We start from the raw sequence: 136,020 nt of genomic DNA on the forward strand, positions 1-136,020 counted from the left end.
TTGAGGAATTATTAAATAATAAAATTAAAATAAATTAAGATGGATAAATAATAATGATAATTTTAAAGAAAAAATAAAATAAATAAAATATAAAAGTTCATTTTTATATGAAAAATTATAAAAAATAAGCTTACTTCAAAAATCTACCTAAATGTTAAAGATTTTTAAAGAGATTCATAAATTTTTTAATCCTTAAACTAAAACCCTAAAATGAAACACTGAAAGAAACTTTAATGAAACCCTAAAGCCCTAAGTGAGAACCTAAACCATAAAAATGAAATTTTAATGTGAAACCCTAAAACAAAACCTTAAAGTTAAAACCCTAAGTGAAACCCTAAACTTGGAGTGAAACCTTAAACCTTAAACAAAACCCTGAAACCTTAGTTTAAACCCTAAATGAAAGCTTAAGCCCTAAAGTCCCGAAGCTCTAAAAAAATTCTAAACTCTTAAAGATTTGTATGAAAACTTTTTGTAAAGTAATTTATTCCCAAATGTTGCCTAAATGATAAGGTATTTAGGAAATTTTATTTCATTAAGAATTTTCATATACTTTTGCATTTTAAAATAATAAATTAAATAATGAATAAAAATAAAATGAGATATTAAATATAAGTAGTTGCACGCAAATTTTGTTTAGAGTTTGAAGAGTCCAAATGGTCTTTTTATATTTAAAAACCCAATTCCTAAATTCTTATCTTATCATCATTTGCATATATCTCATTTTTAGATAAATGTTTACACTAATTATGCATATATACATTTATTTTAATTATTGATGTTTAATGTTCATTATATCATTCTTCATTTCTATTGCATAAAAAGTTCTTAAAAATTTAGTTTAAAAAAATAAAATTAAAATAGCATTATGAGGAAGATAATTTTTAGTAATCTACCTAAATGTTGGAGAGTTACCAACAATTATCATTTGTAAAGAATGTTATTTTTACGTTTAAAGAAATTTTATGGTGAATCTCAGACAAAAAGGATTTATCTTTGAATTTTGCTTAGATATTGGAGAATTATAAGATATTTCTTTAATCTAAAGATTTTCATAATATTCCTAAATAAATATTTTAATTGATTTTCTTTCTTAAAAATAAAGAGAATTATGATTAAATTTCATATAAAAATCATTTTTGTCCAAAATTATAAATAGTGCATGATTAATTGATACTAATTTTATGGGCGTTATAGGGGTCCTAATCCTTTCTCACGCATAACCGACTCCCAAACCCAATCCTATTTTTGTAAACCAAAATTATTTTTTTAATAAACTTTAAATTCGTTTTATTATTTTATTAGAAAGATAAAATTTTATAGATGGCCAACCACACTCTAAAAAAGATTGGTGGTGACTCCCTGTGTTTTAATGATTTTAAATTTTTATGTCAAGCAATTGAGTCTCCGGACCGATACGTGATGATACAAATCAAGCAAAGAAAGATAATGTGCCAAAAAAAAGGAAAAAGATGCCCAAGTAATGATTTATTAAGGGCAAAAAGTGAAGGGTTTAACTCATATCAGTTTTATCCAATGTATAAACCTTATTACCAATCCATAAACAATATTTCCCAAAATATTTATCTTTATCAACCAACCAAGCAGTTAGGCTTTCATGCAAGTCCCTACCCAAACAACTACCCTTGCCCTTACCACTTAATTTGCTATCCAACCAATAAGCAACCAAAGACAACTAAGGAATAATCATAAGAGAATTCCAATCCCAATCCCTGATCTTTTGCCTTTACTAATAAAGCACCAGTTTCTCACCTCTATGTCTTAAAACAACTCCAAATCCATCAACAAAAAGTTATGAACTAAATGATAAATGTGATATCACATGGGACAATTGGACACTTAACTAAAAGATGCAAGTAATTGAACAAGAAGACTGAAGATCTCATCAATAATGGCATTTTGACTATAGAGCTTATGAAGCAATTAAAATCTACTTTGCAATAGATTAAATTTTCTTTTTTATGTGAAGCATCAAACAATTCATTTGTGAGAAGATTTCACAATTTTGAATTTTTGCATAAGTTTTGCTTTTAATTTCCTGCATAACTTGTTTTTACAAAAGTGTAAAAATAATCTTAAGAGAATTAGTGATTACTGTCAAGAATGGACATGCCCAATTGTGCCATTAATTATCTCATGCTCCAATTCAGTCAAGAACCATACCACTCAAAAGCTTGACCCTTTAAATTTCACAAACCTTATCTTCACATGACTAAATGGATTTCAAGACCAATGATCTTCATAAGGCTATGAGTAATGAAAAGATTGCTTAATTTGCAAAATTTTTTTGTAAAACAATACATGAAGCACTCACCTAAAAATTTTGGGTTTTGGAAATGTGATGAGTTTTAAGACTATTCCAAACACATAATCACCAAAATGCCATAATCCTTCAAAATCCTTGTTTGACATCTTGACTTATGCAACATTCCTTTTCTCTTTCGTTCATTTTTTTTCCAAAGTTTATCTTTACCCACATCTCAGGGCAAATTCACCAAAAAGCCAAATTACCTAATGTCTCCAATATCCCTTTATCTTGATTCATATGGCATTCATTTCATCTTTGATTGAATGGAGATTACATGAATAACCAAAGCAAACTTGAAAATGAAGATTGTTACATCAAGACTTCACTTGGTATGATAAATTGAGAGGATACATTTTGACCATGAGTTGTAGATCTGGTAATTTAAAACATGACACGATGATAGGATACGAAAATAATACGAATAAAGGATACAAAGATAACATGACTTAAAATTTTAAAAAATCATAAATAGGTTTAATAAAATTAAAAAATTATATTTTATATTTTTGTGTCAATACGAACTATTACATGTGATTTTAGTATAAAACATGACACGAATACAATATTTTACATGACACGGTACACGAATTGCTAGCTCTAATGTGTTGAAAAAAAAAAGAATTAATTGTAACATTATGCATGTGAAGCATTCAAATGATTTCAAAAGCAATGAAAAATCTTTTTTCCTGAGAATTAATTATCAATGGAAATATCTATATTTGATATAATAAATGACCATCTTTCATATTCTCTTTACAAAAATGAAATTGTCCATTTGTTACCCTTTTTAAGCTTGTTAAATTATTTTTTTTTAGTAAACTCTTACCGAATATCACCTTTCACATTAAGGGACAAATATGAATGAGTTTCGATTTGAGAGAATATTAAACAAGTAAAAAATGCTTACATTCAAAAAGCAAGTTTGTAATAATAGAGTTTTGAAATTTTGAGCCCAATTTGCCAAAAGTGAAAACATGCAAGAAAAAGAAATGACATGAAAAAAAAATGAAAAAACAAACACATGCTTTAAAACAATGTCTTTGGGAAAAGAAATGAGTCTTGGTTTAATTACCCTTAAATATTTTTTTTACTTATTTATCTTTTTTTTCAAAACCATAAACCTCAGACTCATTACGTGCTCTGAAAGTCCATTCTGATAAGTGTGTATCATTTGGTTTTAGATGAATTTTGAGTTTTCAAATGCATAGTGAAATAATCAAAAGAAAAAAAAAAGAACTAAGCTATAAAATAAAAACCTGAAAAGGTAGTCCAAAGCAAGATTGAAATTTGAAAGCAATTATTGTAATTTCATTACAAGAAGATATTTTGAATGGGCAATGAACAATGAAAACTTTTGAAAAATTCAATAAGATTAATCATAGTTTGAAGATTTATTCTAAAATTTGAACCTTTCTTTTTTTCCCATAAATTTTAAACCTGTCACAACTAATTTTGACATTTATTAAAATGCCATATCAAGAAATTAAGAGAGTGTAAAAATGGATTATGTTTTAAAAGATAACTTTTCAATTGTGAGTCTAGATGACAAAATATTAATTTTTTCCTATTTACTGGCAAAATCTCTATTGATAATTAAGATATTGATGGTCAAACCATTTCATCCTTTTAGAAAAACCAAGTTGTGATTTACTTCCATCATTCTATGTAGTAATCAACAATTTTTGAAAGATTCAGTCACATGTTTTCAAATGAATATGTATTTTTGTTTTTATTATGGAATAGTTATGTGGGGTAAATTCTTTTATTGTCATTTGAAAATTTATGACGATAAAATGAATATATTGAAGCATTTGTTGTCAAGATATTCATATTTGAATTGACATAAATTAGTATGGATGCGAAATAGGTGAATTTGATATCATTATTATAAAAGTGACTTTTTTAGGAACAATGAAAATGTTCAAGAAAAAAGATTGAAAATCTCATCAACAATGGCACTTTGACTATTGAGCTTATGAAGCAACGAAAATCTACTTTGCAATAGATTAAAATTTTCTTTTATATGTTAAGCATCAAACAATTTATTTATGGGAAGATTTCAAATTTTTGAATTTTTCCATAAGTTTTCTTTCAATTTCCTATATAACTTGTTTTTACAAAAGTGTGAAAATAATCTTAAGAAAATTGGTGAAAACTATAAAAAAATAAACATACCCATTTGTGTCTTTAATTATTTCATACTCCTTAAGTCTCATTAACCTTATCTTCACTTGACCAAATAGATTTCAAGACTAATGATCTTCATTAAGGCTATGAGCAATGAAAGGATTGGTTAATTTGCAAAAATTTTTTGTAAATTGATACATGATGCACTTGCTTAAAAGTTTTGAGTTTCGATAATGTGATGAGTGTCAAAACTATTCCAAACACATAACCACCAAAATGCCATAATCCCTCAATATCCTTATTTCACATCTTGACTTATGCAACATTCTTTTTCTTTTTCGTTCATTTTTTTTCCAAAGTTATCCTTACCCACATCTTAGGGCAAATACCCAAAAGCAAAATTATTTTATATCTCTAATATCCCTTTATCTTGATTCGTATGGCATTCATTTTATCTTTAATTGAATGGAGATTACATAAACAACCAAAGCGGATTTGAAAATATAGATTATTACATCAGAACTTCCCCTAGTATAACAAATTGAAATGATACATCTTGAGCATGAGTTGAAAAAAGAAAAGAAAAGAAAAGAATTAATTGTAACATCTTGCATATGAGGCATTCAAATGATTTCAAAAGCAATGAAAAATGTTTTTCATGAGAATTGATTTTCAATGGAAATATCTATATTTGATATAATAAATAACCATTTTTTACATTCTCTTCACAAAAATGAACTTTTCATTTGTTTTCCTTTTGAGCTTATTAAATTTTTTGAATAAACTCTCACCAAGGATCACCTTCCACATTATGGGGCTAATATGAATGAGTTTCAATTTGAGAGAATATTAGACAAGTAAAGAATGCCACAATCAAAAAGCAAGTTTGTAATAAATAGAGTTCTAAAATTTTGAGCCCAATTTGTCAAAAGTGAAAGTATACAAGAAAAAGAAAAGAAAGAAAAAAAGAAAAGTTAAATTTAAAAATAACTATTAAATTATACACTTTTTATTAATTTAGTATATTAAGAAATAAAACTACCAGATAGGTATCTAAGCTTTCATTCCCTTATCATGTTGGTACTTGAGACTAATGTCCTTAGAAAACTTTGATAACATGGTATAAACATTTAATAAAATACAATACATGTCAAAAAAGTTCAATCAGCGCTACAATATCAACGCCACATCAACGTAAAAAGAAAATTTCTACAAATAATTAAAAAATTCTAATAAATTTTAAAAAATCTCAAAAAATTTTAAGAGTTCAAAAAAATTCTCAAAAAATAATAAAAAAATTTTAAAATACTAAAAAAAATTTTAAATACACTAAATTTTCTATAAAAAATTTAAAAATTAGAAAAAATAAAAAAAGTTCTAAAAAATTTTCATGTTTTTTGAAAAATTCTAAAAACTTTTAATAAATATTCTAAAAAATTTTCAAAAAGTTTTTAAATTTCTTATAAATACTAAAATTTTCTAAAAACTCTAAAATAATTCTAAAAAATATTTTTTAAAAAAATTCTAATTTTTTAAAAATTTTTAAAATTTATTAAAAAAATTAAAAATTAAGAAATATTTTTACAAATTATAAAAATTATGATAATTTTTAAAATTTCAAAAAAATTGAAAATTTAATTAAAAAATCCAAAAAAATTAAAAGAAATTAAGAATTCACTAAAAATAAATTTTCTCAAAATTAAAAAAACCACAAAAACTTAAAAAACTGAAAATTAAATAAAATATAAATTTTTTCACAATCTTTTTCAAAAAATCAAAAAATATTTAAAATTTAAAATTTTTTTAAATTAAATAATATCAAGATTTTGAAACATTCTAAAATTTTTTGAAAAATCTGAAAAAAAAAAAAAAAACTTAAAATTTAAATAAAAATCAAAATTTTATAAAATTTTTTGAAAATTTCAAAAAATATTTAAAAAAACTAAATTTGTAAGACTCGAAAAATATGAAAATTTTTCATAACTTTTTAAAAATCTTTTACAATTTTATAACAAATTTTATTTCTTGAAAAAATTTTAGATTTTTTATTTTAACTACTTTTTAAGTTTTTAAGTTGTTTATTTTTAGAATTTGTTTATTAAAATTTTTATTTTTTAATTTTGAGAAATTTTTTAGAAAATTTTGGAATTTTTTTTAAAATTTTCAGATTTTTTTGAAAATTTTTAAGTTTCATTAATTTTTAAAATTTTTTTATATTTTAAAATTTTTTAGACTTTTTAAAAATATTTATTTTTTTGAAGTTTTGAATTTTTGAATTTTTGAATTTTTTAAAATATTTTTATATTTTTTAGAATTTCTGAAAACTTTTTTGAATTTTTCGTAATTTCTAAAAACTTTTAAAATTTTTTTATATTTTTTTAAATTTTTTTGAAAATTTCTTTTGACAATGGCGTGACATCGATGATGTTGCACTAAACTGAATTTTTTTTATACATGTCAATATCTTATTAGATATTCATGTCATGCTAGTAAAATTGATAAATAGTGTTAGTCCAATATATCAACATAATAACAAAATGAAAGTTCATATATTAGTCTAACAATTTTTTTAAGTACCAAATGGATAGAAAAGGTATAGTTTAGGGGTAATTTTTATAGTTAACCCATTCCTATTCTATCTATAGAGAATGAAAAAAAATATATTAAGTTTTATATGACTAAAACTATTAAAAAAAACTCTTTAATTTTATCATTATATTTAGATAAACTCTTATATTTTTATTAAATCCAAATAAAATTTTATCTTTAATTTTACACCCAAATAAGTTTTTAAATTTTAATTTATATCCAAATAAATTCTTATTCCTTAATTTATACCTAAATAAGCCCTAAACAAAAATTAATTTTTTTATTTAAAATAAGGATATATTTAAATACAAATCAAAAAATAATAATTTATTTAAATACAATAAAAATATAAAAATTTATTTAAATAAAATAATAAAATAAATTTTTTAGTATTTTAATCTTTATTTATGACAATAAAAGACTTCAACATTTAATTAGGATGTAGATTTTTAAATGTTTTGTTATCGCTAGTTTCTCACTTGAACATGAAAAGCATGATTATGGTCGCGAAAAGGAGGAAAGACAAATTTTTTCACACTTTTCATCTCTTCTCTTGGTTGCGTTTTCTTTTTTCATTTTCCCTCTTGTGGCCAAGCTATTTTCAGAAAAAGACAAGATTTTATGTTAGTTTGCTTCAAGCCTTGGGCCGGATAAATCTTGTGGTCTAGGCCTGAATTAGACGTAATCATACCAAACCAAAGACTAAGAGTGGATGAAAACCTTAAGTTTATCAATTTAAAGCTGGTAATGGTAACACAAAAACGATATGAAAAAAATATAAAAATTAAAAAATATATTTTATATTTTTTATGTCAATATATATTATAATATATATTTTTTATAAAATATATTATAAATATATGATTTATCAATTTACACAAACGGTAAAAAAAAAAAAATGAACTACTTAATAGACTTAGAATTAAAGCCCAAATAGAGATCTAAAATGAGTCCATACGAAACACCCTAGCTAGGGTCCTGAATCCTGATCGAGCAGGTTAGACCCTGAATGGATGGATCATCCCCTGGAACAGCACCACCCATGACTAAACTCTCAAACTTTAAAACCAAAAAAATGTTAAACAACCCAAAAAATGACTCATCCTCACCTTGTCGTAAAATGACCAAAACGTGTCCTACGCCTCCCACGTGTCACTTATTTACATGACAAATTTCCTTTGTTTTTCTGACACCATCATCAAGAAAACTGAGTATAATTAGGAACAACCTGGTGAAGAGGTGGGAGAGAATAATAGTTTTAAGCACAACAAAAGAAAAATTATACAAGAAAATGGAAGCAATATTTTTGGCAAAGAGAGCTCTGTCCAACATCCCAAAATTCTTGCCTCAGGGCCATCCTGGAAACCAGTCTACCAGAAGAGTTACCAGGGCTTGCTTATCTACTGCTTACGAACGTACAGAAGTAAGAATTAATCTTTTAAATTCATCATTTACTAATATTGTTTGCAAGCATCTAAGGAAAATTATTAATATTCAGGGAAGTAATGCCATAGTAGAAGGAGAAGAATCATCAGAGATGCCTGATACACCAAGGGATGCCATGAGAGAAGGCATGTACGAAGCCAAACATCAATCATTTGGCACCAGAGAAGGAAGGCCGCCAGGCAGCGCCCCCAGCTTCGCGGCGGATACTGCTAAAGATGGAATAAAAAAGGCGGTGGAGATGGCAGAAAATGTGGGAGATACTGCTAAGAGGTACCTGGATGGGGCTTGGATGGCAGCCAAAGATACTGCACAAGGTATAAGAGAAAGAGTGACTGAAAGTGATGATGAGATTGAAGAGGATGTAGCAGTTGATGAGGTTAGAAAAGTTGATCAGCTAATTGATACACAAGAATATAGGATTATTGAGGAATTGAAGAAGCTAGAGGATAATGTAGCAGTTGATAATAAGGCACATTGAGAAGCTAAAATGTTCTTTCTCTTTTCACGTATTAATGTTATTGTTGGAACCACTTTTTGCTTTTATTGTGTTTGTCATACAAAATAAAATGTTTTTCCAATAGTAGTTTGTTATACAATTAGATTTGTTTTCAATTATCAAAATATTTGATCAATTTATGAATTAAGCGATTGGACCAAGAGGAATTAACCCTAGATTATGAATTGGAACGAGTTCCATGACAAACAGGGGGCTTTTGGCATTCACCAAATTAATAAAAATGAAAATCTTTGCTAGGCAATTGAACAAAAAAAAAAAAAGGAAGAAAATCTTAGGCAGGCAAATTTTTTAGAAAAAAAAGGAAGAAAATCTTAGGTAGGCAAATGTTTTGGTACGATAGCTGTGCTTCTAGAGAAAGAATGAGTTGCTTCATTTGGTTTCAACAGCACCTCCAGTGAAGTGCAGTTGCCAACAAACCCAACTGCACCTCACTGGAGGTGCAGTTGTCAACAAAATTTGTGTTCACTGATTTGTTCACACTGATGCTTAATATCTGTGTTCACTGATGTTTAACATCTGTTTTAATGTCAAATTGTATTATGTCTGCATTTTTTCACTGGAGGGTTTAACTCCAGTTAAAAAATGCACTGGATTTCTTTTTTTTTTTAATTTTATATTATAAGGGTAAAAATATCCTTATACTTTAATTTTTTTATTTTTTATTTAAAAATTTATAAAATAAATTTATTAATTTATTATAATAAATAAGTTTTATTTATTATATAATAAATTAATAAATATATAAAATTCTAATTAATTTTATAAATATTAAATAATTTAAATTTTTTGTTAATATAATTTTTATTTTAATATCTTTAATGGTCAATTTTTTTTTCACTATAATTTACTTCACTGTTGTTTTTCATCAAAATACATATTTTATCATTGATTTTAATTTCATCATTATAATATTTAATGTCATCACTACAATAATTAATCTTATCGTCACCACTATTTTTAATTTCATCGAAATTGATCTTATCATCCATTCAAATAAACTCTTAGTTTATCTTAGAAAATGATTTCCAAATCCGATATCAATTAAGAGAATGAGATAAGAGAATGATTGGAAAAGAAAATAACTTTTAAAAGAATGAGTTTCAAATTTTAAATCAGTATGATGATATTTCATATTAAGAGAATGAATTTTAAATTTTAAATCTGTTATATGTTATTTCATTTTAAAAGAATTAATTTCAAATTTTAACAAATGAATTTCAAAATTTTAAATCAATTAAATATGATTTTTTAAAGATGATTATTTCCCTGAAAATAAAGGAGATTCAAATCTAAACCGACTCTTCGAATCTTAATAATTCAATCAACCTTGTTGACCGTGATTATTGTTTGGCATACTAATTCAATCAACCTTATTGGTCATTATTATTTGACAAAGCTGCTAGGCAAGCTGTTGTAAGATTATTGTTTGGCGTGCTGCTGTATCTTTTCAATAAGATCCTAAAAAATTCATGATTATTCAAAAAAAAAATTCCAACAATTGAAAAGATCATATAAGTTAGAAAAATTCATGATTTATTCAAAAAAAAATTCCCAACAATTGAAAAGATCACATAAGTCTTGGACTAAAAACACTGAACAATGGAAATTGAAAAGATCATGCAAGTCTTACACTGTGAACAAACAGAAGCCTTGATTCATTTTGGAGAGATAAACCACACTTAAAGCTTATATGAGCACATCAAAAAGCTTATACATACATGTTGAACACTACTTGAACCCATAAGCTTAAGCTATAAAATTTTTGGATCATTCATGTATTTACAAGACATCTTATTCAGATTTTCTAATGATGTGTGATTCTTTACTCACATGTGAACCATATCCTAACAATCTCTCATGTGCAAGTAAGTTCTATCAATACCTCCTTTGGGCTAGGCAACCTTACATCTCTAGTGCACTTTTTGGGGCAAGCTATAGCACTCAACTTTGGCCAGGCAACCTTACATCTCTGTGCGCTTTTTGGTGCAGTCCATAGCACTCAACCTTGCTACCCTGGTTGTCTCAATGCTCCCTCAAGCTTACACTCTAAGTTGATTCAATATATCGCCCACTTGAATGTTCCGCTTCTACATATTATCATAGACTCACTGCAACAAGCCGAACTTTTTAATACCGACATTCGAGCATATGAAGTTGATAGATGCGACCAACCTCTAATCTGCCAACAATCTCTCCTCCAACAACACCATTGAGACCCAAACCCACCGTAACATTGGCTTTGATACCACTTGTTGGGGAGATAAACCACACTTGAAGCCTATAGGAGCACACCAAAGAGTTTATACATACATGTTGAACACCACTTTAACCCAAAAGCTTAAGCTATTAGGTTTTGAGGTTCTTCATGCATATATAAAACATCTTATTCAAAATTCCTAATAATGTGAGATTTTTTACTCACATGTGAACTATATCCCAATAATTCAAATATTACGATTCTTGAAAAAATAATGAACAAAACAAAAATTCTTTTGCTTTTTTTGTTTTTTGTTCTAGATTTAGATTCTATCTTCCACCTCTCTCTAATTTGGAGTTGTTTGGATTTTAAAATACTACAGAAAAGATTTGCCCGTATGAAACCATCTTCTCCTCATCCATATATTCTCCCCTTCAGATAAGAACCATGCACAATGGACGACATCATGGTGACCTTTATTGCAACCAAGCTCATCTCCTGTATGGAATCAAACACAGGGACCCATGTATATTATCCTCTAGCAATGAATTTATTGTTATGTTTTAGTCTGTTTCTAAATTGCAATAGATATTATGAAAAATTTTATAATGAACAGTCATCGTAAACGAAAATTCTTTATTAATGAATGCAAATTAAAGCTTACTCCTTTCTTTATTTTTAGAATAATTTATTTTTATCCCATAATTGAGATCTCTCAAAAGCAAAAATATTGACTTTGGAGACTGGTTTTGAAAAAAAATATAAAAAAGATGAATGTATGTGTGAGGCGGAATCAGAGGTGAAGGCAGAAAATTGGTAAAAGAAGAATCAAACAATAATTTCAAAGGAGAAGAAGAGATCAAAGTAATAATTTGGTGAAATTGATCATTGTATAATAAGAAAGGTAAAAAATTTCGGGTGCCATGGCCTTTGCCTGTCCCCCTCCAACTTCACCCCTGGGTAAAATAAATTGCTAGCACGAAGATTAATTGAATCAAAATATATTTATTTTAAATAAATTTAAAAGTATTCTTATTAAAGAAATAAAATTAAAGAACTTAATTCGTGAAAAAAATTCTTTATTTCTTATGATATTCTTAAAACATGGAAAGGTATGAAACATTTATGATATTCATAAAATCTATTACACTAAAATTGGATAGATATGGAACATGATATTGTCTAAATTTCTTTGCAAATCAAATTCGATTCTTAAAATATTATATCATGCTGAAATTGAAAAGACATGGATGCATGATAGTTGAATAAATTAAGTTACAAAATCAAATTGGAAACTTGAGGTCCAAAATTTAACTCTCCCTTTCAAAAAAAACATGGCATTTTTTTTTTCAATGGAAAGCGATAATGGTGGGTTCAATGATAGTACTATGACGCAATCCATGGCGATGCAAAGTTCTCCAATTGTTGTCGATTTGCATGAGATATTGATGAAGAATACATGAGTCTTTCGAATCTGATACGCTGTCTATATAAATAAATTCAATGTGGAAAGAAAGATTGATAATAAAATGAGATAAGAAAGTAAAGAAGGAAAGAGCCAACGTATAGATCTATGTCCTATGTGAAAAGGACCCATTCAAAGGAAAAGTAGAGGGCATCATCAACAATCAATCATTGTAAGCAAAATGTGGGTATTCTTTGGACACCCAAAAAAAAAAAAAAAAAAAGAGTGTGTCATTCGCTTATAAAGATTATATAAATATTTCTTGCAGAGTCAAATTATATGTTATTTCAATATCTTGTGTTTCCTTTTTCGTGTATTTTTCGCTCTCAATCTTATAATTGTTCTTGAATCTTTTATCTATAAGATGAATGCCTATTTTTAATTTTTTGAAAAAAAAAACTCCCGATGAAAAAAAATTTACATAAAACAATGCAAGAAGGAAAAAAACTAAAATGCAAAAGAATAATATCATGAAGCTTTTATATATATATAAATATATATATATATATATATATATATATAATTTAAACACTAGCTTTTTGCAAAGCATATTGTTGAAAAAGACCTATAGATATATGTGTCTCATCAAACAGCTGTATATCCTTTTTTTATAAAATGGTTGTCTCATCATAAGTTCCAAACTTAACTTGAATATTTAATGCATGTCAAAGTTTACATCCCAATTAAATATTCATTCAAATTTTAATTGAGAATTAGTTTAGATTTTGATGAAAGTTTATTAGTTTGAGAATTACTTGATAGTTAAGTTTATTTAAAGGTAAATATACTTAATGGATAAAAGTTTTTAGTTAATAGAAATTCTTGATAATGAAGTAATAGACTCTATAAATATAAAATGAATCTTAATCTGAGAGTTATAATTATGGTGTGATCTTTATGTGAGAGATAGGTATGCAAAAATGTAAAAAAAGAAAAAACACCGGATTATATGGGATAAAGGATGTGCCATAGATTAAATAATAGGAAGCATAAAAACTTGGTTTGTTTCCAAAGTTCAAGATTAGTGTTTGTTTTTGGTATTTTATACTTTTTGTAATCTTTATGTTTATAATGGATTCTTCTTTCTCATCCATGTAGGTAGGCAACTAAGGTCAAATCATGTCAAATATTGTCTTTTGTGTTTGTGATTTATTTCATATTAATCTCATTGTGAAATACGATTCTGCTTGAAAAATCTCAACAAGTTATATTAGAGTCAAGTTACTAATATCTGTCTATAAGTCGAGCATAAAAACTCTCCCCCCACAGTCTTATGTGTGAAGGGGGAGGTTGTTGAGGTTATCCCACATTGATTGTGAAAAAAGATTTGTTTGTTACAAATTGTGCTTATGAAATCAAAGATACACAAAAGAATGTGTGTTACAACAAGGCATCAATTGTAGGTATAGCAATTCTTAATCAATCTAGTATGCTCCATTAAATTTTTGAAATTCAGGTGAGAATTAGTGTTGTTGAAAATCTAAAGGCAATAGATTAATAAAGAACATCTTGATGATGTTAGCATATGGTTTTTGCAAGTAAGCAATAGTAAAAGACAATTCTTGTTATGAGAGGTCAAATTGTGGTTCACACCTGGAGTCAATTAAGTGAAGTGTATTTGGTTACACATAAGTATTTGCAATCTTACGTAAATCAAGTGAAGTCAAAACTAATTTGACAATGTGTAGTTAGGATTTCTTAAAAGCTAAGGTTTTGGTAGAATTTTTGTTAAAGTTGAAATTTGTTAAGTATTGACTCAAATTTTAATTGAAAATTAGTTTGGATTTTGTTGAAATTCTATTGGTTAAAGAGTTATCTAATAATTAAGTTTATTTAGGAGTAAATATAATTGATGGTTAAAAGTTCTATTTAATAGGAATTCTTGGTGATTAAGTAATAAACGTTATAAATATAGAGTGGGTTTTAATTGGGTTTTAACTTTTAGAATTATAAAAGAAAATTATAACCATTATCTAATCTATATGTAGAAGATAGGTTTGCAAAAATGTGAGAAAGAGTATAAGAAAACATCGGGTTACATGAAATAAAAGATATTCTTAGGTTAAATAGTAAGGAACGTGAAAACTAAGATTGTTTCGGTGGCTTAGAATTAATTTTTGCTTTTGGTGTTTTGTACTTTTTGTAATCTTTACATTTATAGTGAATTTTTTTCTTTCATCCATATATGTAGGCAATTGAGATCAAACCATGTTAAATATTGTCTTTTATGTTAATGATTTATTTCATATTAATCTCATTATGAAATATGTTTCTACTTAAAAAATCTAAACTCATCTTACATTTATCCATAATGGCAAAGCCACGTAGAGACCAAAGGGGGCCATGGCCCTACCCAAAGATTTTTCAAGCCCTATTAATATTATTGATATAATTTATATAATTTATAAGTGTTCTTTTTAAAAAATAAAAATCAGTCTCCTAGAAAAAAGGTTGTTCTTTGTAATTATAAATATTTAAAACCTTGAGATTTTAAATTCAAGTTTCATTATATGTAGAATTGTTTCAATTTTATGTTGGATTTATTTCATTATGCTCTAATTTATTGATTAATTTATTTGTTCAATTATTCAATTATGTAATACTTAATTATAATTGTAATTTGTATTTGTAATTAAAAAAAAAACTTTTAAGACAAAAAATTCACTTCTCAAATTCCAATTAATTTGTAAAAATTATTAATATTATAGTTTAGTTTTCATCAAAAAAATAAATGTATTTGTTACATAGTTATATTTTTTTATTTCTATACTTGAATTTTTTATGTATATCTTGTTTATGGTTACATTATGGAATGTCATATTTTTCTTAAAGTGTTTATAACTTTTGATAAAATAATAACATATTATATGCTAAGTAAAAATGTACAAATTACAGTTATTATTTAATTTGGCCCCTGCTAACTTGAAATTACAAATTACATAATATCCACTTATCATAACATATAGATCCGTAAACCTATCGTTAAACATAAAATTTAGGAGTGGCAACCAATATTTTTTTTTTGTTTAGGTGCGATTGGCCACATAACTAAATTTGTCCCATTTAAAGAGGAATTTCAATATTAACTTAAGTATCTTTAAATAGTATATTCTAGTCTATGAAACTATATTTAAGTTTGAAAGTACAATTACACGTGAGTAAAGTTAAAGCACCCTCACAGCGCCCATTCAAAAGATCGTACCAATTCGATTTCCAATTATCCAAGCTATAAAATATCTTTGTAATTTACCACATAATTTAATTATTAAAAATTTATCTTAAAATTACTCCAATAATTTGGTAACAATTTAAGATAATTTTTTCACCTTATGAGTATTCATGAAAACTAGCATCCTAATTTAAAGAGACTACATTGTTGGATTCACTTAATTTTTATTCAAAATAATAATTAGTAAAATCCTCTAATAATTTAATAAGATTTATTTTGATACAGATCTCTCAATAATTTAGTAAGATTTTATTTGAAAAAAAAATCACTTATAGAATTTATTTTAAGAAAATTCATTAAATCTTTTAATAGTTTAATAAGATCTAATTTAAGATTTAAATCTTCCAATAGTTTGGTATGATTGAAAAATATTTTTTTATACACTCTTTTTTTAAATTTGAGAAAAAAATTAAAATAAATGAAAATTATCATGCAATAAAGTATAATCATGCAATTATGCAATATATTTAATAAATCACACAAAAAACATGTAATTAGATATTTTAAAAAATCATGCACATATATTAAACTCATGCTAAAATAAATAAAATAAATGAATAAATTCAAAAAAAATATGCAAAAATAATTTCTTTTTCTTTTTCCTTTTTTCACCAAATTCAAACAACTATTTAAAATAATATATATATATAAATATAAAATATTTATAAAATATAAAACCAAAAGATAAACAAAAAAACCAAAAAAAAAAACAAAAAAAGAAAAGAACAAACCTGCAAAACAGGCGAGTCTGAAGCTAGGTGAACGTGAGGATCCCATGTGGGTAAATCAAGTCCTAACTAAGCTAAAAACAACATTGTTTTACTTCCACATAAAAACCAAAAGTCAGTTTCTGTTTTCAAACTTGGTCAGCTCATTCTCTCTGTAAACAAATTTTGCTTTGTCCTCTTTTTAGGAACATTCACCAAAAAACTTTTTTTCCTCAATTTTCAGCTAAAAATCTAATTTTCAATGTCAGAAAATGTAATCGACCGTCGAAAACTTCAAATTTTTTCATAACAATTGATGAACCCAGAATAGGGCCATCGTGAAGCCCCTTTGGCCACTATAACCCTTACCCAAAAAATTAAACTTTCTTCAAAAAATTCATATAAAACCTAGAATATTCCCAGAATTCCCAAAATTCAAATTACATCCAAGCAATTTAAACCAAAACTCAAAAAAATTAACACAGGATTAAAATTACCCTATCACAGTCCAAAAATTCAACATGCAACATTCAAAAATCCTAAAATTCAAAACCTAGAAAAAAAATCAAAACCCTAAAACTTTATATAATCCTAGAAAAACCTAGTTAAACAACACAAACCCAAAAAACCCAAAAGGAATCCCAAGTCTTTGATTTTTTTGTATCTTCCACTAATTCCCAAAATTAAAAATTAAAAAAAAAAACTTCTCAAAAATTTCTAGAAACCTTAAAATAAAAAAATAAAAAAACCCCAACTCTTCTCCTTCCTCATATATCCCTTCTATGTGGTTAATTGTGTTGGTTTTATAGAAATCAAACCAATAAGTCTGGGTTTTTCTTATGATTTTATTAATTTGATTGTGCATAAATCAAGCCCAATAGGATCAAATCCAAGATTTTCAAACTTTTCTTTTTTGTTTTTTGACTTTTTTTTTTTTACTTTTTGACTTTTTTTTGGAAAAAAGAAAAAATAATATAACATAATATAATATTCAACCAAAAAATATAATCAAATAAATAAAAAAATTTTAAGATTTTTCCTATCGACTTGAAGGTCCATTTTTCATCTTAAAAAAATTCTCAGACAAAATAGGTTATCTATAGTTACCCATCTTTGCACAGTTTCTATAAAACAAAAATTGCACAAAGATAAAAGATATATATTTTGTTCGGGTTCAAACAAATCAAAAATTTGAAATCCAAAGATTCACAATTTGAAAATTCTAGGATTCACAAAATTTCAAAAGTTTACAAAGCTTCATAATAAGAATTAAAAGATTCTAATACTTCAAGATTTGCAAAAAACTTGTAATGATTTCAAATTTTTTAAAGATTAAAAATTCGTAAAGGTTTTCAGATTCGTAAGAATTTCAAATTTCACAAAGATTCCAAAAGTTCATAAATTTTCAAATTTACAAGGATTTCAAGTTTTACAAAAGGTTCCAAGCTTCGCAAAGATTCTAGATTCACAAAATGTTTCAAGCTTCGCAAAGATTTCAAGATTTGTAGAGATTTCAAGATTCGCAAAAGCTTCAAGACTCAAAAAAAAATTTTCAAGATTTACAAAAATTTCAAGATTTACAAAAATTTCAAGATTTGTAGAAGTCTTAAGATTTGCAAAGGTTTCGAGATTCACAAAAAATCTAAGATTTCCAAGAATTTTTAGATTCATAAGAATTGAGATTCGCAAAACTTTAAAAATTTGCAAGACTTTTTAGATTTGTAAGAATTTTAGATGAAAGATTCATAAAATTTTCAGATTTTACAAGAATGAAAGATTCGTAAGATTTTCAGATTCATAAGAATTTCAAGTTTGTAAGAAATCACAAACTATAATTCACATACAAGATGCAAATATTCGCATTCAAAAGATTTTTGTTAGTGATTCACATCCAAAATATAAAGCTTTATGTTTGAAAAAATTCAGGAATTCACATCAAAGATTCCAAAATTTAAAAATTCTTATTCAAAAAATTTCAAAGTTTTACATCCAAAAGTTAAAGATTTTTATTTGAAAAATTTTGTGATTACATCCAAAATTTCAAAGATTTTCATTCAAAAAATTAGAAATTCACATCCAAAATTTCAAAAATTCTCATTCGAAAATTTTAGGATTTACATCCAAAATTTCAAAGATTCTCATTCAAAAAGTTAGAGATTTACATAAAAAATTTTAAAGATTCACATTAAAAAATCTTAGTCACAAAAATTTCAAAGATTCTCATCCAAAAAATTTCTTTAAACAAAGGCTCTATAACTCTAAAAGTTTGAAAATTTTTCCTTAAAAAAAATCTAATCATGAAAGATCTTCCTCATTCGACAAATCAAATGTTGAACATTTTTTCCATCAAAGTCAAATTTTGTATACAATAAATATCAATGCAAATGTTTTATATATGTTACAAATGTAACAATCCAGATTCTCACTAGATGATGCAAATGCAAATGTCATACAATTATTCAAATATTCCCTACATGATGCAAATGCATGTCCTAACCATAATGCAAATGCAATTATCAAGGATTTAAATACAATGTACATAATGTAGATATCAATGCCATGAAATTCTAATTGTGGTAACAAAGTTCTCAAGATTCCATCATTTTTTCTTAGCTTCTTAGTACTAACAATTTCAAAACAAATTATGTCAACTGATCTATGTTATTTTTCTCATCTAGTCTCAATTCACATATATCGACCAATTCATCACTATGTTCATCATTAAGTCATTTCATTTACCCTTTTCAAATCATCTTCTTAGTTTTCTTTCACTTTTTTCATCTTAGATTTCTTTCAAAAGAATGAAAAAAATTTTTACGAACATTATCATTCATTTATTTATCATCATTCCAATTTATGACAAACATGATACATTTTCTCAATTTGTTCGAGAAATGTATGCTTGGTAAAGAATAAGAAAAATGAGTCTTCAGTATCGAAAAGAAGTATGATTAAGAACAATTTAAAGCAAAATGCTATAATTGTGTAAATAGGATATCAACATCCAAAATAATGATTGTTCAGACAATTTAAAACTCTAACTTAGAATTCTTTTTCAAAAATACATTCTATCAATATCATCAATCTTTGAGCCAATCATCATCTTTATTTTTGATATCATCATGTGAAACTATTTTTTCAGGTTTTCATCTTCACTTAAACTACCCTTTCGAGTTTTCAATTTAAGTTTTTCTTCTTTCTCTTTTTTTATTTTTTTCTTTCTTTTTCATTTTTTTTGCACATTTTTTTCTTATCTTTTCTTCTCATTTCTCTTTCTCCCTTAATCCATTAGTGATACTTTAATCAAAATCTCAAACAATCCAATGGCAAACTTGCCTTAATTCAATTCATAATTCTCCAATTCAAGTATTCACATTCGATTAAAATAAACTTTTAAATGACGTAAAGTAAGCTAGGGTGAGGGATTATGAAAGAAATGGATAAAATAAGGCTAAACTATATTTGAAGGGTAATCAAATCAAATATTATTTTTTTCATATAAAGCATCTTGACATTTTGTCCTAACAATTTCTTCTCCATTTTTTTTTTTTTTGCATTTTTCATCATTTTTCAAGAAAAATTTAAACATAAAAGGGCTTTACCTCTAAAAACACTAAAGATCTTTACTTTTCTAAGCTTCTCAAACTTTGCCTCCAATGTAAGGATGATTCTTGGTTAGGGTTCCTCGAAAAAAAATTTTAATAGGCTTAAATGGGAAAGTTTTATGAAAAGTAAAAGAAATATGGTCATTTATCATTTCAAACATGAATACTCTCAATGGAAAACATTAATTAACTAAGAACCATTACTAATATATTGCATCATTTTCACCTTTCAATAAGTGAAATTCTTCACTAGATTTATTTTTTTTTATTCAGTAGTCTCAATAAATCAACAATCTCAATTTATCGATCATATAATCATGAATGATGTTTTTAAAATCGAATTTTAAATTATTATCATGACTATCTGAACATTCATTATTTAGAATCAAAAAATAGATATGAAAAAAAGATGTGAGAAGATAAAGTATATAACGGTAATTCGCACGAAAGAGAAAATATCATGAAAATGTATCATATCTACCATTTTTATTAAAATGATAAAAAAATAAGATAAAATTCAAGTATACAAAAGAAATCATTATTCTAAAAAAATCATAAGATGATAAGCAGTTTCAATCAGTCTTCTCAAAATTATATCCTTAGATGATCAGACAAAGGGCCTTTATGGACATTTAACTCCCTTAATTTGTTAAAACTTATCAAGCCTGCTTGAATCAAACTTTACATCTTATGCTTGAAATTAAGGTAGGTTTTTATGGAGTGACCCACATTCTATTATAGTAGTCACATATGGTATTAACATTATACCATTTAGGATAAGATGGCTTCAATGGTTCTAAAAAGATTGTCGATATCAAGTCATTCTTGACCAATTCTAAGACTAGCTCAATATAAGTAATGGGGATAAGAGAAATTTGAGCTCTCTTTTGGTTGCTCCTAGATCTTTCTAAACCACCCGCTTGATAGTTAGACATTAAAATTAGTGTAGTGATAGGATTAGGCCCATATGCAGGTACTTGAAGGGCTAGTTAATAAGGGCTTGGGTAGATGTTATTCATGGTTGAGTAATAAGACCGGTAAAAAACTTGTGCAATATTATTGATTGCAAGGTAGTAAGCATATGTTGGATATATAGCATAACTTCTAAATTGTTGCCCCTCAAAACTCATCGCTTGGGCTTCTGCTTCTTTTTTCTTAGGCATCCCACCTTTCTTGGCACTACTAGCTTCTCATTTCTCAAGCTTGTCAATTTTGATAACATTTTCAATAATCTCGTCTGAGATCACCATATCATATTTTCATAATAGAGTGCTTTTAAGGTGCTTACAAATAAAACTACTATATATTTTTTAATCAACAATGGCTTGACCTAAGTAGTTATGTCTCACTATCTCTAAACATATTCCTTAAATGACATAGTCATCTTCTTCTTCATACTTGGAAAAAAAAATGATTAAGAACCATATCTATAATATAAAGGTATTGATTGATAAAGAAACGAGTCAAATTCTTTCATAATCAGATATGGGTCCTATCCAACTAGACATATCACCTTGTAACAGAATCAATTAAACTATTTTAAAATACATGCAAAGTAATCTTTCATTACTAATAGGTTACCATCTTATGACAGTACATCATAACATGCGTGTTAGGATATTTGGTACCGTTATATTTCTCAAATTTTGATACCTTAAACTTTAAAGATATAACCACATCTGGTACTAGACATAGCCTAGCAGCATCTATGAAACTATAAAAATTAATACTTTTTATAGCTCGCAATCTCTTTTCGAGCATGTTCATCTTGTAATTAGCTTTTGAGTCCTTCAAAAACTTAACCACCTTCAATTTCAATTTCTCATTCTTCTTAAAGTCATTTAAGTTAGGAACTTAAACTAGTTCGGTGGCCTTTCCATGAATATAGGATTAACGAAGCTTTGAAATTGCCCCTGAATTGGTACAAATGGTATTCCCATATAAGTATACTCTACAAGGAATGTGACTTATTATGATAAAAAGCCTTGAGTGGACTGGGTCTGATGTGAGCAATAACTCAAAAGATACAAAGGATTAATAACATTAGGTGAAACATCTTTTTCTATTACCTTTCTTTTATTTAGCTTACCCAATGCTTCAAAGATTTTGCTCAGCTCTTTTTTAATCTCCTATTAGGCTTTTTTCAACTTCTCAATGTGACTTGCATTATCTTGCTCTATTCTTTTAGCTTGGGCTTGAGTATTGTACTTATGATGAGTTGGTTGAACCATCCTTAAACCTTGATTTACCATAATTAGGGTACAAGTTTAGAATAATGTTCATAAAAACCATCCAATTATGTATGAGAATAAATACAAGAATACATGAATGCGATAAAGAGAATTTACCACATAACAATTGTTACCAAAAAACATTTTTATTGAATTAAAAGTTATTTCTAACCAAATGCAATAGTACATCTATAAAAAGTCTAAAATTTATTGAAGAAGAAAATCTATAATTTGTCAATATTGGCTTTGTACTTTATTAAGAAAATCTAACAATTCTTGGCTATGTGCTCCCACTGATGGCACCCTTATCTTTTATTCTTCAACCTTTTTTACCATGTTTTTGGCTTCGTAAGTAGCCACAGTGATTTGGTCAAGCAGGACTCCAACTGATTATCCTTTCTCATATATGCCTTCTCTAATTACTCACATTCTTTATTTATAGCCCCCATTTGTATTTCAATTTCCACCAGCACTCTATTCAGCATTTAGATGTTTCTTTTTGCTTCAAAAAGCACCTCTTTTTTTTTTGTAACTTTGCTTACAACTGTCTATTTTTTTTTAAAAGTTGGGCTAGGTCTTAATTAGTGGATGACCATGTTGTGTTAAGGTCAGTGAACAAACTCTTTCATTCATCATTTTCTTGTTCAAGTGCTTGAATTTCTTTTTTTAACCTTTTGTTTACAAGCTTTAATTCTTCGAACTTCCTTTTTAGGCCAGTAAAAGACTTTGCTAGGCTTTTTATAAATGTAATTAAGACTTTTCTTATTAAAATTATTTCGTGACAATTACTCCTTATGATAGAGCTAATGATGTAAATGCATACATAATTAAAAATATATATTAATAGGCATATAAGGAACAATATATAAATACAAAGAACCTCATAAAAAGTTAGTATGCAAATAATATATACAAAAAACACAATACATAAATTTACAAGTAAAATAAATATCTCATCATGTGTCCTATTTAGGATTTTTTAATACAAGGGAAGACATGGCCTTAGCCTAGATTCAAACCCTTAAGGTTTATTTGCATACTGAGTTCAAAGGTTTAACAGTATAATGGTTCTCAAATTCTTCCTTATATCACTGTCAGTTATAGATTAGTAAGACATCTCAATTTTCATCCATTATAGGCTATAAGAGAAAAAGATTCAATTTGAGTGGTAGTTTTTCGCTAGTCCATGTGAAGACATGAAATCTCACAAAAGCGTAGATACTTTACTCCCTCATAAGGGACAGAACTCGAGCGTAGAGTTTATATTATGCATGTGTAAATAAATGACAGATATATAAAATGAATAAATAAATAAAATATAAATAAGGAGAAAAATTCTTAAATTTATTATGGCTTGGATAACAAGAAATCATTTACTAAACTGACTCTCGATGTCTTTAGTGAAGTTATCAAACTATCATAACGTATTGATTCGTAGACTTACCACTAGACGTAGACTTTAGGAGTCATCACCAATCTTTTTTTTTTTTATGTACAATTGACCACCGAAGTGAATCTGTCCCATTTAAAGAAGAGTCTTAAGATTGACTTAGGTATCTTTAAATAGTAAATTTTAATCCATGAAATCAAATTTAGGTTTGAGAATGCGGTTATGTATAAAGAATGTTAAAGCACCCTCATACCACCCATCCAAAAAATGGTACCTGTTTGATTTTCAATTATCCAAGTCATAAAATCTCTTTGTAATTTATCACATAATTTAATTATTGAAAATTGATCTTAAAATTATTCCAATAGTTTGGTAATAATTTAAGATAATTTTTTCACCTAATAAATATTCATGAAAACTAGTGTCCCACTCTGAAGAGACTCCGTCATCAGATTCACTTAATTTTTATTCAAAATAATAATTAATAAAATCTTTCAATAGTTTGATAAAATTTACTTTAATGCAAATCTCCTAATAATTTAGTGAGATTTTATTTGAAAAAAAAATCACTTATAGAATTTATTTTAAGAAAATTCATTAAATCTTTCAATAGTTTGGTAAAATGTAATTTAAGATTTAAATCCTCCAACAGTTTGGTATGATAGAAAAAAAATTTAAACTCTTTTTTTAAATTTGAGAAAAAATTAAAATAAACAAAAATTATCATGTAAAAACTATCATGCAATAAAATATAATCATGTAATTATGCAATATATTTAATAAATCATACAAAAAACATGTAATTAGATATTTAAAAAATAATGCACATATATTAAACTCATGCTAAAATAAATAAAATAAATGAATAAATTAAAAAAAATTATGCAAAAATAAACTATTTTTCCTTTTCCTTTTCTCACTAAATTCAAACAACTATTTAAAATAATAAACATAAATAATATATAATGTATAAAAAAACAAATAAACAAAATAAACAAAAAAAGAAAAAAAAAAAAAGACAAACCTGCGAAACGGGCAAATCTGAAGCTGGATGAACGTGTAGATCTAGCACAAGTCAACCAGGTCCTAGCTTAGTTGAAAACAACATCGTTTTACTTTCACATAAAAGCCAAATGTTAGTTTTTATTTTCAAACTTGGTCAGTTCCTTCTCTCTCTAAACAAAATTTGCTTTGTCCTCTCTTTAGAATAGCCATTAGAATACTCTTCTTCCATAGTTTTCGACCAAAAATTTAGTTTCTAGCACTGAAAAGTTCAACCAACTACCAAAAACTTTAAATTTTTCTAAAAAAATTGATGAACCCAAAACACGACCACTATGAAGCCCCTCTAACCATCGTGAAGCCCCTCCAACCACCATAACTCTTACCGAAAAACTTAAATTTTTGTCGAAAAGTTCATATAAAACCTAGAATATTATCAAAATTCTCAAAATTCAAATTAAATCCTAACAATTCAAGCCAAAACTCAAAAAATGTGAACCCATGATTAAAATTACCTTCTCATAGTCCAAGAATTCAACATGCAACATTAAAAAATCCTAGAAATCAAAACCCAAAAAAAATTAAAACCCTAAAACTTCTTATAATCTCAGGAAAAACCTAATTAAACAACACAAACCCAAAAAATTCAAAATGAATCCCAAGCTTCTGATTTTTTTGTATCTTCCACTAATTCTCAAATTTAAAAACTTAAAAAAAAAACACTTCCCCAAAATTTTTAAAAACCACAAAAAAAAAAAAAAACCTCAACTCTTCTCCTTCTTCGTGTATCCTTTTTGTGTGGTTGATTGTGTTAGTTTTATAGAAATCAAACCGATTAATTTGGGATTTTTTGTGATTTTATTAATTTGATTGTACATAAATCAAGCCCAATATGGTCAAATCCAAAATTTTCAAACTTTTCTTTTTCATTTTTTGACTTTTTTTGAAAAAAGATAAAAATAAAATAAAATAATATTAAACAAAAAAAATACAATCAAATAAATTAAAAAATTAAAATTTTTCTTATTTGGCTCAAAGGTCCGTTTTTCGTCTCAAAAAAAATCTTCGAACAAAATAAGATATCTACACCACTAATTCAAAATATATTTTTTATCAAAAAAGTCATTGCTATATCTTCTTACAAGGAAGGAAGATAGAGGCGAATGTTAAATAAGTTGAATGCACTCCAATTGATTATACAATTACAAAATTCAATAAATTTGAAATTTAAATTACTAATATTAATTTTCAAGCTCATTTTTTGTTTTAAATCTAATTAAATATTGTAAGGCTATAAGTGAAAGAAACAAAACGAAGATAAAAGAATCTAAGGAGATGGAGATGGAACAAAACCCAACTCAAATGAGAGTGATGGGCATTTGATGGTATAGTGGTGAAGAAAAAAATGAAAAAAAAAATAATGATGTTGAATGATAGATATAAAGCATTTGATTTTACTCGAAAAAGAGCGACGCGGAAGAGTGTGGAGGTGAAAAGTTAGATGATAGATAGGACCACGGTGGTTCTGTGGGCGGAATTGATATGTGTGTTATATAGTTGGCAGCCATTTAGATCTTTCATGTCTCTTATATGATTCTCATCTAACATTTTGTCGATAGGATAGGACATGCTTTTTGCAAATTTAAGTTCAAAATTTTCGACTCCTTGGTAGGTTTTTTTTTTTTTTGTTTCACACACATACAAAACTTCGAGCTGAAGATAAGCCTGCACTGTAAGTTTTGACTAGTTTTATTGGGTATCCTAGTACAATGGCATGTGAAATCTAGTGTTGTGTCAATGTCACCATATATATATATATATTTTTTCTAGCTATCCCCTGTTGTACCGTTAAAGGGGGTTTCACGTTCGTCCGATACCTTTTTTTTTAATTGAAAATTTTAAAATTTAAATCTTGATTATTGAAACTATAATTATAATTTTAATATTCTATCAACGATGGAGCAGCTATGGGCCATTCATGTAATGAAATTCAATGGTATAAACATTGAAATCAAAGGAAATATTGCTTTCACATCTGGTAAAGACAGATTTAGATAAAGTAAGATAGGGAATAAAGCATGGACTAAAGACTGGAGAGATGTTAGCCCATTTGAGATGGAGAAAAAAGTATAGGGTGCTCTGCTACGCTAAAAGCTTGTCCAACTCAAACAGGCAGATTTTTTTTTTTGTGAACCATTTGGTGCTGTACAGTCCATTATAGGATTCATCTCAATGACCTGTGATATGTCTCTCTCAAGAGTCTCTCAGCAACAGGTGTTTAAATTTTACAAGCTGTAGAATTTGTTCTCAACTATAGTACCTAAAAAATTAATCCATGGTTTGTCTCAGTTTTCAAATCAAATTGATTTTTGGTATTAGTAGCTGTCAGTGATTGAACTTAATCACTCAAATCAAGCATTCAGCGATATTCTACTGATGGACCGCACGGTTGATGGCAAATTTAAGTTAGTTTCAAGAATAACATTTTTTTTTTTAGGTCCCACTGTTTTAATTGTATAATAAAGAAAAGCTTGACTCGAAAAAATTTATATATATTTTTTTAAAAATTTTATTATTGAATATTTGATTTTAATATTTGATTTAAAATAATTTAATTTTTAAAATAAATTGACAGATTTTTAATAATATTTAAAATTTTGAAATAAAAATTCATCTCATTTATAATATTTTAAGATTTCGAAAAAAAAAAGTTATTTTTAAATTTAATCTAATTAAAAATTTATAAAATAATCGTTATCATTTTAAAAAACATATCTAAAAATAAATACAAATTAGTTATAAATTTTTACTGATAAAAAATTTGATTTATATATGATGTTTGACATGAAAAACACTTTTAATAATATCTTAAAAAAATAAAATGAGATTATTTAAGGTGTTTTTAATCAAAAATCTTTTAATTAACCTCATTCAAAGCTTTTTAAGAGATTATTTAATACGTTTTCTAAAAAATGAAAAGAGATTATTTAATATATTTTTAAAAAAAAACATCTTAAATAATCTTTAAAAAAAATTAAAAAAAATTATTAAATGTATTTTTTATCAAAAATATATTGAATAATCTCCTCATAAAAATTAAAAGGGATTATTCAAAACGGTTTTAACTAAAAACATCTTGACTAATACCATTCAATTTTTTTTAAAAGATTATTCAAAACGATTTTTTTCGAAAAAAATAAAAGAAAATTATTCGATATGTTTTTTAAACAAAAACACATTAAATAATCCTCAAAACAAAATTGGAAAAGATTATTGAAAATATTTTTTTGCTAAAAATATTTTAAATAATCTTATTTAATTTTTTGTAAGAGATTATTCAAAGTATTTTCTGATTAAAATAACTTAAATAATCCAAAAAAAAAATTGAAGAGATTATTGAATGTATTTTTGATAAAAAATACATTGAATGATTTCTTCTAAAAAATTAAAAAAAATTATTGAAACCGTTTAGAGAAAAAAAAAAACTCCTATTATCTTATATTATTGAGAAACACACTTTTTGTTAAAATTTACGATAAACCCTTCTTGTCTGCAGTAATGAACTCCAGTTGTAGAAGTAAATCATGAATGTTTCCAATATTATCAGGCAAAAGCACAAGTTTTGGTTTTGAAAAGAAGTTTAACTTAAGGAGAATTGTACAAAGAGAAATCAGGAGGAGAACTCAGACCATAGGTTTAGTGATTTGAAACAATTACAGTGTACTGTCCAATGAGAGCTTTGTTTGAAGTCTAATAGATAATAACTTCATCGGTAAGATTTTGTTGCTTTCCTCAGGTAATGCTGTGTGAAACATGTGACATGATCATCCAAATGGAAAGTAGGAGGGACAATTGAATGATTGATCCAGTCCCCTAATTTAGATCTGTTTAAAACTGACAGTCTGAAAGTGTTTGAAGTTTCAAAGAAATTTCATTTAATTTGACTCAAAAATGTTCTAACACTGAATGATTGAACTATCATAATTTATAACCAAAACATGACCTGAATTCAAACTACCTAGGGAGAAGCAATAATTTGAGTTTGTGAGAGATTCACTGAAAACTTCTAGTAATTGCATATCAGAACAAACCAAATTCCCAGCTGCTTCTTTTTGAACTTCCAATCATTCACCATACAACAATACACTGACACACAAGCAAGCATACAATAAGAAAATGTTTCATGTGGTCCTCAACCTTTTCTTCACCCTTTTCCTTTCACCTCTTCTTCATTTCTTCAAAGTCCCACAAACATTGCTCTCAACATTTCATCACCACTCCATTATTTATAGCTCCTTCGCCTGCAATGGAAGCTACAGGCTTCAGAAGAAAGAGTGCTTTGAAAGCAAACATGAGTAAGGATTTCATAGCTGAAGATCTGGACAATGACATGGAAGAAGAAGAAGAAGAAGAGGGTGTTGGAGATCAAGGTTTTCCCGATGATGAAAAGAGGAAGAAAGCATATGGAAAGAGAGGGTCTAGTAGTGGTGTTGGTGGTGGTGGGGTGTCACCTCCTTCTTGTCAAGTGGAAAAATGTGGGCTTGATTTATCAGATGCCAAGCGATACCACAGGCGCCATAAGGTGTGTGAGATTCATTCTAAGGCGCAGGTTGTGGTCGTTGCTGGTATGAGGCAGCGCTTCTGTCAGCAATGCAGCAGGTTTTGGTTTTTGTTTCTCATTTAATTATTTCTTAGTTACTAATACAAGAATTCATTTTAATCTTAATTCAAGCTACTCTTGACAATTAAAAGTTAATTACTTGACCTACAAGTCAATCAGTTTAAACTTTTAACTTGAACAGTTCTTGAATATGGTATCAGACCCCAAATTTTTTGTATTTAAACCATCTAATCTTAATGGGATATAAATGAAACACATTAAATGAAGATCTTTGCAGCACATACCACCCAAGAAATCAGGTGAAAAAACCAATCAAGAAGCTGTACTGAATTGGGAGAATTTGAGGGGTTTTCTTTCTTTACAATGAGATTGAAGAAATGGCTACTTCTCTGCTAAAAGAAAAGAACAAGTCTGAGATTTTCAATTTGAGAATCTAATTTCTTTTCCTACATGTATTCAGCAATAAAATAGACCACAGTGCAAATAAATCATTCATTTGGATATATTTCCCTTTTAGTTATTCCTATGAGGAATACCCTATTCTCAATCTTCATTTCCAATTATGGCACAAGAAATACTTTCACAGTTATAACAGTTAGAATGCAATGGCTTGATTTAAATGTACCGATATTTTCAGCCTGCAGTAGAAGGCTAAACATGAAACAGGGCAATGCTCCCTTAATAATTAATGGTGCTTGGTCTATATTTCGTGGTATACTTCACAGGTTCCATGAGCTATCAGAGTTTGATGAGGCAAAAAGGAGCTGTCGTAGGCGTTTGGCCGGACACAATGAAAGGCGTAGGAAGAGCTCAGCTGAATCATCTGCAGAAGGCTCAAGTCGCAAAGGTACGAGTCCTCAGTTGAAAGAGAGTCATTTCAAGCAGGCTGATGATCAAAGAGCCAGAGTTCCAATAGCAATCCCAGGCAATTCATCTTTTAAGCGTTCCCAAATCAGATAAGGAGCTACCCGCATGCTCCCTCTCTTCTGTCATCCAATGGTTCTTGTCTTTGCACTATGTAGCAGTTACTATACTATGATCGAAACTGAAGTCGATTATCAAGGCTTCCGAAGCTTGTGTCCTTGCGTCTTGCCTTGCCGCGTAATCTATGTTTTCTATACTAATAGCCCTTCGTCTATGGAGTCTTCTATTATATCAACGGTTATATATATTACATATGCCCGATGACCTTGTTGATTGCGAACCTTTGGATTTGTTTTAAGTACCGAGCATGATATGTACAAATTTTGGCCATTCAACAGGAGCAAAGCAATCATCCCTAAGATTGAATCTGAACTCAAACCTGTTTACTATCTTTGACAGTGCAAAAGTGACAAAAATCTGAAGTAAATGAACAAGAACGTTGTATCGAAACTTGCATAAAACGTTCAACTCCAATTGACTCAAATTCTCTATCTTCTTAAACTGATCAACCTGAGATGACTTTACTCAAACCTGAGGAATATCTATTCATGTGATGAATTTCATTAAAAACTAATTATTAAGAGAAAAAAAAAATGTTAAACAGCAACATCATTTGGAGATGCCCATTCTTTTTATATTAGTTCTACAGCTTCTGCTTCCACATATGCCTGGATGGTAGTTTTTGGAGTTTTTCCCTTAAAATATTAAGAAAATCTTACATTTCAAATATAAACTCTTGAATCTATGGAGTAATATCCAAGGGAAATTTTGTTTGTCGATACAAATTCTGAAATTTAATGGGGTATTAGTATTCAATCGGCTGAAACTGCTACAGCCATGAGTAAGCTAGGATGGAATGTTCTATGGCTAAAAAACTTAGCACCTGCAACTCCTTTCTCTCTTTCCAGGCTACGGCCTCTTTTGTACCAAAAAACTAATGTTTTTTGAAATAATAGCCAGTAGCCATTGGTTATAAGATACTTTCTCAATCTCTCCTCGAGATTTCTTCAGACTTGAGGCTTATTTCGAATGTTCTTTTTGCTATGCAAAAATGCATATTCTTAACAAATATATATGAATATTGATGCAATGGGAGAAGCAACTAAGTAGAACAATCTGTTGGTCACATCCCAATCTAATTTAGTTCATTAGACAGCTTCAGTACATTTTGCTTATGTATAGAAAGCTTCTGACATAACACAAAATATGCATTAACATTCTATTAACATAACAGAGGTGCTTGCACATCATTGGCAAGGAGTTTGTTATCAAATGAAAGCAGGACAGACCACTAAAATCTTACAACAATGCAGGAAATGTCATCTTTGCTGTTCCTCTTAACAGCTTCCTCGGTTAGGTGCTTTGCTGCAGCCCGAGCATCCTTAACGTTCCTGATAGCATCGACAGCTTCTTGGTTCGCCATTACCTGGAAACAACATGAAGGAACAGACTGTAAAATATTGGGTGCAATGTGCAGTTTCAACAAAAGAAAAATGCATTAAGCAAAGACTAATATATAGTGTTTTAGGATTATGACACGTTTAGATAGGGCCAACCTTCCATAAACCATCACTTGCCAATATTATTAACTCTGTATCATCATCAATCATCTCTACCGTCACATCTGGATCTGAACTAAGATGTTTCTTTAAACTCTTGTCACCAAATGCCCTTGCCACAGCCAACTGCCCATCAACCCGTGGAACATCCCCTGAAATAACAACAAACCTTGCAGTTTTTTAGATCAGGACAAAGGAAAGCGTAGCCTTGAGTAGAATGATGAAAAGAAAGGTTCATTAATCATGATCGAGTTATTAATGAGTTGCCAAATAAATTCAAAAATATATTAGAACCCATTACCTGGAAAGTTTGACACAAAACCACCTCTATTTTCAATGCTCTCCTTTTCTGTGGAGGGCTCATGATCAACTGACAGCTGTTTAGCCTCACCATTCTTACAGATAACAGCCCGAGAATCACCAACATTTGCTATTACTAGCTTCTGGCAGTTGATCAATATTGCTGTGACTGCTGTTGAACCCCCTCGGCCCAAATCAACTGCTTTTTCCAATATATTTGTATCCGTTATACTATATGCTTTCCTAATTGCATTCTCTGGTTCTGTCCAAAAGTCAGCCTGCTTGCAGGAAAAGAAATAAAGAAGGATAAAAATATATTGCATCCTAGAAAATGAAACTAAGACACATGCTTGGTAGAAAGTGTGATGATGACAATTAAATAAGAATGAACTCCGATTTGTTATAAGTTTGAAAGAATACTGATACAAAGTTTAAACTAGAGAGCAGAACATATAGATGCTCCAGAAGATTATAGGATAACATGCAAGCATTATGCATTACCTCGTTCAAGATGTTATCAAACAAATGTGACTTCAAATAATCAGGAATAACATGGCTCATATGACCGTCAAATATAGCAAATAAACCAAGCTCGCGGTCACCAACTTGCTTAAATTCTGCAACAACATAGTCTTCCATGGGATGATGCGCTTTCCCCTTAACTAAATGGTAACCATGTGTTATGTTCTTTGACATCTTACTTTTCCCTTTTCCAGATTCAGCTGTGGAACCTAAGCCAACTTTTTCTTGTACTTTTTCCTGCAGTAAATCAATATAAGCAGCCGAGTAAACAGTAAAGAAAAATAATGGAAACAATCTAGAAATATACAGAATTTTTTATAGAAATCCTCATTGATTAAGATAAACACGCCATCAACAGCAAAGTTTTGTGATTATAAAATCAAAATGTCTTTCTGCTTAGTTTAGAATGCAGTTAATTGATTATAACTTGTGCAAAAGGAATCTGCGCTCTTACTCTTTGCTCTTTGGAACAAGTTTAATAAGTCAACTGGGTCCTAATTTCTAAATAAAACTTCAACAATTTCATTTTCTTATGGGAACTTTATTAGATAATTTTTCAGGTCAACTTAGCCTTTGTTTATTCAACTGGTCAAGCAATTCTGCAATATTGGCACATCGTTAAGGCAAAAATTCAGACTAATTGCATTCATTACCTGAGAATAAATTATCTAAAACCTCCAATTCTTCCAAATGTAACACATTAGAATACCACAAACTAGTTCAAACAATTTCCTATAATTTTACATAGCTGATCTTGCACATCGAAAGAGTCAATCCCCTGTTCAAGACCTACACAGGTTTATATCTCAACCCAAAACCAATCACCTTATGATCTTGCAAAGCTTAGTGCCAGAAAGGAGATCAATAACATGTGAAGACAATCTAGATAAAGAGTGAAGACCATACAAAATCATCTATTTTTCAAGTCATTCAAATACATTACATTCTGTACCAAACAAAAAAGAACCCCAGATTACAAATATTCCTCCCCATAGTCCTTATAAAACATGTCAATATTGCATATCATTTTCAAAACACAACGAATCAAAAACCAAAACTAATGATTGCGATCCTTTCTTAGGAAAGATAAGGTCCAAGGCTCAACCCCTTTTATCTCCTTGGACCTCTTCATATGTACCAAAAAAGATACATCAGATTATGCAAAGTCTAACAACAACAACAACAAAGAAAAACATTTATATAACATGATCTAACACATTAAAAAAAAAAAAAAAACCCAAAAGATAAAAGAGAGAGAGAGAGAGAGCATACCTTCATTTTACTGAGGATTTCTCTGCCAGCCATAGTTTCCTTAAAAGGAAAGAGGGTTGTGGTGATGATGCAGCGGCCAAGAGAAGGCAAGAAACAAAAAATCAGACAAGAAACAAAAAATCAGACAAAGACAGATGCAAGTTAAGGAAGGAAACAAAGAAAGAGAGAGAGTAGCATGTGAGAACAAGAGGAGGCAGACAAGTGTTAGTTGAAGGAGGAATGGATCTAAGTCTTTTTTTTTTTTGGGTTAGACAATGGATCGTATGTTCACACACCGCGTTCCTTGCTTTAACTCCATGACGCGTTCTTCACACCTCAACTTTTTTGCTTTTTTTCTCTTTACTTTTGGCTTTTAATTTTGGATAAAATACATAAATAGTGAGTCAATTTTAGTAATTATTATAAAATGATCATTAAATTATTAATATTTTTAATTTAATCATTTAAATTTAAATAAAATATTTTTTATCACTCTACTATTAACGTTTAATAATATATTGATGTAATAATATCATGTTAAATATCAAGTATCATATGATATTATCACGATATTTGACAAATCATGTAATATTATTGATTTGATTTTTATAAATTTTGATAAAAATAAATAAATTTTGATAATTTAATTTTTTAAAAAAGTTATTTAAAAAATTTTTATTTTGATCATTCAATTTTAAAAACTTACAATTTGATCACTAACAAATAATTCTTAATTTTTATAAAAATAATAAATATTTGATTTTTCATTGCATACAATTAAATTATAATTTTTTTATTTTTGTGTAATTATACCATTTAAATTTGAAAATTAAATAAATATTATCCACTTGAAAAAATTACTAAAATAATATTACTCCAAATATTTATTATTCAACTCATCTAAATAAACTTAAATAAGTATTTTATATTTTATAATATCAAGATATAATTTTAATTCATGTAATAAAATATTAAAAGAAAATATAGATAAAAATAAAATAATTTATTATATTAAATTTCACAAACAATTAATGATTAAATCATTATAAATCTACATTAAGAATGATATCCAAATATTAATAATTTCACAAAAGTTAGTGACCAAAATTTAAAATTTAAAATAAATACTTGAAGTTATATGAATTCATTGAATGACAAATATTTGAAGCAATAATATTTTAGTAATTTTGACAATAGATTAATATTCATCTATTTTCAAATTTAAATGGTATAACTATAAAAAAAAATAAAAATCATGGTTCAATTTCTTGGAATAAAAATATTGTATGTTTTTATAAAATTCAATAATTTATTTGAATATTATCCTAACATATTTCAATAGATAACATAAATAATAAAATAAATTATTATATTAAATTTCATAAACATAGGTAATCAACTAGTTATAAATTCATGATGCCAATGAATTATTAACAATAAAGACAAAATATTAATAAAATTTATAGATATTAGTAATCAAAATATTAATAAATTTTATATTTTATAATGTCAAAGTTCTAATTGTAATAAATTTATGTTATCAATATTTCTTTCACTATTTTATTATATGAAATTAAAATTATGAATTTTTATTATAATTAGAATTTTAACATTATAAAATATGAAATCCTTAATTGAATATTTGGATGGATTGAATCATAAAGATTTGAAGCAATGATATTTTAATTATTATTTATTTTTCAAATTTAAATAGTATAATTGTAATAAAATAAAAAAATTTATAATTTAATTTCATAAAATAAAAATATTTTTTTTTATAAAATTTAAAAATTTATTTATTAATAACCAAATTATAAATTTTTAAAATTGAATAGTCAAAACAAAAAATTTTTAAAAATCAAATGACTAAAATTTATTTATTTTATTAAAATTTATAAAAGTTATGTCAGAGATGTGACATGTCACATCACACAACTAATGTGGATTAGATATTAAGAGTTGAGTGACGAAAACAATATATGCTCCAATTTAATGAATTAAATTAAAAAATTAATATTTTAATAATCATTTTAAAACAATTCCTCTATTTTAATGATTATTTGTATATTTTACCTTTTACTTTTTATAAATCAAGAAAACTCTACTGATCTTTTTTATATTTTTAGGAAAAAAATAAAATTTATTAATGAAATTAAAAATTTATTAAATATTAAATTAATATATCAACTAAAAAATATATAATAATATTTTAGTTCATTTGTAAAGTTTAAAATTCAGTCCATGATGTAAAAGAGAATAATTTAATTTTCAATTGACGATTTTTTGTAAATAGTAATTCTTTTATAATTTTTTATATTTACTTTTTGTTGTTAATTTTTAAAGTAAAACTCATCTTAAATGAAAAGACCAACACATTTTATGTTACGAGGAATTGCAAGAAAAGCAAAAAAATCTATTTTCTTTTTTTTAAATAATAAAGATTCAATTATTAAATTATTTAAATCTTTATTTAATAATAATTGTATCCATCCACCTCATTTTAAATTTGTTTTCAAATATTTTCTATAAAAATATGTGTTTGGATTTAGTATTTATAAAGGCTAAAAATATTTTTAAAAAAACTCTTGAATTATTTTATTTTATTTAAATAAATTTTTATATTTTTATTATATCTAAATAAATTTTTATTTTTAATTTATATTTAAATAAATTCTTATTTCAAATAAAAATTTAATTTATATTAAAAATTAATTTAAATATAGGCTAAAAATTAAAAGTTTATTTAAATACAAATTAGAATTCAAAGACCTATAGGACATAATAAAAGTATAAAAAATTATCTAAGTATAATAATAAAGTTCAAGAGCTATTTTCCTACTTTAGTCATCTATATTCTCTCAATTTTTTTAATTATTGAAATAATATTATTTTTAATAAAATTTATTATTATGCTTATTTAATCATACAAAAATATTCAATTATATTTCTATTATTATTTTTTATTATTTCATTTATCTAATAAGCTAAAATTTTTTAATTTTAATAATAATAATAATAATAACAATAATAACAATACTAATAAAGATAATAATAATTTATTATATATATATTTTTTAAATATGGTCAAGAGTATCCTTAGATTTTTTTTTTTTTATTTAGCAACAAAGAATTCTCCAGCTTTGCCCAGACATCCCTTTTCCAAATTGATCCAAGCTAACTTATTTCTGAATGATTTTAAGAAAGCATTCTCTCATATTAATTTGATACATTCAAGATTTTATTCCTAAAATACTCTTACAAAATTCAAATCATAATGACAAAAAAAGGGAATTTTCCCTTAACACTAATATTTTTCCTCAACTTACGAAAATATTTTGAAAAATGTTATTACAAATTTCAAATAATCACACGAGAGAAATTTGAAATTATCATTTTTATTATTAACTCTATATTTCACTATTTAAAGTAATATATAAAATATTTAATAACTTCTATCTATCTATCTATCTATCTATCTAGTTATTTAAAATATAAATATTGCAAATGTACTTATGTACTGTTTGTCACGTGTTGTTCTGCTATGCTTTGTTATGTTTTTTATTTATTATTTTATATATATATTTAAAAGGTGTATTTTTTTATATTTATAATTTTTTTAAATTTTGTGTGTGAGGTCCACTTGACAATAATTTTTTTTACTTTTTAAAAATAAAATTTAATAAATAATTTTTTAGATTTTAAATTTTTGGTTATATTTAGTTGCTATCAAAAGAATGTCACTCATTTATATATTTTTTTAATTTTGTAGGTGTTTTATTTTTTTGTTACATTCATTTGATATCAAATATATAACATGTGTCATTATTTTTTTCCTTTTTTTTCTTATATTTTTTCCTTACATTTTCTTTTTTATTTAATCAATATTATTAAATATATATTTTTTATTGTGAGGTCCATTTGAAATCTATCTTCCATCAACGATATAAATGCTGTAAGTTTTGTGTGTGGTTCTCATTTTTTTTAGTTTTTATATATTTTATTATAAAAAATTTTTTATTAGGTGGAGCCCATAGCTTTTTCAGTGGGATCCTCGTTGACTTTTGACTTTTTATTTTTTTATAATTAAATTTATAATTTTTTTAATGTGAGACCCACAACTTTTTTTTTTTTTGTTTTGGAGGGTTCCACCTTTTTTGTTTTTTTCAAGGTTTGGCTTTTGAAATTTTTTGCTTTATGTTTTTTAATAAAATTCTTTTTATTCGATGAGGCCCATAGCTTTTTATGGGATTAACTTTTCCTTTTAATTTTTTATATACCATATATATTTTTAATTTTCTTATATTTAATTATAAAATTTTTTAAAAGTGAAACCTAAAAATTTTTATGTTGGTGGGGCTCACTTTTTTTTTTCACAGTTCGGCTTTTAAAAATTTTTTTATGTATTTTATTTTTTTAATGGACCCATTATATAAGTTTTTGTTTTTTATTTTTCAGTTTTTTATTTTTATGTATTTTATATTTCTCATATTTTTCAAGTTGTCAAGTAATTTAATTCTTTTTTTTTTGACCTTTGCTTTTTAATTTTTTCCTATTTACAATTTTCCTTTTTTATTTAATAAATATTTTGAAATATTTTTAATTTTTAAAATGTTAGTCAATTTGATATTATTATTAAAAATATTTTTTTAGTTATTTTTGCTTTTTTATTTAATATTTTTTTTAAAAAAATATTATTAATTGAGATGTCAACATCATATATTACTTTTATTCTTTTAATCCTTACTTTTTTTAAAATAAAAAATCCATGATATAAATTTTTTTAAAATAAAATAATTATTGCTCATCTTATGTGCTAACTCAATTTTTTTATTTTTTTTTTACTTTCCGTCATTTTCATTTTCTTAAGTTTGTCTTTTTTTTTCTTTCTATATTTAATAAATATTTTTATATTTATACTTTTATGGATAGGGCCAATTTTATATTAATAATTAAAAATATCTTTTTATACTTTTTTGAAATTAGATAATTTAGTAAAAAAATTAATATAGGTGGTGATGTGGCATTTAAATTTATTTTTTTAATCTTTTTTTAAATTTTTTGATATAAGAAAATTGATTTTTTAATTAATAATATCAAATTAACTTTATGAAAAAATCATAATAAAAATAAAAAGAAATATTAAATATGTAGAAATCTCATTTAGTTCGGGATGTTTTTTAATTTAATTTTAAAATTTTAGTATTTTGTTTAATTTATGATTATTTATTTTATTAATTGATTGATTTATGGTTTAAAAAAAAAAAGAGAAAAGTTTGATTCTGTTTGAAATTTAGTTTTCTAATTAAAAAAGGGAAAGTATTGATTTGAAAAGTGAACTTGGATTAAAAATCTAAAATTGACTTTGATTAGGAGATTGAAACCAAGAAAACATTTTCCTATTGTGATTTAGATTAAAGGCTTATAAAAAGATCCCATGAGGATAATCAAGAATCAAAGAGAAAAAGTAAAAAAATTAAGAGTTTTTTTTTTATAGTTTTCCTTTGTGTTTTAGGTTTAGATAATTAGAATTTTCTCTTAAAAGTTTTATGTTGGAGAAAGTAGTTGAAAAGAAACACAAAATGGAGGCATTTAATAAAATGTTTTTGTAACAAAATTTTTGAGGGTTTTAGATATATATATTTTAGGTTAGGCAATTACCACAATCGAAGGCGTTAGCGAAATCATAGGTTGTTTTGTAAAAAAAAAAAAAAGACAAGGTAATCTTTTTTTCTTCTTTATTTGTATATCTATTTATGTTACTTAATTGTTTCTCTTTCTTCTTTTATGCATATTTTAAGTAAATTTTTATAATTAATTCATGATTCCTACCAAATGATCGAAGGATTTAAACCTTGAATTATGAATTCTGCCAAATCATTGGAGAATTTCATTACGAATTTTTGAAAAATAATTTTTTTATTTTACCAAACGATTAGAGGATTTAAATTTCTATTAAATCTTATAAAACTATTAGAGGATTTAATTACTTTTTTTTTAAAAGAAATTTTTGAGATTTTCAAATAAAAATCCCACCAAATGATTGACAGGTTTGCATTGATATAAAATCTTACCAAACAATTTGAGGATTTTATTATTTGCTTTCAAAAAATAATTTCTTAGAAAATATGTTAATGAATTTGACGATGGAGCCTCTTTAAAGTGAGATACGAATATTCATGAATACTTTTGAGGTGAAGAAATTATCTTAAATCACTACCAAACGATTAGAGTAATTTTAATATTAATTTTTAATAATTAAATTTACTTGATAAAAATTTAAAAATATTTTAAGGCTTAGATAACATAAAATCAAACTGGTACCATTTATTTGATAGGCATTGTGAGGATGCTATAATCTTTCTCACATGTAATTGTACTCCCTGATTTAGTATTGGTTTCATAGACATAAAATTTACATTTTAAAGATACGTAAGTTAAGCTTGAGATTTCTCTTTAAAAACGGACAAATTCACTTAAGTGGCCAATCACACCTAACAAAAAAAGAATGATGGTGACTTTTAAAATCAAGCCTAGATATAGGCCTACAAATCTATACGTTATGATAGTTTGAAAACTCCACTGAAGATGTTGAGAGTTAGGACAATAAATGAATTTGTGTTATCCAAGCCGAATGTTTTCCCTAAAAAGATTTTTTTTTATTTATTTGTCAAGCTTTTAATATTTATTTTTCAAGTTTTAAATATTCTATTCTCCATATATATGTGTATAACATTAGTCCTATACTCAGGCTTTGTCCCTTAAGAGAGAGCAAAATACCTACGCTCTCGTGAAATTTCATGTTTTCGCATGGCTTAACAAAATACTTTCAATCAAATTAAATCTTTTTCGCTTGTAACCTATGATGGACAAGAATTGAAGTGTCTTACTAGTCTGTGATGGACAATAATGTGAGAAACGATTTGAGAACTTTTAAATTTAACTTAAATAACATGTAGTTAACCTTAAAAAGCTAATCCTAGGTTAGAGCCATGTCCACCCATTGTTAGAATGTAACCCAAGTTAGAACACATGAAAGAACTTTGGCTGTATCATTTGTATGAGTTTTGTGATAAAGTTGAAAGAGTTTAAGTTTTATTCACTCTTTTATGTGTTGTTATGCGGCATTTATACATTTATTCATCCATGCATTAAATTGTTATGTGAATACATTCATACATCATTGAATTATTATGTATCACATTCAATAAGTGCATTCATTTATTCATTCATGTATATAGAAAAATGTTTTTAACAAGTTAAAATGATTTTTAGCATCTAGTAACATATCATCTTAATTTTGATAATAAAGTTTGAAGATAGCTCAATCTTTGTATTAAGCTAAAATTATGAAAGAAGAATAAGCTTCACTTCCAAAAAAGGGAAAAAGCAAAAAAAAAGATGAATGAGCAATTAGAAGATATAGCTGAATTGATGAAGAATTTGAACAAAAAGAAAACAATGGCTGAATAGATTGATAATCCAATATACTTACTTAGCTTTGGCATATATTCCAAACAGAGATCTCAAAGGGTTTAATATCAAATATCATTTACAGTAAGCTACCCCTACATACATATTGACATGCTTGCAATTGCTGCTCTTACTCACTTAGCTCTTATTCTTTATCCAACTCAAGTTCTTAATCTAGATGAGCTAAAAAAACAAGCGATGTTGAAGACAAACATAGTAAAAACTAAAAAAGACTTTGAATCAAAATAGAAAATAGATTTTATTGAAGAAAACCTTCAAGTTATTAAGGAGATAGATTTTATGGTTCAATGGATGTTGTTGAACCATGCTTGGTTCTTGATTTTTTCATTTCACCTACAATTAAAGTTCTTAAATTTGAAAAGTATGATGGAACCAAATGCCTCATAATGTATGTTACTATATATTACTGCAAGATGGTCGTACATGCATATGATGAAAAGTTTTCATCCATATTTTTTAATATAGTCTTACTTGATCTATTTTAAGGTGGTATATCCAATTGGATAGGTTTCGCATCCGTAATTAAAAGGAACTAGCTAAAGTATTCATCACACATAATGCAAGCATAACATAGATTTGACTCTAGATCATTTATCTTTATAAAGCATAAAAAAAAGATACTGAAAGCTTTAAGAAATATGCCTAGAGGTGAAGGGACACTGCTGCCCAAGTTCAACCACTACTCACTGACAAAGAAATCGTAGTTTTGTTTGCTAATATTCTTAAAGCCCTATATTATGAAAGATTATTGGAAATGGCATTAAGAATTTTTCTAATATGGTAATTTTTTAGGAGATGATAAAAAATGCAACAAGAGTGGCAAACTTAAAAGAAGTGGTACAAATAATGCAAAGAGAGATGATAAACCAAAGAAGAAGTAATAAGATGCTCAAGTTATCATTTATAAAGAGCAATAGGCTAGAAACTTCACCACATGTTCGTCTTATTCAATGTACCCACCTTATTATCTTTCTATAAGTAACCTCTTCTAAAATCTTTATCTTTGCCAACCTGTGCAATAGTTAAGCTTTCATGTAAATCCTTATCCTAAAATAACAATCACTTAATTTGTTATCCAATCAGGAAGCAAGCTAAAAGATCAAAAAATAATCAAAAGAGAATTTTAATCCTAATTCTTGACCTCTTACCTTTACTAATAAAGTATTAATTCCTCACCTCTGTGCCTTTAAAAATAACCCCATATCTATTAGTAAAAAATTATGATCCTAATGGTAGATGTGATTATCATATGGGATAATTGGGTAGTAAACTGAAAGATGTAGGCCATTGAAAGAGACAATTGAAGAACTTATCAATAATGGTACTTTGATTATGAACCTTATGGAGCAATGAAAATATGCTTTACAATAGTTTTTCTTTTGGATATGTGAAATAGCAAATAATTTGTAAGAAGATTTCAAAATTTTGAGTTTGTTATCTAAGTTTTGCTTTAACATATGCATGAGTTTTTGCCTAAGTTTTGCTTTCAATCTTGTTGTATGTATTCTTACATTACATGTGAAAAATAATCTTGAGGGAGTTGGTAATTACTGTCATGAATGAATATACCTAGTTATAACTAGTTCGTAGTTTAATTCAGTTGAGAATTACACCATTCTAAAGTCTGACTTCCCAAGTCTCACAAACTTAACTTTCATTTGATTGAAAGGGATTTCAATGATGATAATCTTCATTAAGACTATGAGCAATGAAATTTTACAAAATCTTTATAAGTCAATATATGAGATACTATCTTAAAGATTCTGGATTTTAGGTAATTTGATAAATATCAAGGCTAGCCTAAATGCAACCTAACCTTTTCAATTTCTTCCTCGAGATATAATCAAAAAAATGCCATATCCTTTAATATCCTTGTTACACATCTTGATATTTATAATATCCCTTTTATTTCATTGTCATAAAATTTTCGTTTGCCTACATTTTGGGGTAAGTTTACCAAAAAGTCAAACTATCTAATTTTCCGAACATCCTTTCCTCGGGATGGCATTGATTTTTTCTTTTGATGTGAGTTGTGAAAATCAAGATTGTTACATTGGCAGTTCATTTGATGCAATAATTTGAGCTTGAGTTAAAAAAAAGATAAAAAAATTGATTGTAACATCATGTATATAAGATATTTAAATAGTTTCAAAATTAAAAAAAATCTTTTCTGAGAATTGCTTTTTAATGAAAGTATCTATATCTAATATGATAAATGATCGTATTTCATATTTCTTTCATGAAAGAAAATATCCATTTGCCACTTGCCTTCAAACCTATTGAATTCTTTTTGAAAGAACCTTAATCAAGGATCACCATTTACACTGGAAGACAAGTATAAAAAAAAAATTATTTGAGAAAGTAATAGATACAAAATTGAGGGCAAGGAAAGAATGCCTACAGTCAAAAGGCAAGTTTTCAAAATTTTGGGCTCAATTTGTCTAAATGTGAAAATTTGAAGAAAAAATAAGAAAAAAAAGTACAAAACAAAAAAAAAAGATGAAAATGTATGTTTTGAGAAAGCGAAAGGAAAATTTCATTAAGAAAATAAATGAACTTTGGTTTGATTACCCTTAAACACATTTTAGGCCTATTTATCTTTTCTTTTAGAATCCCAAACCTTGGCTTATGTTATATCTTTTAAAAAATCCATTTTGATCAAGTTTGGATATTTAAATTTAAAAATTTTTTTTAGGAAATCACTAGTACTTTTTTATTTTGGATAAATTTTGAGTTATCGAATGCATGATGAAATAGTAAAAAAAAAAAGAAGAAAAAGATTGAATAGAGCTCTAGGATAAAAACCCAAAATAGCAGTTTAGAGTAGGAATGAAAACAACTCAAACAATGCATTAGAGGAAGGAAACAAATGAAAATCTTTGAGAAATTAAAAAAGATGAACCCCAATCTAAAGATTTGTTTTGAAATTTGAATTTTGCTTTCTTTTTAAAAAATTTTGAACCTATCACAGCTAGTTTTGACATTTATTAAATTACCATATCAAGAAATTAAGAGAGTACAAAAATGGATTATGCTTTAAAAAATGATTTTTCATTGGTAAGCCTAAATGAATACATTATGATTTGCTTTTTCTTGTCCATTGGCAAAATCTCCCTTAAGATCTTAGTGTGTTAAACCATTTCATTCCCTTAAATAGACTAAATTGATATTCACTTTCATCATTCTATGCAAAAATCACCAATTTCTAAAAGATTCAATCATTTGTTTTCGAAAGAATATGCATTTTTTGGATTATGGAATAGTTATATGGGTAATTTCTTTGGTTATCACGAATATTGAGGCATTTGTTGTGAAGACATTTATGTTTGAATTGATATAAATTGTTATGGATAAGACATAGGTGATTTTAGATCATTATGGTAGAATGACTTTTTGGAACAAAAAGAATGATCAAGGTAAAAGGTTTGAAGAAGATCCATGGATAAGATAAATTATTTGAAAAATGGAATGCTTTGAGTCAAAAAAAAGGGATGGAAGATTATTGTTAAAAACTAGCTTGTTAGCTAGTTCTAAAGCTCTGTGACAAAAAATAAGAAAAAGCTTGAGGACCTATTTATCACAATTAAATATTCATGATATTGATTTTTGCATGACATGCTGACATTCATTTCATTCGTTACATATTTAGTTGACTTTGGATTTTGATTTTAAAATGTGGAGAATTTGGAAATATGAAATTCTAACTCTTGATCAAGGAGAATTTTTTGGGGTATGAGATTTGATTTTTTGGTTGAGCAAAAATTTTCATGACAAAAGTGATAAGTTTTAGGCTAAGAAAATTTTCAAAATAAAATTTGTAAAAGTGTTTAGCCTTGAGTAGGGGGTGAAACATTTTCCAAAATGAGATGTTTTTATTTCAAAAGAAATGATTTTTTTTTTTAAGTTTCAAAACTTTTATTAAGGAGAAGCTTTTTTAAAGATTAAAAATGATTTATAAGACTTTCGAGTATAATTTGCAAGGCTTTTGTGCATGATTTGTAAGACTTTTGGACATAATTTTTAATACCTCCGAGCATAATTTATAAAGTCTCTGGTCATAATTTTCAAGACCTCCAGGCATAATTTGTAAGGCCTCCAAGTATAATTTTTAATACCTCCAGGCATAATTTGTAAGCCTCCGAGCATAATTATCAATACCTTCGAACATAATTTTTAAGACTTCTGAACATATTCTCAAAAAAAATCTAAAAAATAAAATTTTTTAATAAAATTTTGATTCTCGTATGAGGAAAATATTGTGAAAATGAAGTTTGAAACCCTTAGATGAAAAGAATGATTTCAAAAAAAATTGGTAAATCTTAGTTAAGAAACTCTTCCAGTTTTAAAGTTTTATAGCCTCCATTCAAAAAAGTTTTTTAACCATAAGATGAGAATTTCATATGCGAATCCATGGGACATTAAATTTTATATTTGAACTTTTCAAATAAAAATCTTTGAATATTGGATGTGAATTTTTAAGATTTTAAAATGTGAATCTTTGAATCCTTGATAAAAATCTTGAAGACTTATACAAATCTCAAGAATCTTTTGGTGAAAATTTTGAATCTTTGATTTGAATATTTGAATGAACCTATGATCTCCTTCAGATAAGAATTTCTTTTACATTTTTAAAGTTGTGAAACCTCTATTTAGAGGAGCATTTAAATGTTAAGATTTGTGAGACTTTCAGAAATAGTCTTTAAGCCTTTTGGGCAAAATTCATAAGTTTTTTAAGCTAAATCTATTTTCGTATTGAGATTTATAAGACCTTTGAGTGTAATCGCAAGTCCTTCAGGCAAGATTCATAAGTCTTTCGGGTAGAATGTTTAAATTTTTATATCTTTCAAAGTTGTTGAGTCTTTGATGAGAGAGCAATTTATATTTCGAAGTTGTTAAGCCTCTGTTGAATAGGACCTTTTTTAATTTTATTTTTTGATTTTTCTATGCTCGAACAAAATAAATGTCTTTTATCTTTTCTATAATTCCTGTTTCGTAAAAAATGCATAAAGAGGAACAATTGTAGACATCCAATTTAGTTTAGGGTATTTTTTTAATTTAATTTTAGGATTTTAGTATTTTGTTTAGTTTAGGATTATTTATTTTGTTAATTAATTGATTTATGGTTTGTAAAAAAAAAAAAGGAAAATTTTGATTCGGTTTGAAGTCTAGTGTTCTAATTAAAAAAGGGAATGTATTGATTTGAGAGGTGGACTTGGATTAAAAACTAAAATTGACTTTGATTAGGAGATTGAAACTAAGAAAACCTTCTTTTATTGTGATTTGGATTAAAGGCTTATAAAAAGACCTTATGAAGACAATCAAAAATTAATTAGAAAAATCAAAAGAGAAATAGTAAAAAAAAAAGAAAAATTAGGGGTTTTTTTCTAGTATTTTCTATTGTTTTGGGTTTTAATAATTAGGATTTTCTCTTAGAAGTTCTGTGTTAGGGAAAAGAGTTAAGAAGAAATACAAAATGAAGGCATTCAACAAAAAGTTTCTGCAGTAAAATTTTTGAGGGTTTCAAGTATATATGTTGTAGGTTAGGCAATCACTATAGGTGAGGACGCTAGCAAAGCCATAAATTGTTTTGTAAAAAAACAAGAAAGAAGATAAGATTTTTTTTTTCTTTCGTTATTTGTATATCTATTTATATTACTTAATTGTTTTTCTTTTTTTATGCATATTTAAAACAAATTTTTATAATAAATTCACGATTTTCTATCAAATGATTGAAGGATTTTAAATATTGAATTATAAATTTTACCAAACGATTTGATAATTTTATAGTGAATTTTCAAAAAATAAATTTTCAATCCTACCAAATGATTGGAGGATTCAAATTTCTTTTAAATCTTACCAAACTGTTGAAAGATTTAATGATTTTTTTTTCAAAAGAAATTTTCTATGTTTTCAAATAAAAATACCATCAAATGATTAGCGAATATGCATTGATATAAAATCTTACTAAATAATTGGAGGGTTTTATTATTTGTTTTCAAAAAAATAATTTCTTAGAAAATGTGTTAATGAATTTGATGGCGGAGCCCTTTCAAAGTGAGACATGAGTCTCCATGAATATTCCTGAAGTGAGAAAATTATCCTAAATCACTACTAAACAATTGGAGTAATTTTAAGATCAATTTTCGATAATCAAATTTACTTGATAAAAATTCAAAAATATTTTAAGGCTTGGATGATATGAAATCAAACTGGTACTATCATTTGATAGGCATTATGAGGGTGCTATAACATTCCTCATATATAACCGTACTCTCAAATTAATCTTGATTTCGTAAATATAAAATCTACCTTTTAAATATATCTAAGTTAAGCTTGAGATTTCTCTTTAAAAAGGAATAGATTCACTTAAATGGCTAATCACACCTAACAAAAAAAGATTACTGGTGACTTTTAGAGTCAAGTTTAACTATAGACTTACGGATCTATACGTTTTGATAAAATATAAAAAAATAAAAAATAAAAAATAAAAAAAACTCATAATTGCTAATGTGGTATGGCAACTCAACTTTCTCCAATTTTTTTTGTTATTTTGTTATTTTTGCTTTTATGTCCTTAAATTTTTTGTTTTTTAATTATATATATTTTTTAAAAAAGTAATTTATGTGTACACATATCACCATAATTTTTGTTTTTTTGCTTTTTATTTTTGTAATCATATAATTGACAATAAAGACAACTGGTAAATTGATTTTTAAAAAATATTTTTAATAGCGATATAGATGATAAAACAACTTGCGTGAGTTTTAATTTGTCAAGATCAAATAAGTTCCTGTTTTATTTGGGATCGAATTGAGGTTTTTTTATAAAATTAATATTGAGTCAAAACAGGTTTATGATGTTTCATCTTGCCTTAATTATATATGATAAATTATATTTTAAATTATTTATTTAATTTTATATTTATGTATGCATTATATTAATAAAGTTATTATTTAATATATTAATTTAATTAAAAAACTATATTTATGCCTAATTAAAATGTAATCCATCACTCCATTAATTCATTATATAAATTTGATTTATTTTAATTTTTTTACACTCATTCAAAGTCTTAAAGTGTCATTTTTTTTCTTTAAACTTTTTAAAGATTTTATTTTTTGATAAATTAGAAAAAAAAAAGCAATGAACGTGACCACATGACACTCTAATTTGCTTTTCTACTTTTGTTTTTTAAACAAATAGATTTTACATCAAAAGAGTTGATTCATTGCAATGACAAAACAATTTTTATCCTATAGGTCTTTACTCAATTGCAATGTCTATATAATACTTCAATGTGCTTTCTTTTTTTATCTTTTTTTTTTAACTTTTACTTTTTCTCTTTTTATTTTTTTTGTCTTTTTAATAAAAGTAATTTTGTAAAAAAAATTTGGATGTGTTCACATGGCCTCTAATTTGAGTTTTTTTTTTTATATATTTTTTTATAAGATAAAATTCACAAAGTGAGAAACCAATTGATAAAAATATTAAAATAATTCATATTTCACGAGTGTTAATCTCTCAATCCAATAAAAAGTTGATTTTTAAAAATTTAATATTTAATTGGAATGGGTAGAGTTTAAAAAAAAATTGAAATCAGGTCTAAAATGTGTTTATGATTTTTTTTAATCTCTTTTGAAATATATTTAAAAATATACATTTTATTATTTATTTAGTTTTTTATTTATTATATTAATAAAGTAATTATTTTTACCTTTATTTAAGAATTTTTTTATTTTAAGTTCAATATTAGATGTTAATATTATACCCTCTATTTGTTTTTTTTTTTTTTTTTCTGTTTTTTAGTTTTTTTTTCAAAATTTTTCATTTACCCTTTTTCTCAATTTTTACATTTCTATTTTTTAGATTAATTTTATGAGAAAAGTGGGTCAATTAAGATATAGGCATTTTATCCTTTTTTTTGTTTATTTTTTTAATTTAATAAATTTTACAACAAAAAATGATAAATAGAACAGTAAAATAAAAAATTGTTTACTTATAGCTAGATCAAATAAGTCAAAATACGAAAAAAAAAGATACAAAAGAAGACAAAAATAATATGAATTAAAATTTTAACAAAAAATATATATAGGTTTAACATAAATAAAAAATATATTGTATATTTTTTTATATCTATATGATTATAACATATAATTTTTATATAAAATATAATATAAATATATAAATCTTCACAATTTTATGTAATATAAATATATAAATTATTAAATACCGTGATAAATGTACGAATACATTTTTAGTGCTACATAAAAGTTAAAAAATATAAAAGATATGTAAAAAATAATTTTTATAATATATATTTTCATGGTTAAATTTAAAATTAAGGTAAATTGTAAAAGAATCAATTGATTGAAACATTGGACAGAGAAAAAAATATCGAATAGATTGGATAATGACAAAACCTGGTTGGTTGAATTTCACAGTTTTGTGGGTATGGTATCTTTTTCCTTTATTTCTGAGTTGATAACCATGACTAAGGGGCTCAAAATGGTTGGACACTTGACTCAGCAGTCAACTCCATTTATCAACTTAATTTTCTATTTGATCAATCACATCCGCTAAAGAATTTTTAGTTGTGACATGTAAGGGTGTAAATAATACATTAATATTCGTAAATTATTCGGATTTAATTTAAAAAAAATTTAAATTCGATTCGATTATTATCGAGTCGAGTTCGAGCTCGAGTAACTCGACTTATCGATCGAATCGAATTCGAATATTCTTATATCTGACTAGAGTAATTCGTGAGCCTAATCGAATTTTTATATTTAAATATATTTTTATTATTTTAATTAATAAAATATTTCAAGTTTGAGCTCGAACATAAATAATCAAACTCTTATCGAGTATACGAATCGAGTTTATTTTTATATATTAATTGAGCTTAATCGAGTCAGTTCAAGTAGCTCGAATTCGATCACGAATCGAGCTCGAACTTGAAAAATAAAACTCAATCGAGTTCGAATCAAGTATCGAACCCTTAATTATGAGTCGAACTCAAGCTCGAACTTCTCACTATATCAATTTGACTCGACTCGATTACACCCTAGTGGCATGTAATCTCAATTTGCAAATAAATTTATTAAATAACAATTGAGTCAGCAAAAATTTTATGGAATTTCAAAAACATCCTCCCACTCACTTGTTCAGATTTTCTCTCTTGTAATTAAGGATGAAAGGGATTGTAAGGCTAATTTTTTTGTAATTAATTTTCTGTATATTTAGTTTTTTTAATTTAACTAGACTTGCATCTTATAAATGGTACTTTTCTCGTTAAGTGAATAACAATTCAAATATATTCTTAGGCCAGCCTTAATCTGAGTTCATAGACGAAAAGCTCAAAGAGTCAGCTAAATCCATTCCTCTAAAACAATGGACCTATCATCTCCACAGCCATTAGAGTATAAACAGAGCAAAAAATATGCAAAAAAAAAAAAAAAAATCAAGAAATGGGGCAAAAAAGTAGACCAAAATTTGGCACACTGCTGGCAGTCCCATGGGCATGATGAACTCAAATGGGCCCAAAAGTTCCTCCAAAGAAACCCAAATGAGAGACAGGAAATTTCTTTGTCTTCATTTCTGAGAGTGATCCAAAGTGTTAGATGAAATTAAAATAATATGAAAAAAAAACTTTGGGTTTTTTTTTTTTTTTTCATTTTTGAGTAGTCCCAACTGAGCCGTTTGCTTCCACAAAACAAAGAAAAACTCTGATTTGTTGATCCCATCATAGCCATGATGTTGAGACAATGAAATAAGTTGGCACTTATTACCATTAACTTAACAATTGCTTTTGCAATTGATTTGGTGGGCAATTATGGAGGTCAATATCTCTCCTCTCTATGGTCTAAACCGCTCCTTTATGCTTTATATGAAGAAGTGAGTATTTTTGGGAGGCTGTGTCAACTCCTAAAAACAGAAGCAAGCGGATATATTAAAAAGAAATGCCACTGAATTTGATAATAGATATCATAAGTAAATCTAAGTGGCTATTTATACCTATAAATTAAATGATAAATGTAGATCTAATCATTTATAATTTGTATATTCATAATTTTTTTATTTTGTATTTAAATTATATAAAATATGAAAATTATTATATTATAATTTATATCAATATGTAAAATATACTTTTAAATCATGTCATTGTTTAGAATTGTTAAATCTAAATAAATGTGTATGACCGTTATAAGGATGTTTAAAATTTTTGAAAAGATAAAATATATAGTCCATTAAATCATTTTACTAGATTTTGTTCAAAATCTTTGGGCAAAGATGAAAAAACCTTGCAATTTGAATCGTTAAAGACATCCATTTAAGAAATCCCACACTAACAATTAATATTATTACAGTACCAAGCTTCCCATGTGCTAGATTAAGATTGAGTTGGCAAAGAATATGAGTGAATGACTTCATGATTTACAACACCAAAAACTCATCAAAATCACCCAACAAGGTTCCATATAGACATAACACATGATTCTCTCACCTTGTTCCTATCATACTATCATCAAATTCCTTGATATAAATACGCGCAAACTCCCACTCAAAAGAGAAATTAGTATGATTAAAAATCTTCCATGGACAAAGGTCCAGCTCTGGTGAGATATTCTCCATCCCTAGCACTCCAAATCAACTCCATGATTCCGAATTCGAATTCGGGTGCTTTAAACAGGATTCACCTTCTCAAGGTCCATATAGAACCTCACCAGCTGATCATCTTTTCTTCAATGGCCGACTCTTGCCTCATGCCTTTCCTTTACAACCTACAACAATGGTTGCAACTGATCATGATTCTTGTGTGACGAGAAGAACAAGCAGCATCAGCAGCAAGCATTCATTGATGTCTTCAAGAAATAACAGTACTAACAGCAGAAGCAGTTGCAGCAATGCAAGAACAAGCTCAAGTGACAATTCAGTGAGGGTAATTTTGTACCATGGTAAATCCATGCAGGTAATAATAATGCAAGCAAAATGGTAACTACTCAGCTATATGGCATTCTCAAAGATGGCAGTATATTACACCAGTGCCTGTTCTGAAACGAGTGGTTTCCAGGAGGAAAAATAGTGGGGTTGTGGTGAAAGAAGCCTTGAGAGCTAAGAAACAAGGTGATCATCATCAAGAAAGGAGTACTGGTAGGGGAAAGTCAGGGTCTTGCCTGAGACTTTTCAGGTTATTTTTATTGGCCTATAGAGAATGTCATGCCATGGAACCTTCCAGGAAATAAGATGTGGTGCAAGAAAGTTCAAGTTTGGATAATTTATGATTAATCGTAACTTTTTGCTTGTTTTGAGTTGTATTGATTCTGTGCTATGAACAACATTTGTTTGGAACTTTGTTAAAATATTTCTTCTCAACTAGAAAAAATAAGAAAACAAATACTTTGGAGACATTGAGATCAGGCAAAAGAAATATCATTATACTGCAGTGCTGCTAGTTTCTCCTTGATTTTGGTATCATTAATATGTTGTGGAAATTCATTGCAAGATCCCATGTTATCCAGGATTGGTAATATGCTGCAGGCCTGCAACAGCTGATATTTTGTTAAAAAGAGAACTGGGAAGCCTCAGAGTGTCCTGTTTCTTTTAATAAAAGCTGACTTTATAGCACCCTATGCCAATATGTTCCTGCATAATTTGGCTCTTATAAGCTTTAATTAGCAGAAATTGGAGAAAAAGAGACCACCTTAAATCCTTTGACCACTCAAGCTGGTTTACTAAGTCAAGCATAAAAGACCTCTAGTTAAAATGATTATTAAATAGCACCTCATTCAAATAGTAAATTATTGTAAATTAAATTGATAATGTCCCATGCAATCCTAAAGTATTGAAAAATGTCTAATGTCATATATGTATTGCAAATTTTTTCAATCACGTATTTAAAATTATAATTCTTCTGTCAAGTTACAAAATCGCTTACATCGTTAAAAAGTAATTACTTACAACATTAAAAAAAGTGCTTATGGAAATGATTTCAAGCCTTAGAATCATATCATCTAAATATGTTAATTTTATTTAAATTTGATGAAAATTTTGATTTTTTTTATCTTAATGAGAATGAGAATAAATATTAAATTTTAAATATGAAAATGAATATGGATATAATTTTAAATTTTTTACCAGATAACGATAAGGAGATGGATAATATAGAATTCATCTCATACTTCTATCCTATATATACTTATATATTTAATAAATTAAATTTTTTATTTAATACTAAAAATTTTATTTTACATTAATTAAATCTAATATTTTATATTTAAAAAATATATATTTATAAAAAATTACATAAAGGTTCAAAATAAAAATTAAAAAAATAATTTTAATTTTTTATTTTTTTATATAAAGATTACTCATATGCATTAAATAATAAAAATAAAGATGAATTTGAAATATCAGCTAGATACAAACATAAAAATCAATATAATATAAAAAATAAAAAAAAATGCTTTATTCATATCATGCCTTACCTATTGATGACCCCAATGGCATCCATTTTTTTTTTTTTTAATCAATTGTTCATTCATATTTGGCATTGGTCATTTTTTGGTCATTGAGAGAATAATTGGATATAAATAGGCCTTAAACCTTTTAGTTTCGTTACAACTCTGCCCAAACTCAGACAAGGAAAATGGTCTAAGAGAATGCAGGTACAGTCCTATAAGCCCAACTAGGTAGGGCAGATTGAACCAGTTGACTTGACCTCAAATCAAAGACTTCGGCTCAGATTGGCTGTATAACAGAATCCAAGAAAAAAAATTTCTGGATAAGAAGGAAAAAGGACCTTGAAATGTCACAGCCCAAGCCCATAAAAGTGAACGACAAAATGCAGGAGACAAGGAATTTGACTCTGCCCAGGCAGGCAGTGGAGAGTTTACAGATTTAGAAGACTTGGGAACTTGGAGCAAAGCAAATTAATATCATTCCATTTATAAACAGGTAAGAAAGAGAATGTTTGATTGTTGATTCTATTGAATTTGTGTATATAAGCCTAAATCTTGAATATAATGGTGTTTTTGAGTGTTAGAATTGAGTTTAGTTAGGTTTGAATCAGGCCAAGTTTTGTTATCATCCTTATATGATATTGATCATTCTATTTTTTACATCATTCTGGGTGTTGAATTATTTATTTTAATTTTTTTCTATGATATGTGAAGTTCCGGGTTCGTTTTTGTTTGGTTGGTGGAAAAAAAATTTAGGAAAAGAGAGGTGAGATGGAGATGGCAAGTAGAGAGGGAACCACAGAAAAGAGAGAGATGGAGATGGATGTTGATGAAATGGATTCTTTGTTTGAAGGGATGGTGCTTTTTACACCATCCCAGTTGGCAGAAGACCATGAGCAAGAGCAAAGGCAAGATCTTGATCACCCCGAACCTGAATTACAGGATTCAACACAGCAGCAGAAACAGCATCAGGTTCAGGAGCCCCTTGATGAGAATCTGTTCTCTGATCTTATTGTTCAAAACCCGCTTGATCAGCCAGAACCAGAACCACGGCCTCCTTCTGCTGCTGCCTTCTCTCGTCAGACTTCTTCTACACCATCCCCGTTGGCAGAAGACCATGAGCGAGAGCAAAAGCAAGATCTTGAGCACCCCAAGCCTGAATCATTGAATTTAACACAGCAGCAGCAACAGCAACAGCATCAGGTTCAGGAGCCCCTTGATGAGAATCTTTTCTCTGATCTTACTGTTCAAACCCCGCTTGATCAGCCAGAACCAGAACCACGGCCTCCTTCTGCTATTGCCTTATCTCGTCAGACGTCTTCTAGCTATAGAAAGAAAAAGAGAGCTACTGGATTCAGGATTGGATATGGCAGAGATTATCAGAGTAACAATAATGTTGATAGTCATGATAATCAATTCAGGATTGCATATGGTAGAGATGATGAGATTAATGATAATACTGATGGTCATGATGATAACCATCCTGCCTCACAACCATCTCCTACTCTTCATACCAGTACCACCACAACCACTGCCGTATTTTTAGTCGCGAAGCCAGATTCACAATCCCACCATGACCAGACTCAGCAGCAACAGCAACAACAACAACAATCTAGTAATGATGTTGAAGCCCAATTTGAGCGAATCAAGGCCCAGATTGCTGATAAGCTCAGCCGTGCTCATGAATTAGCAGCCTCTATATCTGCAGCTCGCAAGGACTCCATCAGGAGAAGAAGAAAGGCGGCTGATGATCTTCACTTAGCAACTATTAAACTTGGGGACCTTGAAAAGCAATTGGAGGATGCTTGTGAAGCTGAAGATTTTGAGGCTGCTGACAGGATCAATGAGAGTCTTGCTGCTGCTGACAAGGATAAAAAAGCTCTCCTTACTGCTCTTCGAGATGCTGAGGCTCAATGCAATGCTATTGATTCAAAAATGCTCGAGGTTCTCAACTGCCAGATTGCTGTCGAGGAGGAGTGTGCCTCTTTGCTCCATCGTTTCTCTGAGGTCAGTCATCCAACCATCACTAGTACTCTTTTCAGATACCAACCACTTAATTTGTCACCAGATATAGATGGCTCCTGTATGTTAAATTGTTAATTTAAAGGTGATCTTTTACAAGTAACTACTTGCTTATGAGTTACGAGGGGGGATGTATTTCAGTTTCTTTCTTCCATTATTACATGGTTGTGTTTTTTTACTCTGACCTTTACATTCCTCTTCCCCTAGGATGCTATGAGTAATGCTGATTTAGTGTTCAAGAATTCAGAAGCTCAATCTTCAGAAGAAAGAGAGAAATGGCTTTCTTCAACTGAAGCCTTGGAGTTGAACAAGATAGAATTACAAATTGAGGCACATTTATTTGATGATGCTCGTGCAGTATTCAACACTTCCCTTGACAGCTTGATACAAGATGATAAGAAAGCGAAAGAATTTCTCTGTAATCAAAAGGATATCTTGACTGACGAATTGCAAAAACTACTTGCCTTAGTGAAAGAAAAGGAAAAAGAAATTGCCAAAAACGACTCTAAAATTAAACAAGTAGAACAAAGGATAGCTGATATGGTCTCTGGCTTTCAAGAGGTGCAATCAAGCTTTAACTCTAAGTATGACAACTTACAATCTCATCTTTCCCAGATGGACATAGAAACTGAAACTCTGTCAAAGAAAAAGGAAGAAATTGACAAGCTCCTTGCTGAAGAAGAAGATAGGGGGATTAAGCTCAAGGAACTTGCCAGGATTTCTGTAGGAGAAGCAAAAATGTATCAGGAAGTTGCTGGACTGAGAAAAAGTCTGCTATCCTCAGTTTTGAAGTCCATGGAAGATAAAGTGAGGCTTGCTAAGACCGAGGAGAAGCTTTCTGAGGATGTCCAAATTCTTCAACTGGAGGCTTCTACCGCAAGGGCCTCCCTACAGGTTCGTTTTCTTCTCCAATGTATAAAAGAGAGGGATTTTTCTATAATTGGTTATGTTTCATTGTATTATATTTTGGACCCTCAAATTGAAATTTGTTCATAGTTCCTTCATTCAACTATCAAAGAAGTTTATTCACTTAACTAATTAGCACCTTGAGTTAATAATATGGATCTGGTCTTTGCTAGCTTCCTAATTTTTTTTTCTCTCTTCAGATTCCTAAAATGGCTAAAATGCATGGATTCAAACCCTCTTAACTGTTCTGTTCAAGTATGACAGAAGTTCGGTTAAACACTAACTGTTGTAAAGCACCATCAAGTAGTCCTTCTTTGTGAATCAAACTTGCATAATGTAGAATGAGTTCCTGGACTTGCCTTGGATGAGTGCTTTTTTCCAACCTGCTGTAAATATCTGTCTAAGAAACCATTGTAGACAGGCCAATAACTTATCCTTAATTTTATTACTGAAGCTATAGATAATCAATTCTTCCGATCATATAATTTCAGTATCGTGAAAATCGGTGGAAGGTTAAATACCATGATGTTGCACTTAGTAGTTTGGTTCACTTGAATTTAGTATGTATTAGTACACAAGAAGCTCTGAATGTCTGTTTGTCCTTTTTTTTTCTTGATGCCAGTAGTTTATTAAAATTTTCCCTCTACTGATTTCAGGAATTATCTTCAACAAAGTCAAGCATTCAGCAGAGTATAACATCTTTAAAGCAGAGGATCTTTTTCATAGACAAAATGGTTCCAGAGCTTGAAGCTGAAAAGAAGGCTGCCGCTGCTTCAAGAAATTTCAAGGAAGCTGCACGATTAGCGGCTGAAGCAAAATCATTAAGCGTTGAAAAGGAAGGTGTACAAATTGAAATGGACAAAGCTGTGTTGGATCTTGGGAAACTGGAGGAAGAGATAAAGCATACTGTGGACAAATTGCAGGATATTGAAGGACTGATTTTATCCAAAGAAAAAGAAGTGGCAATGGCTAGGTTCCAGAGGTTACTTCTAGTTGCTGGTGCTACTAAAGCAGAAAGATCTGCTGCTCTAGAGTTGGGTGACCTTGAAGAGGCTAACCTTCTACTTTCAGAGGCTAATGCTGTTGATTCTGAAGCAAAAGAGCTTCAACCAAAATACAATTTGAAAGAAGAAGAATTTAAAGATTTACCTGAACACTTCATCTCCCTGGAACTTGTAGCAAACCTTGGCCAGAAGAAATTAGCAGATTTGGCAGCATTGTCTGCTTCATGATGATTAGAGTAGCTTTTGAAGATTATGGAGTCAAAACCAAATGCAGAGAATGATGAAAATGGTAGGCATGAAAAGCAAAAGCAAAAGAACCAAATAGCACGACCCAGATGGTGCTGCAAATGATGTTGTTTTTAAAGACAATGCGCAGAACTGATGAACAGAAAATGGAAAACCCAATATTTTGCATATAACAAGACCAGCCAACCCAACATTTTACTTCCAATCTGGCATGTAAAGAGTCTAATTTCATTGAACTCTGCATTAATTATGTGTAAACACAATTCCAGTCTAAACCATTATATCAAATTAGAAAATCTAACTGTGAAATTTCTATTTTACAGGGGGAATATGGAAATGCAAGATCTATGTGTCAGCTTCATCAACAAACCAAAGTTGTAAGATGTTTGTATTTTGAGTGTCATATTTATGTCAACCGGAAAGGAAATACTTTGAAAATATTGATCAGGCACAAGGAATATCACTGTGCTGGTTTCTTTATGAATTTTGGTATCATTGCAATTTGCAAAATGCTAGGATATCTGTGATTTGTTACATATAGCAAGCATGCAACAGCTTAATACTACATTTGCGTAGCATTTTCATTAAAATTTTAGATATATCAGATCAATGCGAAAGAGTGTTTTTAAAATTGTTTATAGAGGGATTAGATTCAATTACAGTTTGAAGACATTTTTTATTGTATTTTCAAAAATGAAAACAATGATACATTTAGAAAAATGATATACAATCTCAATTATAAAGTTTATTATTTAAAATAGAAGGTCAATAGACTAACAATCGTTTGAACAAAACCATTATGATCTTCAATGTTTTCTCTGGAAGAATCTCATGCTTGGAACTGAAGTAACCACATGCCAGGCTAACATTGTATATTGAAAATTTGCATTGCCCAACCTTTTTGGCCTGTTTCAAATGAGTTCTTGACTTGGCTTTTAGGTTCTATATAGGTGTACAATAAGATTAATTTCGGTAAAAATTAAAAATAATAGAGGTAAAATTAATTATTATAATAATAAAATTAAAGTTAATGGTGAAATAAATGTTTAAATACAACTACAACAATGATGGTGAGAAAAACTATAAAAAAAAAATTCTTTAAAAACGTTAGATTAAAATTAGTGTATAATAAAAGTTTTAGATTATTTAATATTTATAAAATTAATAAGTAATTGAAATTTTATAAAAATATATTTATGATAAATAATAATTCTGTTAATAAATAATTTATTATATAATAAAATTTATTTATTTATTTATTACATAATAATAAATTTTATTATTAAATTTATTTTTAAATAAAAAATAAAATGAAAAGAGAAATTGTTAAATTAACATAAAATGAAGGGAAAAAAAAAACAACACAAAAATGACTAAGAACCACTGGTGAAGAAATGAGATTCAAGCCTCTAACTGTGCCGCGGCTTTGACATCCAAATGGATGCCTAGCGTCGTTTGGCACAAATTTTTCTAACAATTGCACATCCATCAGAGGTTCAATAGATTATAAAGACACCTGAATTGAATTGTAGACTTATCTAAATTTAATTAATTTTGACTCAAAATCTTCAAAATTAAATTAATTGAATTATCTTATTTTATTTTGTTAATCAAATAGAATTTATTAATTTCAAAATTCAAGTCAATATTCGAAAGAAGCCCAACAGAAAAATCTTATGTTACGATAAACTACAACAAATTATTAGAAAGTTCAATTTAATGGATTAAGACACAGACGTAAGAGAACATCAAAACGAAAACAGGAATTTGAACTACTAAGGAACACAAAACCTTGGGGTAAACACAAATTCTCACCCTATTTTCCCTCTAATACAGCCCTTCTAAATTTCATTCCAAGAAACTTTCCATGACATCGTTGCACATCCCTGCCTCAGAGTTCCTGTACTCCACAGATTGGTGCTGGTGATGATATACTGAAGTTGAAGATGACGATGTAGGCATTCTTACAGGTAATGTAAAGCTCCGTTTAAACTTGTTTTCTATCTTCCTCATATTCTCTGGATGACTCTCCAGGCTCATGAATTCATTGGGGCTTGCACCAGCATCTGTATTTTGATTAGAATCTTTTCCTTCAAAAGTAACTGGATGGCGGTGGTCTGGTTTGTTTCCTAGGCTCTCGGGGTTAAGTAAAGGCTTGGCATCTTCAGTTTGTCCAGTGAGAGTATTGAAGAAAGTCGAGCTATTAGGCCATTTGATGTCATTTTCATGTTCACCCATCATATCTTCCATTCGGGGTTTAGATGAACGAGGCAGGAGAAACATGTGGGTCTCATCTTTGGCTCGTGGCAATCCAAGGCTAGCCTGGTTATGAAAATCAGGTGAAGCAAGCATTGAAGTCACTGGTGGAAGCGGCCTCTGGCCCCAGTTGAAGATTGGAGAAGGTGGCCGGGTTGGAATAGCAGACTGCTCCGAAGGAATTGCAGATGAAGAGGAACTGTTTCTGTTAGACGAAAACAACTGGGAGAGATAGAAACCAGATTGATAGCCAAGAGATTCAAAGGTATGCCTCATTCTTAGCACAAAATGGAGGTCTTCAGGCACCTGAGGATCCACACAACATCTCAATGAGATCGAAATCATCAAACAGTTCAGCTTTGTGTGTTAGAGTAAGATTTCACCAATGGAAGACCTGACTTTGATCTCAAAAATCAACCGTGAAAAGGTAATAAACCCGTAAATTAAATGAACTTGGGAGTTTAACTCTGCTAATTCATACAATCACTTTAAGTGATAGTACTCAGAAATCCCAATACTGCCAATCTTTTTCCCCAACCCCAAGTTGCAGCTTCTTTTATGCCAAAAAAAACCCATAAATTAAATTCTCTAAGAGCAAATTTCCTGACAATTAAAATAACTAATAATTAAAAAATTTTATTATCAGACTCACAATCTTGCAGGAACCCAACTGGACAACACCATGGCCAGCTTGAATCGCAGCAATAGTCTGGTCAAGATAAATCAAGAATCACCACCAAAGTCTCAATGACTAGACAAAATAGGGGAAAAAACAAACCAGAATAAGAATAAAAACAGTGAAAATAAGTTGTTTCTATGCTGACCTGAATGCCTGACTCAAATTGATCAGTCCATTCAGGAGGAAGCTGCAATCAAATAACAACAAAAGGGGAAGGTGACCATCAACCATAAATATACACTATCTACCAAATATAATAAAGCATAGCATAATTGCCACACACCAACTTTCCATTAACAGATACTTGATCATTGAACCCAAACCTAAAAATAGGGTAGACAACTGAGATTAAAAAGAAAAAATGCAACAAAATTTTTAAAAATAGAAAAGGGAAGATGAAGCTGGGCTATAAGACATACAGCATCAAATGAACTCTGCCAATAATTGGAGATATTGGGTTCACATTCTGTTGGTTCTTTGAATACCCATTTATGGCACTTATCTGATGCAACTTTTCCCATTAACCTGTTCATCAAACCATATTTCAACCAATCAAAAACACACAACAATAAAGAAACAAAAATAATAATTTTCTTTCAAATTCTTTTACCATATATTTTTATTCAGAGAAAGAGGGGTCAGGGAGGGTAGAATTGAAGCAAAATGAAAAAGAACAATTTAATAGCACCTACCCAGTACCCACCCTTCTCCATAATTATATAACTGAATGGACATTTTGCTGAAAGCTTTCCTCACTGGATCTTCTCCATCAATCTCTTCCAAACAATCTGTAGCTCTTCCTCCACAAAATCCATCTTCCCACATCAACATCCTTCATATGAAATTTTCACCACAAAAAAAGGGAAAAAATTCAAAATTTACCACAGAATTAAACATAAATTTACTAAATTTAAACATGAAAATGCCTCCAATTTACAATTTGACAAAACCCATGTCATAAAATCCATCAATAACTCAAATTTAACTCAACACCTCCACATCTCTCATGAACCAAATTTCCTCTGTTTTCTCCACTGTTTCTACAAGCAAACAAGTAATGCCAACCTTTTATATCAGTGAAGCGCAAGAAGTATAAAGGAAAAATTAAAATAAATAAGTCAATGTATCCTCATTCGGTCAAAAGATTATAACACTTAAACCTTAATACATCCCTCATTTTCCTCTGTTTTCCCAGGAACCAAACAAAAAAAGTCTTAAAAGAACAACAACAAACATACTTACAAGTTGCCGTTATCATCTCCAACCTTGCAACCATTACCACCCCTCACTCTCCTACACCAAAAGAAATAAACCCAAGTAAGTAAAACAGCTGAAAACAAACACAAAAAAAGTCTTAAAAGAACAACAACAAACATACTTACAAGTTGCCGTTATCATCTCCAACCTTGCAACCATTACCACCCCTCACTCTCCTACACCAAAAGAAATAAACCCAAGTAAGTAAAACAGCTGAAAACAAACACAAAACTGGAAGAAAAAGATGGAAACTTTAGTAAGATAACAAGCATATAAATACAAAGAAAGAGAGAAAAATATAGTTGAAAATTTTAAGGGAACAAAAAGAACATACGGGCGAGGACGGATGGTCCAGAAGACAGAGCAAGTCCAGCCTGAGTTGAGACAGACACTTCTAAGTGCTTCATGAAGGGCCATCATCCCAACAGCTTCTTTGCTCCTATCTGCTGAACCTAAGCCCACCATCTGATCTCTCTTTCTCTATATATATAGCTGTTTATATTTATATGTAAGAAATTATATGTATACCTTTTTTTATCGCTTTGTTTTTGACAATCACTTCTTTCTCTGCTTATCAACCCCAAACCATTAAAGCAAAACTCTTTTCTTCCCTTATCCCTCACTTTCGCCCTCTTTTATCAACAGCTTCTCTTTGCTGTTTGTTGTTTTAAGGAGTTGGAAGTGTGAAAAATATAGAAGTGTGGCAACAGCATTTTAGCCTTACAGGCCTAAGTTATGAGTGTGGGTTTGGAAGTGTGAAATATATAGAAGAGTGAGAACCGTTTTTTTTTGATGAGAAGTTAGAAGGAAGCGTGTTGGACGGGAACCGTCGGAACAGTTCGTTTGGTTCTTGATTTTGTATTTTTTTTTTTTTAAACTACTGAACTAGCTAATATTACCTTTCTCTTATCACCTTTTTTGTTTTAGGGTAAATGAATAGCTCATCATGTCTATGTAACTCTTTTCAAACTTTTATTTTGTTTTGATTTGGGCTTAGAATTTTTGAAAAAGAAAATATATATTTTTGCGTTTGATAGTAAAATTAAGACACCAATTTTTTGATTTAATAGTTAATAAATTTTAAAATGATATATACAATAAGAGTTTGAATCTCATCATTTTTTTATTTTTTATGCAATAAAAAAAATTAAAGATAAAATATCTTTCAAACATAAAAATTTTGATTTTAAAGAATTCATTCAGTAAAAGTTATTACGAAATTTGACATGTTTTAATTATATTTATAAAATCCTTTTGAGTTAATTTATGAAATATTATGATTAAGTCAAGATTTTGTAAAAATTTTTATAAGACCAAAATCATAAATAGATCAAGTCGGAATATTCGTCTGGCTCGCAGGCTTTGTCCGATTTGGGCGAAGCCTTTAATATTAGTTTTGTAGACCATGCCTTGTATGGCTCGAGTTATTATTTAAAAAATGAAAAATTATTTAAATATAATTACAAAAATATAAAATATTGATATAAAGATTATTTTTTAATATTTTAATAGTTTTTGAACAGTAATCAAATTTGTTCGAATCCGAATCGCTGTTGAAAAAAAAAAAATTCAAAAATCAATCAAATTTAATTCAATCCAATTGACTTATAAATAATTTTATTTGAAAAATCAAAATTTTAAATATAATTACACCATATGAAACTTATAAACGATTATATATGTTGAAAAGTAGCGTTTGATATATTTTATAAAATTATCATGATAATGCAATAATCAAAGTAATTTTATTATCAAAGTGATTTTACTACTTATAATTTAAAATTATTTTATTTTATTAATAATTATTAATTCTTACGAATTAACAATCATTGTGTTCAAAATTTTTAAAAATCAAATATTATTTTATTTAAAAGTACAAAAATAATCATATAAATTTTAATAGTTACAAAGTTAATGATTTTAATTTTTTTAAAGATAATAATTTGTAAAATATTAATAATATTTTTATTTATTGTATAATAAAATATAATTAAATTATTACATTAATAAATATATTCATTGATAGTTAAATAAATTTTTATAATATAAATTATGTAAAAAATTTGAATTAGAAAATAAAACTACTCTATTAAATTTATAATAAAAGAAAAATAAAAAATTTTATACTATATATAAAATATTTAAAAATAAAAAATACAAATTATTTTTGAACTTGTTACAATGAATATTAATTTAAAAATATAATATTTATAATATAAAATAATTACAACTTTAAAAGAAAGTAAGTTTTTAATAATTAATTTTATATATTACTTTATCTTAATGATAAAATTTTTTTACCTTTTTAAATGAGAATTAAATTACCTTCTAAAATAATAATTTCATCACTTTTGGTTATCTAAGATTATTACCACATAGAATTACTAAGTTCCTACAAAATATAGTGATCTAATATCGTATATTAATCATTATAATTTTTTAAGTAATCATCTTATCCTAAACACTATAAAAAATTGTAATTTGCTACAATTATAAAAAAATAGAAATTCATGCTTAGATTTTTTGGCAGAAACTAGGGTTTATATTAAAGTACAAATTTTTTTTTACCTAAAAAGTAAAAACCACTGTTTCTTTTTTATGAAAACAAGCTTTATCCCAAATATTTTTACCTTTGGTAAAATTGATTTGGATTATGATTAGCATTTGAATATTGAAACTGTGATCAGTAAAAATAAGTTCAAAAAGATATATAAGCTTCTGGCAATTTATTTTATTCAGATAAAATTTTTTTTTGTTAAGAAAAAAAAATAACTTAAGAGAAGTTTTTATACGAAAAAGGTTGAAGTTATTTCATAAAATAATGCTATGTGAAAATTATACCATCATTTAATTACAATTCTAACTTCATTTTTTTATTTTTTGATATTAAAAATAATGAAACTTCGATTTTATATAAAAATTTATTTTATTATTAAATACATTAAAATCAAAATTTTTTTTCTTAAACTACGTAAAAATCAATACCATCCAAACAATTTAAAATAATTAAAAAAAAACTTTTGAATTTTATCATTTTATTTAAATAAATCTTTTATTTTTATTATACTCAAATAAACCTTAAATTCTAATTTGCACTCAAATAAATTCTTAATTTTTAATTTGTATCTAAATAAATTTTTAATTTTTATTTTATACATAAATAAGCCATTAATATAAATTATTTTATTTTATTAATATTGGCTTCGAAAGTACGCTCCATGCATGTATTTTCATACTATTTATATGATCAACTCTTATGAAACCTTGAACTTTTATCTTTAGAATATACATGCACAGTAAATACATCATTTTTAATACTTGATTTTTACTTAACTCTGCATATATATATAAAAGTGCAACCAATTGAAAATTAATTTAATAATTTTAGTTTAGTATAATATTCATAAATATTAATTTTTTTAATATAAATTACATTTTAATTATATATAAATATAATATTTTAAATTAAAATATTAAATAATAGTTTTATTAATATAATACATATATAAATATATAATTAAATATATAATTAAAACTATTTTATATCCTTATGAGTTGAATCAAATGATCGGGTATTAGTAATAAAGAATAGTTTGCATTTTAAGTAAAATTTATGAAAATTTTTTTACCAAAATTATTCAATAAAAACTTTAATAAAATATCCAAATCAATAGATAAAATTAAATGAAAAAAATTAATAATATGTAAAAAAAAAATTATTGAAAATGTCGTTTATAAACAAAAATTAATGCATACTTAAATAAAAATCTAGTAAACAATTTTAATAAAAATATTTGCCTAAAATTATAACAAAATTTATTAATTTTTTCAAATTTTGCATATACAATCTATGTAATAAGACATGTAAATTTATCAATTTAAATTTTTATTTAATCATTTTTAATATAAAACTTCATGAAATTCACTTAAAAATTTTCTTTTAAAACTTTCCCGTAATATATTTGTAATGGGTCTAAAACATATCTTTAACTTAGATAAAAATTTCATAAAAATTTTTGATAAAAATATTTATCTAAAAACATATCAAAATTTATTAATTTTTTCAAAATTTGCATATACAATCTATGTAATAAGACATGTAAATTTATTAATTTAAATTTTTATTTAATTATTTTTAATATAAAACTTCATGAAATTCACTTAAAACTTTTCTTTTAAAACTTTCCCGTAATATATTAGTGATGGGTCTAAAACATATCTTTAAGCTAAGGGGAAGAGTTTTTCCCGCAACATATTATAAATGGTCTAACACGTATCTTTGAGTCAAGGGGACGAGTAAGTAGGACAAACCCAGACGTTCTTGTCAGCTCTTTTTTACTCTCAACGTTTGGATATTATTGAATTTGGTTGAATTGGAAAATTATAATTTGGTTGAATTGGAAAATTATCAGTCGCATCAATTTTCTTTTCTGGCTCGTAATTGGCAGATTACATTTGGGTTTTCTTAGCTATTGCTCTCAGATCCTAACCAGAACAAGCCTACTTGATCAAAGTAAGAGTGCTGTAGCAGGATCTGGTTCATTTACTCTCTCATCAACCAAATTCAACCAAACATTTAATCAAATTCTGGTCCCTGAAGCTGACCAGAACCATGAAAATTCCATGTTTAACATGCAGGAAGCCTAGTTTCCACTGGTCGTCAGAAAATCACTGGAGCATTTAAAACTTGTTGGTCAGGTAGAGATTTAATTCCAATATTTTGATACAACAGCTTAATGACCTCACCAAATTTAGTTTATAAATGCTTTCAATCTTGTGCTACTCTCAGTCTCTCTTTTTTCTCCCCCTGATAGGTGGAAATCCAGGCTGTAACCCAAGAATTCATTGAAACATTTAAACTCTTTAAATAAGTTCATCATCTTCAGCAAAGTAGATATGTTATTCAGGATAATCAAGCTCAGTTTCAACATAATCAAAACCAGCACCAGCACCAGCTGCAGCAAGGTGATCAGACTCAGCAGAGCCAATAAGAGGAGCAAAACCAACAGCAGCAGCACAAGCAAAATCAAGACCAGCAGCAGCAAAACCACCAGCAACAACGCAAATGACTCCGACAAAGACTTAGCTCTTTATGTTGTTTGAATCTGTACGTAACTCGAAATCATGGTACAGTGAGGAGGCTGCTCCACCTATCTAATAATGAAAAATTTTATTTCCTTGCAGAGTTGGTTTTAAAATGCACTAAAATGATTTGGAGGCTGCCATGGGAATCACAGATCGCACATGAAAAAAAATTTTCAATAGCAAAATTTTAATTTACAAAAACTTAGCTAAATACACCAGCACTGACATTTTTAAAATTCCATTAACGGAAGTAAAGAATTGTTACATATCTCATTAAAGTGCATTAAAAAATTAGTATAATAAATAATAAAATATGTGAAATCTTTTAATTTTGTTTATCAAATTTAAAAATTCAACTCATCTGTGATATTTGTTAGAATGATTCGTGCAGTCCAATGAGGCCATGGGACTTGTTAAGCCATGCCATTTACCTAAGTGGGCCGTTCTGGATCGGCCCATTTGAGTGTTAAAGAAAAAGAACAAAAAAATGCAGACAAAAGGTGAGGGCCAGTTCATCGCAATGTTGACGTTTATGTACAAACAAAACTCTTCAAAACGATGAGTTTTACTTCATTTCTGAAATTAAATTTACCAGTAAACGGAAAAGAAAAAAAAAAAAAATACAAAGAAGAGAAATTCCATTAAGAAACGCCTTTCCTTTTTTATCTCCGATCTTTTTCAAAGCTCTGAAAAATCCTTTCTCGTTCTCGACGAAAACAGGGAGAGACAAACATCGAAAAACCGAAAGAGAAAGATCTGCCACAATCAAACAGGTAAAATTAAAAAAACAATATTCCGTCAGAAAAAAAACATAATGAAACAAAAAACCAAGTTGTTTTTTTAAGACACGTGGGGGGTGCTGTGGTTTCGCTATCAAAGGAGAGTGAAATTTGTAATGGGTAGTTGTTAAATTTGTTTGTAAGAATTCTTGTTGTTTTTGTTCGCTTGTCACTTTAACATATCATTTCTTTCACCTAACAAGAAAGGAAATTTTTATTGTTGTGTTTCTTTTTGGGTGTCTCTTTTGTATATGATTTGCTTTCAGTGTAAGAGCATATGGGCAATTTTCGATTTCGGTTTTTTTGTTACAAAAGTTTTTTCTAATTGGGTTTTTAGATCTTGAAATGTGGGTTTCTTTGGGTATGCTTTTGTTTTTGTTATTTAAAGTAGTGATTTTTATTAGAGATATTAATGGGTTTTGTTTTAAATTTCTGTTTCAGGGATTGGGTTTTTGAGTATGGTTTTGGCAATTTGGAGTGGGTATTGAATTGTAATTGAAGGATGGGTGGAATGTGAGGGGTCAGATTTTTGGGGTGGCTTTGATCTTTGGTGTAAGGGGTTTGTTTGTAGAAATGGCTGATATAGCAGGTTTACAAGAAGCAGCAGGGTCTAGATTTAGTCAGTTGGAGTTGATTGGCAGAGGATCCTTTGGCGATGTCTATAAAGCGTAAGTCTATTATTTCAATTTCTTTCGTTATCACATTACTTGAGTCCATTTGCATTGTTTGTTTACATTTTGTTATAAGAAAAGAACTTCAATTGAATGTGACACTGTTACTTGTGATTGAATGTATCATGTTGCACATTGTAGAACTTTGTTACCAGTGTTCAATTTAGGAGTTGCTTGGTGTTTGATAGGAGTAAATGATAGCAATGCTAGTGTTGGCTTGAAATCTTTTATAGCCTTTGTTGAAAATATATCATGCCCCTAAGATTTGAATTTGAATCTTTTTCTTTATTTAAATATATATAAAAAAAAATCTTCCTGTGAGTGGGGGGAAAAAGGAGCCTTAAGGCTCATGGGTGTTGATTGACTAAGCCACAAATTGACAATTAAATCTTATACACTTTAATTAGGAGTATATGGAGACATTTGATAACTTTATGAGCATTATAATAACTTTATTCAATTATGTTTGTTATTTCATTGATACTGATTTGATTCTTCAAAGTTTGAACTATTGGATCCTGAGATAGGCATATCACTTAGTAAATGTTAATAATAGATAGGCTTGGTAGTGACTGTTGCAAAAATAAAGTACTTGTGTACTATCCAGGAGCATTGCTAAATTTTTTGAACTATTAGAACGAAGTGCAAGGTTGCAGAATGTTGAGTTTCCTCAAGAAACTGAATTTTAGTTATACCGTGTTTTAAATCGTTGCAGAGTGGCCTCATTTGACCCAAAAAGGAAAAAAAAAACGGGAGAGAGAGAAAAAAATTCATTTTTTTTCATGTGATGGAATCATGGAACATTGGAACTTCATAATTAAGTAGGGCTTTAATGGGTGTGGTCCCTCTGATATTGTTGGCTTAAACAGGCACAGAACAATAAATTGATGGATAATCTATCAATGAAATGCAATTCCCCCTTTCCTAACCTATATATACAACTTCAAGATCAAAATGTGAATTAGAACTTATAAAAGCTGCACATTACTTTCATTGTAATTTCTAGGCATTTTAGGGTTATATATTGTGTTTTGTGTTTATCTTAAGGTTTAGGATTTAGCTTATGAATACCAATATTGTTTCTGTTTTTGTAGCTTTAGATTATGAAATTATTGAGATTTGGAATTTCCTTGCAATGATTCTCTATTTTTTTCTCTATTTCTTCTCAAATGTCCTTTGTTCCCATCACCTTTTCTCCCACATTTCTCTTTGATCTTTTTATTTTCTCTCTAGGTTCCCACATTATTGAGATTTGGAATTTTGAATTGAGATGGATAGCTGATGCCTTTCTTGATTGCAGGTTTGATAAGGAACTTAACAAAGAAGTTGCTATTAAAGTTATTGATTTAGAGGAATCGTAAGTGGATAGCTTTGTTAAATTTTTCTTTGATTTCCATTCCTTATTCAAGTGTCAACAGGAAGATGCTTGCTATGAGCAAGAAAGTCTTGTTTATGTTCTTCTGTTCTTTGATCATTTGTTAAGTAATAAGTTGCTTCTTTTGCTCCTTCCCTCTTACTCTAAGTCTCTATGTATATGTTTGGGTTTTTTGGGTTACAAAGCTTTTTTGCTTGATAAATAAATTAATTGCATCAATAGTTTGTGCATGTTCAGCAAAGCAAATTTATCTTCCCTTTATCAATTTCATCCCTAGAAATGCCATTATAGTTCATCAACTTGCATGGGAGTTTGCAGATGCCTTTATTTACTAGCTAGTAGATGGGGCATATATGATATAACAACTTCTTTCATTCACTTAGTGTTTTGTTTGCTCGTTTTTTAGCTGTTTCTTATGCTTGCCTTTGTTTTGCATTCTGCAGTGAGGATGAAATTGAGGACATCCAGAAGGTATTACCTTACTTCTTGTGAGCTAGCATCCTATGTCTTTAATGAGTAGGTTATTAGCTTTTTCATATGTTTGTGTTTTTCCAGGAAATTTCTGTTTTGTCACAATGCCGTTGTCAATATATCACAGAGTATTATGGTTCCTATCTTCACCAAACTAAACTATGGATAATAATGGAATACATGGCTGGTGGTTCAGTTGCTGACCTAGTAGGTTACTTCTATTACTTGCTTCAACATGTTTGGTGTTATATTTGATTGAAGATTAACTAGGAAGTTTTGCCTCACAATTTATATTAACTATACTTTTCTTTCTTTGGTTTAATGAAATGTGTTTTTTTGGCTTCACTATGTTTATGACCAAGATATTAGTAAATTTGAAAGTGACCATAAGCAAGATCATTGCAATTTTTTCATTAGGAGGAAGAAATAAATCAGGAAATGTAATTGATTAAGCCTATGCAATAAATGATAAGGGGTGAATTTTAATATTGCTCTCTGTATTTCTTAGTGATTCTAAAAACTTGATTCAGTAACTTTTTCCTTCTTACTTTTCTAACCATTTTTTCCACATGGATCAAGTCCATTGACCTTGAACTGCCATTGCTTTTCTTTTCTTTTTATTTTATTTTATTTATTTATTTTTTTTGGGGGGGTGGCAAGGGGAGAGAGTGGCTAATAATGATCTTGTTTACTTTTAAAATATTAATGATGTGATATAAGATTATATAGAACTACCTTTCATTTCTAATTGTCAACCAAAGTAGGTAACGATAATTGCAAAATTTTGAAGGCAATGCTGCCATCTTTCCTGTAGAAGTACAAAATTTTCTCATCAGTGCTTTTAGCTCCAATTTCAAGGCATTTTCTTAGTAGACAATGGTGTTTTTTTCTTCTTTATTATTTTTTCATGTTCTAGTGTCAGCACACAATCTCTGACTTGATTTATTTGGGGGTACAATACAACCACCAACTTCCTTGTATTGCTTTGGTAGCATATGAACTAGTCTTCGTCGTTTGTGTCGGTGCAGTTGTTTATTATCGGATTTGATGTACTATAATTCCTGAGTAACATTTTGTTTTTCTGGAAAGCTAATGACGATTCTTTATGTACAGCTTCAATCAGGCCCTCCACTAGATGAAATATCAATTGCCTGTATTTCACGGGATTTACTGCATGCAGTTGAATATTTACATAGTGAAGGAAAAATTCACAGAGATATCAAAGGTTGTTTTTCTTCACTCTCTCAGATCCACCTATAAGTTACAAATAGTTTTCATGTAGATAAGAAGAAAAATTTTTGAACAATCGGTTTTAGAGACTTTTATAGGCGTATGCTCTGCTTCAAATTATTTGTCTCCTTTGTTTTCAGCCTTCATTTAATATCTTTGAATGTTTGGATTTAGTGACATTCTTTGTTCACTGACAATATTTTTGCTATCACTTTTGGCAGCTGCAAACATTTTATTGACTGAGAATGGTGATGTTAAGGTACTTTTCTTCCTCTCAATGGGCTCATATTTAACATGAATCATTTGTATGGGGTGGCTATGAATGTAGCCGAGTAGGAATATGCATTTTACTTTTGTTAGTTAAGTTTTGGCCTTGTAACAGGTTGCAGATTTTGGTGTTTCAGCACAATTAACAAGGACGATATCAAGGAGGAAGGTACAGAATTTTGTTTTGTTAAGAATTTTCCAACAGGCATGAATGCCCATTTCAGGCTGTAGCTGCTGCAGTTTTTTTTTTTTTTTTAAATTTCTATGTCTTTAGGGACTTTGTGGTTTCTGGTTGTGCTCTCTCTCTCTCTCTGTGTAGAAAAAAGTTAATTTTTTTTGGTTCATGTGCATTTCTTTTCGAGAAAAGAAAAGAAACGTAGTCATTTGGTTGGTGATGATCTCTCCATCTGCATCTCCCTATATGCTCTTTAGCTGCTAAATTATAACAAATTTTTCTTCGGATAAGTTTTAGTTTACTGAAGGCTTTGATTTATGCTGTTTACACTTTAAATTCAAGGTTTACGTTTGACTTGACTCTAGTTTTTGAAAAGGCTTTCACTTTAAGGTATTTTATACTAGAATTTAGTTTCTTGAAAACTGTTCAATGGTTTTTAAAATTAGAAAAATGAAAAATTTGTTTTCAATATATAAAAGATTAGGTTTTAGTTGTTTATGAAAGGAAAAAAGACAATATTGGTATGTTCCAAAAAGTTGGACATTCAATTTGGAATTGGCGGGTTCACTTTGGTAGTGAATACCAGTGGTTCTGGATCACAACCTTTTTTTTTATACTGTTCATTCTAATTATTATCTGTATCTTTCCATACCATCATATCTGGAATTGTCTTCTCTTGCTAAACTGCTTTATCAAATGGCTGCTTTAGCATGGTATTGTTGTACTATTGCCATCCATTTGATTTTTACATCCTATGTATTCACTGCCACCAGGGCATGGTTGCCTTAGAAAGAAAGTTGAATGATATTTATCAAAGGATTAAAATTTTCCCACATTCCATTTACCCCAAAATTCACTACCTTTTTAGACAAACAGCGTTACAAATTGTGGTTGTCATATGATTGTCAATAAGTTAATATGGTTAAAAATGTCAGACTTTTGTAGGAACACCATTCTGGATGGCACCTGAAGTGATTCAGAATACAGAAGGATACAATGAGAAGGTACTTCTAAAAGCTGTCCTTTGGAGTTTTTCTTGAGTTCTGACATGTTTTGTTGCTGTCACCTGCCATCCATCTGCACATTCTCTCCCTCCTATGCACATATGCATAGCCTGCAATGTCTTTACCTGCTAAGCGTTGCTGTAATGAGCATTTTATCACTGGGACTCTTTGCTAATACAGGCTGATATATGGTCTTTGGGCATAACTGTGATTGAAATGGCCAAAGGAGAACCTCCACTTGCAGACCTTCACCCTATGAGAGTTCTCTTTATAATACCTCGAGAAAATCCACCTCAGGTAATCTCAATAGTTTTTATTATCATGATGAAATTTATGTCAAATGATTTATTCTCATGTTTCTCATTCTCGAGATGGAATGATCATGCTTTACAGTTTATATGCATTCAAAATTTCTATCCTGCAGTTGGATGAGCATTTTTCCCGCCTTATGAAAGAATTTGTTTCCTTATGTTTAAAGAAAGTACCTGCTGAGGTAAGCGATTGTGCTTTAACATTTCCCTCTATTTGTATTAATTTTCTTGTCAATTTTGTTGGAATGGATACGGAGACTTTTCCAATTTAATGATAGAGATGTGATTGCCTATTTATGATAAATTATGTTTAGAAATAGTAATTTTTTTTCTTTTGGCAAAGTCATCAGTTCCATTTGTGTTTACCATGGGGTTTTAAATAGAGTAAGAAAACGCCACAAATTAGTCCTTTATTAATATAACATCATTTATTAATTTAGAATATACATCTTGATCTCTGGAATGCTAATAACTGTCCAGTCTGAGATCAAAGTGATGATGGAAATAAGATCTTTTGGCTGTGTTGAAAAGAGGCAGTACCTTTAGCAATAAGCAGAAGGAATGAAGTGGAATTATTGTACCTTTAAATGGGGAATTTTACATCCGTCATGCATTGTGCTTCATTGCATGGAGGATTGTCTTTGAGCCATTTTTCATTAACTAATTGAATATATATACTGTTAATGCATTGAAACTTGCATTAGATCTATGTTACTGATTTTAACCTCGAAGGGACTGCCTTTGCAGCTGTTGATTGTTTTAAGTAATAGTTTTGGCTAATTTCTTCAGCTTTCATGTATCTTGGATTTTTTCTTTTGTCTATTTTTTTCTCCCTCTGTTCAAGCTAATCTGTGAGTTTTCTTGATTGTTTTCCAACCATTAGCAGAGACATATTGTGAAATTTCTGCATATTGGAAATGGAACGGAATGTCTTTTTGGTTCTTTCTCTACTTATCATGTATCCGACCTTTTTATCCTTTTTCCAAATGTAGAAGGAAATAGATTTTGTGGTTGCAGTAAGGTGTGGTAGTTGATATAGATTAGGTTAGAAAATGGGTTTTTTGTGTCTAGTTGTTCCCTGAATTCTGTCGGCTGCCAATTAAAGTGCAATGTTTCTGTTCATGAATTGACTTCTAAAACTATTCTGATGTGTATAATTTGAGTGATCCTGGGTTTTTGGCTTAATTATTTCTGAATGCTGTAAATGCCTTATACTTTTCTTTAATCTGTTTCATTTCAGAGGTCTAGTGCCAAGGAACTTCTTAGGCATCGATTTATCAGGAATGCTAGGAAGAGTCAGAGACTTCTGGAGAGAATTAGGTGCCATCTCGTACTTTGTTTCATAATCTACATATGATAGGATTCTGTATCTGACAGAGTTTATGGTGTCAAAGCACCTTGAAACACTAAATTATGCTTAAGGTGTTAGTTATGTTTCTGACATGTCATGAAAAAAAGATGTAACTTCAGAGTATCATTCTTGCATTGGTTATTGTAGTTAAGATGCTTGTGTTTTGTGTTCTTAATAGAGAGCGCCCAAAGTACCAATTAAAGGAAGATGCAGAAGCCCCCAGAAATGGCCCCAAAGCTGTAGGAGAGTCAACTGACACTGTGAAGGTGACAAGAGATATAAGAGGTGAAGAAACTGTTCGAGCTAGGTGGGTTGATTGTGTTGATTAGCTGTACTTTGTCGATTTTTGTGGGATTTTTGCTGACTTGTTCTGATCAGCAGTAATCAAGGGAAAACATTTAAAAATGCTGGATGGGACTTCAGCATTGGTGGACCACAGAGTACAGGTGCTGTCCGAAGTGCTGTAAGACCTCCTCAGGTTAGAGAAACGAAACCAGAAGTTGCATATAATCAAGCTGTACCAAGAGCTCCTGAGAGTGGTAATGCGCATGATGAATTCCCAGAAGTTTCCTTTAGAAAAGACTCTAGAGAGTCATATTATGATGAACATCAGGATAATTACCATGATGTAAGATTCTCTCTCTCTCTCTCTCTCTCTCTCTCTCTCTCACACACACACACACACACATTGCATGCTCACTGAACTTGAAGCAATGGCAAAAGTTTTCACTCCATTGTGGCTTTTGGCATCTTAAAAATTTCCCTTTTGTCCTATGTCCTTAGTAAAAGGCTCTGTTGCATGGGATGTTCTAGGGGCTTCAAAGACTGTTGTTTTTCTGAAATTGACAAAGTGGAATTAAAGATCTGATTAAGATGGGCAATGGAGTAATATGATTAAGTCTTTTGCAGTTCTTTCCTGTTTGTGGCTAATGAGGCTATAAATAAAGTTCACTTAGCTGGATTCACCAACCATTTCTTTTCAACTAGAGCCAGTTTCATATAATCTGTTGTTTTTATGTCTCTTACACTTAACTACTTGATCCTTTTATGCTCAGATCTTATGACATTGTTTATGTTGCTTTATTCGCAGGATGAAACTTCTGTCAGTGGGTCGGGAACTGTTGTCATAAGATCTCCTAGAGGATCTCAATCATCTTCATTGTTTCATGACCCATCCTCTCTTGTAAGCTTCCTTCACTTCCTTCATAGTTGTCTTCTCAAAAATATTAAGTAGATAAAGTCTCTGTTGCCTTCTGTGTCCCAGCCATTGATTTTATTAGATTTCAATGTGCTGTGTAGTCTAGCAGTGCATATGCTTCTTTTGAAGATGCTTCTACCAGTGGAACTGTTGTTTTCCGTGGCCAACATGATGACACCGGTTCTCCTCGAACTCCAAGATCCAGGCTAGGATTTCAAGAGAGAACTTCAAGTGCATCAGTTGAAGATAGTGCAGCAAATCTTGCTGAGGTTGCTTTTATTTTCATCTTTATTGATCAGTTTTATTATGATTAAACCTTTTCAGATTTTTCTTGTTTAGCTGTGAATTACTACAATCATATGGTCTATAGAGTGTATGTTTCATTGATTAATAAAAGATATTGATATGTTTTATGATATTTGTATAACATCAGTTTTTGTTCTGACTATTTTTGCTACCATACATCTTTAGCAGACACTTGGTTGATAATTTATTGTTTTACTTATTGCTCTGAATTCAGTCTACAATCAAATAGATAAATTACTGTCTACCTAGTGTTTGCTTAAACCTTTTGAACATAATAATGCATTTATTATTGGAGATTCAAATTCCTTCTTTAGAATCTGAGTTTACTATGGAACTTGAATATATTATTAGCTTCTAGATACAGAGTGCTTCTGTTGAAAAGCTCATCTTTTAATATGTTTCTTCAGGCAAAGTCCGCAATTCAAGCAGGGTTAAGGAAAGGAAATGCTAGGGACAGGTCTGCACTGAGCAAGATCAATAGTGCTGGGCACGAAAACAGAAGAAGAGATCAAATGAGTAACAGTTCTGATTCTTCCAGGTAAGCCTGATAAATAACTGATAAATAACTAACTTTCCATATCTTCTATGCAGAATTTTATGTAGCTTTGGTTATTGTTTGGTTGTCTTAATATCTCTAAAGTATTGCAACTCTATTCCAGAAGTTCACGTGAATTTTTTGATGTGCAAAGATTTTTTCCAAGATCACGTCAACCAAGTGATGATGAAGAAAATGCAAAGATAGCATTGTCATCTGTACCACTATCCATGTTGCTTATCCCTTCCCTAAAAGAGGTGCGCACCATATGATGTTAAGTTTTTCCTTGCCAATTAGTCTGATAGAGGTAACTTTGAAATATTCCTCCAGTTTAAGCAATCTTTAAACCTGAGTCTGTAAATGCTTGCAATGATACATATTTCTCTATATCAAGTATGCAAAACATGATCTTAATCTTGGTGCAGACTCTCATTCATCTGGATCAAAATAGCTTTATTGTAACGATTGATTCATATAATGGAGTGAAACAAGATGTCATACCAACTTAATGAGTAGGTATAATCGATAAAAAATTTACTTTGTTAAGATAGAAGACCGTAAAATGCAGGACTAAGAGACAGGATATTTAAAATGGTTTTGACTAGTAGATCACATTGATCTATGGTTGTTTTGAGGTAGAGGAGCAACTTAATAGAAGAAAAATTATGAGGAAGTCTGAAAGAGCTGATGCTTAAATTAGTAAATAGTCCTTGCCTGTGCTCTAGATGGAATGGAACTGAGCAAAAGTATGCATGTTTCTAAGTCATTAATTCATGTTAGAAGCTTGTTTGTGGAAATTTATGCCTCTACTCAAAGCCAGCTCGTAAACATGGTTTTACAATGAAGCTGTTCACTGTGATGCTTATTTGTTTACATCTTAATAGTTTTGTTAATGCGCGCATATAGGTCATTGCTGATGATTCAGAAGGGTCAGTTGTGCATGCAGTTACAAATTCTCTTATAAATATGGAGCGTACAAAGCCTGGATCTTGTGAAGCTCTTGTTCGCAGGTTGCTTGAGCAATTGGCAAGGTTAAAAACCTTTTGTGGAAATAAAATAATTTATTTTGTATCCCATAGTATCATCCCCTTTGCACATAATTGATCTTGGTCTTAACTTGATGAAACTCAAGCAGAGGTAAAATTTTGCAGCTCAAAGGAATCTTCAGTGAAAGATATGCAGGAGCTAGCAGCTCGCCTGTTCAATAAGGGCAAGACGACTCCTAAAGATGCACAAAATACAAACATGGAAACTGACGGTAGGAAAAAGCAGCATCATAAAGAACTTCATTCAAATTCCAACTTGAGCCCTCTTGCGAGATTTTTACTTTCTAGGTTTGTTGAAATATTACTCCTTTAACAAATGATTTTTTTTTTAGAAGATGAAGTCTCATTTACAATGTGCTATTTAATGGCACCAACTGTTCTGAAATCTTCTCATGTGATGCAGATGGCAAAGCCAAACGTCGGGGGATCTCAACCCAACTTGAAGGAAAATGTGAGTTTGATTATATCTCTGTTTTGTAGTGTGTTTTCCTTTATGCATTTTGCTGATTTTAATGTACATAACATTTTAAGCAATTGTGTATTTATCATCCATTATGATTAATTTTCTATTTTCATATTTTTATTTTGCTGTGGCAGCATTGATGCATAATTAGGTTTTGCTATTATAACATTACAAGATGTAATCTCATTAACTATTAATCATTCATTAAAAATAATCTGAGTGATAATCTTGCGAGTGAATTTGCTTAGGGTTAATAGTCTTCCTTTGTTTTCCGTGATATATCTGATAATTTTCGTGAATGAATGGATTGGAGGCCATGCTACCATTGCCACCTTTTCAGTCATCCTTAGTTGTTAATGGTGTCTCGAGTGAATAGCGCCAACCTTCCATGTTTTAATGGATGAAGAGAGCTGAGTTTGGTATTATCAATGGTTGATCTGGTTATCTTACTAGCATATAGTCTCCTGCTGAAAGAAGTTTTTGAAATCGATCTTTCCAAGTTTCATATGAAGATAAGATATGGCTGCCACTGGTGTAATACTTCCTCCTCAGCCAAGTAGATTCTTAAAATCTTGGTTAAAAAAAACAAACTACCAAAGTTCTTAAAGGTTAGAAGATGAGCTCTTTTTTTTGTCATGGGTCTAGTTGGTAACAATATGAGCTTTATCTCTGTCAATTTTGGTTCAATCCTTGTAAAATGCATTTAGAAAAATTAATACATATATATATTTATTTATTTATTTATTAAATACACCAAATCAATGCGAAAAAGTGCGTTCCTCAAATCAACCAGTGGAAAAAAAAAAAATTAAGTTGGATGGAAAGCTTGACGATCCCCTTTCTTTTTACCGAAAAAGTTTGTCTCGACCCTAGACCACTGTGCATTACACTAATGGTGGATTAAAAGTGAACATCAGTAACTCAAGAATAGTAGAGAACTCAACCATTGGCAACATTCAATTACCACAAGTTTTACAAGTTTTATATATAACAGGTTATTTCAATTAAGGGTTCAACTTTTCAGGCTGGATGCAAGGAGATTGTCATTAAGCAACAACAAAAAAAGAACCTATTACACAAAATTTTCTAAGTTGAAACTCTAGATAGCAACCATCCATAATGGTTTTGTCACAAATTTGTGACCAGTGGGTTTGCTTGCAACCTAAGATTATAGGCAAAATAAAATTTAGGAATTGAATTCATATACACCTTTTGAAATTCTATTTGAGTTCTCGAGTAGCGATTGTTAGGACTTTGAATGCCAAGCACTGTTTAATTGCAAACGTTGAATGAATAAGCCAACTTCTGGGTCGGAAGAGGGGAAATATACGAAGTAAACAAACCAGCAGAAGTTCCTTACAGTTTAGAAGAGTCATCTGCATATGATTGATAGAAAGCAAAACAAGATCTTTATCACATTTTTATTGTGTAATAATGCTTTTTTCTTTTTTTTTTTTCATTTTACATGTGCTAGTCGAGCAATGCCAGCCACTCAAGCAACAAATATTATTCTGAATGCTGGGGTGGCACTTGGAACTGGGGAGCACCCAACCTCCAGTTTTTGCTTATTGCTGCTATAGACTACAGAGATTCATATGAGGAAAGGGCTTCTTGGATTATGGCACTGGTTCTGAGATTTTGACAATTTCAGCACTTAAGGTAACTGCTTCTTTTTATTATATCTTGGAACTTTAACCACAATAAAGCCTTGTCAACCTGAGTTATCTGTAAGCATTTCTAGGCACCGATATTGTTGTTACCTTCCATTTATGTCACCATTTGTTTTTATAATAAGTTTGGTTATAATATATTGTTATGCACTAATAATCTAATTAATACTTTGATCTTAGTCAATATTTTGACCCTCATTTATCACCAACCGTCAAGTCAGCGATCGCCAACCGCCAGATGAGCAATTAATCTGATTAACAACAATTGACCACCAGACGAAGAATTGACTTGACTAACAACAAACCAACTATACACTATCGAAACCTGTCCACACCATAAAAGATGAGGTTGGAGCACATGTACATCATTCAAGCCCCAACTTATTTTCACCGACTCTCAGCCCCTTCTACCTGCTCTTTTTCTTGCCTTCTATCTTTTTCGTTCGATTGACTTGAACGTGGGAGCACGTCCCCAACTCCTATCTCCAACACCCCCTGACTATTCCTTGTCTTTCAAGTCATCTCTATCTTTGGTCAGCTTCCCAATCACCTTCTAACAAAGCACCCAGTCACCATCTCCAAAAGACCATCAACAGAGATCTTAGATAAACATGTGATCATTTGAGTTTTATGTTCCATGTGTATATGCCTCCTACATTTCTCATCTCTTCTTGCTATGAGATGGTATGTTCACATGTGAATCTTGACAACTTTCTTCTCATATTTTCATGTGATTTTAGGTTCTTGCCAATAGGGTTGTAATATGTTGTGTGAACTGCAGTTTGGTACTTCTTTGTCTGTTGGAATTGATGTAGATCCTATAGCAATCACAGCCGCACGTCAAAATGCTGCTCCGAACGACTTGGGACCTGAAAATTTGCAATTACACCTGGTTTCTGGCAACGCTTCCTTCCATAATTCTTAATTTCATTTTGACATCGGCATATACGTTTCAATTATATCAAAATACTATATAATTAAAGGTGATTTTTTTATCATATGGTATTGAGTAAAATCGATTATTTTCATTAGTTTCGATCAGTTTCAATGAATTTTGATAGATTAAAATATTTTAGTTAGTATATGAATGTAAAATATATTTTATAATTTTAACTTATTTTTTGTTATTTAATTATTTTTAACTTAACAAAAATAAAATTAATTGATAAAATAATCATTAAAAATTAAATTTTTTTATTTTTTGTTGTAACTTTTTTTTTTATAATTTATTTTTCAAACAAAAATTTATAAATATTTCAATATCTTTTAAGAAAGTAATTATACTCCCTTTATAAAGTTTAACAATCATAAAATTTTAATTAATTTTTTCATCTATTTGTTTTTATCTTAATATTTACATAAAAATATTTATTTAAATATCATATGATTTGTTTAATTATTTAAAAATATCATAAAAAATTTATAATATTATTTTTTATACTTTTAAACTTATTTATTTAATTTTTAAAGATATTACATATTTATTTTGTAGATTATTAATAGTATTATAAGATACAAATTTATGCATATTTATAAATATATTTGTAATAAATAAAAAATCTGAAATAATATATTAAAACAATCGATACCAATATATATCATATTTTTTAAAAAATATTATCTAATACGATATTAATAACCTTGCTTTCTTCGCTTATTTGATGAACATAAATATGTTGAAAAGCTTGACTACATGTGAGCTAGTGGTTGAATGTGAACGAGAAAAATACAATGTGATCATTGCAAGTATACTTCTAAATCCTTTGCTAGAATTGGTTGATGATATTGTTTGTCATGCTAGGCCTGGGGCAGCCATTGGTCTTTCCGGTATTCTATCTAAGAAGGTATTTTCCCAGCTTAGGTGATTAATTTCATTGGCATGATATGAAAGATATTTGATCATAATGGTTGGCTATATTGATTATGGTTTTGGTCAATGTGGTAAGTTCATGTTTACCTAGTTTTCTTCTGTTCAGTGAAAACGTCATGATAAACTTAAAGAATTAATCCCAAAAGTTCACCCACCTTTGAAAGGGGATGGACAACAATTTAGTTACCTTAGTGAGTGGCAATTTAGGTAATCTTATGTCTAAAGTGTGCAAAACACAAAAATTATTATTTCATAATTTTAATGGATACGGCAAACATCAAACACATTTTTTTGTGTGATTCATATAATTTTTGCTAAAATTTTAAATCGTATTACGTTTGTATTTTTTTTTATATTGTGTTATTGTATTGTCAAGGCATTAATCAGCAAGGAAAAATCACTTTACAAGTTGACTCGTGAATATACACATTTTAAATAGAGATGAAGTATTCGATAATAACAACAAACTAAATCTTATATCCCATAATTTTGAGGTTGGTGTTTGAAAGGCTAAAAATAGAAATCATGTTAGGTGGTAATTTTAAATTTCTTGTGCTATTCATTTCTATTAAGAACAACTTTTGCATCTACTTCCTTAATCATCATATTATTTTTATTACTTGCATTCACATTTTTAATGGTCTACCTCTAGAAGTTTTGGTTTTTCCTAAATTTAAAAACTCATTTTTCCTAACCGATTCATAGATAGGCCTACATTTCACATATCCTAACCATATCAAATGACCCTCTCTGATTTTTTTGCTCAATTCGAACTATTCTTTTTTTTTTTTTAAATCTCTTCATTTTTATTTTGTCTTTTCTAATCTTACCGCACATCCATCTAATCATCTTATCTCAACTATACCCACTTTCTTATAATATTGTTTCTTAACAGTCTAACACTCAGTTTCATATAGTAGTTATTCTATATAACTTCATCTTTAACTTTAAAGACATGTTATGATCATACAACACACTCGATGCATTCGTCACTTCATCTTTCTTATTTGACTCTTATGATTTATATCATTTTCTATCTTAACATTGCTCAAAATAATTGATCTCAAATATAAAAAATGATTACTTATTGTTACTAACTCTCCATCTAACTTAATCACATTAACACTCACTTTCCTATTATTATATTTCATAAATTCAGTTTTAGATCTACTTAATCTAAAACCTCGAGACTCTAATTTATGTTTCAATAATTTTAATTTCGCATTAAAATTTTAGCAACTAAGGTTATAGTATCAGCAAATAACATATACTATGACATCTTATCTTGGATATATCTAGTTAGCTCATTTATAATTAATGTAAAAAAAAAATGGAGTTAGTGCTGGAAGGCGACGACCCAACAAAAATTTTTGTTTTAGTCTTTCATCATGATTTGACTATGTTTTATGCTAACTATCAACCTATTGCAACCTTTATCACTTTATTTGAGCTTAAGGCTGACAATATGACAACATATAAAGGGAGTTAGGTGACGTATTCAAGTAAGTTAAAAATAAATAAAACCAAATGAATGTTTTGGGATAGTGCCCAGTGTTTCATTAATTCCATTGTCTTCCCTTGGTTTTCACGATAGCTACCAATTGCTTAACACTTTAAGTACATTTACCTTTTTAAGTGAACATCCCTTTCGGTACAATAAATCAAGTCAAAGTTAGACCTAACTGTTCTTCTCAAACTAAAACTTGAGACACCATAAGGTCGCATAATTTATTTTTCATTTGTCTTTGCAAGGTCTTATTTCATTGTATTAACTCATAGTTATCAGTACATCTAATATTAAGCAAGTTAGCTAAAATATTAGGACACTAAAATGGACTATAGAACCTAATGTTACAAAATATATAGCATCATTATTTCCTTACATTTAAAAGCTATAGTTGCTGTATTACAGGTCAATAAAAAATCAAAAAGTCTAATATCATTTACTATTTATGAGCCAAAACATCTTATAGTAAATATAATAAGCAAAATTATAGATATTTGCAGCTTTCAGGTCATCACAAAATTTGCCTCATTTAATCAAACCATTAGCTAAAATGTTAGCAATTGAGTTATCTCTTAGCCAAAACGGGGGCTCACTTAGGGATATAGACTTGGTAATTTACCTAAAAAAATGATTTAACAATGTCATGATAACACTTAAAGTAATTAATAGATCAATGCTACCAAGTTAATAGACAAACTTTGTAACAGGTTAAAACCTAACCTATACCATTTCCCCAACTTGCATCACAAAAATTGTCTTCTACTGAAACTGTGAATTATCTTTCACCCTATTTTCTAGTTTATTTGAGGTTAGGTCTACAGAGGTGGATATAGAAGAAGAGGATGGCTTATTGCAAGCAAAATCAAGGGCATTATTAACTTTATCACCATTATTGCTGTTAAAGTGGATTATCTCACATCCAATAAATATCTAATTTCCTGTAATCTTATATTCAAATTAGGCTTCTTTATTTTTTGTCAATTGATTTTAAGTTGGGTGCCTAACATAGTATTAGAACAAGGATTTTCTTCCATTACCATTTCTAAATCTATCACGTAGTAAACTTCTTCAATTTTTGCCTACACATGATGAGAGTTTGTTAAAATGAGTTATCCCATATCTAATAAAATTTTAATTTCTTATAATCTTATATTCAAGTTGAGCCCTTTTACTTACTGTCAATTGGTTGTAAGTTAGTTACTTAACATGGTACTGAGCAAGGATTTCCTTTCATTGCCCTTTCTTAATCTATCATTTAGTAGGCTTTTTCAATCTTTGCTTATACATGATGGGAGCCTGCTAAAGTGGGTTATTTTACATCTAATAAATATTTAATTTTTTATAATCTTATATTTAAGTTGGACATTTTCACTTTCTACCAATTTATTGTAAGTTGGTTATTTAACAATTGCCACACTCAAGGGGTTTCACAGTTTGGGCAGCTTCTAAACCACCCTCATTTACATTACTATCCATTACCAACTTAGCTTGAAAAGATTTTAATGCAGCACATTCTTGTTTTTGGGTTGTATAAATTTAGGAGATTATTTTCTTATTTGCAATTTAATGCGCTTTGGCCTATTAGAAACAGAAGCTATACTTTTCTCAAAGGGTTTTACAATTGGGGTAGTTTCTAAACCACCCTTATTCACACTAATATTAGTTACCAACTTGGTTTCAAAAGTTCTTGTGCAGTAGCTTCTTGTTTTTGAATAATGTCAATATTATGTGTTTCTCATCTAGTTTGGGACAAAACCAACCTTGACTTAGTAGAAACATAATTAATAGCTGTATTAACCTCTACTTTAGGTACACTAGCAGGAACAATCTGAGCTGGTGGAGAAGTAACTCACTCCCCATATTACCAAAATATTTTTCATCATTATTCAAATGTGATGTCTTCCTATCATTTTTAGGAAGAGTGACAAAAGATCTTCTAACTAGAGGTTGTTTAATATGCTAACTCACTTGGCATGCAATCACCACTTTAGCATCATCTCTCTTAGGGTTTCAATCTAAAAAAGGTCAATCTTTACAGAGGATGAAGTTTTAAAATCACCATCATTCTTATCATTTTGATTTATGTTTGTCTAACGCCCTCCACGAAACTTTCTTAAGTTTTCTAGTGCAAGCTATGTTAAAATTGATTCCATATCATCACTATTTAAACCACTAGTGGCATTTGAAACCTTATTAATTTATGTTTGTCTAGCACCTTCCATGGAACTTTTTTAAGTTTTTCATTGCATGCTTGTCAAGCATCCAACTTAAAACTAATTGACAATAAATGAAAGGGCTCAACTTGAATATAAGACTATAGGATATTGAAAATTTATTAGATGTAGGATAATCTACTTTAACAGACCCCCATCATGTGTAGGCGAATATGAACGAAGTTTATCACGTGATAGATTTGAAAAGGGCAACAAAAAAAAATCTTGACTTTGATATTGTATTAAGCATCCAACTTAAAACCAATTGGCTATAAATAGAGGAACCTAACTTGAATATAAGACTATAAAAAATTAAAAATTTATTAGATGTAGGATAACCCATTTTAACAATATTGTCTTAAAATTGATTCTTTATCGTCACTATTTAAACCACTAGTGCCATCTGAAACCTTATTGTTTTTCTGTAAAGGACCATGTTTCCTAACCCCATCATACCTAGGTTTACCATTCTTGCCATTTTCTTCAACATTGTACATTTTGATGTTAGAAACTTCTTCTTGCTCATCGAGAACCCTTTTTATCTCAGACACAACATGGGAATGCTGAGGTAACTCCTTATGACTACAGTCAGTTTTACTATAATTGCTTTTGTAGGATGGGTAATCATCATAATTATATACTTCTTTTTTAGACTCATTAGTATTCAACTTTTTGCTACTTTTATTTTCTTATTTAAGAATAATAATAATTGATTTCAATTGTCTTGAATTGCTCTCTTCTGTCATTCTTTCCTCAACTGGATGATCACTATCTTTATTATACTTATTGTAAGAAAAAAAACTCGTTGATCTGTCCCTATTCCTTTAGTTTTCTCTTATAACCTTCTCCAACTTTCACCTATTTTTTTTCTTTCTTTTTAGCTTGCCCATTCTCTTCTCATATCTAATCACTGTCACTTTGATAAGTTAAGCAATTTTATGATCCACTACTTTTAGAACTGGCACTTACATCTCTTATAGACTTTTTTCTCTTGCTTGTTCTCTTTCTTATTTCAGAATCATCATCCCTTCTCAATCTTTTTATTTTTTTAACACAAAGAGAAACTTCAATATTTTCCTTATTAGAGAGGATCGTCTTCTAGCCTTCTTCTTACCACCTTTCACATCATTCCTATTATGAGATCGGGGCCTTCGAATTCTATAATCATCCTCAGAACTAGAGGTTGAAATTGACACCATACTTATCGAATCACTATCACCTGAATAAGAAACAAAATCATCAAGTCGACATTGAAGCTTTTTTTACTTTTTTTTCCTGCACTTAACCTTTATTCTCTTCCTCTTTCACGACTAAAATGAACAAGGCACATACATACATAAGGGGAAGAATTAAGAACCTACTTTTAGCCTAAGTTTTTATTCAAACATTAAATGATATTTTTAGTTATTATTAACAAAAGGGTTGTTCAATAACCAATCAAATCACCTAATTAAGTACACAATAAATCAAAGTTTGAAATTTTAAATTTTATAAGAAGAAAATAATAAAAATATTTGTCAAATTTCTCAACTTTTAGTTTCCTAGTGCCCAACAATCCAAAGTTTAAAATTTTCAATCTTCTAAGAACAAAAAACTAAATAGCCTAATATCTAATCTTTCTTTAATGTTTCTATATTTTTTAGGCATCCAAACAAAAAGTAAATCTTTAAACCACTCAATTACAAATTGCAAGTAATAATTGACAAAAAATTTAACCAAAAAAATCAAAGAAAAAAAAATGTATTCACATCACAAAGGGAGAAGGAAAAAAGTTCCTGAGATGAATTTTAAGAACCTTTTTTTCTTTAAAGATGATTTTTCCTTTTTTGATTTTTTTGCTTGTTCTCTTAAAAAAGAGAAAATGATGAAAATTTTATTGTAATGACTTGTAATGAGGCTTAAGGCTTACTTATGCAAAGATAAACTGTTACAAAATAAAAAATACAATTAATGGAAATAATGACTAAATCAACTCATATAATCAACTAAATCAATATCTAATATTCTTTAAATTGATATTAAATCAATCTAGAATATTATTAGAATATTACAAAATAATATCATCAATCTAGAATATGATTAAAATATTATTAAAATATCATTGACATCCCCTACAAACTCAAGATAATAGTGTAGAGGTCAACTTGAGTTTAAAATTTTGGATAAGAAATTGACCAGGTAGATGTGATTTGGTGAAGATATCTATTTTTTGGTTAACTCTGGTAACAAGAACAAGTCGAAAAGTTTGAATAAATAGATGGTGACGAATGAAGTGATAGTGAATTTCAATATGTTTAGTATGCTCATGAAAAACATCATTCTGAGCTATTTGAATGGCATTTTGATTATCACAAAATATAAGAGTACTAGAGTGATGAGAAACACCTATATCATGAAGTAGCCATCATAACTATAGAAGTTATGATGTGGCATCTGCAGGAGCTCAATACTAAGTTTCAGTACTAAAGCAAGACACTACAGTTTGTTTTTTATTTCATCAAGACATAAAAGAAGAACTAAAAAAAAAATAGTAGCCTATGATAAAATGATGATCAGTAAGATTTGTTGCCCAATCAACATCTTAATAACAATGCAAGTCCAAGAAGAAACTAGAGAAAAAATGCAAACCATGAAATATAGTACCCTTGACATATCGTAGGATTCGAAGAACCATAGCAAAATGAGTAGATCGATGAGCAGACAAAAATTGATGAACTAGAGGAACAATATAGGCAATGTTTGAACGAGTAACTGTCAATTATACAAAATTATCACCAGAGTTCGATACAAATAAGGGTATAAAAATGGCGTACTATTAAAAGAAAAAAGTTTCAAATTTTGTTCAAGTGATGATGATGTAATCTTACTATCAGTTAAACCTATTCAAACAATGAGATCAGAAGCATACTTTGTTTGAGATAAATGTAAGCCAGTAGAATCACTGGTGACTTCAAGGTTTAAAAAATAATTCAAAGGATCAAGATCTGTCATCTTAAACTTAAAATTAAAAAAAATCTTTAAATCTTAAATACCATTTACGTCTTTATCCGTAATGATCATGTCATCCACATAAAGTAAAAGAAAAGCAGTACCATTTTCAGTAGTTCGAGTAAAAATGGTAGAACCATGATTATTAGATGTAAAAATAAGTTATGTAACAGTGGTACTAAACTTCAAAAATCAAGATCTAGGGATTTGCTTAAAACTATATAGAGCACATTGAAGATGATAGATCATGTTAGAAGGTATAGATAAACTAAGAAGTGACTTCATATAAACTTCTTTAGCAAGATCACCATTCAAGAAGGCATTTTTAACATTCATTTGAAAGATTGGTCACTTTTTAGCTGCAATAACTAATAATGAAAGAATAAATCTGAACATGCAATTGGGGTAAAAGTCTCTTCATAGTCAATGCCATATTCTTATGTAAATCCTCAAGTAATAATATGAGCTTTGTAACGTTTTATTGACCCATCAGATCTAGTTTTGATTTTAGAGACCTATTTATAGTTAATCACTAACTTATTAGAAGGTTGTTTAACAATATCCCAAGTATGAGTTTTTTCAAGAGCCTGAAGCTCCTCTGTCATTGCTTGTTATCACATAGGATTAGAGAGAGCTTCACAAAAATTATGAGGTTCATATAACGTAGCTAAAGCATAATAACAGTGAAATCATAAAGCTAAGTATTGGGTTCCCTTACCCGGGTAGAACAATGAAATGGAGGCAATATGTATGGAGAGAGAATAATTGTATCAATAGAAGCCTAAGTTAGATAAACATAGTAGGAGTGAAAAAAGATGAATCACTGTTTGAGTTAAAAGTACCTATAATAGTCTCTTCATTTGAAGAAAAATCAAAAGATGAATTTGTAAAAATACATGAAGAAAAACATGGTAAATGTAATGAGGATACACTAGTGAACTTTTTATGTTCCCAACAAACTACATATGTTGAGATGCGAAGACGTTTAGACACTGAATCATAATACTAATACCCTTTGTGTTCTATACCATAACTCAAAAAATAACACAATCTAGATTTAGGTTAAAGCTTAGTCCTTTCATAAGTAAGAAGTAAATCAAAATAAGCACATCCAAAAATTTTGAGAGAATAATAATTAGGTGTCTTATTATATACACTTATAGGGATACCGTGTGCCTAATACTGATGTGAAAACATGATTAATAATGTAAATAACAGTGAGAGTAGCTTCACCTTAAAAATATTCAGAAAAGGAAGAGGAAATGAGAAAGGGCATGAACTGTGTCAAGAAAATGATGATGTTTTCTTTCTACTCAACCGTTTTGTTATGAAGTATATATGAGGAATAGTCCCATCATCCTTTAACAAGTTACAAAACTTAATTTTTTTTATATTCAGTAGCATTATCATACCTAAAAATTTTTATTTTTTAAAAAATTGAGTTTGTATCATGTTATTGAATTCACAAAAAATGGATAAAAGTTTAATTATTTGTTTGAATAAATATATCCAAGTATAATGAAAAAAATCATCAATAAATATAACAAAGTAAAGTGAACCTCCTAAGGTTGGTATGGGAGCTAGACGTTAAATATCAAAATAGACTAAATCAAAAAGAATAGATGAGATAGAATCATTTTTATTAAAAGGTAAAACACTTTGCTTTTCAAGTTAACAAAACAAATAATCAAAAATATCATGAGAAACATTACTTAAGACACTAGTGGAAGCAAGTGACTTTATTCGAGAAATAGATACATGCCTAGTTTAGAAAGCCATAAATCTAAAGAAACTGAAAAGTTGGTTGTAGCAGCAATAAGCAAATGTTGTGGAATTTTCAAAGTTTCAAGCTCAAACAATGTTTCAACTTTACGCCCTGTCTTAACTTTCTGGCCTTTTGAGAATCTTGCGTAATACAGTCACATCATTATGAAAAATGCAAATCAAGACGAAGGTCACAAAATTGGCCAACAAAAAGTAAATTTAAAACAAGATTAAAAACAAAATAAGTGTCAAATATACATAGTTTTGAGGTTTCAATATTACCAATATAACTAGTTTTTAAAATAGATTCATTTGTTATTTTAATGATTAAACCATTAGGTACAGGTATCTTGCTTTTAAATAAAAAAGGGTCAGCAATCATATGATTTCCATCGGTAATATCAAACAACCAAACATTACTTGATGTGGCAATAGACATAGCGAAAACATGAGGTCAAGATAATATTTGATTGAACAAAGTTTGAAGATCAGTGGTGAAGATTGTAATGACCTCAAAAGAAGACTCATAAGTGTTTGGTTCAATGGTTGTTACTGTAGTAGTCTTGCTAGTGTGAGGATCATGAATTAGACTATCGTTATAATGATATTTAGCTCTACATTTCTGAATGGGATGATTAATCCTCTCACATCATGAACAAAATTTATGAAAAATAGAACTAGTACTTTTTTTAGGAGCAGCAACAACAATAGTATTAACACTATGAGTCCGACTCATACCCAACCAAGTTTCCTCAGATATCAATTATGTAAGAACATTATCTATAGTTGGTAAGGGATGTTGATAAAAAAGTGAAAACCTGATATTTTCAAATTCATCTCAAAGTGCCATTAGAAATTAAATAAGATAAATTTGATTTCGATAAGTAATAAAATTATCAGTATCACTTTCATCTTTGAATTTTGGATCAGAATTTTCAAACATGTCCTATAAATATTGCATGTTAGAATAAAAATCATCAATCAATTGATCTGATTCTTGACGAAGTTGAGATAAAGTGATCAAAATATGATATTGATGAGTAAGGGTAGTAGAGCTATACCATGTGGCAAGAAAATCTCAAGCGTCTTTAGCAAGTTCAAATGGCCCAAAATGTATATTGATAGAATAAACAATAGTGTTAGTGAACCATGTCTGAATTCAATGACTTTTACTTTTTCATTCCTCTAACTGATTTGCAAATTTATCACCGAATTTTTCTTCTTTTCTTTCCAGTGCTTTACACTATCCGATAACAACAAGTTATAATTTCATTCTCTTTAGATAACTACAGATAGCTGTAGCTCAACTATTATAATTATTTTATCAAGGATAATGAAAATTGATTGTGCATGCATTTTCTTATTGAATACCTAACATTAAGCTCTTGAAAAAAAAAAGAAAATTTGAAAAGTTATGAGTATTGATATAAAAGATGATCTTGAATATAGGAAGAGAAACCTAAAAAATTGAAGCATGAAAGTAAAAAATAAAGTTTAGAAAGGAGAACAAACCAATGATAAGAATAAGCAAATATTAGTTACCAAGGTGATTTACCTTCGAAAGGAACCATGAAATCACTCTAATACCATAAAAAAAGAGAAAATGATAAAAATTTTATTGTAATGACTTGTATATTACAATGAGGCTTAAAAACTATTTATACAGAGGTAAAATATTACAATATAAAAAATACAATCAATAAAATTAATAACTAAATCAATTTCTATAATTAACTAAATCAATATCTAATATTTTTTAAATTAATATCAAATCAATCTAGAATATTACTAGAATAATATCATTACTTTATAATATTATCAAAATATTAGTAAAATATCATTGACATTCTCTACCTTTTATCTGCCAAAAAAAAAAAAAAAACCCAAAAAAGTAGAAAAGAAATCAAAAAAGAGAAAAGGTTAGATGATGAAAAATTAAAGGGAAAGGAAAAGAAAATTCGAAAACAGGAGCAACAAAAAAGATTATATTATTTTTAAATTTTCCTTTTGGAAGAGTTTAGCAACCTGAACAAACGGATAAAAAACATGTTAACCCTTAGCACGATCAAAACAGCTAGTCGTTTATATGGTTCCCATGAAGCCTTTTTTATGTAGAGTAAATAATGTATAAATGATAACTTTTCTTTTCTTTTCTTTTTCTTTTATGTTTTAATTAATATAAAAATTATTATATTTACTTCAATAAATAAGTTTTTATATATTTTTTAATTTTAAAACCAAAGGCATTTATAACTAGTACAAATACATATATTAAAAACAATAGGAGCAAAGGGTTACAAATCATACAGTTGGACAAAATAAGAATTATGTGTAAAATTTATCTCTATGTGAAAATGAGTTTTAAAATACTGAAAAAAGTTATCTATATATGAAAATGCGTTTGAAAATATTGGAAAAAAAATTTCACTGATAAAGTCAAAAAATTCTCTGACGACGATGATGAATGAATGATATAAATATATATATATATATGTAAAATGTTGTAATATAAAGATAAAAAAATGATTGTAAAGGGTTAGTGTTATGAATAAACTATAAAATATAATAAAATGTTTAATGTAATTAATATTTAAATTTAAAAATATTTTAATGTAATACTTAAATTATGAATATATTAATTGATATAATGTTTATAGAATTATTTATCTATCACGTGTCATCGATTAAAATTAACTATACTAAAAATGAATATCACGTTAGTTAATAAATTTATAATTTAAAAATCATTTTAAAAATTTTTAAAATTTATATATCACATTATATTTTACTTTAATTTGAAAGTCATTCATGATATTAATTTTGATTGTAAATATTATAATTTAAATTTAAAACATAATAAATATCATTTTTTAAAATTAACTAAATGAAACAATTAAATTAAATCCTCAATTTTATTATGTTATTCTTTAGGCAAAGGTCCCAAGTCAAGAAACCCAAGATAAGCTTGAATATTGTTTTTCGTGTTAAAGTCGCGTACTGGAATCTTGGGTGATATGCCCAAAAGAGCATAAAAATGTTTGTATACGAAACATCAAGTTCAAGGAACTGAGAATAGCTAGAGAAACAAACCCATGAATTAAACTTATAACTTCCATCTGTCGAGAACAAAATTTCCTTCTCATGTTGCTGTCTCCTGCCCAGCAGAGATGGAATATCATGGGAAAGCAAAGTTAGCAAGATTATACTTGATTATGATTACTATCTGGGGTGCTAGATTTGCTGCCAATCTGATGTTCACCCTGAAGCATGCATGAAACCCTAAACAATAAGCAACTCAAAGCTACCATCCAATTAGCACGTTCGAGAGCTTAATCGTACTCCACTAAAAGTTATTAGACAAATGAAGTGTAAGTGCAAAATTTTGTTCAAAGTTGTTCAATTATCTTATTAAATAAATATAAATGAATTTAACGTCAATTTATTTATGAAATATTCAACGACTGTCATGATTTACTTGCACTCTAATTACATTTATGCCATTCATTGGTAATTACGATTTAGACCACGAAAAGTGAAAAAGAAAATAGCATTTCTCTAATAAATTAAAGTTAATTTTATTTTACACTTTTCGTTAATATTTAAGTAAAAACCTTTCAAAAAGTAAAAAAAAAAAAAAAAAAAAGACTTCTTTAGAAGAAAAGGTTAAAGAAAAGTCGGTAACCTGACATTTGACGGTCAAAGAAACCCCCGGCTATATATGGGCCAGTCAGGTCAGGTCACACAGCAGTGACAGTCAGCAACGCCCCTCAGTCATCAGCCGCCCAAACTCTATCAAGGGTCACCCCAAAAAAAAAAAAAACATTGTAAGCGAACGCTTTTTCACTTTCACAACTCCCACCACGTGTCGTACAACGCCATCCCAATCTCATCACCCTAAGTCCCACTATCAAAATCCTACACCGACGAGCCGGCCTAACTTTCACCCACCTTCAGACATGTCACCCAGGCCCACCCTCATTTTATTCGCAGCCGCCCCACAAGCTTCCGTACAAAAGTTCACTTGAAGTCCTACAGGTGGTGAATGATGATTGGGTAGTGGTCAAATTTTCAAAATGAGAGAGACGAAATTAATCACAAAATTATTTATGCCTGACTTAAAAAAAGAAATATTTTGTTGGCGGATTCCAGACGACATGAAGACCGGGTCCTACTCCAAAAGCGGCCGCCAGGGCCACCTCTTTGAAGACTGTTTCACGCGTGGACCCTTTTTGTTTAAATCAAAATTATTAAATAAAAAATTTATATGTGAAACTCCCAATTCTATAATATAATTAATTGGGCGGCGAATATGCACGTGACGACAACGGAAATCCCGACATAAAGCTCATCAACACGGAATTACTCCCATCTCCCCAAAATTGGGTCCACAGCCCATTTCCCATCATGTCCAACATCCCACTTTCCGCCGTCGATTATTCCCTTAAAAAATTCAAAAACAGCCGTGTCCGCATATAACTCCACTCTCTCATTCCCAACCGATCGATCTAAAACTGCCCACTAAATCAGATCTAAAAACCGGCTTTGAACACGCGGATCATGTAGTAGATATTTTTGGTTCGAGGCGGCAGATTTCTCCTTTTATTACTGACTGTGGCAAACCAAATGGGACCCACGGGTAACGTCATCAAACAGATTTTCTAACACTCGCCGTAACTCTCGATTCTAAGATACCTAAAAGCTATGACGTTGACGTGTCACTTGATTGCTTGTATGCCAGATATAACAATAATAGTAATTAAACAAAATAATTTTTTATTCCTTTTCGTTAAATTTATTAAAACAAATCTTCCAAACAGGAAATTGAAACAAAATAACAGCTAACTAATAATTGAAAGCAATTTATAAGTTTAATATATTTTATAAATTTAAAATTATAAATATATTTTATAAAATAAAAATGTTAAGGAATGATGTCAAAAATGATCATTTATGATTAAACTAAAATGTTTGTGTGCTAAGAAAAAGTATTAAAGTGTTATTTTCAAAATTATTTTTCACAACCAATATATTTGTCAATCTTTAAAATACTTTTACAATAAATTTAACGATAAAAAATAAACATAATATTTAAACATGGACTCAATTTATTTTAATATAATTAATCTTAAATAATACCTTTCAAATTTTAAAACACACGTAAAACATATTTTATTATTATTATTATAAGAAAAGATTTTTTTTAAAGAAAATAATAAATAATCCTTCAAAAAATAATAATAACTGTAAAAATATTTTCTTAAATTAAAAAATATTTTACTTTTGAATCCTAGTTCAGTCATATAATCGTATTAAAAAATAATATTCAATAAAATTCTTTATTTATCTATTAACAATCATTTTATCTCCATTTTCAAAAAAAAAAAAAAAAAGAAAAATAGAATTTTGTTATTAAAATTTAATTATAATAGAGCAGAAACAACATTGAGAAAATTTTCTCAAGTCGCCAAAAACAAATCACTAGAAGTTACATTTTTTGTTATATACATTACATGTCAGCTTTTAAACCCCCAAAAAAGAAAAAGTACAGCCAAAAAACGCAGAGAATCATAGCTCAAAGAGACATTCGCAAGAAAAAAAATCAATCCATCTCAGGTGGCAATTGATTAAGATCAAAAACAAACACTCCTCGTTGCAAGCCTCCTTCAAAATCGACAACCGACGACGACGAATCCGAATCGCTCTGGGCCCCACCAGAATCGGGGCAACCCTTACCAGCAGAAGCAAAGGCATCGAAGAAAAACACAGGACGATGAGCCGTGACGGGGAGCGAAAAACATGCGCTGGAGAGAGTGAGGTCCAGCGGCGGAGAAGAAGACTCCACGGTGCTGCTCTGGCTGGGGCTGCGCGTAAAGTCGTTGTTGTCCATGAAATTTGTTTTGGCTTTAGCGCCACGGAACTCCCGTGCCGCCGCGTCGTATGCACGCGCTGCTTCCTCAGCTGTGTCGAAGGTGCCGAGCCAGACTCGGGTCTTTTTTCTTGGGTCTCGGATCTCAGCTGCGTAACGGCCCCAAGGGCGCTTTCTAACGCCGCGGTAACGGATCTCCTTAGAAGTCGGATCGGGACTCGGGTTAATCGGATTTGTTTTTGATCTTGGAGCCATGGTTTTTACCTTCTATTTAAATTGTGAGACGAGAAAAACTGGTTTAAGGACAAGGGAGTTGGAAGGGGTGAGTTTATATAGAGGAGGGTGAGCTTTTAAAACGCACCGGTTCGGCGCTTCGTTGTGTCCAGTCAAAGCAGGATTGTGTGGGAGTTGGTTTTCTGTTGCATGAACCGCTTTAGTTCAATTTCGGCTTCCAATCATTTTGCGCCACGTCTTTTGTTAATCTCTAGTATAAATTTAATTAGATCTGCTAAATTTTTTTTTTTTAAGTTTTCTTGTTTTATTCCGAAAATAAAGGAAAAATAAAAATGGGTTCTTCCAAGAAAACTTTGGACTTTCTCCAGAACCGCGTTTTCATTTTAAACGGGATAAAAATCCAGGATCCACACGCAACTGAGCATCACACGTTTCACGCGTGAAAATAGAGTTTATTCCATAATTAATGTACTATCGGTTACACCGGATTCTACTGACTTAGTCAGGCAAGTCTTTTGACTGCACTGATCCACGATAAAGTAGCCGCCCTGTCCAAAAAAAAACACACACTGGGTCCACGCTGCAAAAAATCTTAGGAATCCACGTGTCAAACTTTGGCAATGGGTCTATCGAAGGCGGCGTTTCTTAACGGCGGTTAAATTGCGATTTTGCCGTCGCTTTGTTTGGTCGCTGTGCTGATTAACGGAAAAGACTCTCATAGTGACGGCGGATTTTTTTATTATTATTTTAATTTTTGGGTCGTTATTATTTGGGTCTCTGTCTCATGCCGCGTGATACGGATCACGCAACTTTCGGGAAACTCACTTGGAAGCTGCTGTCGGCTTTGAAGTGGTCAATGGTATCTAACGGTTGTAGGTGATTTTGGTTGTCTGTTGGGATGTTCACACGTGTTGTAAAAAGACTTGAAGTGACATGGAAATTGTCCAACCAAATCTTTCTTTTTCATTTGCATTTTGCAAGAATATGATAAAGAAGTAAATTACAAATTCTTATGAAATTATAGGGGATAACATTAATTTAACATCCTAAGTTAATAAATCAAATTTATTATTTATTTTTGAATGGATACAATTTTATCATTATTTTTTTTATTTGATTTAATAGTGTCAAACCTATTTCAATACAATTTAAGCTTATTGAATCCCTTGGTGGCTTTCAAGTTAAAAATCATTAAAAAAAAAAAATTCAAACTGGTCCAGATCCTTTACATAATAAATAATTTTTAAAAAATAAATCTTAAATATTTTAATTCTACTTCTTTCCTTAAAGTTATAAATCGTAAATCTTTATTTGTCATAATTTGTTGTTCTATTTCGATAAATTAACTCCATCATGATTCGATATCTTACTCATATTAACATAGTTATTTGTGAACAAGTTTAAAGATTCCTTCAGCATCCTGTTAATTTAAAATCTTTGCATATCTTCCTTTTCACTCCTTTCTTGCCTTAGAGCTTTGGCATCTTTGCATTAATTTGTCGGCTCTGAGCATGTTTCTCCATGCATGTTCACTTATGCCAGAATAATCATAAAATTGCAGTATGACTAAAATCTCTGCATGGTATACAACTTTCAGAATTAATTTTATTCTCCTTTCAATGACAGGTCCAATTTAAAGGTGAATTATGGGAATTGAGATAGGCCAATTTTGAGTTACCTGCAATTTATGATTTGACTGGGTTCCCCATTGTTCATAGGATGGACTTGAAAGTGCAGTATGCTATTTTTTGTGCCTTGGATGTTAGTATATTTGAGGGATTTCTATTACCATCATCTTGGGAAGGGAAAGAGTCGAAAGAAACATCAAGACAGTGTGCGGTTTTTTCACATATTGTGAGAAAGAATATTAGATATTCGTTTTTGTTTAAGTATGTGCACAAGCATGTTTGTGTTTTAGACTAAACTTTTATATTTTTAATTAATTTTCCTGTATTTCCATATGTATCTTAAGTTATGGAATTATACTTTTGTCATTAGTAAGCACATATAGATTTGTAAGCATATAGGTATTCAATTATAACCTTCATTTTCATTTGAACTTTGCCTTTTGAAGGTGGAAGAGTCGGTGTCTCTTTTTCATTTCTGCAATTGTTGCTGTTATGGTACGGGTTGCAATGGGATGGTGTAAAATTGCAAACTGTAGACATTTTGGCTCCGGTGGTTTCATAATATTGGATATATCGGAGTTAGGATCTGATCTGAACTTAAGCTCTTGCATATTTATTGTTTTCCATTCTTTAACTTAGGCTCGGCCTTAGACTAACTGTTTCCAACTTTTTTTCCCTTTCTTCCTTTGCAGTGGTCAAGAGGACTATTCTTTTGAGGAATTATTGTCAATGGCAGTTATAAGAGTTATTGGAGTTTTACTAAGTAGAGCTTTTTCCTTGGGTTTAACATATGTTCTTATGATCTTTGATGTAAGACAAGTAGGGAGAAGAGATAGAGTATGGAGATTTAGAGGAAAATAAGCAAGTAATCGTTGTTAAATTCTTTGAAATCTGGTTGACTGTAGTTGCTTCCCAATGCTCTTACTTGGAATGTGGATATTATTTGTAAGTGGAAAGGTCTTACAAAATGCTAGCTAGATGCAATGTTATTCTTTGTCTGATATTCTCACCTTAAAGAAATGGCTAATTATTTAGTGGAGAAATAGTTTTTAAGATTTGAAATTGCTATGAAATGAATAACCGATGGACTGTTTATTCTGGCAGGGATGAATGCTCTCAATTAAAGACAAATTTGGAAGAAAAGATTAAAGCTTTGGAATTGCTGATGAATGAGCACCAGGTACTCAAAGCTCAACTAGAACAACTGACCAGAAATGTAAAGGTTGAAAACAATATGTTGGTTGATTGATGGATGCTTAAAAATGCAAGATGCTGAACGGTTTAATGAGGTATGATATATTGTTGTAACAGCTACATGAGAACACAAAATATGGTATATTTTGATCAGGTGACTTTGAGAATGATGAATAGCTAAGTTCCATATTGCTTGACATTTAAAAGGTGTTGCACTTTTGATTCATTAAGAGTTCGTTCATGCATACAAGTTAGCTAAGTTCAAACATTATACAACTGTAAATATAAGTAGTCTGTTGCCGTGCTGGAACTGACATACAACTATGGGGTCACAAAATATGATAAGGAATTGGTTCTGCAAAAGTAAACTCTTTATTTTTTTTCCTGCATTATTAAGTTATGTTCCTTGCCTGTTTTTATTCTATTTTGGCAAAGAGAGAAGCTAAATTTGAAAGATGTTGATGATTATAAATATTTGAAGCAGAGTAATTACTATTATATTTCGAATGTGATGGTGATGATGATGATGATTAATAATCGGATGTGATGTAACACAACCACCCTCTTGGACTCATTATCATAATCAGCAGCAGCAGCAACAACAACAACAACAAAGTAATTATTTAAGGGATTATCGTTGTACCATTTGTGACAAAAGTCTGTAAGATAATTCACTGTATTGTAGTATAGCATGCAAGGTCAGTTTCTTTTCTTTTGGATCCAGCAAATCATTTTTGAGCTTTTTATTACGAGTTTTACAATCAATATATTTCTTGACAGGTTTTAGACATATATGGAGATGAACAAAGAGAAGAAAGCAGTAAACTCATGCACTGTCTCAAAGATAAAGATGGAGCAACGTATGTTCGGCTACCATTAACCAAGAAGGCAAGGCAAGATGCATGAAAAAAAGAAGGATAAGAAAATAACGAGAAATGGGTAGAGAGAGAATGAAATCTGACATGTCTCATAGCCCAAACTCAATCCTTTTTCCTATCTTTCTTTTGCTTTTCGGTTATTTTCTCTTTTATTTTTCATTTTTGATATATAAAAACAAAAGTTGTATTTATTTTTGAAGAAATTAATTGATGTTTTGTTTAAATTTTGTTTCTTTAGACGTTTTAATTGAAGACAGAAACATATTGCCTTCTGCAGGATAAGGTGGAGTTGGTTGGAAACTGACAATGCAACTAATCTGAATGCAGCTTGCATCTCTGCTGGCTCAAATTCATGTTTCGACTGGTTTGTTAATTTGTATGGTTTTGTTATGACCACAATCTCGTGTGATCTCAGTTTTACCACCTGGGATAGTGATATAGTTAAACTCTTTTTTTTTTCTGCATTATTAAGTTATGTTCCTCACCTATGTTCATTCAATTTTGGTAAAAAGAGAAGTTAAATTTGAAGAATGTTGATGAATATAAATATTTGAAACAGAGAATTGCTATTCTATTTCTAGGGTTTATGATGCTAAACAATTTCGCATTGTTAAGGTTCTTGCTTATTTCACATGAATTACATCTTTTCCATCCATTCAGTTATTTGTCACGATTCATACTTTAAAACAGAGAAAGTGATTTCCATATATTGTTTATATGTCTAATTTTAGGAAGCTTTGGATGTTGTCCATGCTAGCAAAGAAGACCAAGAGAGTGTCTTCCAAATGCTTGCCGCATTACTATGGCTGAGAATTGTATCATTCACCACGTTTGCCGCAGTAGTTCTAGAGGAGACATCAGGATTAAGAAGAAAATTGTGAGCTTTCCTTCTAGTCCTAATAATGCAAATTTGTGTATTTTTATAATTTTATTATTTTTCTCTTTACTTTAAGAAAATTAATTTCTCTTAAAAAATTGTATGTAATGGATAAAATATTATAGATTCATCAGCGAAGCAGGGGCTTGCATATTAATTATAATAATAAAATTTTCCTTCGTTCGTACTCTTCTTAATTCTGATTTCTGAAGGTTAAAAAATCAGCAAAATTTGTATTGATCATCATAAGTTCATGAGATTGAGACAAATTCATTTCAACTCTTCAAACAAAACATGGTGATGTAGTTGAGGGTCATATTTTCGGACTTTAAGCTTCTCCTTAATCTGCCTACTCTTCTTCTTGGCATAGAAAACACCTGTCTCAGCAGTTGATACAAGCCTCACAATTTTGAATTCCTTCTTCTTTTTCTTCTTCCCCTCCCTCCCCTTCCTCTTCTTGGTTCTCTTCCTCCTTCTCTTGTTCTTCTTTTCTCGATCACCACCCCTTTTTCTACTCAGTTTCTGCAGTCAAAATCACATGATATGTTTTTGGCAAACTCTAAAATCATTAAAAACACTTCTAATACTTTTTCTATCAAAGTAAAACATGGAACAAGAACATTAGGCAGCTTGGTAAAGCATTGAACTGAAATTTTTGGCTCTTCTAAATATATATATAAAAAAAATGGAATAGAAACTTCAAAGGCAAAAGTTTTACATTAAACTTGATCATCCATGAGGAACAAATGATTATATAAACAATAAAGTATATTTTAAGTTACAAAGCATGAACACGAACATAAGAAATAAATACGATACGATAATTTTTAAAAAATAAAATATGAATATAATGGGATATGAGAATAAAAAATATTTTTTATATATTATAATTATTAATTAAAAATATATGATACATATTGAACTGAACTTTAAAAAATATTTACTCTTATAGGAAAACACAACAATAAAAAAAGTGTCATTGTTCACACCAAAATTGGGTTTTTCTTCTTTGTTTTATCCAGCCGAGTTTAACTCATATTTTAATCTAACATTCTAAGGACTTGGATTTAACACCCCGTGAATTTGATGATGGAAAGCAAAGCATCAATTTGCAGAAAGTTGGTACCTTTCTTAGGGAAGAATTGGGAGCATATCTTCTGGCCATGCAAACAACATCGTAATGATTTGACCTCTGAAATTTCCTCATGGACAAACATCCTAAAATCAAGAAAGACCCATGTATTTACATTTTAACATTTTGATCACTTTTAGTTGCCGTAACAATGTAAGAAAACAAGCTCAAGTTTAGATCTTTAAGGAAGAAAAAGACTCAAGAGAGTTAAGGGAAATGGGTTACGGTTGAAATTATAAGGAAACACAGCAAAAAAAAAAAAAAAATTCGGTGTCTTTTTTTATACCTTTGGAGAAGAAACTGTGGGAGAGATTTGTGGAGAAGCTCAGAGACTTTAAAGTTGCAAGCTTGAGCTGGCAAGAAGGGAACTTGTTGAGTTGGAGATTTCTTGGTTGGCAAGCAAGATCAAAGAGAGATGAAATTGCAGAGGTCGCCATCTTTCTTTTTCGCTTCTGTACTCACTGTCTTTCGCGAAAATGAAGTAAAGCTTCTTGAGTTCTTGAATTGTCCTAGGATTCCTTGTAAAATTTAGGATTTACCTTTGGGATTCCTTGGATCGCCCAGGAGAGGAATCTGGTAGAGTCAGAAAGGAATGAAATTTACAGTCATGAACGGGTAAAGTTCTTGAAACAGCGGTGATCTGATGATCCCCATATTGGGAAGGTAGACAAACAGAGCTTGATTTTCATTTGCAAGCCTTTTTTTTGGCCAATTACAAGCGTTTATTTATTTACTATAAATATATTGTTTTCTAAATATTAGTCCAGCACAATAGAGTTAAAAAATTAAAATTTAGGCAACTCAAGAATATTCTTAAACATTTCTTACAAAAAAGAAATCATCTACATGCACTTGTAAATGGTGACCGAAGGTGATACCCCCCCCTCCCCCTTTTTTTTTTTTTTGGATTTTGTGATTATTGTATTCTCATAATACCAAGCATGTTGGATTATCACTTTTGAAATTGATATTCTCATTATACTTGTAAGTATTACAATTTAGTTCTTGAGCAAGTTCATTGAAACAGAAATGGGAAAGCTTAATGAGACAGATTCTGGGAGTGATGCAACTGGACATGTGGGTTAATTTAAGAAGTGTTTGATAATATCCAGAAAATTTACAAACTCAACATAGCATGATCTTCAAATGAGAGAAGAGAAAATGTGTTAAAGAAAGGCATTTAGACAACAAAGCAGAAAATGGTGTAATGAAAAATAACATTTTCGGATTCTTTGCCTAAGAAACGAAAGAAAGATTTCACAACTTGCTCCTTTTCTAGGCTGCATTTGCTGCCGGAGCAGGGGTATACCAGCCATGGTGGATCTCTACAGCCTTCTTTCTCCTAGCTAGACGCGACTTTCTGCGTGCTCCAGTGTTCCTATGCAGTGTTCCCACTTTTACTGCTTTATCAATCGTTGAATAGGCCTCAGCAATCAGTTTCTCAATTGGGAAGATTTCTCCAGCTTGTGCATCACGTTTCTTCCTGAGCACATCTAGGGCCCTCAAAACCTTTGAAAAAAAAAGAAGTCAGGAATGTCATTAGGCATTTCGTGGAACATTACAAATCATCATAGAACAGGAAATAAAACATATCAGAAGTTTTTCCCAAGTTGCTTACTCTGCCATTTTATTGCCTTGCGCATTACATCATCGAAGTAACAAATGAATAAAGGCAGGGAAAGGAACAAAAGTGCAAACTAAAGCACAAAAATACACTCCAATGAGGCAAAAATGGGAAACAATGTGGAGTCTATTTCCGGTACATGGCAGATGAGATGTTTCTGCTTCTCATCTTCGGTTAAGCAAAGGCTGCATAGCACTACAAAAAAGCTCTTCTACACACTAACTGTTGCATATTCATCCATTTTCCCCTGGCCTCCCATTTCAGCAATTCTTCCCACCGAAAGAGAAAATAAAAAAGAATTTAAATAGCTTCCACATTTAGCCCTAATCAACATACATATGCTTGAGATAAGCGATGATGAGATCAACAAAATGATTCATCCACTAATGAGAATCACAGACATTATAATTGGCAAATCAAAGATTTTGGACTTGAGATAAGCAATGATGAGCACTCAACACAATGGTACCATGCATATGTTTCATTGACATGTAATCAAATTATACAGCAAGATTATTTATTTAGGTATGATAACTCAATGAAGAAATATATAAAAATCATTACAAATAAGCTAATCTGTTTTGCAAAGAGCGAATCTTGCATATGTCTGTCGCTTAGATGAATTTGAACAGCAGAATGTTTTCATAAGAATCTTGTTGAATTACCATAAAGATTGGGTTTTACTTCTACATAGTGGCTTATGTGTTGGTTCTCGTAAGAGAACATGTGAGAGAACTACTCTAGGAGGCATAAAAGTCCAAAACTTGGCATTCCAAAAATCCTATAAGCACAATAACTATAACCTTAAGCAATCAGGGAAGTAAATTGTAAGGATTAGTACCTTCTTCATCCGGGTTTTGACTTCGGATTTCTTTGATTTGTTATAAATACGCCTTTTTTCAGCTTGACGAGCTCTCTTTGCAGCTGAATCAGCCTTTTTCTTCGGAGCAACCTCACAAACAACAGAACGACGAGTTGGTTTTTGAGTCATTGTGCTAAAAGACAGACTCCCTGAAACAAAAACCCCACCAAAAAACACCAACTCAAAACTCATCTCAATTTCCACAAAAAATATTATTTTAAGGAATCAGTTCAGATCTAAAATTTGTTCATTCATTAACAAAAAAACTAAAAAAGGGACTAAAACTACATATAAACAATAGCAACAAATCACTGAATTCGCAAAAAGCTCAATTAAATTGCCAAGAAAATCTAGTAGGAAACAAGTGAAGGACTACAATGGGAATTGGAAATGCTGATAAACCCAGAAACAGATACTTAAAAGTTTCGACTTTCCCCGGGAATTTCTTGCCAACCAAACATTGAATTTATCAAAAAAAAAAAAAAGAATGTGTTGCAATGAAATCATATGAAGAAATCTGCTTAAACAGGCAATAGCAAAGGGTTTTATTTTTCTTGTTTTTCCCTAAAATTATAATGACCCATCAGCAGAAACTTAAAATAGTTAAGAATTTTCATTATGATTTTCACTTCAACCAAATAAAAAAAGAAATGGGTATTGCATAAAACATGATAATATGACAACAGAAGAAAAAAACTTACCTTTGTAGAAGAGACCGTGAGAAAGATTATAGGAGAAACTGAGAGACTTAATAGCACTGAAATTTTGATGCAAAGCATAAGGAGAAGGGGAAGAATTGATATTGTTTTTAAGTGAAAGGCTTTTGAGCTTAGATTGAAGAGTAAAGCATGAAGAAGACAAGCAACAATTAACTACACCCGCCATTTCTTTCTTCTTTCTTCCTTTCTCCTTCCCTAAGCAATGAAACTGGAGCTCTATGTTTTTCCTCAGGCTTTCACTTATCCAATATCCCATATGCAGACGACCGAGAGCTCAAGAGGATTTTCTTTAAGTCCTACTTTACCCCTAATGTCCTCTCAAAACGACATGTCGTTTCTATTTTATTTTATTTTATTTTTCACAGCCTCACGGGATGTACCGTGAGAAGGAGAGAGCTTAGTTCGAATTCAAATCTTCTGCTCCCATCAAGCACCTTAACCATTTAATTAAGTGCAAACTGCAGAGTTAACCAATTTAACTGATATAATTATTGTACGAAAAACATATGAATTACACGATCTATAATTTTAATAAATATTATATAAATTTAATAAAAATAAATATATATCATATTTAATATATCAATACAAATTATAATTATAATAATAATTTTTATATCTTACACGCGTTAAATATAAAACAAATATAATATAAATATATAAAAAGAACATGAATACACAAAAATTTAATTGAGTGCTAACTCTTATGTAGTTATGGGGCAATTAAAGTTATTAAATGGTAAAAAAATGTTAATTTTCTATTTATGCATCTATTTTATTTAATTTTTACCCAAACAATTGAAAAATATCCTTCTATGTGGGTATTTTGTAAACTTAAATATTCTGATATTTCTCATTGAAGAACATAGTAAACTATATATAAATTAAAAAAAAAAATAGAAAGTGGAAGCAAGAATCATTTAACATTTATCATTTAGTGAAGTTTACAAGTTCCTTTTTCCAGTGAACAACCCGGTAGAATTTCAAACATGACAAAGGCCGATGTATCTAATATTATGCTTGCAAAAATCTAAAATATTTCGGCTGTCATCACTACTGGAGCTGCTTCAGTATGTTTTCTTGCCAGATATGGACCTCTCTGAACACCATCTTGCAACTGCAAACGTACAAGGAAAAGGACCAAGTGTCATACAATGCATGATAATTGCCATTTACAAGGGCCAAACAGAATTTGCCAATGCAGATCAGAGTAATCCATGAATTACAGTCATCAAATCACATGCTTTGTATGAATTTGGGATCTCTTTTCACACCACTGTAGAATTAGCAACATGCCATTGATTGACACTACTGAAATGCGAAAGAAAAAAGAGGCCGGATGCACATCAGTTTATAACTAACCTTCACAGCTATTCCATGGAGCGCAGGGTCGCTAACGAGTTTACTTGACATGAATGCCCTATGGATTGCCTTGCAACAATTATATCTAGCTTCCATACCTGATAACAATAAATATAGTAGTTAATCAGACACAATATTAAACAACAGTAACAATAAAGATCAGAATACATGGGAGTTCAGAATTTTTTTTTATGCTTAAAAGATTAGAGAATAAATAGTGAAAGATCGGTTTCGGATGTATATCGAAGATCAAAAGAAAGGAAACATTACAATCCAACTTTCACATTCAATTTGGAAAAGAAAGGAGGTGATCTCTTATGATGTCCAAACAAATATACCTATTTTAGTAGTTTCAGTAGCCGGATCAGTCACCATGTTTATTATCTCCTGTTTTGAGCAAATCTCCATCAGGCACCATGATCTAGCTACTAACCCTGTTATCACTCTGTACCCCTTTCAGAAAAAGCAATACCTTGTTAATTTCTTGATGAACAATCATTTGGCAACCATGTGCACCAAAATGAAACAAGACATTGGTAGAAGAATGAATAGAGACACCTGTCCATAGGTCAAAGCCCTCATATATTTCATCTTATGCAGAAAGCACAATAGATAAATCGACATATATTCTTGTTCTTCGCTTTGTTTCACATAAGCATCAGGTTGACCTTTTCTTTTGGTAGGTATATAGTCATGTGAGAGCAGTTAGTTCAAACATTAGTTACAATAAAATGTTCTACGTATGGAAATTATGCTTTACCTTCATTTCGTAGAGAAGTAAATGATTAGCATTTAAAAGTTTCGTTCTTTGAACTAGAGAACTTACAAAAGGTATGATTCCAAGAGGTTAGTAATGTAAAACAATTTAAACAAAAAGATTGCAGCTTGAAATAATATTGGGGGCAAAACATTCTAATACAAGCCATACATTTCCATTTTCACTCATTTTCTTGGCAGCAAACAGCATTAACAGGAATTGATGATGTCTCCAAGTTACATGCTTGTGCTCTTTAAAGTTAATACAGAAACCATTTTTACAAAGTAAACTAGCGTAAAATTCTGAGTACAACTTTAGTTAATTTCAGCCCAAAATCCTCGTAAAATATTTATTACCTAAGATTACAACAAGGGTTATGGAAAGCAGGCTAGATTATAAAAAATGAACATATATAAGCTCCAGAATCAGTTTTTCTATTAGAAAAAGATTAAGGAGGGTCCCTTGAAACTAACTGGTTCTCAATTGGGAAAGTCAACTTGGTTTGGTCCAAAAACACATAGATTAATTGTTGAGAAGAAATACTCACTGCTAGACGAAATTCCTCAGCCTGTTGAAGAACTGATAGGAAAAGACCCTGCAAATTATGCAAAAGAAGTAAATAAAGCGTTTTTCTTTGGAAAATATCAGTGAAGATGCAATGCAAATGATTTCAAGAAATAATTGGCTTCTTTTGCAAAAGAAAAAATAATCATACAAAACAAAGGCATATGCTAGCACGTTAGAGAAGAACACATGATAACTTTTTGCCTTGACTTACTAAATAATTATTCATAGTAGTCAACGGACTGACATTAAACAATGTCCTTGAAAATAAAGGAATGCCAAATTTAAGCAACCATGAGATAAAAGCACAAGAAAAAGAGAGAATTTTTAGAGAATTGCTTACAGATGGTGTCAATTTTGAACTTTGTGATGCTACTTCATAGATCAAAAGTCGAAGATTTTCTTCTGCATCACCATTTAGCATTACACTATCCTCAGGCCGCTTTTCTCCAGCGACATTCCCCAAAGCATGCAATGCAGCCTAAATTGCAATAAAAAATCCCTCAAATATTAAATTGAAGATGCAACATGTAAGGTTCTCACACACAATATGCTCCATGCAAGATCAATTTCAAGACAAAGTTTGCCCAGTTCAGCCATAATGTTTTAAATACAAGTTATATCCAATTTTCATGCTCTGACCAAAAAAGCAATGAAAACCACTATTTCCTCCAAACTCCCTGGACATTTTAAACATTAGGTTGCAACATTTCTCAAGCCAAAAGAAGCAACAGGTTATAGCTAAAAAGGACCACAAATATCTTGAAGACAAAGCTAATGGTCAAGAAACCAAGGGAAAGTTAATGGCTAAATTCCACCAATAATAAAACTAAAATAAATAATCCTTATTCAACTATATGAGCTCTAATTTGAATCTCCAAGCTCATAGAGAAACAGCCACGCACTATGATGGGTGAATTTGACTATATGGTTTAAGACAGCTCAAGGACAATTGGGAGGTTATATCAAATTTCTACTGCTTAATGACCTTTACATCGAGTCAGGTCTTTTAGGAATCTGCCAAAATATCAAAAATCAAGACAACATAGAATCACATGCATAATTGTATTAATGCTGTGTTTTCCATTCTTAATCAATTGATTCAAAGAGCCCTCAGATGTGTAATACGTTATGACGTTATGTGCACTGAAGCATAACAAGCAAAATTAAAATAAGAAACTAAGACATTCAAAAAGCAAAAGAATTTGATATGCTTACCAACTGTTTACCACGCCCTTGCCAATCAAATGCAGCATGAACAATATGCCTTGCAGCAGGTGGAAAACTCGACAGTAGCAACACAGCTCCTTGGATTGCTAAAAGTATCAAAATAGGAGGGAAAAAATCAGACTTAAAAAGCATTTGCTTCAGGATTATTAAACATAACAGACAAGTTCTCCCTCATATAGTCCCTATCTTGGGGTTTTTTATTGAAAGAACATATAAGTAAGACAAGCACTTTTTTTTCAAATAAAAACCAAGTACAATGGACATTCAAAAAGTTATAATATACATACTAAAGTATGTTAACCAATTGACAATAAATGTAAAAGCCCAATCATGATATAAGAACACAATGTACCCTAAACCAAACCCATGTTGATATAACATGGAGCATGTACTTTACGGCAGGTGTCTATATAATGACTAGTAAATGAAATTAACCATTTCTTGTAGAACCATAAAGAGAAATTAAATAATTAAATGGACACTAGATCCAACATAAAGCAAACTGAACAAATGCTTAAGAAAATAATAAGATTAGGAATAAGTTCAAAGTGAACTAGCAAATACTATCAACTAAGCAAGTTATTTCAACTGATGGTAGTCACTTGATTAAGTGAACAATAATCAAATACTTACATGATCCTATTTGTCCAAGAGCTTCAAGTGCAGATACACATTCATCTGTATCTTGACTATTCAACAGCCCAATTCTCACATTAATGGCTAAAATCACACCTTTGGCACCTGAATATAGAAGAAAAAGAAAAAATCACATATCTATGTGCATTTTGTTCCAGGTTAATGACTAAGGTTTATATCCTTCATGATAGTAAGCAAATTTCAACAGGATTTTTCTTGTACCAGCACTAGGTGCGTGCAAGGTGGTAACACAATATTGCCTACAGGCAACAGCACACCCAAACTAAAAAAACTAAATGTATAATCACATGGATATCAAAAGAGAAGTGAGAAACAATAAAAATGATAACAATAATTGCATGTTCAGTCTTTTACACTTCTATGAATGCTTAATTAAGTGAAATTAAGTAAGAGACAGTCTCTTCAAAAATGAATTTCAGAACTCAGAGGCATAAGCCTTACTTGGTTTCATCAACAACCATGTATATGTTCTCCTTGGATAAAAGCCTTCCACTTATCATCATTGCTCTTGATCTCAGAATTGATTCCATTGACGAGTTGCTATAAAATAAAGGGCATTACAGAGAAATAAGGAAAAACTTGTTGTAAAGAAAGTAACAATTGTTTTGTAAAAGGAAAACAAAACTAAAAGAAAAACAGATTGAGAAATATAATTAATCGTCAAATAAGTACCTGATTATAGAATGAAGCAATAGAAGGGTGGTCCTCGACAAGAACTCTGTACCATGCTGGATTTCAGTCAACTGCATATCTGTCCAGTCAATATACCATACACAAATGCACATGGAAAATGGCATATATTTGGGGTGGGGGGTAAATGGCTAACCTCATACAAGAGCTCCAAAGCACTTAGGGTTACAAGGGTATCATTCGAATTCCTGATTTCTACCTCCAATAAACTGAGCAGATTTGAATTATATACAACTGATGCTACGGAGTTGGAAATAGAGAATAACTTCACAATCAATGATAAAACCCGCACACGTCCCTGAAAGAAGGTTTACAAGGTTAGGAGAGGAATACTTGTACAACTACAGGCAAGTTTCCAGAGAGCATAAATGATTACAGACCACACAATATGTTTTCAAATTTTAGATTTGGTGTTTAGCAGGGGCTTCAAGCTTCTGAACACTACAAACATCTAAAAGTGATAAAAGTAAAGATAGACATTGAAAAGACTGTCTTTCTCAAAATAAACAAAACTTCAGACACTTTTGTGATGCCAATACAGTCAAAAGAAGCTACAATTTTCAAGTAAAGGAATTGACTAAGCAGCAGATAGTCTTTCAATAATATGCCCATAAATATAAGAAAAAGATCTTGGTACAACAGGGAAGACCCATGACACCAATAAAGAAAAAAGTCAAACAGCACTCAAGAGAAAATTATCTTACCAGGGATGAACATCGTGATGCTAAGTTCCCAAGGTGGGTAACTTCATTGATATTAGATGGGAAGATGATGCCCTCCATAAAGTTTCACAAAAAATGAAATATGATTTTAGTTAACTTAAACTATAATAATTCAATGCCTTAAAAGGATTAAACCTCACAGAGCATGTAATTGAAGGTCAAGTCCTCACCATCCCCTCAGGAAAGTGAGCTAAGTTCTTGATTGCATCAATTGCAGCAGTTGCAACTTGTTCATTGCTACAGGTGAGTAACTTGACATCATTTTATGCAGATAGATAATTTCAAACTAAATGATATTAAAAGCAATAATCTATTCGATAGACATGCACCCAGAAATCTTTAGACAAATAATAGAGACAACAAGAGATAGCTAGTACATTCTTCCACTTCCCACTCTCCCTATCTTCATTCTTCCACCTCCCTCTCTAAACTGCAGCAAATGATTACAACATACACCAGATTTTTGTGCTCAAATATAGAACAGTTTTCCCTTTTTTTTAAGTAACAAATCTAGAACAATCTTTGATCCTCTACATTACAGGTGCAAAAGAATATACATAGTGTATTTCCTTCCTACAAGTTGGCTTATAAAGTTTCCATGTTGCTGTGCAATTGACCATCTCAGAGAGGGGGAGCAGAAGTACTTTCAAAATTCTTATTGTTAATATAATTTGATAGGGGAAAAATATGCTTAAGTAACTCTTCTAAACTCCGTGTGTATGCTCTTCAAACTACGTTGAATAATTGCCAACACCCAGGAGCAGTGCAAAAATATCTTTAGTACCATAATACACTTTAGGCAAAAGAAAGCAGTAAGTTGGCCATTTAATCACACCATTATCCCCTCGCACAGGATAGAAAATTAAACATTCAAATTTATTCTAGATTCAATCCCATTGTACATCCTCAAAATCCTTCAAGAATTTGTTCCTAGATTCAATCCCATTGAACATCCTCAAATTCCTTCAAGAATTTGTCATCTACCTCCTTAAAACAAGTTGTCCAATTAGTGAAGAAAAGAAGATTAGTAGAGAAGAGAAACCAAACACCATACTAAACAGTTTGATATCACCGAAACCATCAAGTTCACTGAAACATTGCAGATAAGAGACTTGGATGACACATAGAAAACTTATTGATTGCCAACACAAGAAGAATGAAACACTTTTTTGTAACCACAAGCTATTACAGTCCACATGTCAACCAGGCAAGGCAAATTCCCAGTACGACAACCCAAAAAAAAGGGTAAGCCTCTAGCCAATAATTCACAACCAGATTTGTCACTCATTTATCAGCTTTAAATTTGTCCAGCACTCACATGCAAAAAACAAAAACGAGAAGAGGGAATATGACAAATTTTATTGCAAAAGGGAAGATAAATCACAAACAATGGAAGGTCTAGTTTTCAAGGCATACAGCGATAGGTTCTTACCCATAAATCAGATAGTCAAGTAAGAGTGGATATATATCATAGTCAACAATCAGCTGTATGGCAGATATAGATTTGTCATCAAAGTTCACTAAAAAGGAAGAAACCTGGATGACGTTGTCAATATGTAGAAAAATGAATGAGTTAGTTTACAATGATATATTAATTTTTTCTTAACACATGTAAATAAGCACATTGAATGATGCTTTGCTCATAGAATCCAATGGCCATATAACATAGTAAATTTTAACACCTTCCAGTCCCTTCCATCCCAAAAAGAAAAATATCATAAGGGCCCGAAAATGACCAGTTGTGCAGCAAAAACTTAGATAGAATTTTTGTAGATATTCAACTCTTAGCACAATTACAAAGAGGAAATAGTTTACATATGAATAAAATTTAGTAAGTGCAATAATTATAAAAGAGCTTAACAAAAAATATAGGAGTTGTGCACATACCGTTTTGCATGCTAAACAACGAACTATTTGAGAATCTGCCTTGAGGCCAACTTGAACAAAAGGCTAAGGAAACAGAAAAGATATCTTCAATCCAATTGTAAATTCACAAGCATAAGTAATGCAGACATTATATCCTCTGAAGACTGAACTGTCAAAAATGCTGCTTTAGACTAACTTATTCGAGATCTAAAAATATGTCAAAAACTGTGTCCATTTTGAAGCATTTCAAAACCAAAGCATAAATACTTAGGAACCACTCCAGCCTACCTTCAAAACATCAGAATGTTTTCCTAATGCTAATACTATCTGAAAATTTTCATTCCAACAAGGTATCCCAACAATGTACATTACATCTGAATCTAATGAACAGCTCACTACAAGTGACAAGCAAGCAATTAATTTATTACAGACCAAATGCATACCATGTATTGTGGAATGAGTGAGGCACCATACTTAGTCTTAAATACTTTCTCCAGACATTCAACCAGAGCATTTTCCAGGCCAGGCACATCAGCTTTGGTTTGCAAAGCACTGCAAAAGAGTTAGTAAAAGTTAAAGCCCATTACTTTAAGTTAAAACTTAAAACCTATTAAGTTAAAACCAATTTCCACATGAAAAGTGATTCCTTTTCTCATGAAAAGAATCTTTTAACAACAAAATTAATTGCAACCGCACTCAAAGGTGATTCCTTTTCCAAGACAAATATATGCATTTCGATTAGGGTAGTAAAGAAATTTCCAGAAATACCCAAATTAATAAAAAGAAATTTTAAGTGATGTAAAAAGGAACAAAAAAGAGTCAATAAGGGGTGCGGGTGTTACCTGATGATGACAGGGAGAGGAAAACAGTCAAGAAAATCTTTTGTAGCGGCGTCATTTTGAAGAACAGGGTGATGAGCGAACTCAGACGCTGACTCGAGCAAATGAGTTGGATCGTTAAGCGAGAATTCTTCATCCATAGCTGTGCACAGCATTCGATTCTTTGGACGGTGATGTGGCGGTTGCAGAAAAAAGCAAGAAAGAGATTTTCAGAGCAAAATTCTTTTCTTTTCTCTTTTTTAGTTTTCTTGTTTCCCAAGAGAAATTAAACAGTGAAAATTAATTATTTTATTTATAATATTTTGCAACATTGCATTTGCATGTAACAGTTCATATTTATTTTTTTTAGCAAGTAAAAGTTCATATTTATAATTATATAAAAAATTATTTATTCATTTATGTAATTTTAAATTTTAATTAATGGAGTTAAGATGAAAACATACTAATAAAATATATTAAAAGTAACTAAAATATTAAAATATTTTTCTCATTTTTTTTAGAATTTATATATCATGTAAAACATACTTATGAAGGCTATTTTGGTCCGACAGGGGGACAAAATAACTACTTAATACTTTTTAAAATTAATATTATAAGTTACTATATATATATATATATATCAATAGTCAGATAGTCGAAGCATAAGATCAAATGCCATTGTTATATTCGTATCAGTGATTATATGTATGTATGTACAATTATATATGATGTAAACTGCATTATATATTCTTGATTTCTGTGTAATATTTTATTTTCTTTCTCAAATTTTTAAAATAATTCAAATTCATCAATTATACTAATAATTATTAAAATATAACAAAATCTATCATCTTTCCATCACATGAAAATTCATATAAATGTCCATATAACGTAAAGAAAATGGAATCATTAAAATTTTTATTAAAATTTATGCCACATGGATATCCATGTGATACTAATGTGACATACTTCATTGAATTTTTAACAATATGTGACATAATGAATGGAGTTGAAATACTTTTAAAAGAAGCCGTGCAACAAGTTTAATTTTAAAGATCATGAATTAAAATTAAATATTATACAAAAGTAATAAATGATTAGTGATTATATATATATATATATATATTTATATGCATACATTTTTTTTTTATTATTGAGAGGAAAGGTTTTTGATCTTTTATGGCAAGCTCAATATCACAGTTCTTGGCTGTTGGGTTACGATCATGTAAAGTTAAGATCATGTAAACAATATGTTAATGCATGAGGACTAGATCAGAACGCATGCATGGCAAGAAAAAATAGAAAAAGCAAACACTAACTGCATGCCTCAACGACGAACCACTCAAGCATATTATCTTTGTGTTCTTCGAGCTGTCTATCACATCTTTTATATTCTTTGCAGGTATATATATAAGTATATGCCAATTATTAATTTAAGCTATATTTCATAACCTTATTCAAGCAATAATGCAACAAAAAAAATTTTTTTTTACAACTTTATACATTTTCTATATATATTTGAGATATTGGAGGACAATTAATTATAATATTTTAAGTTTTAGCATTTTCTTCTACGATATATTTAAGTAAAGACGACTCCTTCACTTTATAGTTAGAGTTAGAGAAAACAATTACGTTTCCAAATCTACAAATATATTTTTTTGTTCAATTTTAAGTTTTCTAGTTGATTTTGCCGGAATGAAAGAGTTGTTTTTGCTCAAAACCACCCCATAATCATATTTAGGTAACCTCCCACTTCTCTGAAAATTTGATCTTAACAAAAATTAATATACTTATAGAATAAAAATAATTAGTTTTCTTTTTAATTATTAGAAATAAATTGTGATTATTTGAAAGAAACATTTATATATTTTTTAACATTTTTGTCCAAACTAATCTAATTTCAACCTACATCTTATTTAAATATTTTTTAAAATATATAAAAATGGCTAGAAAAGGTGTTTATCATCTAGTCTGACTTTTGTTAAATGTTTGAATAAAAACATAAATCACAAATCATTAAAAAAAAAGAGTGGTATGAGAAAAAAGAATTTTGATAAAAAAAAATGCTTGCACTTTTTGATCCAATATCGAAGAAACAAATCAATTTAACTCCTCATAGATATATAAGACCTTATTTATTATTATAAAATTATGTAATTATAATTTCTCTAAATATAGAGATTTATTGTAATTGAATTACAACTAGTCTTCCTCTCAATCAAGTACATATGATCAGCTAACATGGAAAGTTGAAACAATTGGGTAGAAATGTTAAATAAAAATATGTACAAAAGAAATTATCTTAATTTTGCTTTTATTAGATATTTAGAATTTTCAACTGTATGATATATAAATCGATGTCAAGATTAGCCCTCATTTATTTATTGATAAATTTACTTATACTTTTTTTTCTTCAATATTGTAATATTCTAAAATTTTTAAATTAAAATTTTAAATTTTAACAGTTTGAAATGTCCCCCAAGTTACTACTATTATATTTTAGTTTTATTTTTTTTGTCATATTTACATCAACATAATCTTTTAGTTGATTGTTGATTTTTTTTGTTTTAATTTTCAGAAATAATAAATTTTTTCTTTCATATCCTAATAAACGCAAAAATTTAAGAGAAAAAAAAAAGTTGTTAAAGCTAGCTTTTAATGTTAAAAATGACAAGAACTAAGAAATATGAAAAAAATATATATCTCAGTGGAGTTTTTTACAGTTTTTTTTAATTAAATTAAAGCAATTATCTTTGATAACAAAAATTACAAGTTCATAAAGTTTCAATCTTTTTTCTATTTTATCCTATTATATAAACTAAGTCTTATATTTGAATAAGTTGGATCATGAGCTTTTCATGAAGAGTTTATCCTTTTGAAGAGTTCATCAACAAGAAACATATTACAGTGTAAGAAACAATTATAAAATGGTGAACAATATACATCTTTTACTTTCGTTTTTATTCATTTTGAATTTTGAAGTTTCATATTAAATTAGGATGATTAATATCTATAAAAATTGTTAATTATCATAAAATTAAAAAAATGATACAAAACTAGATTTTTTTTTATTTTATTTTTCTTAATTGACAAGCATTTTTATGCTATTGCTTATAATAAAATCTATATAATACAACACATTTTCAAAAAAAAAAATTATAATACTAACAATACACTATAAATGACTTTAAATATAAGTCTCTTAGTCTATAGATATTAATTCAATTTCAAATTTATAAAACAATCAAACAAAAAATAAATTCTTTATGTGTTAGCATTTTTAAAATTTTTTTTTATCTCCAAAGTTTGTAAGACAAGGTTCAACATATGGTCAGTGGAAAATCTTTAATAGACAATCTTGGTCTTGGTGAAGCTCAAAATTTTAATAACATATACATTCATTTTTTTTTCACTACAAGAGTAATAGCAAATTATGCCATTTATTATTTAAGTTCATATCATCAAAACATAGTTTCTTTTTTTGCCGACATATTGCAGTACATGTGCCAAATATATTAAGAACCTTGTACTGCATATAGTTTTTAATTTCAACAAAACATTAAGTGTGAATTTCTTGAATATTTGAAAAAAAAAATTAATTGTGCCCGAGAATGGTTTGAATTAAGTTCAATGTTCAAATTTTGGGGAGAACATACAAAAACAGGTAGCATTTTTCTCTACAAGACATAATTAAGAGGTAAGACACATATTTATCAAATTTTTTCCTACAAAAATAACTATATTCTAACATAATCATCGAGGTAATAAACAAAAAAAATTGAAGTGCATACAAGTATTGATTCTCTGCTTTGTTATGTAGTACTACGATAACTAAGAAGTCAATAATAGAAATGATGGTGCAAAGGAAAAAATGTGGGGACAGCTCTATTTATGTAGCACACAAAGTAACCAATGCCCTGGCTAGATGGTCCCTTTACGCTCAATATTTTATGCTGACATGAATGGGTACAATATTGGCAGAAGAGTAATAAATTGTCCCTTCCACGAGTAGAGGATGACAAATAGGGCTATAGGTCCTTTGAGAAGTACCAAAACCTAAACTCAGAGCTGAGACAGGCCCCCATGTGATGCAAGGTAGCTGAATCTTGATTGAAATGGAGAAAGATGGGTGAACCCTGTGTTTCACACACCCACACCAAATTCAACTTGCCCATTTAATGCCCGTGTTTCACATTCCTTTGGGAGTAACTTTTAATGAATGAAGAAAAACATCAAAAGGATGAATTGACTGTTGTGATCACAGCACGTTTGAAACATGCTTATCAGCTGTGGATAAGTCACTTTCATTTAATCTAAGCAGCAAATACTAAAATTACAAACATGAAATTGAAATCTAAGCTGACGTTAATTATCAGTCCTTTTCCAAGCCTACTCCTAATTAAATATGGTAATGACAAAGTTCAAACACACAACATAATTAGTACGACGTCCACATGGAATCAAGCTCAGTAGGACCCATGGATATCTTGCCACCAGGACCAGAAACATTGTTACCTTCCTCGGATACTGAGCCCCAGTTCACGGATGAACCATCGTGAAGTGGTAGTGCCGCCAATGTTGGCCGGGAGAAAAAGAAGGGCAGCTGCAAATTATCCTGAAGAGAACTCAAGCTCGGAAATTCTGAAACACCGACATTTCTTGGATATCTTGTGAAAGAATCAAAAGTGTTGTTGATAATTTGGGGTGGAGGCGGCAATGCGTGGTTGAACCCAGGGTCGAAGGCGGGAGGGGTGGTTGTGGTGGCGGTGGCAGTAGCAGAGGCAGCTGCAGCAGCAATGGTGGAGAAACAGGACACGTGCTCAGATTGGATATCGCTGTCATAAGAGCAGCTGTCACGGTTAGTGAGGGATGTCGCTGAAGTGACAGTAGCAGTTGTGGTGGGATCCAGGAGAGGTGGAAGGGAGACTGAGGAAGGAGAACTTAGCTCTTGGTACAGTGCGATGGAGGAGCTCATTCGGTTCTTCTTGGCTCCTCCGCCAGTGCTGCTGGTTGCACCATTGCCGGAGCCACTCTTGTGAAAGACCCTGGATATGACCCATTCATCCTGGAATAATAAAAACTTAGCATTTTAGCAAAAAGTGAACACTTACATTTTCATCAAGTAATTGGTGGTTCTTTCCAAAAATATAAGTAATTGGTGGTTAATGCAACAGTGAAACTAAGGATTAATGTGTATTTTATGGCATCATATTGTATAAAAAATGTTGCTGCAAAAGTTACTGGAGTGTATAAACATGAATAGAAAGATACGATTTGCTTTTAACATACAGGTTAGTGAGATTCAGTTCATTGCTAAAAGTCCAAATAATAACAATACTTTTCAAGAGATCATATCATTGTTAGATCTTTGCATTTTCAGTGTTAACCTGAAAATTAAGGTTGGAAAGCTAATCGAGTATAGGAAACAAGAACAGTAATGGTACAATTTAACACAGATTAGTGAGTTTCAGTTAATTGTTCAAACAAGAACCACTGCTTTAACAGATAATATATGACTGTAAAATCTTAAATTTTCAGCAGTAAAATGAGAAATGGGATTGGCTTTACCATTGGAATGAGTGCAAGAGACATGAAATTTACAATTTCAAACAGGTAGTATAATTGCTTTATGGAATAATGATGCAGAAATTGTGGGCATTTATATCCCAAAGAAGACATAGGCCCTTCCATTGTCTGCAAAGGCAGTCAAATGCTTTCCCAACATACCTTTTTCAGCTCATTAAATGAAAAAACAGCATACGGGAACATTAATAGTTTGCATTTGTAACCAAAAACATAACTACCATTAACTTACTGCAATACCCAAACACACCATTTCCTGAGAAAATGGACCACAGATCGACCAAGAAACATGAAATTGAGCAAAATCTAAGCTTATTTTATCAAAACCCTCGCTAGAAAACATTGTTCAGAGTTCAGGCTCATAAAAAACTTCAATCATTAGATGATCAAGTTTAGACCTAATTGTTGGACAGAAACTAAACAGCTTATCATACACAAGAAGCAACAAAGTGAGAGAGACAGAGACCAGAGACCTTGGAGCTTCTTGAGAGATAATGGTAAGCAAATTTGCCTTCGAGGCGATATTCATGCATGACCCAGTTGCTCTTTTCTCCTTTAGGAGCTCTTCCTCTATAAAACACAAGAGTTTTCTTCATTCCAACAAGTGCGCAAGTCTTTGTGCTGTAAATCTCCTTATCTTTCCCAGTAGCTTTCCAATAACCAGCTTCAGTGGCTCGGTTAGTTCTCAATCCAGTTGGGTACTTCCTATCTCTTAAACTAAAAAAATACCACTCTTTCTCTCCCATCTTAGCCTTCTCTGCCATATTCCATGACCAATACAAAACCCAAAAAAAAAAGTTTTAACATTATTATCAGAACAATTTAGTGTAACAATGAAAACGGTGGTTGTGAAAAATGTTAATGATGACTTACCAGGAAGTTCCCAAGGCTCACACTTGTTTAGGTCAACTTCAGCTATTGCTCTACCAGTAAAGCTACTATCAAGAACTTTCTTCAACAAATAGTAAGTAATGAGCTCTTCATCAGTTGGATGGAAACGAAAGCCGGGAGGCAAATGAGTATCACCGTTGTCAAAATGATGGTAACTGTCCATGTTGATAAAATAACAGAAATAGTTTGAGAGCAAATAAAGCTTGAACTGAACTACTAAAAACCCTAAACTTCAAAACCAAAGTTGAGCATCATGAAGTGAAGAGAGTGTTGAAAAAATAACAGAAGGTGAAAGATAAAAAGGGTTTGAGTTTGATGAGGAATGGAGAGATGGGTTTGGGGAAGGTATGATCTGGAGCCGGAAAATCTGCTCTTTTTCTTTTTTTTCTGTTCGCTGTCCTCTTCCGATACCTTTCTCTTTCTTTTCCTTTCTCTCTACCCAGAGCTCTGGATTTTGCCGAGGGAAAAGGCGAAGAGAGGGAGAGAAGGAGAGTGATGTATGTGACTGAGGGGAGTGGGTTCTGTTCTGAGTATGCGTGCGTGCGTGACAAAGTGTGCAGGTTTTCTCTGTCAGTAAAGAAAATGAATGGGAAGGAACAGAAAGTAGTTTTTATGAGAAAAAGTCTTTTGGTTTGTGAGAGAGATCGAGATGGAAAGAAAGGGGAAAGGAGAGATTTCACCTTGTATCCATAAAGCTGTTTCATATCCCTCCTGCCAGCATAGTACAAGATAAAAATTATCAACTTGACAGATACTTTGTAATTACACGCCATCTGCCATCAACCCTTCTTTTCTTTTCTTTTTTTTTTCTGTCATTAACAAAAAAAATGAATTTCTTTATACTAAGTTTGCAATATTTCCATCCTTTTTGATTAATTATATATAATAATATTGAGTAATGTTATTTCATGCCAAACTATTTTTTTTAAAAATTGGTCAATGGTATTTATAAGGGGTTAATTTAAATTAAAAAATTATATTATTTTATTATTTTTATCAAACTTATAAAAAATAATTTGTTATTTATGACTTTTTTTATAAATATTATATAAATCAATATGAATAAACATTGAGCATCATTTTTCTTTTAAAAAAATATAGTAGTACTCGTAATAACAAGTGATGTAAATAAACTTAAATTCAAAGGATATCCATTGATTTTAAATACTTAATGAAACTTGATTTATAAATAAATTAGCTTTAAGAATATTTTTAATTATATATAAAAATGTATTATTAAAAATAAGCTTTTAAGAATATATATGTTTGCATGTACGTTGTATTTTCAGCTGACCCCTTTCATTATATTCTTAAACACATATACCTTGAAATCAAGATGTTTAAATATATAAGATTATCCCTTTTTCATAGGACCTAATGTTAATAAAATAAAACGTGGAGACTTATTTTAATTTTTCTTTTTTTTTTTGAAAGAAGAAATTTAAAAATAAATAGAATGTTTAATATTTTAAATTAAAATAAAATATATCATATTTGAAAGCTTAAAATAAGTAATTATTGATCGTACATTGGAGATGATCCTAATAAATTGATCATCGATAAAATTCGAATATAATATTTTTTTATTAAAAAATACGAGTTTTAACCAATTGAATCAACTACTTAATAATTATTTTTGTTTTCTTTTTCTTTACTTTGAGGTGTTTTAATATGTTTGTTTGAATTCAGAGATGTTGATCTGATTTTGGGTTTTTTATTTTTATTTTTTTGATCATTTGTTTTGATTTTTGTATGGGTGTAATTCGAGTCGAGTTGAATCGATACGGTGAGAAACTCGAGCTCGAGCTCAACTCCCAACTCACGATTTAAATTCGATCGAGTTTTATTTTTTTAACTCGAGTTCGATTCGTGATCGAGATCGAGATCGAGCTACTCGAGCTCGTTTGATTAAGCTCAATTAATATATAAAAATAAGCTCAATCCTTATACTCGATAAAAATTTAATTATTTATGTTCGAGTTCGAATTCGAATTCGAGATATTTTATTAATTAAAATAATAAATATATTTAAATATAAAAATTTGATTAAGTTCGTAAATTATTCAAATTGAGTATAAAAATATTCAAACTCAATTCGATCGATGAATCGAACTACTCAAGTTTGAGATTAGTTCGATAATAATCAAATAAAATTCGAATTTTATTCAAATTGAATTCGAATTTTATTCGAATCGAATTCGAATAATTTATTAGTACTAATATATTATTTACACTTTTAAAATTTTATGTATCTCAAGGTAAAAGTTAGTGAAAAAACCATGGCTTGGGCAAACTAATAATGTGAGGAATTTGAGGAATCACTGTTTCCACAATAAACTTTTGCTAGTAATTTTCATATCAATCAATTAAAAAAGAGTTTGCTTGATATATATATATATATTTATATATATGATATTTTTATGCTAACACATAAGACAAAAAGATTTCCACAGGGAGTACGCCAAAAGCAAGATGGCAAAAGAGCTTTTATTTTTGCCCCCTCTCCTTGCCTAGGCACGTGCCATTATAGCTATGAATGGTTTGGACCTTTTTTTTTTTTCTTCTCTTTGTTGTATATACAAAGGATGTGAATTTGCTTTTATATATTTTGGTAAAAATTGCTGACAAATTCTACAGTATCATGGCCCCCAACCTATATTTTGCTGAGACATTCTTAGCCAGGTAAAGATATATATATATATATATATATATTTGGTTTATCAAAAAAGTCAGAGTCTTACATTAAAAGGTGGGAGAGAGTTGAAGGTGAACTTCAATCGTGTGTTTTTGTAAGGCTTATTTGGTCGTTACGTCAAGAAATGAAAGATATATATATATATATATATATTTTACAATGTTTAAACTGTTGAGATTATGGTCTTCCTGCAAAATCTTTTTTTTTTTATTTTAAATGAATAATGAAAATTTCATGTTTCCAAGTACTGTAACGATGAAGAGATTGCAAGACGGTAGGATTCTACAACTTATGAATTTTCTTTCACGATTTTCTGATTAATCCGTATAACTTTTTCATTCTGTTGTACATATCAGATTGAAAATCTCATGAATTCCTAATATCACAAAAAAAAAAAGAAAAAAAACACCATTGGCCATCTTTGTCCCATATAAAAAAAAAACAAACGAAATCCAATCTATACAGTGTTAGCCGAATACTATGTGTCAATGGGATTTGATTTTATATCATGTTTAATTTTCATTAAAAATTCAGAAAAAAAAAGTGCCAATGAGACCCCGATTCGCAGGTTTCTTTGCCATATCTCTCTGAAGACCCCATAATCAAACAAGAAAAGATTTACTTGAAGTAGACAATTACTAAAAAAAAGAAAAAAAAGAGTTTGAGAAATTAGAAAAAAGCTGAGAGTTGGTGAAGTAGACATGTTGATATGACAGCTAGAAGACTTTTCATATAGGGACAGGCTCTTGCTTCTGTCCCATTATGATTTTTTTTTGTTTTTTCTTTTTATTTTCATTTTTTTCATTTCAAAAAAAAGGATTATCTTATCTTTGTTTACACCTTTAATCAACTACTCTACGCTTTTCATTTTAGCATTTCAAGTTTAAATTTTATTCATGTAAATTTCATTTAAATTAAATGAAGTATTAATTTATTTATTAATTTTTTTTCATGCATGTTAAAACTATTTAAGTGTAATTATAAATTTATTAATATATTTAATTTCATAACCAAAATGATTTTGTCTTCACAAAAAATAAAAATGGTATTTAGGTTTTTCATTCTATAGCAATGGATATTCGGTTATTGAAATTTCAACTCATGAAATTCCAACAAAAATTAAAATGGGTATTTAAAATTTGCGTTGTGCAGCAATGGGAATTAGGTTTTCCAACCCATGAAATGATTAAGATCACCATGCATGCATCAATTCAAGCACTCCCATCCATCCATCACCAATCCGAAAGTAGAGCTTGACGCTATAGGTTTTAGATGCGTCATGCTCGGATTTTGAGATTGTCACAGGCTTTACATCAGATCATCTCATCAATCTGCATGCTTAGGTCTTTCTTTTTTTTTTTTTTTTCTTCTATCTTCAATTAGCCCAATTCCATGCTTTCTTTTTCTAGTTGTCAAGGCACTCTAACTGCAGTTACCCGAAAAAGTCAAAAAATTTCCCAATGTTCTCCTATTTTGGTAGTGGATTTTTAGATTTTTAAAATAAAAATAATTAAAAAAAATCTATAACCATCTATACTTACTATAAATATAATCCCTATCTCAATTTTACTGTTTACATTTTTAAAATCTTAAAAAAAATTTGAAAGTTCGTTTGGATCTACAAAATTGCTCTACACCTCTTGATTTTTTCTTTACGCCCCTAGTTGTCTTTTCTTTCTTTCTATTTTTCTTCTTTGTCATTTGCCATTTTGTCTCATTTATCACTGTTTGCTATCTTCTAACAGGCTCTCAAGGTGATTTTTTTTATGGTTTTGTACGCGAAGAATGGAAGCCATGCTCCTAAAGAGAAGTGTTTATCGAAGGTTCTATTTCAAATTAATGTTTCATTTTCAGTAATTTCTAATAAATTATTTTATTGTGGATATGTTTATTGATTTTACTGTTATCAAGGTTTGATTAGTTATTGTTATTTAATTTTAAAAAAATAAACAAAACTCATGAAGGAATCATATTAGTTTTTCATTCTTTATTGTTAAAGTTGACATTTTATTTGATTTATCGTAAGATTTGATTAGCTTTTACAATTGGATTTTTAAATAAAAGAGAAATCTGTAATGAGTTTGATGGAAAATAGCAAGAGCGATATGAGCAAGACTAAGGCAAAAAATGAGTAGGAATCATTGAAAGATGAACTGAAAGCTTATAACAGAATGGATGAATACAAGAAGGAAGATATGATGTCAGTTATTAATCTATTGGGGTTAGTTATTAATCTATTGGCTAAGAATTCTCTTCAACTTTATATTTTTTTACAGTTTTACACGACAGTTCCATAATTGTTGTATTTAAATAATTTATGGTTGTAACTGATTTTCAAAAATGAAAAAATATTTTTACCTCTCAATCTTTCTTTTTTTCTTTTTAGTCTCCTCAATTCTCCTCTGTTTTCCTCCTAGTGTTTTTAATTCTCCTCTATTCTCTTCTCAATCTCTAAAACCCTAACCAAATCATAATTAAGTCGTGATAAATTGGTATCAAAGCCCATTGCGATCTCATATCAACACTAAAAAAGAGTAAGAAACAACTTTCTATGGCTGAAGGCACTTGATTGAATAGCTTACATAAATAGGTTTAGAATGTCTTGACGTAGTTGGAGAACATGAAGGCAACACAAACGTTCATGTCAAAGCTATGAGAAGATCAAAATAAGGAGTTGGAAATAAAGATAGTTGATAATCACAACAGTTTAACCAATATGTTAGATTCTTTACTGCAAAAAAAAAAATCTCCAACCCAGCCAGATCTAAGAGGAAAGGAACATGTTAGTAGTTCTCATTTGGGTCTATTGGTGCAAACTAAAAAAGAGGGTAAGAATCTTATTGAAATAACTATTATTAATAAATTTAATAAGTTTAGCTATAGGCTTGATGATCTAGGGTTGCTATCAAAACTTGAGCAGGATAGTAACCTTAATAATATACATAATATCATGATGGCAGGCAAGCAAATTGAAGCTTCACTTAGAACTAACTACCTCCTAAGCTTAAATGTTTTTACTCTACCGTCAAAAATCAAACTTTCATTATTCGAAGGTGAGAATCTTAGTGGATAGTTAAGAAAATATCATAAGTATTTTACCATTTTTGGAGTATTAGATCATTAAAAAATAGAGATACATGCTTAACTGGTAGAGCAGAAATCTGGTTTAATGGATACTTGATGCAGAAACTAAAATTTACATGACAAAAATTTTCTAATGATAACTACAAGAGATTTTGTGACAAGACCTATTTAGATGTGATTGAGAAATTCAACAAGTTGACTTAAAAGACAATAGTGAAAAAATATAAAGAGAAATTTGAAGAGCTCAGGCCATCATGCTTCAGAATAACCCTTATTTGGATCAATTATATTTTGTATCCAATTTTATAAGCAGCCTAAAGGAAGATCTCATACCAAGAGTTAAGGTTAGTGAGCCTCTGACTTTGGTAGTAGCCTACAGGCAAGCTAAGTTACACCGACTAGCCTTGGAAGTTGAATACAAAATAAACAAGCCACCTACTAAATCCAGTTTCACCAATAACACCTATACTCCTTTAAAAAAACCTTATAATCCCTGGTCCCAACCACAAAAAGTCACCTTAATACAACATCAACTACATAGAAGCAAACTTTCATGGAGTAAAGAAGATTGTAGAACATGTGCTTTAAATGTAGTGAAAATTTTTTTCCTTTCCACATTTGTAAGAACAAACAGTTGAACTTCATCATGGTAAAGGAATTTAAAAAAGAAAGAATGATGATGAGGAACCAATTGACAATAGTCAGGACATCCACAATAAAGTAGACTAAAAGAATGGTAATTTGAAATTTTTTATCAATGCTCTAATAGGTAGCATTGGGTATAACACGCTAAGGATAAAAAAGAATGTGAAAGGGAAACTTTTGGCTAAGAAAATACTTATAGATAAAGGGAGTACTCATAATTTTGAGACTCCCAAATTGGCTAAGAATGGGATAGAGTTGATGTGTACTCATTTTTTGGTTATAACTGTGGCTAATAGCGATAGGTTGTATAATACAGCCAAATGTAAACAGCTTGAATGGATAATGCAATGGCATAAATTTACTCATGATCTAAGAGTTTTGGCACTAGGGGTAATGACATGGTGCTTGAAGTTGATTGGATAAGAAAATATAGTATTATTGTATTTGATTTCAATTACATATCGATGAGTTTTTAAAAAAAAAAAGACAAAAAGTTATATTAAAAGGTGGTCTTAGTAAAGTCAGCCTAAAACTTATTTTTAGAGATAAATTGTAGAAGCTAACCTATAAAGATTATGAGATTTTAGGGGAAATGTTCATAATTAATGGGAAGTGTGATGATGTGTAAACATTAATTGTGCTTGAGCCAATAATAGCTTCTTACAATGACATATTTAGGGAGCTTATAGGATTACCATCAGAAATAGTGCAAAATTATAGCATACCCTTGAAATCATGCTTTTAACCTATTAATCTAAGACCGTATAGATTCAATCATTATCAGAATGAGATTAAAAGGCAAATAGTAAAAATATTATCTTTTTTTGTCATACAAACTAGCAATAGCCCATTTGCTTCCTCATGTTTGTAAGTTAAGAAGAAAGATAGCACTTGAAGAATGTGTATTGACTACAGACAATTAAATATAGTGATAGTGAAAAATAAATTTCTCATACCTATAGTGAAAGACCTCCTAGATGAGTTGAAAGTAGTTCGTTACTTTTCAAAAATTGACCTTAGATTAGGATACTAGTAGATAAGGGTGAAAGAAGATAACATTCATACGACAGCCTACAAAACTCATCAAGAACATTATGAATTTAAAGTAATGTCATTTGGACTTACTAATGCACTTGCAACTTTCAGTCTCTTATGAATGATATATTTACTCATTGAAAAATTTATGCTGATATTTTTTATGATATTCTTGTTTATAGTTCTAACTTAAAGGAACATGCAGAACATTTAAACAATATATTTGCAATACTGAGAATGAACACATTATGTGCAAAAGAAAAGCAAGTGCTTCTTTGGTTAATAGTAGGTTTAATATTTAGAACATATAATATTAACTGAAAGGGTATCTATAGATCCTACTAAGTTAGAAGTAATGCAAAATTGGCCATAACCTAAGAGCCTTAAGTCTTTGAAGAGATTTTTTGGATTGACTAAATATTACAAGAAGTTCATAAAAAGCTATAGGGAGATCAGTAATCCACTAATAGATATGCTTAAAAAGAATGGGTTTAAGTGGACACCTGCAATAATATTAGTTTTTAATCAACTCAAGGAGGCCATATGTTTTGCCTTTGTCCTAGATTACCTAATTTCAATAAACTTTTTATATCAAAAACTAATGCTAGCAACAATGGTATTTGAGATATTTTATCCTAGGATGAAATGCCAATAGCTTACTTAAGTAAGGCTTTAGGTACTAGACATAGAGACCTTTTTATTTATACAAAAGAATATCTAGCCATATTAATAGCAGTAACAAAATAGAGACGCTACTTGAAAGAAAAACCATTTGTTATCAAAACATATCATAAAGCCTTAAAACTTTTACTTAAGCAAAAGTTAACCACCACTATTTAAAAAATAGGACTAACTAAATTACTTGGGTTGGATTACTCAATATGGTATAGAAAAGACAAGATGAATTTAGCAACAGATGCCCTATCCAGGTAGCATGAAAAGGAAGTACAAAGCTATAACTTGTAATCCACTACATTTATATCAAAGTGGGTGAAGGAGATCTGGTATAGCTATAATGGTGATACAGTGGCACAAAAGCAAATTAAAGCTTTTATCATTCATCCTCTTGATAATTTTTACTATTCATTTAGTAATCAAGCTTTGAGATTTTAAAAAAAAGTGTATGTAAGTAATAGTAGGCAGTTAAGGGAAAAAATTTTACAAGCCTTACATGATTCACCTCAAAAAGGCATTTAGGAATTCAAACCACCTATCACAAACTTAAATTGAATTTTTATTGGCTGAGATGAAAAAATAAGTCCAGGAGTATATCCAACAATGTGTGATACCTGTCAAAGGAACAAAGATGAGCATGTTCGTTATCTTGGTCTTTTGCAGCCAATTCTTATTCCAAATCAAGCCCGAAATGTAATCAACATGGATTTTGTTATAAAGTTACCTTTATCTAAAAAATTTAGCTATATTATGATGATAGTGGATAAATTCACTAAGTATAGTCACTTTCTTTCTTTGTTTTATCTTTTTGTAGTTATGCAAGTAGCTAAAATATATCTTAGCCAAGTTCATAAACTATATGGGACTCCAACATTTGCTATTTCTGACTGGATCTAATCTTCACTACTTTATTTTGATAGAAGTTGATGAAATTATTGAAAATCATAGTTTATATCAGTACAGCTTACCATCTAGTATCTATGGGCAAACTAAGATGGTTAATCAATGTTTGGAGCAATATTTATGGTGTATGTATTTTTTTAGGCCTAAGAGTTAGGTTCAATGGCTAACGTTAGCCGAATGGTGGTATAATACTAGCTATTACACTTTTCTGGGAATGTCTCCATTTCAGGCTTTGAATGGTTATAAACTATCAGCTTTAGCATAGGATGCAAGTAATTAAGCAAAAGTGGCAAATATGGAAGAACTATTGAAAGATAGATAACAAGTCAATCGATCAATGGTTGATCAATTAAATAAAGCTCAACAAAGGATGAAATTGTATGCTAATAGGAAAAAAAGTGAAAGAAAGTTTCAGGTGGGAGATAAAATGTATTTAAAACTTCATCCCTTAAACATACCTTTTTAGCACTTCGAAAGAGTATAAAACTTTCATCCAAATATCATGATCCATATCTTATATTAGCCAAGATTGGTTCAATTGCTTATAAATTACAGTTACCTCTTATTTCTAAAATTTATCCAGTGTTTCATGTCAGCTTGTTAAAAAAAAAGTTAGGAAACAAGGTAATTCCCAGCCTAGCTCTACTAGAAATTAATGAGAATGGGCAACTGCTTATATATCCTGCTACTGTGATTAATAAACGAATGGTTAAAAGGCACAATAGGGCTGTCACCTAACTCTTGGTGGTATGGTCCAATTTGGGGCCTAATAATGCAATTTGGGAAGACTATGTAGTATTGAAATCATAATTTTTAGATTTTGATCCTTGAAAACAAGGATATGGTGAATAAGAGGGTACTGTGATGAGCTTGATGGAAAAGAGCAAGAGCGGCATGAGTAAGACTAAGGCAAAAAATGAATAAGAATCACTAAGATATGAGATGAAAGCTTATAGCAAAACAGGTGAATACGAGAAGAAAGATGGTGACATCAATTATTAATCTATTGGGGTCAGTTATTAATCTATTGGCTATGAATACTCTGTAACTTTATATTTTTTACAGTTTTGCATAATAGTTCTACAATAGTTGTATTTAAATAATTTATGACTATAACTGATTTTTAGGAATGAAAAGATATTTTCTTCTTTTAATCCCTTTTTATTCTCTTTTTAGTCTTTTCAATTCTCTTATGTTCTCTTCTTAGTGTCTTTAATTCTCCTCTGTTCTCTTCTTAGTCTCTAAAATCCTAACCAAGTCATAACTGAGTAGTGACAAAATTTCATGAAAGAATCTGAGTTAAGCATTGAGCTAATTAGACAAAATCTAATGAAACTAATGAGTGATTTATGTTTCTTAATTTTTGTGTTTTTAGTGTTAATAAAATTTTGCATATTTGATTTTTTACTTTTTTGTCATATATGGTTGTTCAGATAATCAAATATGAATGTTTTCACCTTTGCTTTTACAGGTGTGAAGCATTTTCTACATACCCATGAACGTATGATCTCTGCTGGTAAGGAAAGAGTGTTAATTGCAAGAAAGTTATGGACTGATGGGTTTATGATAATATGATTGTAATTTTTTTCTGTCAAGTATTTTTTTAATATCTTTCTTTGATTTGTATTGGTATATATAGTTAATTCTTTGTTGTTGCTAACTGATATACACACCAAGAAATAAAAAAAAGAATTCACATTTTAATAAATTTATGATATAAAAAATCAGTTTTTTTATGATATAAACACACACCAAAATTATGGTAATGATATTTACAATAAACAAAATTCATATTTCAATAAAATCATATCTACCTCTTGATCCTTTCATTGATAAGCAAGTTATTTGCTACGAATTTGGTTATTCATACAATGTTGGATGTTGGAATTGTACAAAGCTTTGCATGTTCTTACAAGTTGACTACTCAGCATATTTGAAGGAAAAAACTATGGAAATCCTTATATCATATTCTGATGAGTGGCAAAAGTTCCCTTGCACCGATAAAACTCTCTTGACAAGGCATACTAATGAAATTCAATATTAGTTCTAAATCTATTATATTTACTTTTCTTATTACTATGTAATTGTGAACTACTATATCTACAACTATTACATTTTTTTCTATGCACATGTCATAATTGAATGTCTATAGACAATTTAGATCATTGGTTGTAGATTTATACCTTTTTTTTTAAACTTTAGTGATTAATTTGTTTAAGAGAAAATTAAATATTGTTATCAAGATAATCTAAGATACGCTTGAACTAATTTTAAATGATTAATTTCTTTTAAATTTTGTTAATTGTAAATATCATTACCATAATTTTGGTATGGATCTATCGAGTAATCAATTAAAATTTAAATATCATAGTTATGATTTTTGACAACTTTCATTTAAGATCATATTAAATACCATGGAAATAAATTAATAATTTTTTTATAGAGATTATACCAACAAACCTTCTTTGTTACTTGGATTTTAATTCAAAGGATTACTCTCCAATTTTGTCGCAATTTTAAATAAGAAGTCGACAATTGTACAAAACTCTTTCTTTCTAAAATATTTGTAAGACATGTATTTTATATTGTTAATTTTAATTGCGTTACTTAATAAGACATGTATTTTATATTGTTAATTTTAATTGCATTACTTAATTTTTAATATATAATGATGGGATCACCTCATAAAAACTTATTCTATTGATTTTATTTTTAATTGTAGTGAATTTGAGACTTAAAGCTTGCAGATTATGTCTTTTATTTTAGCTTTTTTGCATCTGTTGTATTTTATATTTTCTAACATTACAAAGTATCTTAGGTGGATTATGCTATTTGGGTGCATAAAGAGCTATCTCTAAAGCTAAGTATGAGTTAAAATAAGCCTTTATTCTCATAAAAAAGCTTAAGCTTTGACTTTTTACTTTCAAAGCTTGAATTTGGACTACTAAAATTATGAGATTGTGTGATCTTTTTTGTTTTGCATTTTTATTTATGTTGAAAAACTTCAGCCTAAAATTTTTATGCACATTTGTACACATGAATACAAACAGTTGCTTGAATATACAAGCATAAATAAGTTTCTATGATCAAAATGCTTGAATATATAAGTATACATAAGTTTTTATGTCATTTTATCATGTTTTAACATTTTGTGAACCATATACACGTGGTTTTATGAGGTGCTTTATTTTGCTTCCCATTTTTTTATATTTGGAAGATTGGTTGGATACTACAAGGATAATGGCTTGGTTTAACATGAGAATGTTACTTTAGTAGTATCTAAAGGGTCATCTTAGAGAAGTTTGAATTTTTGTATTCTTTTTATGCTTATTTTTCAATTTGACATGTTTAACTTTTTTTGTAGTACTTTTTGCTTATGCTTCTCTTTATAGCATGAAAAAATATACTATTATCATGCCCATACATTTAAATTAGCGTCCCGTAGTGTAATGCAAGTCTCTATCTAGAATAAATAAAAATAGTCCCTTGACTCCAATTTACTGGCCACCTAATAAATGTCATTAAATATCAATTTAAGGATAGATATGGGTGTCCAATAATCTTTGCTTTAATTTTCATATTTTTTCCATTTTCACAAACCAATTGTTAAAAATTTCTAAAGAAGAAAATGGAAAGAAGAGAAAGAAAAATGGAAAGAGAGAGTGTGTGTGAGATAAAAAAAAGGTCGGCTTGGATGAAAGATGAATGAGAAAAGGAAAGAAAAAAGAGATAGAGAATAAGGGCTAGCATCAAGTTAAATCACTGATGAAAAAAAAAAGCTAGAAAAAGGCCAACAAAAAATTTAAATAATTTTTGATGGTTTTTTGGCATATTTCATGTTTTAGCTTTCTCTTTGGATTTTATTTTATTTTTTTTTATCAATTGCTCTTTGGATTTGATTTTTTTTATTTATAGATATTGTCGAAGAGGAATAGTTTGATAGCTTTTTTACAATCCCTTAATAAGTTTTTCTATTTTGTGATTTTCTATTACCTTTGGGTTTTTGAATAATTTTGTTTTTCATTTGATTTTTTCTTATATATTTTGATTTTATGTTGATGATTTTTTTTTTGGGATTTCAATTAGGTCATTGTTGTGCTGTTGCCTCCTATGCATAAGCAATATGGATGAAAAAATAATTTTGATGATTGTTTCTTTTGTATTTATAGATTTTTATTTCATTTTTGTCTTTGCATATCATAAAAACTTAAAAGATTTTATGGTGGTTTCTTTTACTGGTTTTTGGTAAGTTTCATTGGTTTTTAAATTTTTGGGTTTTGCTTTTTATTCTTGATTTTTTTAGTGCATTTCTAGGATTATTAATAGAAATGGGTTAGTTTCTGTAGTTTGTATTTGTTGTTAGTGTTTTTTAAATGGTTTCTAATAGAAATATGAAATTTGTGGTTGATAATCATATAAAGAGTTTTGGATTAAATTATTTTGACCAATAAAATTTTTTTAATTTTACTAATTATAGGATGTACAATGAGCCAAATCGTAATTCAATGCTATACATATATTTTTGACTGAATCTATTAATTTCAACATGTTATAGTGCTTGAGGTTTGATGGAAAGTGATTCCAAATCTATGATGTGAGTTGGTAAGAAGAATGGTGATTGGATTTTACAGGTTTAAAGTTAAAGTAGAACAATTGCAAAGTTGAATCCAGATCTATCAATTTGAAAGAAGCATCATTGAAATTTGACTAGGAATATCAATATTCAACCAACTGGTATAAAGTTATTAGGTGTAAAAACCCATTTTGGTCCGGGCCCAATGGGGCTCATTTTGGTCTGGGCCCATTTTGTCCGACCCAATTAGGCTTATTTTGGTCAAGCCCAATTAGGCCCATTACAGCCCGTTTTGGTCCAATTGAATTCTTTTATTGTTATTATTATTATTATTTATTTTTTTATTTCTTTTTCTGCTCAATCTGCATATGAATGAAGATCAGAATCACAATATTTTTGGGTCAACATAGAATTAAATTAATACTGTTGAAATTTTGGACCTAAAATCTTTTCTGTACAAAATACAATCCTAGGAATCAAGCCTAGGATTGATTATGTCCGTTTCCCGAATTGATCCTAAGTTGTCTATAAATTGGACCTATTTTGTAGAGCAAGAACACACAGAGAGACAGAGAAAAATAGAAAAAAAAATCACTAAAAGTAGGTTTGAAAAATTTTCAGGCAGAAAGGGTGCTGAAATTCGATCCTGGGGATTTTTAGAGTTAATTTATGGTTTTGGGAGTGAATTCAGGTTTTGGGAGGTGAATTCAGGATTGTAGAAGGTTCGGGAAAGGCTTAAAACTATCAGAGAATTTTTTTGGATTTTTTTTAAAATTTTTAAAAAAATTTTTTGTGTTTGATTGAATTTTCTGACGAAGTATGAATTTTTTAATAAAGTTTTTGATGATCGGTTGAATTTTTCAGTAACTTTTTAAAAAATTGATGGGTTTTTCGATCCCGATTGAAGTTTTTGATGGAGATTTTTAGAAAAAAGGTAGAGCTTCTCAGTCTAGAAAAAAAAGGACATAAGGAATTCTGAAGCAAAGGCATTAGAATTGGCTTATATAGCCATTTGGAATGCACTGTTTTGGTAAGTTCGGATCCGCACATCGACCAGAAGACCCACGGGTTGACCCGCATTCTGACTTGACCCAACTGCAGGTTTTTCATTTTCTTTTTATTTTATTTTATTTTATTTTATTTTCAGTTATATTTTTATTTTTTGATTTTTTTAAAAAAGTAAAAAACAAAAAAAAATGTTTTGTCATTTCTTAAGAAGAATGAGGCTCTTTCTAAAAAAAACAAAAAAAAAATCAATAATTCATTATTAAATTATTGGGTAAATTATAAAAATGAGCAAGATTTGGATAATTCGAAATCAAACTGGTATCATCCCTTGAATGGGCGTTTTGGAGGTGCTACAATCTTTCCCATGCGCAATCGACTTTCGAATCTAATCTTTGTTTTGCAACTCAGCTTTAATCAAGTGATCAATCACACCTAACCAAAAAAGATTGGTAACGACTCCTTTTCATTCCAAGTCTAGCTATATGTCTACGGATCTATACGCTGTGATAGCTTGGCGACTCCGCTGGGGAAATATTAAAGAGTCAAGCCAGTTAAAAATTTTCTTATTATCCAGGCCTTGTCTAACAAATTTGAAATTACCTCTTTTCATTGCTTATATCTGCTTTATTATTATTTGTC

At 29.4% G+C, this 136,020-nt stretch overlaps 11 protein-coding genes, 1 long non-coding RNA gene and 2 pseudogenes across 48 annotated transcripts; 7 read left to right on the top strand and 7 right to left on the bottom strand.

Annotated features, from left to right (window-relative positions):
• The first annotated feature begins 7,929 nt into the window (after positions 1-7,929).
• Positions 7,930-9,198, top strand: LOC111302325 (uncharacterized). The gene is made up of 2 exons (XM_022898254.2): positions 7,930-8,465; positions 8,541-9,198. The coding sequence occupies exons 1-2, from the start codon at positions 8,334-8,336 to the stop codon at positions 8,964-8,966; spliced, it is 558 nt and encodes a 185-aa protein (XP_022753989.2). The 5' UTR covers positions 7,930-8,333; the 3' UTR covers positions 8,967-9,198.
• Positions 9,199-28,879: 19,681 nt separating this feature from the next.
• On the top strand, positions 28,880-30,547 carry LOC111301692 (squamosa promoter-binding-like protein 5). Its single transcript, XM_022897541.2, has 2 exons — positions 28,880-29,490; positions 30,178-30,547. Exons 1-2 carry the CDS (start codon positions 29,015-29,017, stop codon positions 30,410-30,412), a joined length of 711 nt encoding a protein of 236 aa, XP_022753276.2. The 5' UTR covers positions 28,880-29,014; the 3' UTR covers positions 30,413-30,547.
• Positions 30,548-31,479: 932 nt separating this feature from the next.
• LOC111301691 (putative protein phosphatase 2C 39) lies at positions 31,480-34,290 on the bottom strand. Its single transcript, XM_022897540.2, has 5 exons — positions 34,030-34,290; positions 32,737-32,994; positions 32,237-32,513; positions 31,933-32,087; positions 31,480-31,802 (listed from the first exon to the last, which is right to left on the bottom strand). The coding sequence occupies exons 1-5, from the start codon at positions 34,060-34,062 to the stop codon at positions 31,668-31,670; spliced, it is 858 nt and encodes a 285-aa protein (XP_022753275.1). The 5' UTR covers positions 34,063-34,290; the 3' UTR covers positions 31,480-31,667.
• A 12,517-nt stretch (positions 34,291-46,807) lies between these two features.
• On the top strand, positions 46,808-52,742 carry LOC111301948 (uncharacterized; annotated as a pseudogene).
• Positions 52,743-54,366: 1,624 nt separating this feature from the next.
• On the top strand, positions 54,367-58,671 carry LOC111301693 (uncharacterized). 6 transcript variants are annotated; one of them, XR_002691549.2, is made up of 5 exons: positions 54,367-54,453; positions 54,672-55,964; positions 56,187-56,873; positions 57,542-58,348; positions 58,459-58,671. XR_002691549.2 is itself a non-coding variant. In XM_022897542.2 (4 exons), exons 2-4 carry the CDS (start codon positions 54,729-54,731, stop codon positions 58,115-58,117), a joined length of 2,499 nt encoding a protein of 832 aa, XP_022753277.2. In that variant the 5' UTR covers positions 54,367-54,453; positions 54,672-54,728; the 3' UTR covers positions 58,118-58,671. The 6 variants fall into 6 exon arrangements, 2 of the variants coding, with proteins under 2 accessions (XP_022753277.2, XP_022753279.2); XR_016328090.1 differs by having other exon boundaries at positions 54,714-55,964; XR_016328092.1 differs by having other exon boundaries at positions 54,714-55,964; positions 57,542-58,344.
• Positions 58,672-59,983: 1,312 nt separating this feature from the next.
• LOC111302326 (protein RICE SALT SENSITIVE 3-like) lies at positions 59,984-63,369 on the bottom strand. Of its 3 annotated transcripts, XM_089744459.1 has the most exons (7): positions 62,662-63,369; positions 62,453-62,503; positions 61,774-61,902; positions 61,490-61,595; positions 61,216-61,257; positions 61,044-61,100; positions 59,984-60,697 (listed from the first exon to the last, which is right to left on the bottom strand). In XM_089744459.1, exons 1-7 carry the CDS (start codon positions 62,790-62,792, stop codon positions 59,984-59,986), a joined length of 1,230 nt encoding a protein of 409 aa, XP_089600585.1. In that variant the 5' UTR covers positions 62,793-63,369. The 3 variants fall into 3 exon arrangements, with proteins under 3 accessions (XP_089600585.1, XP_089600583.1, XP_089600584.1); XM_089744457.1 differs by lacking the exon at positions 62,662-63,369 and having other exon boundaries at positions 62,313-62,573; XM_089744458.1 differs by lacking the exons at positions 62,453-62,503; positions 62,662-63,369 and having other exon boundaries at positions 61,763-61,890.
• Positions 63,370-66,713: 3,344 nt separating this feature from the next.
• Positions 66,714-67,510, top strand: LOC149514565 (uncharacterized). The gene is made up of 2 exons (XR_016327955.1): positions 66,714-67,025; positions 67,142-67,510. It is a non-coding gene; the product is annotated as an uncharacterized LOC149514565 (long non-coding RNA).
• A 406-nt stretch (positions 67,511-67,916) lies between these two features.
• On the top strand, positions 67,917-81,295 carry LOC111301694 (uncharacterized). 12 transcript variants are annotated; one of them, XR_016328093.1, is made up of 23 exons: positions 68,039-68,185; positions 68,633-68,859; positions 70,163-70,219; positions 70,681-70,708; positions 70,793-70,915; positions 71,822-71,933; positions 72,160-72,197; positions 72,321-72,374; positions 73,316-73,384; positions 73,565-73,681; positions 73,809-73,877; positions 74,936-75,015; positions 75,225-75,353; positions 75,428-75,674; positions 76,137-76,229; positions 76,346-76,513; positions 76,958-77,088; positions 77,240-77,342; positions 77,992-78,116; positions 78,237-78,419; positions 78,535-78,582; positions 80,069-80,253; positions 81,046-81,295. XR_016328093.1 is itself a non-coding variant. In XM_022897547.2 (22 exons), exons 2-21 carry the CDS (start codon positions 68,765-68,767, stop codon positions 78,572-78,574), a joined length of 2,091 nt encoding a protein of 696 aa, XP_022753282.1. In that variant the 5' UTR covers positions 68,039-68,185; positions 68,633-68,764; the 3' UTR covers positions 78,575-78,582; positions 80,069-80,438. The 12 variants fall into 12 exon arrangements, 8 of the variants coding, with proteins under 8 accessions (XP_022753284.1, XP_089600588.1, XP_022753282.1 ...); XR_016328096.1 differs by having other exon boundaries at positions 68,042-68,185; positions 70,836-70,915; positions 77,210-77,342; XM_022897547.2 differs by lacking the exon at positions 81,046-81,295 and having other exon boundaries at positions 77,210-77,342; positions 80,069-80,438.
• Positions 81,296-96,007: 14,712 nt separating this feature from the next.
• On the bottom strand, positions 96,008-96,787 carry LOC111301695 (ethylene-responsive transcription factor 4 pseudogene; annotated as a pseudogene). The gene has a single exon (XR_016328097.1). The product of XR_016328097.1 is annotated as an ethylene-responsive transcription factor 4 pseudogene (transcript).
• Positions 96,788-97,892: 1,105 nt separating this feature from the next.
• On the top strand, positions 97,893-102,463 carry LOC149514566 (uncharacterized). 18 transcript variants are annotated; one of them, XR_016328098.1, is made up of 8 exons: positions 97,893-98,595; positions 98,781-98,912; positions 99,027-99,097; positions 99,439-99,623; positions 100,013-100,226; positions 100,309-100,416; positions 100,684-100,838; positions 101,138-101,352. XR_016328098.1 is itself a non-coding variant. In XM_089744470.1 (6 exons), exons 3-6 carry the CDS (start codon positions 99,597-99,599, stop codon positions 101,214-101,216), a joined length of 318 nt encoding a protein of 105 aa, XP_089600596.1. In that variant the 5' UTR covers positions 97,903-98,560; positions 98,781-99,279; positions 99,439-99,596; the 3' UTR covers positions 101,217-101,352. The 18 variants fall into 18 exon arrangements, 8 of the variants coding, with proteins under 8 accessions (XP_089600596.1, XP_089600597.1, XP_089600593.1 ...); XR_016328103.1 differs by having other exon boundaries at positions 97,909-98,560; positions 99,027-99,279; XR_016328100.1 differs by lacking the exon at positions 100,013-100,226 and adding an exon at positions 102,342-102,463 and having other exon boundaries at positions 97,902-98,560; positions 98,781-99,279; positions 100,309-100,421; positions 100,684-100,782; positions 101,138-101,283.
• Positions 101,497-103,304, bottom strand: LOC111302327 (uncharacterized). Its single transcript, XM_022898256.2, has 3 exons — positions 102,702-103,304; positions 102,410-102,501; positions 101,497-101,805 (listed from the first exon to the last, which is right to left on the bottom strand). Exons 1-3 carry the CDS (start codon positions 102,850-102,852, stop codon positions 101,554-101,556), a joined length of 495 nt encoding a protein of 164 aa, XP_022753991.1. The 5' UTR covers positions 102,853-103,304; the 3' UTR covers positions 101,497-101,553.
• Positions 103,305-103,476: 172 nt separating this feature from the next.
• On the bottom strand, positions 103,477-105,890 carry LOC111302329 (small ribosomal subunit protein bS20c). Its single transcript, XM_022898257.2, has 3 exons — positions 105,603-105,890; positions 104,881-105,050; positions 103,477-103,924 (listed from the first exon to the last, which is right to left on the bottom strand). Exons 1-3 carry the CDS (start codon positions 105,874-105,876, stop codon positions 103,691-103,693), a joined length of 678 nt encoding a protein of 225 aa, XP_022753992.1. The 5' UTR covers positions 105,877-105,890; the 3' UTR covers positions 103,477-103,690.
• A 634-nt stretch (positions 105,891-106,524) lies between these two features.
• On the bottom strand, positions 106,525-114,552 carry LOC111301696 (uncharacterized). Its single transcript, XM_089744472.1, has 17 exons — positions 114,311-114,552; positions 113,912-114,020; positions 113,490-113,552; positions 113,035-113,138; positions 111,773-111,839; positions 111,585-111,656; positions 111,017-111,178; positions 110,863-110,933; positions 110,632-110,730; positions 110,448-110,452; positions 110,167-110,274; positions 109,522-109,619; positions 108,647-108,784; positions 108,287-108,334; positions 107,321-107,435; positions 106,983-107,080; positions 106,525-106,737 (listed from the first exon to the last, which is right to left on the bottom strand). Exons 1-17 carry the CDS (start codon positions 114,460-114,462, stop codon positions 106,651-106,653), a joined length of 1,596 nt encoding a protein of 531 aa, XP_089600598.1. The 5' UTR covers positions 114,463-114,552; the 3' UTR covers positions 106,525-106,650.
• A 3,853-nt stretch (positions 114,553-118,405) lies between these two features.
• LOC111302330 (protein CUP-SHAPED COTYLEDON 2-like) lies at positions 118,406-121,344 on the bottom strand. Its single transcript, XM_022898258.2, has 3 exons — positions 120,746-121,344; positions 120,346-120,629; positions 118,406-119,354 (listed from the first exon to the last, which is right to left on the bottom strand). The coding sequence occupies exons 1-3, from the start codon at positions 120,924-120,926 to the stop codon at positions 118,728-118,730; spliced, it is 1,092 nt and encodes a 363-aa protein (XP_022753993.2). The 5' UTR covers positions 120,927-121,344; the 3' UTR covers positions 118,406-118,727.
• Positions 121,345-136,020: the final 14,676 nt, after the last annotated feature.

The sequence above is a fragment of the Durio zibethinus genome, chromosome 15, assembly GCF_047325235.1.
Source record: "Durio zibethinus cultivar Kanyao isolate XHJ-2024 chromosome 15, ASM4732523v1, whole genome shotgun sequence".
NCBI lineage: Eukaryota > Viridiplantae > Streptophyta > Magnoliopsida > Malvales > Malvaceae > Durio > Durio zibethinus.

What these genes read in the sequence shown, in the direction of transcription:
- LOC111302325 (XM_022898254.2), top strand. Translation starts at nt 8,334, where the DNA reads ATGGAAGCAATATTTTTGGCAAAGAGAGCTCTGTCCAACATCCCAAAA. An exon ending in CTGCTTACGAACGTACAGAA is followed by an intron (nt 8,466 to 8,540) that starts GTAAGAATTAAT and finishes ATTAATATTCAG; the next exon opens with GGAAGTAATGCCATAGTAGA.
- LOC111301692 (XM_022897541.2), top strand. Translation starts at nt 29,015, where the DNA reads ATGTGGTCCTCAACCTTTTCTTCACCCTTTTCCTTTCACCTCTTCTTC. An exon ending in TTCTGTCAGCAATGCAGCAG is followed by an intron (nt 29,491 to 30,177) that starts GTTTTGGTTTTT and finishes TATACTTCACAG; the next exon opens with GTTCCATGAGCTATCAGAGT.
- LOC111301691 (XM_022897540.2), bottom strand. Translation starts at nt 34,062, where the DNA reads ATGGCTGGCAGAGAAATCCTCAGTAAAATGAAG. An exon ending in AAATCCTCAGTAAAATGAAG is followed by an intron (nt 32,995 to 34,029) that starts GTATGCTCTCTC and finishes GATTTACTGCAG; the next exon opens with GAAAAAGTACAAGAAAAAGT. An exon ending in CAAGTGATGGTTTATGGAAG is followed by an intron (nt 31,803 to 31,932) that starts GTTGGCCCTATC and finishes TGTTGTTTCCAG; the next exon opens with GTAATGGCGAACCAAGAAGC.
- LOC111301693 (XM_022897542.2), top strand. Translation starts at nt 54,729, where the DNA reads ATGGAGATGGCAAGTAGAGAGGGAACCACAGAAAAGAGAGAGATGGAG. An exon ending in TGCTCCATCGTTTCTCTGAG is followed by an intron (nt 55,965 to 56,186) that starts GTCAGTCATCCA and finishes CTCTTCCCCTAG; the next exon opens with GATGCTATGAGTAATGCTGA. An exon ending in CCGCAAGGGCCTCCCTACAG is followed by an intron (nt 56,874 to 57,541) that starts GTTCGTTTTCTT and finishes TACTGATTTCAG; the next exon opens with GAATTATCTTCAACAAAGTC.
- LOC111302326 (XM_089744459.1), bottom strand. Translation starts at nt 62,792, where the DNA reads ATGGTGGGCTTAGGTTCAGCAGATAGGAGCAAAGAAGCTGTTGGGATG. An exon ending in GGCAGAGTTCATTTGATGCT is followed by an intron (nt 61,258 to 61,489) that starts GTATGTCTTATA and finishes ATTTGATTGCAG; the next exon opens with CTTCCTCCTGAATGGACTGA. An exon ending in AATTTGAGTCAGGCATTCAG is followed by an intron (nt 61,101 to 61,215) that starts GTCAGCATAGAA and finishes TATCTTGACCAG; the next exon opens with ACTATTGCTGCGATTCAAGC.
- LOC111301694 (XM_022897547.2), top strand. Translation starts at nt 68,765, where the DNA reads ATGGCTGATATAGCAGGTTTACAAGAAGCAGCAGGGTCTAGATTTAGT. An exon ending in TTTGGCGATGTCTATAAAGC is followed by an intron (nt 68,860 to 70,162) that starts GTAAGTCTATTA and finishes TCTTGATTGCAG; the next exon opens with GTTTGATAAGGAACTTAACA. An exon ending in AAATTGAGGACATCCAGAAG is followed by an intron (nt 70,709 to 70,792) that starts GTATTACCTTAC and finishes GTGTTTTTCCAG; the next exon opens with GAAATTTCTGTTTTGTCACA.
- LOC149514566 (XM_089744468.1), top strand. Translation starts at nt 99,597, where the DNA reads ATGCAAGATGCTGAACGGTTTAATGAG. An exon ending in ATGCTGAACGGTTTAATGAG is followed by an intron (nt 99,624 to 100,308) that starts GTATGATATATT and finishes ATTTCTTGACAG; the next exon opens with GTTTTAGACATATATGGAGA. An exon ending in CAGTTTTACCACCTGGGATA is followed by an intron (nt 100,839 to 101,137) that starts GTGATATAGTTA and finishes GTCTAATTTTAG; the next exon opens with GAAGCTTTGGATGTTGTCCA.
- LOC111302327 (XM_022898256.2), bottom strand. Translation starts at nt 102,852, where the DNA reads ATGGCGACCTCTGCAATTTCATCTCTCTTTGATCTTGCTTGCCAACCA. An exon ending in CCACAGTTTCTTCTCCAAAG is followed by an intron (nt 102,502 to 102,701) that starts GTATAAAAAAAG and finishes TCTTGATTTTAG; the next exon opens with GATGTTTGTCCATGAGGAAA. An exon ending in CCAATTCTTCCCTAAGAAAG is followed by an intron (nt 101,806 to 102,409) that starts GTACCAACTTTC and finishes TTTTGACTGCAG; the next exon opens with AAACTGAGTAGAAAAAGGGG.
- LOC111302329 (XM_022898257.2), bottom strand. Translation starts at nt 105,876, where the DNA reads ATGGGATATTGGATAAGTGAAAGCCTGAGGAAAAACATAGAGCTCCAG. An exon ending in TCACGGTCTCTTCTACAAAG is followed by an intron (nt 105,051 to 105,602) that starts GTAAGTTTTTTT and finishes TTTTTGTTTCAG; the next exon opens with GGAGTCTGTCTTTTAGCACA. An exon ending in TCAAAACCCGGATGAAGAAG is followed by an intron (nt 103,925 to 104,880) that starts GTACTAATCCTT and finishes TTTTTTTCAAAG; the next exon opens with GTTTTGAGGGCCCTAGATGT.
- LOC111301696 (XM_089744472.1), bottom strand. Translation starts at nt 114,462, where the DNA reads ATGCTGTGCACAGCTATGGATGAAGAATTCTCGCTTAACGATCCAACT. An exon ending in AAGGGCGTGGTAAACAGTTG is followed by an intron (nt 108,785 to 109,521) that starts GTAAGCATATCA and finishes ATTGCAATTTAG; the next exon opens with GCTGCATTGCATGCTTTGGG. An exon ending in CTGAGGAATTTCGTCTAGCA is followed by an intron (nt 107,436 to 108,286) that starts GTGAGTATTTCT and finishes TTTTTCTGAAAG; the next exon opens with GGGTACAGAGTGATAACAGG.
- LOC111302330 (XM_022898258.2), bottom strand. Translation starts at nt 120,926, where the DNA reads ATGGACAGTTACCATCATTTTGACAACGGTGATACTCATTTGCCTCCC. An exon ending in TGAGCCTTGGGAACTTCCTG is followed by an intron (nt 120,630 to 120,745) that starts GTAAGTCATCAT and finishes GGAATATGGCAG; the next exon opens with AGAAGGCTAAGATGGGAGAG. An exon ending in ATCTCTCAAGAAGCTCCAAG is followed by an intron (nt 119,355 to 120,345) that starts GTCTCTGGTCTC and finishes TTATTATTCCAG; the next exon opens with GATGAATGGGTCATATCCAG.